At 39.6% G+C, this 144179-nt stretch overlaps 1 protein-coding gene across 2 annotated transcripts; it reads left to right on the top strand.

The window, feature by feature from the left end:
• Positions 1–26929: 26929 nt before the first annotated feature.
• Positions 26930–131875, top strand: ZNF365 (zinc finger protein 365). 2 transcript variants are annotated; one of them, NM_001257568.1, is given in 5 exon segments: positions 26930–27096; positions 28813–29568; positions 40982–41162; positions 51304–51341; positions 52088–54999. In NM_001257568.1, coding segments are annotated over 4 exon segments (1224 nt in total). In that variant the 5' UTR covers positions 26930–27096; positions 28813–28825; the 3' UTR covers positions 52350–54999.
• Positions 131876–144179: the final 12304 nt, after the last annotated feature.

Here is a 144179-nt window from a genome sequence, read left to right as displayed (position 1 = left end):
TCTTAATGTCTTCCAGGAATGCATTTTCAGTTTTCATTTTCTACACAGGTCTTGCTCAAGTTTGTTAAACTTATCCTTAAACATTTCATGCTTTTGGATGCATTGTAAATGAGACTTAAAAAAATCAAGATCTACTTCTGAAATGACAGAGTAAGGACCTATGAAAATATGCTTCTCCATAAAAGCAATGAGAACACTAGCCAAAATTAACTTTTTCAGAACTCTGGAAATAAACTGAAAGCTTGCAACAATCTGAGAAGTGATTAGTCAAGGAAAACAGCTAAATTTCTATAAGAACAGTGAGCCACATGGCACTTTAACTTGCCTCTCCCCAGTTTTCTTGTCATGGTCTTGAAGGCTAACAGCATTACAACTATATGATCAGCCACTGGAGGGGCAGTACAAGTTTGGAGCTCCTCGAAGTCCCATCTCTAGAGAATTTTCACTATTTGGCTTGTAGAGCAGCTTGCTAAAAAATTCAATTTTCAGGGCTTGTCTTTCTTTGATCCCACTTGGAAAACAGCCCTACCTTCAGACATTTGTTATAAACAGTGGTATTTTTAAAAAAAAAAAATCTCAGCTGCCTAAGGCAGCATTACCAGCTGAAGCTAACAATAGGTTGGATAGGAGCTGAAAAGATAAAACCAGGGCATGAAATGTTCACAGGGGCCTTTGGAAATCAACTAGGAATCTAGTGGGTTAGGCACATGTCAAAGGTTGTGAGCATGTCCAGGACTGTGTGCATTCTCAGAAAATATCTGAGAAGGTGCTAAGCTTTTACCTCTGGCTGATTTTGAGGCTCTGTGCTAGTAGGAAGTGACGTGTTAGGCAGAGTTGTAAACAATCTGCCAGAGCATTGAAGGCATGACTTAACATGGTGAGTGCATCAGCAAAGGCTGTAAGCCTTATTGGTTCAAGGGATTTAAGGAAATCACTGCCCAGTCATTAGCTGATCATTAAGCTAACTGCAGAGCCTTCAATGACTGCACGTGGCAAAACATACAGACTTTATGTAATTGGTATGGGAAAAATCACTAAAGAAACAGTAACAACAATGATTATTATGGAAGGGAGGTATCTGACTTCAGGAATTGACACAAAATATTATTCAAAATGGCCAGTTTTTATTTTATTTTATTTATTTATTTTTATTATACTTTAAGTTCTAGGGTACATGTGCACAACATGCAGGTTTGTTACATACGTATACATGTGCCATGTTGGTGTGCTGCACCCATTAACTCATCATTTACATTGGTTATATCTCCTAATGCTATCCCTCCCCTCTCCCCCTGTCCCCACAATAGGCCCCAGTGTGTGATGTTTCCCTTCCTGTGTCCAAGTGATCTCATTGTTCAATTCCCACCTACAAGTGAGAACATGTGGTGTTTAGTTTTCTGTTCTGGCAATAGTTTGCTGAGAATGATGGTTTCCAGCTGCATCCATGTCCCTACAAAGGACACAAACTCATCCTTTTTTATGGCTGCATAGTATTCCATGGTGTATATGTGCTATATTTTCTTAATCCAGTCTGTCACTGATGGACATTTGGGTTGATTCCAAGTCTTTACTATTGTGAATAGTGCTGCAATAAACATATGTGTGCATGTGTCTTTATAGCAGCATGATTTATAATCCCTTTGGGTATATATCCAGTAATGGGATGGCTGGGTCAAATGGTACTTCTAGCTCTAGATCCTTGAGGAATCACCACACTGTTTTCCACTACGGTTGAACTAGTTTACAGTCCCACCAACAGCGTAAAATTGTTCCTATTTCTCCACATCCTTTCCAGCACCTGTTGTTTCCTAACTTTTTAATGATTGAAAATGGCCAGTTTTTAAGAAAAAGTTATGAAAATAAACAGGAAAATTGACCCATATAGATGAAAAAACAGCCAATAGAAACTACCCTTTAGGAACTCAGATGTCAAACTTATTAGACATATATTTAAGTTATCTATTATGTATGCAAAGAAATAAATAAAATTATGTCTACAGAGTAAAGGAAAATAAGAGAATGATGTGTCACCAAATAGAAAATATTGGTAAAGGGTGAAATTTTACAAACAGAGCAAAGTAGAAATTCTGGAGTTAAAAAGTTCAATAACTGAAATGAAAACTTTACTAGAGGAACTCAAAAGCAGGTTTTAACTGGAAGAAGACAGAATCAGCTGACTTGAAGACAGGTCAGTTAAAATTCAGAAAACCAAAAGATTAAAACAGTATAGAAAACAAAGAGCCTCCAACCTCTTTGTTCTGTGGAACACCATCAAGCATACCAACACACACATAGTGGGAGTCCCAGATGTGGGGAGTGGTAGAGAGAATACTTGAAAAAATAACGGCAAAAAACTTCTCAAATTAAATTTAAAACATTAACTAGCATATGAATGATGCTCAACAAACTCCAAATAGGATAAATGCAAAAAATTCCATGCCTAGACACATCATAGTCCATCTTCTAGAAGATAATGGCAAAGAGAGAACTTTAAAAGCAGCAAGAGAAAGTGAATCATCATGTAAGAACATTTTGAGAGGACCCCTCAGGGCTAAAGGGAGTGCTCAATGAAGAATGAATTTGGAATGGGAGTCTAACTATAGAAGCTGGCATTCAATCCTCATTGAGGAAAATTGCCCACTGAATGGCAGAGAAGGTCACTGAGTTATCTGGATTAGAATTGGTTCACAATCCCTGGACAGAATCAAACAACCTTCCAGGATTCAGATGAGCAGAGGTTTGTGGACAGTCATGCATAGGGAGTTGGGATGCCACTTCTAGCATGAGTATTTAATTGCATTGTATACTTTGGAGGACTTCAGTGAGGTGGTCACCTGATTCAGGCCAGAGCTTCAAGGTCACTGAGGCACTATGTGCCCTCTCTTGCAGCAGGGACAGTGTGCCACTAAGATGTTTCCTCACATACGTTCAGTTGACAGAAATATACTTTGCACACATATATTTGCTGTACAAGAATAAGAAGAAACAAAACAGCAGCAAATTGGACCGGAAAGAGAAGCACCCTTTTAACTTGCAATATCCCTCCCGCATCTAGCACTGACAAAACTTAATATTATGCTCACTGTATAGGAGAAATAATTATAGAGAGTCCAATTCATTATAACAGAGCACATAGTGAAAAATAAATTTGTTTTCAAGAGGCAATAAATTGATAACTTGTGCAATGATGAGATATTGTGGTTTGATTTTCTTTGTGTTCCTTCTCTTGGGTTTATTGTCTTTATTTAATCTGATCCAAGCTCACTCTGCAAACAGATCTTGGATCTGTGGATATAAAATTTTTTTATCAAATGTGGAACAGTTTCAACCATTACTTTTTTTTCTTTTTTTGAAATGGAGTTTCACTCTTGTCTCCCAGGCTGGAGTGCAACGGCGCAATGTCGGCTCACTGCAACCTCCACCTCCTGGATTTGAGCAATTCTCCTGCCTCAGCCTCCTGAGTAGCTGGGATTACAGATGCCTGCCACCATGCCCAGCTAATTTTTGTATTTTCAGTAGAGACAGGGTTTCACCATGTTGTCCAGCCTTGTCTTGAACTTGTGACCTTAGGTAATCTACTGGCCTCATCCTTCCAAAGTGCTGGTATTACAGGCATGAGCCACCGTGGCCACCCTCAATCATTACTTTTTCAAGTGTCTCACTTCGTTTTCTCTTCTTCTTCTGGGATTCCAATTACATAAATGTTTGTCGGTAGATACTGTTCCACAGATCACTGATACTCTGCTCATTCTTCTTCAATATTAATACTTTTCCCCCATCTATATATTTGTATATTTTCTATTGCTGTATCTTCAAGTTCACTGATCTCTTTTTTGCTGCAGTGCCTAATCAGCTAATAAGTTGAGTTTTTATTTTACATATGCATTTTTCAAGTCTAAAATTACATTTGGTTAATTTTTATAACTTCTGTTTCTCTCCTCATCATGTTCATATTTTAAATCCTTGAGCATATACTTTTAAGGTCTTAAGTTTTTAATCTGCTAATCTTATCATCTCTTTTTTCCAAATCTGTTTCCACTGACTGAATATTCCTGTAGTTATACACATTTTTCTGTTTCTTTGTATGTCTAGAAAGTGTTAAATTACTGCTGGATATTGTGGTGTTAAATTGTCAAGTGTCTGGACTTCCTTGTCTTTCTTTAAAGTGTTGAATTTTATTTTGGCAGTTGGTTAAATTACTTGTACATCAGCTTGGTTGTTTTGATCTTTATTTAAAAATTGGTTAGAGTGGGCTGAGCAGCCTTTACTCTGGGGCTTATTTAGACCTACTACTAAGACGTGATCATTTTAGGGTCTACACTTATTTTGGTGTCTTTCCACTCTGGATAACTGGAATGAAAATATCTTCCAGTCTCACCTGAGGCAGGAGGGTCACCTGAGTCCAGGAGTTCTTGGCTGTAGCGTTATGACAGTTGAGTTTCTGCACTAAGTTTGGCATCAGTATGGTGACCCCCCAGGAGTGGTGGACCACCTAGTTGCACAAGGTGAGATGAACCAGCCCAGGTTGGAAATGGAGTAGGTCAAAACTCCCAAGCTGATAAGTAGTGGGATGGCACCTGTGAATAGCCACTGCACTCCAGCCTGAGCAATATAGCAAGATCCCATCTCTAAAAATGAGAAAAAAAATAAAGAAGTAAATGCATAAGTTTAATAGCAATTGAAAAAACAGAATATGTGGATAGAGAACTCTAAGACAGGTCACTGGAAAATAACCACATTGAAGTAAATAGAGAAGAAAGAATGGAGAAAATAGAGTAGACGTGAGAAATGCCCAAAAGGTCTAACACATACAAATGGAAATAGAATCTGTGATGATGTATTAGCTATTATTGCTTCATAACATATCACTCCAAAATGTAATGGCTTAAGTTGACAACAATAATGTATTATCTCTCATGGTTTCTGTGGAAACTGCAGGAATTTAAAAGCAGCTTGATTGGGTTATGGTTCAGGCTATTTTATAGAGCTGCAGTTAGATGTTGACCGAGCCTGCAGTCATTTAACAGTCTGAATTCAGCTGGTGCTCAAAGATTCACCTCCAAGGTTCTTAAGTCACTTGGCTAGTGTACTAGTCCATTTTTATGCTGCTGATAAAGACATACCCAAGACTGGGCAATTTACAAAAGAAAGAGGTTTAATGGGATTTACAGTTCCATGTGGCTGTGGAAGCCGCCCAATCATGGCAGAAGGCAAGGAGGAGCAAGTTACATCTTACCTGGATGGTAGCAGGCAGAGAGAGGGAGCTTGTGCAGGGGAACTCCTCTTTTAAAAACCATCAGATCTGGATACTTATTCACTATCATGAGAACAGCATGGGAAAGACTTGCCCCCATGATTCAATTACCTCCCACTGGGTCCCTCCCACGACATGTGGGAACTCAAGAAGAGATTTGGGTGGGGACACAATCAAACCATATCATTCTACCTTTGGCCCCTCCCAAATCTTACATCCTCGTCCTCACATTTCAAAACCAATCATGCCTTCCCAACAGTCCCCTAAAGTCTTAACTCATTTCAGCATTAACTCAAAAGTCCACAGTCCAAAGTCTCATCTGAGAAAAGCCAAGTCCCTTCCACCAATGAGCCTGTAAAATCAAAAGCAGGTTAGTTACTTTCTAGGTACAGTGGGCAGGGGGTGGGGGATACAGGCATTAGCCATTCCAAATGGGAGAAATTAGGCAAAACAAAGGGGCTATGGGCCCCATGCAAGTCTGAAATCCAGCAGGGGAGTAAAATCTTAAAGTTCCAAAATGATCTCCTTTGACTCCATGTCTCACATTAGGGTCATGCTGATGCAAGAGGTGGTCTTGGGCAGCTCTGCTTCTGTGGCTTTGCAGGGTACGGCTTTCCTCCTGGCTGCTTTCACTGGCTGGTGTTGAGTGTCTGTGGCTTTTCCAGGCACATGGTGCAAGCTGTTGGTGGATCTACCATTCTGGGGTCTGGAAGGCCGTGGCCCTCTTCTCACAGCTCTACTAGGTGTGCCCCAGTAGGGACTCTGTGTGGGGGCTCCAACCCCACAATTCCCTTCCCTCCCTAGCAGAGGTTCTCCATGAGGGCCCTGCCCTGCAGCACATTTCTGCCTGGGCATCCAGGCATTCCCATACATCCTCTGAAATCTAGGCAGAGGTTCCCAAACCTCAGTTCTTGACTTCTGTGCACTCACAGGCTCAACACCATGTGGAAGTTGCCAAGACTTGGGGCTTGCACCCTCTGAAGCCACAACCCAAGCTCTACATTGCTCCCTTTCAGCCATGACTGGGGTGGCTGAGATGCAAGGCACCAAGTCCCTAAGCTGCACACAGGACGGGGACCCAGGGCCTGGCCCACAAAACCACATTTTCTTCCTAGTCCTCTGGGTCTGTAATGGGAAGAGCTGCTGTGAAGGCCTCTGACATGTCCTGGAGACATTTTCTCCATTGTCTTGGAGATTAACATTAGGTTCCTAGTTATTTATGCACATTTCCGAAGCCAGTTGAATTTTACCTCAGAAAATGGGATTTTCTTTTCTATTGCATTGTCAGGCTGCAAATTTTCCAAACTTTTATACTCTGCTTCCCTTATAAAATTGAATGCCTTTAATAGCACCCAAGTCACCTCTTGAATACTTTGCTGCTTAGAAATTTCTTCCACCAAATACCCTAAATCATCTCTCTCAAGTTCCAAGTTCTACAAATCTCTAGCGTAGGGGCCAAATACTGCCAGTCTCTTTGCTAAAATGTAACAAGAGTCACCTTAGGGGGAAAGACTTGCCTCTATGATTCAATTACCACCCACCGGGTCCCTCCCACAACACTTGGGAATTCGAGATGAGATTTGGGTGGGTACACAGCCCCCAAATCATATCAGCTAGCAAGTTAATGCTAGCTATTGGTCCCTGTCCATGTGGGTCTTGGGATAGGCTTCCTTATGTGTCCTTATGACATGGCAGCTAGCTTCCACCATAGAGAATGATCCAAGAAATTAAGAAAAATTTGCAATGCTTTTTATAATCTAAGAAGTCATACACAATCAAATCCAGTGTTCTATTGGCCGTGTGGATCAGCTTTGATTCTATGTGGGAGGATGCTAACCAACAGCATGAATAACAAAGAGCAGTGTAGGCTGACTATGACACTCTGCTCTTTGATCCTCAATGATTCATATCCTTCCATTACACAAAATAAACTCACTCCCTCTTAAGTATCTCAAAAGACTTATCATATAATAGCATTACCCTAAGGCCCAGAATCTCATCATCAACAGCATTAACCTGAAGCCCAGATGCAGTTGAAGCTCCTTGGTTGCTGTTTCTCAAGTGTAGCCTCTTAGAGTAGTTTCTCTTGATCTGAACACCTGTAAACAAAAGAGGCAAGTTTTATACTCCCAAATATCCAAATTACAATGGTAAGGCAGGCATAAGATAACCACTATGGACCCTTCCATTAAAAAAGGAGGAAATGAGAGGCAGACAGGAGTCACTGGCACATAGAAATATTGAAATCGACCTGGGCACATGTTGCCAATTCATTTATTAAGACTCAAACCTATTACTGCCTAGAAATGATTCTCTATGGCACTTTAGGCCTACACTCTGGGTCTTAGTTCAGTTCCACCTCTAAATCATCTTTCCTATTCCACAAATGATAATACTTATTTACAGCTGAGTAGTTTATCTCAGCCTTTTTCTTGACACTAGCAATTTGGGGTCTAAACACCTCTTGCCATTTTGTGCTGTCTTGATGCCTTTTAGTTCATGTACTGTTACCATTAGCACAACTTTTTAAAATTTTGTGGGTCTCCTATGGATCTTATTAGCATTTACTCCATTAGAGATGAGCCACACCCACAATGTCTTTACTGGAAGCCCTCCTGAACCTTAGGCTTCCTCTGGGGCTACTGAAGTAAACGTCTCCAAGATGCTTAGAAGCCTCAACATTTAACAAAGATCTGCAAAGAGCATCCTTCAAATTCTTATAGGACTTTTTATCTTACTAAACAGTTCCCTGAGACATTGCTTTAGGTTTCTTTACATTCTGAACAAAAGATTTTACAGTCATACCATCTGCTTCATCTTTAGATCATGTTTTTCCTGAGCGTGCCCTAGATTGATATATGCCTAAAAGTCATTTCTTAATTTTAGCATTGTTTTCCATCTGTAAATCTTGGAATAAGAAACAATTTTAATTTCAAACCCAACATGTTCTGCAATTTTAATTTCTTCACAGTTCTTCCTTTAGCTTTTCTTTCTGCTCTTGTATTTTACTATGAGCAGCAAGCAGAAGACAGGCGATACATTTAACACTCTGTGTTGATATCTTCTTAGCGAATTCTTCCAGTTCATTGAGCATATTTAAAATTTTCCATTCTACCCCACTCAACAATACAAATAAGCTTCCCATCAGTCAATAATATGTCCTCTTTTTTTCAGCTTGCAATAACATTTTCTTCACTTTTATTTAATTTCTCATCTTATATCCTCAATGAACACCATGCAGTTTCCATTAAATGTCCCAAATGACATTTAGGTTCCACTAATAACTTCCTCACAGTCTTTTCAGCTCTTCCCACCAAACTATCACCATATTTTTAGGTTTTTGTGATGTTGGCACCTCATTTTCAATTATCAAAATCTGTATTTATCTACTGTTGTGCAAAACAAAACAAAAAAGTCATCCCAAAGCATATTGGATCAAAACAACAAAAATAATTTTTTATTCTTATTGGTTTCTGTGAGTTAGGGATTCATTTTCAACATGGTTGGTACACTGTGGCTCAGGGTCTCACCTGAGATTGCAGCCAGATGCAGGCTAGAGCTGCAGTCATCTGAAGGCTTGACTGGGGCTGTGGATTTGGTTATAAAGGCTCTCTTACAAAGCTGGCAAGTTGGTGCTGGCTATTTTATCCTTTCTATAGTGGCCTCTGCATGAGGCTGTTTGAGTGTCCTCTCTATCTGGTGGCTCACTTCTCTCACAGTGAGAAATCATAGAGAAAATGGGATGCTGCAACATCATTTATGATCTTCAGAAGTTAAACACCACCACTTCTGTAGAATCTATATTTACACAAGTCCACTCTAATTCAATGTGAAAGGAACTATACAAGGTTTTGAGTACAAAGAGATGAGGATCAATGGGGACAATATTAGGGGATGGGAAATACAGATAAGGGTTTGTCTGCAGAAATGTATTTGGACTTGTCAGCAGGGACAATACCTGTGAAGGAAAGAAGAAACCAGCATTAGGCAGAAGGAAAAGTTTAACAGTGACCCCAGCCAAACCCCTGGAGAACTCCAAAACTGCAAAAGCTTTTCAGATGTGTCCTGAATTAAAGACAAATTTTATATACCTACATCAAGCAGTCATTGAATGTGGATTCTCCCTGGAGAGTTGCCCCAACCTTGAGCAAGCCATTATATTAATCCAATGGTGGTTCTTAGGAAGGGAACAAGCTCTGGGCTATCAGAATGCAATATTCTTGGCAAGAGAAGGAGTAAGTACTGTATACTTGAAAGACAGTCTTTGTGGTATACCACAGCAACCTCTACACAATGAAAGTTAGAAGAAAATTGATGAAATCTTTGGAAACTAAAATAAAATGGTTACTAATTTCAAATTCCATATTCAGTAAAAAAATATCTTTTACCAATGACAGGAAAATATGCATATTTTCAGACAAACAAAATTAAGGGATATTGGGTCCTCACTAAAAGTAAATTAAATAAATATCTTCAACCAGAAAGAAAACATTCCCAAAAAGAAAGATAAAAATGAAGGAAGGGAATAAAGAACACCAGAAAGAGGAACTAAATGGTAAATATAAATGATCATTAATTATATAAAACAATAGTCGTATGTGATCTGAGGTTTAAATTATGTGTAGAACAATTTCACAAAAGTGGCAGATAGGTAATAGTAAAGGTAACAATTTGCAATAGTTTATTATAAGTCAAGGCTATATATTTTGTATCTAGGAGAACTGCATAAATAGTTAATGACATATGATTACAAGATAATAGAAAATGTAAATAAAATAATCATTTAAAAAGTTTTCATTCTAAAAAGGGAAAGAAAAATAGAAAAAGAAGCATAAAAACACATGACCCCAATAGAAAATGAGTAGCAAAAATGTACATATAAACTTAATAATGTCTGTAATTACATTAATTGTAAATGATCTAAATACACTGAGTAAAGTCTTATGGTGGTCAGATTGGATTAAACAATAACAACTATATTGTGATCACAAGTCTTGCTTTAAATATAAAGACACAGAAAAGTAGACAATAAAAGAACCAAAAAAATGTCATGTGTGATGGTTAATTTTAGGTAATTTCCCATCAACCTTAATTACAAGCCATGGTAGTACTAAGAGATGCCCTAAGAGATCTCTTGTATTCCAGGCATACTTTCTTTACTTCTAGTGTGGAGTAATAGTCCAATTTCTCCTTGGTAGTCCGGATCAATCACTCCAGACTACCACAATTTGTAATTCCATAATTCCATAATTCCCTTCTTAGCCAGCTGACTCAGAGGCATCAGGAGCCCAAAGTGGCTGGGTGACAGTCTTAACTTCCAGTTTAATGGAATCATTGTGTCTCCTTGTGGCAGCCTTCCTCCCTCTGGAACTAGGACCTGTAGACCAGCAGAGCATAAAGTTGTGAGAACAGGAAATATGCAAAGGCGGCATATTCATCCCCATTCGACTCTCCTATTTGGCTTGTGTAAAGACAGATGAATTCTGGAGAATGACAGCGAATTATCATAAGCTTAGCCAAGCAGTGACTTCAATTGCAGTTGCTCTACCAGATGTGGTTCCATTGCTTAAGCCAATTAACACTTCTCTTGGTAACAATAGTATGCAGCTATTGATCTTGTAAATGTGTTTTTATCCATACCTGTCCATAAGGCTCATCAGAAGCAGTTTGCTTTCATTTGGCAAGGCCAGCAATACACCTTCACTGTCAGACTATGGGGGTATATCAACTCTCTAGTCTTATGTCATAATTTAGTTGGCAAGGATCTTGGTTGCATTTCCTTTCCACAAGATATCACACTTGTCCATTACATTGATGACACTATGCTGATTGGACCTAGTAGTGAGCATGAACTAGCAACTACTCTGGACTTACTGGTAACATATTTGTGTGTCAGACCATGGGAAATTAATTCTACTAAAATTCAGGCGCCTTTTACTTCAGTAAAATTTCTAGGGTCCAGTGGTGTGGAGCATGTCAAAATATCCCTTCTAAGGTGAAGGTTAAGTTGTTTCATCTGGCCCCTCCTAAAACAAAGAAAGAAGCACAATCCTAGTGGGCTTATTTGGATTTTGGAAGCAATACATTTCTTATTTGGATGCATTATCCTGGCCTATCTATTGAGTGACTAAAAAAGCTGCAAGTTTGGAGTGGAACTCCAGGAGAAGGCTCTGCAGCCTCCTGGAGCAGCAGGAGCTCCAAGCTGCTATGCAAGCTGCTCTGCCACTTGGGCCAGATGATCCAGTAGATCCAATGGTACTTGAGGTGTCAGTGGCAGACAGGGATGCTGTCTGAAGCCTTTGGCAGACCCCTATAGGTAAACTGTAGTGGAGGCCTTTAGTCATTTTGGAGCAAGCCCCTGGCATCATCCCAGATAACTACTCTCCTGTTGAGAGACAGCTCTTGGCCTGCCACTGTACTTTAGAAGAAGCAGAATGCTTGAACATAAGTTATCAAGTTACTACATGACCAGAGCTACCTATCTGGGTGTTATCTGACCCACCAAACCATAAAGTTAGGTGTGCACAGCAGCACTCTATCATCAAATTGAAGTTGTATGTATGTGATGGGGCCTGAGCAGGTTCTGAAGGCACAAGTATGTTACATGAAGAAGTGGCCCAAAAGCTCATGGTTTCTACTCTTACTACACAGCCTTTTCTCTCCCAGTCTACACCCATGTCCTCCTGGGAAGTACCCTGTGATCAGCTGACAGAGGAGGAGAAGACCAGGGCCTGGTTTATAGACAGTCCTGCATGATATGCAGTTACCACCCGAGAAGGGACAGCTGTAGCACTACATCCCCTCTCTGGGACATCTCTGAAGAAAAGTGGTGAAGAAAATTCTTCTCAATGGGCAGAACTTCACCTGATTGTACACTTTGTTTGAAAGCAGAAATGGCCATATATGCAATTATATATTGACACACAGGTTGTAGCCAATAGTTTTGCCAGTTGGTCAGGGACTTGAAAGGAAGGAGATTGGAAAATCGGTAACAAGACATATAGGGCTAGATCTGAGTGGGCAAAAGATATGGGGATATTTGTGTCCTATGTGAATGCTCGCCTTCTCAGCAGAGGTCTTTAATTATCAGGTGAATAGGATGTTCCATTCTGTAGATACTAGTCAATCTCTTTCCTCAGTCACTCCTGTCATAACACAGTGGACCTATGAACAAAGTGGCCATGGTGGCAGGGATGGAGGTTATGCATGTGTATTAGTCTGTTCTCATGCTGCTAATAGAGACATACCAGAAACTGGGTAATTTACAAAGAAAAGAGGTTTAGTGGACACACAGTTCTACATGGCTGGGGAGGCCTCACAATCATGGCAGAAGGCAAAGGAGAAGCAAAGGCACATCTGTCCTACATGGAGGCAGGCAAGAGGGAGAATGTGCAGGGGAATTCCCCTTTATAAAGATCTTGTTAGACATCAGATCTTGTTAGACTTATTCACTATCATAAGAACAGCATGGGGAAAACTCATCCCCGTGATTCAATTACCTCCCACTGGGTTCCTCCCATGACATGTGACCATTATTACAATTCAAGGTGAGATTTGGGTGGGGACATAGAGCTAAACCATATCAGCATGGGTTCAGCAAAGTGATTTCCATTCACTAAGGCCAACTTCGCTATTGCCACCTGTGAGAGCTTAGTCTAACAGCAGAGACCAATACTGAGTCTCCAATATGGCATCATTTCCTGGGGTAATCAGTCAGCCCTCTGGTAGCAGGTTGATTACATTGAACTGCTTCCATCATGAGGGGAAGTATTTTGTGCTTACTGGAATAGACAGTTACTCTGGACATAGATTTGCCTTCCCTGCACACAGTGCTTCTGCTGAAACTACCATCTGTGAATGCCTTATCTACTTTTATGGTATTCCACAGAGAGAGCACTGCTTCTGATGAAGGAACACTTCATAGACAAAGAAATGCAGAAAAGGCTCATACTCATAGGACTCACTGTTCTTACCATGTTCCCCATCATCCTGAAGCAGCTGGCTTCACAGAAAAGTAGGATGGTCTTCACAGTTACAGTGCCAGCTAGGTTATAATATTTGGCAGGGCTCAGGCAAAGTTCTCCAGAAGGGTGTGTATTCCCCAAGTCAGCATTCACTATATGGTACAGTTTCTCTCACAGCCAAGATTCATGGGCCTAAGAATCAAGGGGTGAAAATGGGAATGGCACCACTCACCATTACCCCCAGTGACCCAGTGGCAAAATATTTGCTCCCTGTTCCCATGACTTTATGCTCTGCTGGTCTACAGGTCTTAGTTCCAGAGAGAGGAATGCTGACACCAGGAGACACAACACTGACTTCGTGAACTGGAAGTTTAGACTACCACCAAGCAACCTTGACCTCCTCATGACTGAGTCAACAGGCTAAGGGAGTTACAATGTTGGCTAGAGGAATGATCCAGACTACCAAGGGTAAATTAGTAGTCCTTACCTCTAGGAAGGCAAGGAAGGGTGGGATATAGGAGATCCTTTAGGGCATCTCTTATTACTATCATGCCCTGTGATTAAGGTGAATGGGAAATTACAGCAACCCAATACAGGCAGGACTATAAATGGTCCAGGCCCTTCAGGAACAAATGTTTGTGTCACCTCACCACGTAAATATCCACAACCAGCTGAGGAACTTGCTGAAGGCAAAGGGAATACAGAAGGGATAGTAAAAGAAGGTAGTTATCAAAACCAGCTATGACCATGTGACCAGTTACAGGAACAAGGACTATAACTGTCATGAGTATTTTCTCCTTATTTTGCTAAGAATATCTTTGTGTATATTATACACATATTAAGCAAATATATGTTTTCATTCCTTTCTTATTCCTTTTTCATGTAACATAAGATATATTAACTTTACATAAGTCTTTAAGTATTGTTAATTTTACATAGTAGTATTTAAGTTACATCAGGAGAAAAGTAAACATCATCCAAGGACTTTATCTCCTCTTCTGGGCAGGGATTAGTGCATTTATGGTTGTACATAGGATGATTTTATCATGTTAGGTGGAATTATTCCTTTTCATTATCCTTATTTGCAGATTAAGTATGTTTCAAGGGTATGCATATGGCTACCAAGTTAACAAACGCTGGACTTGTCATGGTTTATTTTAGATGTCAACTTGACTGTATTAGGGAATACCTAGAGAACTGGTAAATCATCACTTCTGGGTGTGTCTGTGAGGGTGTTTCCAGAGGAGACTGCCATGTGACTCAGTGGTCTGAGTAGGGAAGATCTGCCCTCAAAGTGGCTGCGTGTACGTGCACCATCCAATCAGCTGGGGGCCTGGATAGAACAAAAAAGGAAAGGACAGAATTTCCTTAATCTTTCTCCTGGAGCTGGGACACTCTCCTCCTCCTGCCCTTGGATATCAGAACTGCAGGCTCTCTGGCCTTAGGACTGCACAACTTACATCAGCTCCTTGCCAGGTTCTCAGGTCCTTTGCCTTGGACTGAAAATTACACCATAAGCGTCCCCGGTTCTGAGACTTCTGGACTTGGATAGAGCCATGTTACTGGCATCCTGGGTCTCCAGCTTACAGACAGCCTGTCATAGAACTTCTCAGCTTCCATAATCATGTGAGCCAATTCCCCTAATAGATCCCCTTTCATATGTTTCTATGTATGCTGTGTGACACATGATGCTTCTGCCAAAACTATCATCCATGGACTTACTGAATGCCTTATCCACTGTTATAATATTCTACATCCTGTTGCTCCTGATCAAGGAACTCACTTCACAGACAAAGAAGTACAAAAAGGGCTTATGCTCATGGAATTCACTATTCTTACCATGTCTCCTATCATCTGGAAGGAGCTGGTTTCATAGAATGGTGGGATATCTCTCTAGAGAACCTTGACTAATACACCATGCAAATACAAAACAAAAGGAAGATGGTGTGCCTATATAGACAGTTCCTGAAGATGATGGTTGAGCTTTTTTTTTTTTTTTCACTTTACAATGGTGCAAAAGTTATAAACATTCAGTAGAAACTGTATTTTGAATTTTGATGTTTTCCTGGGCTAGTGATATGCAGTATGAAACCCTTGCGATGCTGGGCAGCAGCAGTGAGCTGCAGCTCCCAGTCAGCCATATGGTCACGAGAGTAGATAACCATACCCTACAGTGTTCTGTGCTGCCAGATGATTTTGCCCAACTGCAGGCTAATGTAAGTGTTCTGAACATGTTTAAGGCAGGCCTGGCTAAGCCATGAAGTTCAGTAGATTAGACGCATTAAATGCATTTTTGATTATCAAATCAAAATATCAATTTTCAAGTTAGAATGGGTTTCTCAGGATGTCATCTCGTCATAAGTTGATGAACATCACCAAAATCAGACAAAGTAGATTTAATGCAAAAATAATTACTATGGAGATGGAGATTTCATAAACATAAAAGGGCCATTTTAGCAGGAGGCAATCACATCCCAAATCTCTATAAACTTCATAACAGAGCTTCAAATATTACTATGGTTGAAATGTTTATTTCCCCCCTGAAATTTATTTGTGGAAACCTAATCACAAATGTGAGAGTTGGGGGTAGGGCCTTACAGAGGTGATTAGTTCATAAAAGCAGAGCCCTCATGAATGATGTTAGTGCCCTTGTAAAAGAGGTCCAGAGAGCCCCTTTGCCACTTCCATCATATGAGGACAGAGAGAAAAGGTGTTATTTATGAGGAAGTGGGCCCTTACCAGACACCAAATCTGTGAGTGCCTTGATCTTGAACTTCCCATATACAGAACTATGAGAAATACATTTGTTATTAATAAGCTACACACTTTATCCTATTTTGTTATGGCAGCCCAAACTAAGATAAATGTTAAGGCAAAAATTGGCTGAATTAAAAGAAGCTCATAAAATAGTCTAGAAAAAAATCTAGAAACATAAAACAACACGATTGAGCAATTTGGCTTATACAAAATACTGCATCAAACAATGAACCTTCTTCTCAAGTGCAAATAGATCTTTTGCCAAAATCATAATAAAAGACTTAGTAAATTTGAAAAAATTAGAATCATTCACAGTGTGCTATCTTTCCAAAACAGCATCAAGGCAGAAAAAATAACAAAAAGTAACTAGAATGATGCCAACTGTTTGATAATTAAACAATAAACTTTCAAATAAACCATCAATACATAAATAAATAAAAATGGAAATTAGAAAAATTTTGACTAAATCATAATGAAGATACAACATATAAAAAATTACGGGATTCAGCTAAAGCTGTGCATAAGCAGAAATACACTGCTTTAAATGCATGTATTAGGAAAGAAGAAAGACAGAAGTTAATCATTTAACTTTCAATCTCAAGAAGCTAAGAAAAAGAGAAACAAATTAAATTTAAGGGCAGTAGAGAAAAGAAAAAATAAAGGTAAAGCAGAAATCAGTGAAAGGCAAAACAAACATATAATTAATAATATCAGCAATACCGACAGTTGAGTATTTGTAAGGATTAATAAAATGTATAAGCCCAGAGCAAGACTGCTTAAGAAAAAGGGAACATGGCACAAATTACCATTATCAGGAATAAATAAGGGACATTAGTGCAGATCCAATAGAGAAAAGAAAGATAATAAAATAATATTTTAATTTAGCACCAATTAATTTGACAATTTGGGTGACACAAATGAATTCCCAGAAAAATACAACTTACCAAAGCTGTGAGCAGTAGAAAATCTGAATAACTCAATATCTATTAAAGATATTTAATCCGCTATTTAAAAATCTCCCCTAAGGAAAACTCTTGAGTCACAATGACTTTACTGGTAAATTCTTGTGAACATTTAAAGAAGTAACAATGCAAATCTTGCATAAAATTTAAAGAAGTAATAACACAAATCTTGCATAAACCCTTCCATAAAACAGAGACAACTGTTTCTCTCATGTATCTTTTATGAGACGAGTACAACCACAATTCCAAAACCTGACAAGTATATTCTAAGAAAGAGAATTACAGACAAATCTCACATAAACATAGTGTAAAAATCTTTATCAAAATATTAAACTACCGAATCTGGATATTTTGTGTGTGTGTGTGTGTGTGTGTGTGTGTGTGTGTGTATGTATATTATATACACCAAACTTCCCTTTGGAACACAATATTGGTTTGACATTGAAAAATTAACACAATCACAGGCCGGGCGCGGTGGCTCACACCTGTAATCCCAGCACTTTGGGAGGCTGAGATGGGTGGATCACAAGGTCAGGAGATCCAGAGCATCCTGGCTAACACAGTGAAACCCCGTCTCTACTAAAAACACAAAAATTAGCTGGGCGTGGTGGCGGGCGCCTGTAGTCCCAGCTACTCGGGAGGCTGAGCCAGGAGAATGGCGGGAACCCTGGGAGGCGGAGCTTGCAGTGAGCGGAGATGATCGCCACTGTACTCCGGCCTGGGCCACGGAGTGATACTTCATCTCAAAATAAAAATAAAAATAAAAATAAAATAAAATAACACAATCACTTTAAAATAAAAAAGGAGAAAAGTTATATGAACATCTTGATAGATGCAGAGAAATTAATTGACAAAATTTGCCCTTCCCTCTGCTTATAATATATTTTGAAAAACTCTTGGCAAACCAGGAATAAGCGGAACTTTCTTAAATAAAGAACATTATAAAAACACAATAGCAAACATTATATACAGGGTGAAATACTGAAAATGTTACTTCTAAGATTGTGAATGAGTCAGGGATGCCAGCTATTGCTACTTACATTCAACATTTTACTGGAGGTCCCAGCCATTGCAGTATTTTTTTTTTTTAATTAGGATTTGAAAGGAAGCAATAAAGCTGTCATTATTTGTAGACATAATTAGCATATGCCAAGAAAATTCAAAAGAATAAACTATTTGGTCTAATAATTGAATCAACAATGTTGCTTAATACAATTTCATTATTTAAAAATCAGTTATATTTCTACATACCATCCACAAATAGAAAATTATATTTTACAATACGCTATTTATAATATCTTCAAAATATAAACTACGTAGGAACAATTCTATCAAAAGATTTTCAATACCCCAACACTGAAAATTATAAAAATCCTTGAGAAAAACTAAACTTAGACATAAACTTTTAATATTTAGAAACTCAATACTGTAAAGCCATCAATTCTTCCCAAATCAATCTATAAACTCAACACTATCCCAGTCCAAACCCTATCAGGATTTTCTTTTCTTTTCTTTTTTGGCAGAAGTTGACAGACTGATTCTAAAATTTATATGGAAATTCAAAGGGCCAAGGGTATTCTAACCAACACCCTATATTAGAGAATGCACGCCTGCATGGTCACCTAATTCAAAATGAAGGCCACAATACAGTGGGTGAAATAATCCTATTTTCAATAAACATTGCTAGATTAATGAGATATATGAGAAAAATGCATCTGGACCCCTTTCTATACCATTGCTCAAAATTCCATATGGATTACAGATATAAATATGAAAAATAAAACAATAAAGCTTTTAGAGGAGAAATAGGAAGACAACTTCATGACCTTGGAGTAGGTAAAGGTTTCTTAAACAAGATATAAAAGGCACTAACCTTAAAGGGAGGATTCCCATATGTATATCTGACAAAGGACTCATATATAGAATACATAGAAAATGTTAATCAATAGAAATAATATAGACAACAAGAGAAAAAATAAAGGATTGAACACTTTACAAGAGGATATGCAAACATCAAAAACACATGTGAAAAGTGGCTTCCACTTCTTAGCCATCAAGACCACATAAATTAAACCACAGTGAGATACTACTGCTCACCTATAAGAATGCCAAATTAAAGTCAGAAAGTGTCAAGAATTTTAGAGATTATGCAGCATTTGGAGTTCTTATATATTGCTGGTAGGTTTGAAAATTGGTAAAACATTTTTGAATACTATTAGGCATTACCTACCAAAATGAAATATATGCACATTTTATGACCTAGCAATTTCACTCCTGGGTATATACACCACAGAGATATGTACACATGCTCACCAAAAGACACATATTTGTGTGGAAATAAATGAAGATCATGCAGACAAGAAGAAGCAAAGGCTCTTTATCCAGAGCTTGCTCTAGCAAGGGAGTCAGCCACCCTCACTTGCGTTTGGCTGAGACTCAAAGGCAGGTGAGGACCAGGAAAGCTTTATAATGGAAAAAAGAGAAGAATTTGACCATGACCCGACTAGAAGTTGCGCAAATGGAGAAGCTGGAGGCAGGCTAAGTATAAGTGGGGCATACTATTTGATCTTTTAGATAAGCATACTTGGCTTTCTCTGGTTGGTCCTAAGTTATAAATAGGCAGAAAAATTAGGGAAACTGATAGTTAAGGTCAACTTGTGGCCACTTTGGGGCCAATTACTATAAAAGTTGTGATTTAGCATACTGGAATGCGGGCTACCAATGTAGGTCAGTGTTCTGTTTTTATATATGGTCTGGCAGTTATCTGTTTATATATTCAATGACTCACGAGAATTTTCCTATCAATTTTCACAATAATGCTAAACTGGAAACTACCCAAATTCTCATCATTAGCATCATGTATAAATAAATGGGACATATTCACATAATGAAATACTATACAGCAATGAGAATGAACAAACTACAACTACATACAACAATATGGACGAATCTCATAAACATAATGTTGAACAAAAGTTAGACACAAAAGAATATATACAATAGGATTCCATTTATTCAAAACACACAGAGGCAAGCCTAATCTACCCTAATCTATGCTATTAGAAGTCAAGATGATGGTACTTTTAAGGGGGGGGGTAAATACTTGATAGCAATACACAGGAGTGTTCTGGGAAACAGAAACTTGCTCTGTTTTTTGATCTGGATGCTGGTTACATGAGTGTGTCTAGTTGTAAAAGTTCACTGGGACTCATGATATGAAAACTTTGTGTATGTATGTTAGTTTCCAATAAAAAGTTTAAAATAATCTAACAACTCATTGTTATATAGGAGTTAGACTAGAAGGTAGAGACTGAAGAACACCACTTATTTTCACCCAAAAATAAAAATAATCCAAAGACGCTACCTTTTAAACTCACTTAAAATCTTAGCTATGAGCTGCCTAGTAAAATACATCTCTTAGAATGAACTAGGAAACCACTCCTGTACTGACTGGGGGTGAAGGAGAAGATACTTCTTTTTTTGTAATCAGAAAAATTATTCCTATAAGCCAATAAAGGGTAAAAATTACTCCAATTAACATTCAGTTATCTGCATTTGGGTATAAATGTTAAAAAATGATTCATATTATACTGTCAAGTTAGCAGTTTCACTAGGATTTAGTGTACACCATGTGTTTTCTTTATATACAGGAGAAAAGTCTATGTATATTTTATTTGCAAGTTCAGTTTCTCTTTCCTATAGTTACAAGGGCTCTCTTTTCACTCTCTGCTGCTAAAAAAAAAAATGTAATTCTCACCTAAAATAGTAGAATAAAAATGCCTATGTATTTTGGTCCCAGAAAACGGACCCTATTTTGACAGAGCATCAGTTTCATAATTTATTCTTCATGTAATTACATAATTCTAACTAATTATTTAGCAATCTTCATATTTTAACTGTATCTTTTTTCTGTATCTTTTATTCCATAGCAACAGGCTTTCTAGCTCTCCCACAACCACTTTGCTTAGGGAAGGTGTGCCAAAGATTTCTCTTCACATTATAAACTATCAAGAAAGGAAAGGGCTTTAAAATTTGTAAATGATAAGCACTGAAAACCTTCTGAACATCAGTCATTTATTGCATGTTCAACCATTAGTTTTTGAGGGTCCCCAAGATGCCAGGCAAGGATCTAGGCACTAAAGATACAACAGAATAATGGCAAAGCACATAGGTTCTTAATTTAGATAGGCTGGGTTCAAATCCTAGCTATATAACTTACTGTCTCTTTAAAAATTACCTTATTACTTCTCTATGACTCAGTTTACTCATTTATGAAAGAGGAATACAAGTAACACCTTTCTCCTAGCTTTATTAGGAAAGTTAAATGGCATATCATGTGGAAACCATTGAGAATCATCCTTTGCACATAATAAGGACTTAATACTTGTCAGTTGTTATTATAAGAGGAGCTGACATTTGTTATGTTTTGGATACAGTTTGGCCCCAGCAAATGTTAAAATCTGATCCCTAGTGTCAGTGGTGGGGCCTACCGGGAGGTGTCTGGGTCACGGGGCAGATCCCTCATAAACCACTTGGTGCCCTCCTTCAGAAAATGAGTGAGTTCTCACTCTATGAATCTGGCACCTTCTCTGCCCCTCCAACCTGCCCATCATGTGATCTCTGCACACGTTGGTTCCTGTTCACTTCTGCCATGAGTGGAAGTAGCCCAAGTCACTCCACAGAAGCAGATGTGCTTCTTGTACAGCCTGCAGAATCGTGAGCCAAATAAACCTCTTTTCTTTGTAAATTACCCATACTCAGGTATAGCAACACAAATGGACTAAGACAATACCTAACAATTTTGACCAATTACCTATTGACAACTTCTCCACCACCACCATGACTGCCTTCCATGCCCTCTTCTCCAGCCATGCAATCCATGCTAGCAAGGAAATGACAAAGGAGAATTTATTTTTTTTTAAACAGTCTCGCTCTATCACCCAGGCTGGAGTTCAGTGGCACGATCTTGGCTCACCACAACCTCCACCTCCCAGGCTCAAGTGATTCTCATGCCTCAGCCTCCTGAGTAGCTGGGACTACAACTGTGCACCACCATGTCCCAGCTAATTTTTGTATTTTTAGTAGAGATGGAGATTCACCATGTTGACCAGGCTGGTCTCGAACTCCCGGCCTCAAGTGATCCACCTGTCCCAGAGTCCCAAAGTGCTGGGATTATAGGCATGAGCCACGGTGTCCGGCCAGAAATGATGAATGCATTAACTGGACTAATAACTAGGATTGTGGTACTGGAAAGTCCTTAGTTCATTCCAGCTCCTGCTTTTTACAAATGAAGACATGAAGCCCAGAGATGTTGCCCAGCTTGAATAAAAATTCACACAACTAATTAGGGTATTAGATCGTGGATCTGCACATTCTTAGTTCAGGCACTGGGCTGGAGAAACCTGCAAAGTAGAAAATTAGCCCATCCTCTCATTTGGTTCATGTTTGACCCCACCAAGGGAACAAGTAACACTGCTCTTCCTAGGTGGGGGGTTTACCTTGCTGTAAGTTTTCTATTTTTAGCCCCTATAGAAGCCCTACTCCCTGCAGATTCACTCTGGCTAACAGACTGCTGTGGGATTTAAGGCACTCTCCATGGTGTTGCTTGGTGGTTGCCATGACAATGAAATTTAATAGAAATAGAGTTTTCTAGTTGAGTATTCTGGTGAAGGCTTTAAAGCCAGATTACAGCTCTGACTCTGAAGCTTAAATGATGCAAGTTATTTGTACTGGCACATAGTAGGCATACCATAATACTTGTTGAAAGTCAGAATGAATACATATATGCAATTAGTTGCATGAGGGAGCTGGAAAACCTAACAGCTGAGAACTGAGCTGTTACTTAAAGTCAGTACTTAAAAGTTAGTGTGGAGCAAGTTTATCATATCCTTCTTGGGAAGTGGTGTAGCTCTGGATTTTCATAATTACCTGACACTCTGTGTGAGAAATGATTTGTCTGATTCCAAAGGACTGTGTCTGATGTTTAGGCCACTTATTAGCTCTGCAACCCAGGGGGTTCCTTCTGCACACAGATGTTTGCTGCAGACATGGGAAAAGTAGCAGGAATCTGACTCTGGGTTCCCCTTGCAGACCTTTTATCTGGGGCACTTATTCAAATCTTAGAGGGTCTGTGTTCAGTCCCCATAAGGCAGTTTTTTTGGCAAATGTAATCAACATATTTAATAAATGGATCAAGAAATTTAAACAGCCTATTTGGTTCAAACCTTTCAAACCTGTGTTTGAAAGGCAGCCCTTCTGGCCACAATGGGTGAATGTTATTTAATAAATGGAGAGGAAAGACAGCTCAAAAATCTCCATTCAATTCCTAGGTCTTTCAGCAGGGATTCTCCAACCACCCCAGCCTGACGGGCTGTTTCCCATCTCAAGGAAATCTGTATTCTATATTAATCATTTGGCCTTCCTCCCCTCCTTCTTCACTTCCTTTCTGCCTCTTTCTCTGTCTCTTTTCCTACCTCTTCTTCCTTTCTGCCCATCTCTTTTCCTCTCCACCACCCTTCCTTTCACAGTCATGACGGAAAGAGCCCAGGCTTTTGGAGTCAGAATTAGCTTCAAATTCTTACTACCTCTCATGCTTCTTAGTGGCATGACCTTTAGCTCTATTCATCACATCTCCAGCAGCATTCTGTCTTGTGCATAAAGGGCTGCCAATGTCTGCCTCATTGGTTAATGTAACAACGGAGTGTTTCTCAAACTTCAGTGGTCATGAGAGTCTCCTGGAGAGACAGGTGAAAATGCAGATCTTCAAGATCCACACCTGCAGATTCCACGCCTGGTCAAGGTTCCAGACATCTGCATTTTGACCAGCTCCATAGGTCCCACTTTGAGAAACTCTGGATATGTGCATAAACGTTTAGTATAGTAAGATCCATTGTAATTACTCTACAGGTGAGAGATATGATCATTAATAATTCAGCAAACATTTATTGAACATCTACTATGTGCCAGGCATGATGTCAGGCCCTACAGACACTTCCCATTTAATTCCTTTAACCATATATATGTATGTTTATATATATGCCATATATATGTTTATATATAAGTTTATATATATGCCTTGTTCCCATCCCACTAGTTGTAAGCGCCTGGAGGGCAGAGTAAAACAGCATAATGTGCCATAGAAAAACATCAGTGTTAGAAGACATGAACTCTAATCCTGATTTTATTATTTATTACTTATATGACTTTAGGCAAGTCACTTTACTTCCTAGAACTTTATTTTCTTCATCAAAAACTGGAAAGCCAATGAGTACAGTAGTTAAAAGCCCAGGGTTTGCCATCCTGGCTCTAATGCTTTCTACGTTTGTGATCTTGAGAAAGTTACTTAACTTCTTTGGGCCTGTTTCCTCCTATGTAGAAAGGGGATTTATTTGTTCATTATTCATTCTTTTAACAAATATTTTTTGAGCACTTTGATCAGCACTGTGCTAACTCCTGGGAATATATTGGAGAGTAAGACAGACAGGGTCCCTGACTCACATCGCTAACAATTTAACAGTGGACAGAAATATTAGAGAGACAACTACACCCATAACCCAGTACACAGAATTACTGTGACACATCCTGTCGTGAGAAATTTTCCTAGTATGCACTAACCTTGTCCAGGAGTGTCAGGGAAGACCTCCTCAGAGAGGGCATACTTAGGATGAGCTCTGAGGGATGAGTAGGCATTACCTGATAAAGAGGTCCCAGAGACGGGAAGAAGCAGGGCTGTTAAGTAAAGGGATGCCAAGATGGCTGGAACTGAGTGCACAAGGTCCGCCCTACCTCACAGGTGTCCAAAGATTAAATGAGGTAATTGGTGGTATACACAAGTGACACTTTGAGAACCACTTACGGTCCTAAATGCCTGTTGACCAAAGTTGAATTTCCCACAATACTCAGCTTCAGGCCCTGCATAGAATAACCTCTCCACAATTATTTGATAATATTTTATGATATTTTTAGGGTGAGAAAAGGACTTTGAAAATCTCCATTCTCTCATTTTAAAGGGGAGGAACTTAGGACAAAAAAAGGAGTAGCAGCTGTCTAAGAAATGGGAGGAGCTGGCCAGGCGCGGTAGCTCACACCTGTGATCCCAGCACTTTGGAGGCTGAGGCCAGTAGATCACATGAGGTTAGGAGTTCAAGACCAGCCTGGCCAACAAGGCAAAACCCCATCTCTACTGAAAATACAAAAATTGGCCGGGTGGTGGCAGGCACCTGTAATCCCAGCTACTAGGGAGGTTGAGGCAGGATAATCGCTTGAACCCGAGAGGCAGCGGTTGCAGTGAGCTGAGATCACGCCACTGCACTCCAGCCTGGGCAACAGAGCGAGACTCTGTCTCAAAAAAAAAAAAAAAAAAAAAAAAAGGAAGGGAGGAGTCTGAACCGTAAACCTTTTCCTCTCCAGAGCACACTTTAGCTGTGTTTTGCCATGAAGGCAGCGGGTGTGAGAGCTTGACCTGCAGGCGCCTCCCATGATGACTGAGATAACTTGCCACTCCAATGTGTGTACCTTTCAGACTTTAAGTTTTTACTAAATGAATTGATTCTTGGAATAGTCTTGAGAGCGAGTCAAAAAGTAATGAAATATAATATTTTCAAAGCAAACACATCCCAGCACACTAGCCTATCTCCATTTATGTGGAAGTTAGTACATATTAATTCCTCTTCTCCTTCCTGCTTTTTAAAGGTGTGCAGGCCCCTTTCTTATGGAAATAATAATTATTATAAATGAAGTAGCAACAACGATAACAGCTGACTATCCAGCGTGTGTCCCGGTCAGGTAGCGTTTTTACAAAACTCCATCATCATCAGCGCATTCGATCCACCGCTATATTAAGAGGCAGGTCCTGATTATCTTCATTTCGTAGACGAGGAATTGAAGGAACAGAAAAGTCTAGTTACTCGACCCAAACAAACCCTAGAGCCAGGAGTTGAATCAAGTCTGATGCTAGAGCTTGGGATCTTCATTGCATTTGATGTGATAATTCATTTGTGAAAAACAAAGCAATTCATTTGTTTTCATTTGTCAGAAACAAAACAAAATCTCAACTAAGATAACTGTTGCGCTCTTAACAGTTAAAATAACATCAGGTGTTGAAATGAGTAACAGTAAGCCTTGAGAAGACACCCCGAGGAGTCAAGAGGATGCATTAACTGTCTACAGATGAACAGAATATCTTCTTTGAACAAGGAAACCCAAAAGTAACCTTTACCTTGGTTTCACATTTCAGGAGTTACAGTAGGGGCAAACCAAAACAGATTAAAAAAAAAAAAAAGAGAGAGAGAGAGAGAGAAAAGCGAAAACTCAGCAAGCTGAGGCATCAGAGTCCTTCAGAAGGAATATTTGCCGTCTTCTCTTCAGGACATCCTCTCTTTAGGAGGACGAAATCTTTTCTCTAGGGAAAGGGGGCATCCTCCTCAGAGATGGGGGTGTAGGTGAGGGGATCTTGTTGCTTTGTTTGTTCATAATCCCTGCACTTTACTAGATTTAGTTTTGCCCGTTAACGTAGCCTCAGGACACTTGCCTAGGAAGGCTGGAGTGTACTCTCTGGGTTAGTTATTTTGGGACATTCTCGCCCCGCTGCTAGGGATGAAGAGGTCCTAATTAAATACCCAGGCCTTCCAACTGCCAGATTTTCAAAGAAGATGCCCAGCTATGCTGTATCCTCATCCACACTCTCCCGCTCCCCCTAAACTAAGTGCAAAAAAGCTTGCCAGGGCCTGCAGAAAGCGCCGCGACTGCGAGGCTGACACGCGTCTTCCCTTCCCTCCCCCGGGGAATGATCCCAGCATCTCTCGCAGTGATGTCAGTGTAATCCTGAGTCGGATCGGGCTCCCGGCTGGGTGGCGGGCGGGCAGATGATGCTCCCGCCAGCTGGGCAGAGCAAGGGTGTTCCCCGCGGAGGTGGCAGCCCTGGGCCACGGCGTTCCGGAACCCCCGCACCCCCGGCGCGGTGCCCCCGGTGCCCGCGAGCGCCGCCCCCGCTGGCTAGCCGCGCCTCGCTCCGCCCTGGACGCCGCCGGTCCCGGCGCGGAGGTGCGGCGTGGGGTGGGAGCCGGCCCGGCTCAGTCTGATTTACGGCTCTGCTGAAAACCGCTTCGCTCCCGCAGCATCAGCACCGGCGGCGGCGGCTGCAGCAGCAGCAACAAGTCGGGTAAGAGGCGGCCGCCGGCTATCTGCGCCCGCGGCTCGGCGGAGGGGACCGACCGGGGTGGCCAGGGCTGGGGAGGGGGTCCCCGAGCCCGCAGCATGGCGGGGAGTTGGGAGAGCCGGCTTCCCGGCCCCGACCAGCAGGAACTCGTGTGCACACGAATCCACTCTGGCACCGTGGGCTGGCACGCAGCGGAGCGGGGGCGGGGAGAGCTGGGACCCCGGGGCAGGGTCATTGCCAGCCTGCCCTTCTCTGGCAGAGTCACTTAGGGCTGTTCCATGAGCCCCGTGGACTGGGGTTTCCCCTGGGCCCATAAAAGCCTGCGTGCTCTGAAGTGTGTGATTACCCATTTTCCCATCCAAAATGCCACCCTTGCCCATTGCCCCCCTAGAATCCTGACTTCCCCTTTCTTTACCTCTTGCCAGCGTCTTTGGCCCTGTGCTGAGCCAGGGTTTGCATCTCATTCCCAGAAAACCAGTGGTTAAACACCCCGGTGTACCCATCACAGGGAGAGGTTACCCTCTCTGGGGGCCAGAGGCTTCACCTAGAAGCCTTGCCCGCCTCGCTACCTGGGGACTATTTGCACCTCTGCTTTTGAAGAGGTTGAGGACTCTTTTCACCCAAAGACCCCAGCTGGGCTCCCTCATTTTGGGTCCAATGCTTGTTACATTTAAGTAGAAACCATTCATGGAAGAATAGAAGATATGCACTGCTTGCAGAATTGGGTTGCCAACAGTCATCTGTTGCTAGGGTGAAGATAATAAATTCCTACAAGGAAACCAGAACTTCCTGTTATTAAGAGAGTATGCTGATGCCTACCTGGTTCACACATTGACCATCCCTAGAGGTTGTCTCATAAAATAGCATCTGAGACAAGACAAATCCATCCAGAACCCTCTATGATAATAAAAATCTTGGCCATGGCCCCACTTATGTCAAATGGTATTTGACACATTGGGTCCCCAGGTTTCAGGAAAACTCACATATGGGGTCTATTATTGTTATGATAAGCACTTTGGTTTATGTCATCACAGCAATACTTGAAGGAAAAAAAGGCAAAAATTTCAGGGTGAAAAATGTTCAGCTGATTGTAGGCTTAATGCCACTGTGCATGGCTTGAGTAATCTTTCCTGTACTTGAGGATAGGTCCCGAGCTTGCTGTCTTAGGACCCATTTTGACAATTCATGTGAGTTTTCATATATTCTTGTGTTCACGCATCTCGGATTGTATCCTTAAAATGGGGCATGGTTTTGCATTTAGTGTGCCAAATTCAGGAGGGCAGGAAACTTGAATTCCACTTCTGGATCTACCACTTTCCATCTGACCTTGGATTAATGGCTTTACTTCCTTGCTCCAGTGTTCTCATCTGTGAAGAGGGGATGTTACTCACCTTTTTGATTCTAGGTAGGAGATGGCAAACTTTTTCTGTAAAAGTAGTAAATATTTTAGCTTTTAGGAGCAGAATCTCAGTCTCAGTTACCACTGCCATTTTGGTTTACAATAAATAATACAGAAATTGATACAGCAGCAGTAAATAATGCAGAAATTGATGTGGATGGATTTGGCCCATGGGCTGTAGGTTTTAATTGCAACATGAAATATTCTATGCAAAAGTCACTTGAAACCAAAAAACCTCTGCTGTCATGGAGATAAGCAGCAATCATTTTAGTAGCGTGCCTTTCAGCAGACATGTAAACTACCTATTTTCCCCCTCCCAGGACTTTTAGAGTAATGCAACAGAAGGCTTTTGAGGAAAGCAGATATCCCTGGCAGGAGTCCTTTGAGAATGTTGCTGTGTGCCTGCCATTCCGCTGCCCGAGGTGTGGAGACCATACCAGATTTAGAAGCTTGTCATCCTTGAGGGCCCATCTGGAGTTCAGTCACAGCTACGAAGAAAGAACCCTCTTGACAAAATGCAGTGTCTTTCCATCCCTCAAAGACACAGACCTAGTCACTTCCTCAGAACTCCTGAAACCGGGAAAACTGCAGAGCAGTGGCAACGTGGTAAAGCAGAAACCGAGCTATGTTAACTTGTACAGCATTTCACATGAACATTCCAAGGACAGGAAGCCGTTTGAGGTGGTGGCAGAGAGGCCTGTGTCCTATGTGCAGACCTACACTGCCATGGACCTCCGTGCAGACTCCCTGGATGGGCCACGGTCCGGTCCCGGACTGCCCACCTCAGACACCAAAGCTTCTTTCGAGGCACATGTCAGAGAAAAATTCAATCGAATGGTTGAGGCTGTGGATAGGACCATTGAGAAGAGAATTGATAAACTCACCAAAGAGTTGGCCCAGAAAACTGCGGAACTATTGGAAGTTCGGGCAGCTTTTGTGCAACTGACTCAGAAAAAGCAGGAAGTTCAGAGACGAGAGCGGGCCCTGAACAGACAGGTGGACGTGGCCGTGGAAATGATAGCTGCACTGAGGCAACGCCTGACAGAATCAGAGGAGGAGCTTCTTAGGAAAGAAGAGTAAGTGTTGCTGACGGGATGCTAACCCCATTGCTTTAAGCAGCACCCCAATCCCCTTACAAACAAATGCTAAGCAAGGTTGATTTTTGCTATTTGCAGGTGCCTTGATTGCATTTCTTATTGATATAGTTGGACCAGGAGGCACAGGGCTTTGATATCATTTACCCTCTGTGTGCATGGTCTGCAACCCAGCAACAAAGTCAAATATCTAATTCCTTCTCAGCTGGGAATTTGTAAACTACAGATAATGTTTTTAGAGAGAAGACTAGCACAGCCTAGCCATGGGGGGATCCATTCCTAGCACCAAATGGCGTGCAAGGGTGAGTTGAATGGGAAGGTAGAAAGAGTGAGCTGAGTGAGCTCATCTTCTTGACAGTTTCTGTATTATAAAGTCAGTAGGGCAAGATGCTGTCTTAAGTTCAAAAACGTTTCCCCAGTATAAATAAGTTTGGTTTATTTGCCATGTTGTATTATCTGCCCAGATTAATTAAATGTTAGTAGCTGAGAATCCATTTAATTTAATTTATATTTGAGAGAAGCAGACATTAGGAAACCTAGAGGAAAGACTTTCTGATATTGCTGTACTTCTATGATTTAAGTTTGAGACTTGACTTTTTGGAAAATGACGTATATCAGATTAAGTTTTGCCCACTTGCAAAGAGTTGAGATAGGTTTTCACAAGTTGTAGATCATAGAAGCTATTGCTTGAGAAATCATCATACTTAGAGAAGCATTTCCTTATCAGTAAGTATAAATTTAACCCAAACTAGAAAAGTACACATAACAAGTCAGTGTATTTCTCAAATGCAGAATGTCAGATTTCGTTTTAAATAGAGGCTTAGAAATTCATGGAATCAAAGGACATTAAAATTGATGGAGTAAAACATCCTAGAAGGTAGGTTTCCAAATAATTTGAGTTCTATTATAGAGATCGATTTAATGTCATCCTTTCTTTGCCCTCTGGTACTCTTCTATTTTGTGTTGTCTATTAAAATGTAATAATTAAAACTTCCTGAGACACTCCATAGATTAAAGAGATCTTACTTGCTATCACGTAAATGCTTACATTCTACCTTGAAGGGAAGCCTAGACATTTTTTGTTCAGGCGAGACATTTTTTAAATTACGTAGTTAGGATGGATTTGAATCAGCCTCTGACTTGCTTTGCTCCTAGGGAAATAATCTCTAATGAAAAATGTTTCCCTTTCGGTTTCTGGTGTTTCCTGGTGGGAAGTTAGTGTCTAGACCCGTTAATGGCCACCAGGGTGACCTGCACCATGCTGTTGAAAAAGGGGCAGATGTGGTTACTCTATGCGTTAAGAGAGACCTAGAATTAAATTTGAAAATTTTTGCTTTATTCAAGAGCAGTGAGTTTAAAAGGCAACCAAATTAATTTTTTGAACTTATTTATTTGTTGTATTTTACTTACTAATTATACAAGTAATAATGAACATGAGATCTGGAGTAGTAGTTGCCCGGAGTGATGGGTTCAAAAATGCTTAATTGTTAAAAATATCTGACTAAATAAAAGTGGGTTATGCATGGGTCAGTTACATGTTATGGTTAATCCAAGGCTGCCACCTGAGCACCAGCTGAAAAACTAATACATGGAAAAACTTGAATAGGACAGAATTATATGTGTAAAAATAGCTTCTGCAATCCAAGCACATCCTATCCTATCCTTCAGAGACAGCCACTGTTAAGTTCCGTAAATGCCCTTCCAGACCTTTCCTGTGTGCCTACAATTGTACACGCACAGATTCCATTTTTTCTAAATGAAATTGTGACACATACTGTTCTGCCACTTGCACATTGAATTGTTTTCATTTTTAATATAATAGATTTCAGGCATCTTTTGTTTACTAAATACAGAGCTATACTACTCTTTTTGACTGTTGTGTAGTATTCCATGGTATGGATGCATCATGATCCATTTAACCAGTTTGCTATTGATGAATACATAGTTTTATTCCATTTCCCTGTATTAAAAATAGTGCCTTGGTTATTACCCCTGTACATGTTTGTTCACATTTTTGTGAGTATACCTGAGGATAAATTACGAGTTGATTTCTTTTTTGAGACAGAGTCTCACTCTGTCACCCAGGCTGGAGTGCAATGGCATGATCTTGGCTCACCGCAACCTCTGCCTCCCAGGTTCAAGCAATTCTGCCTCAGCCTCCCAAGTAGCTGGGGTTACAGGCGCCCACCACTGCACCCAGCTATTTTTTTGTATTTTTAGTAGAGTCGGGGTTTTGCCATGTTGGCCAGGCTGGTCTTGAACTCCTGACCTCAGGTGATCTCCTGAAGATTACAGTCATAAGCCACTGAAGTGCTGAGATTACAGTCATAAGCCACCGTGCCCGGCCACAAGGTGATTTTTATATGTTATTTTTGGACTAACAGAAAAAAGCAATGATATTTAAAAAAGAAACGAAAAAGTATTTTAAATAAAAGTGCAGGGAAATTGCCTTAAACTTTTAAACATAAACCAAGTCTTCATTTTTTTAAAACATTCATTTGGGCCAGTCCCATCAGTTTCTATATTCACGTCTAAAATAGTCACTCTTTCTGTACGTAAAGTGGGACTGAAAGAGTCTTGTTTCCAGGGAGGACACTGGAGCTCTTGGTCTAAGAATGGGACTATGGACAGCGCCCTCAGTGTCTGCAGCGTCTAGCCTCCCCACCCCCGGCCCCTGCCCTCTGAATGTAGTTGCAGAAGGAGCTGCCCACCTGTCACACTGTTAATACTGGGTTGATTTGACTGCATCTGCCTAGCTGGGCGGTGGGTGCCTCTTCCATCCTAACCACTACCTCAGAGAGCTGTGCCTTCCACCAAAGAGTTGGCCTTTCAGATAAGGGAAGACCCTATTTTGCCAAGGACCATACCAGGAGTTGTGCGCCCCTGCCAAACACTTCCATATGAGCTTCCTAGGCCCATTTGTGAGAGAAAGTAGGTTGTTAACAGTCTCATTCACAATTGACTTACACTCCAGGGACCCTGTGAAACACAGATAGTAGATATGGTTTCAAAAAAAGTAAACATCTGTTATTTAAAATTCACATAAGCTTCTTTTGCTTATGGATTTTTTCCTTCAACTTTTAAAATCCTTTCTTTCAAGTTAAAATAAAAGGCCGAAAGGCTGCTTCGGCCCTGAGGCCATCTATAGGCTGAATCAGCCAGATTGCAGAAGTCGTACATATATACTCATAGCAGAGGAGGTTGTCTGAATGGAGAATACACTTGACCCTTGAACGACTCAGGTTTGAACTGTGCAGTTCCACTTAAGTGCAGAGGTTTTATTGTCTGTGCCACCATTGAGACAGCAAGACCAACCTTTCTCTTTCTCCTCCTCCTTTACAATGATCCATTTCCATTTAATGAGTAGTAAATATATTTTCCTTATGAGTATCTTAATCACATTTTCTTTTCTCTAGCTTACTTTGAGAATGCAGGTATGTAACACATGTAACATACAAAATCTGTGTTCATCATTTGTTTATGTTTTCAGTAAGGCTTCTGGTCAGCAGTAGGCTATTAGGAGTTAAGTGTTTGGAGGAGTCAAAAATTATACTTGGATTTTCAACTGCATAGGAGATTGGTTCACCTAATTCCCTGCATTGTTCAAGGGTCAACTATTTTGCACTTTTATACTGGTCGGTCTCATTGTATCCCCGTGGAAGGTATCTGCAGGTTTTGGAGTGCAAACCCAGGAGAGAAGTTGCTCATTGTCTTGACAAAGTCAGTGTAACTTTAAAAGTTCTAGTGAAACAGGTATTTACTTATTGAAGAGTATTCAGAGCTGTTGGGTAGTGCTGCCTGTAATCAGGTAAATCAATCCTGGAAACGTTGTGGTAAGGCATCCCTAACAAGAAAGGATGGAATTAGTAGCTAGGTTGCTGGCTGAGTTGGTCCCATGGGGTTTGGAAAATTTGAGTGGAATAAAAGTAATACAGAATTTACATATATACTTTTCTGCAATATGGTTGAAAAGTCCTGATTGAACATCAGTAATGTGCCCAATGCTGTGCGAGGTGTGTGAGGGGGAACATAAAATGCTTGCTGTCTTTCCCTAAAGTGTCTGTGCTCTGTATAGGAAGAATAAGGGATACCCACGAACATGCAAGGGCAGTTTTGAGAAGTGCCTCAATATAAGCCACAGTTTCAAGTTGGTAATACATTAGAGAACAGATTTTTCTGTGTGGAGAGGCCACACTGAGGAAATGAGGAGGAAAGGCTGAATTTGCACTGATGGCCAGAAGAGAGTGACCTTGAAGGGGCATCAGGGAGGGCTGCTAGAGATGGCCCCTGGGTAGACCATGTGATTTCTGATTTGAGAACCAGAAGGTTGCCCCTGTTTCCTGTAGGATAACACACTCATTTTATACATGCTGAAAATAAGGCCCAGAGCAGGGGAATGACTTGCCCAAGGATAGAGATTTAGTAGCAAAGCTGAACCTGGAATCCAATTTCTTTCTCTGCTGAGTGCTTTTTCCATTAGTTCACTGTGTCCCAGCCAGAGTCCTGAAAATGTGATTTTTTTTCCCCAAAGCGTCAAGACTTATGTAATACTGAATGTGGCCCATTTTGGATGGGCTTGCTTCTTTGCTATTTTGAGAGGGCTGCCATGGTGACATCATTTATTTTTCTGATGTGATTAAAGAAAATGTCAGCTGGCATCTGAGGTGTAGGGAGCCAGGGGAAGGGTGGCATCATCAGTGTGGTCATGATATTAAGCTTCCAGAACACCCAGTCCAGGGCTTTTCACTTGACTCTCAGATGTCTTTGTTGAATCGGGGTAGGGCTTTTGCCACTGCTAGGCTTTGATCTCAATGAGAGGCCTCTTTGTGATTCCATCTCTAATTTCCATCCTACTCCCTTGCAGGCAGTGACACATAGAATCTGTTTCCCTTTCTCCTTCATCATTTGCCTCATTCCAGCCTAAAGCCATGCAGGAGACAAATCTTTATGAGTGTTTGCTGAGCAGCAGATACTGATCTAGGTTCCGACCATGGGATGGTAAACCAAATGCGTCCAGTTCCTGCCTTCATGGACCTTATAAACCAGAAGGGAAAACTGATGTTAAACAAGTCATTAGGGGGTGTGACAAAAGAGACATAGAGGGGTTGGCCTGAGCTAGGTAATGCCCATTTAGGTTTTTATCCAGAACTGACCTTGGAATGCTGGCCTTTAAAAGGCAAATCTGATTTGGTAACTTGCTTTGCACGACTAAATCCTCTTGCCATTTAATTCATTCCCATTTTTTGATCAGCTAAAGCAGTGACTAGGCAATGTAGTGTCCAGACTGATTCATAGCTAGGAAGCAGGCCAAGAAAAGCATCACATTGGATATAGAGGTCAGTGGTGTGGTGAAGGGTCTGTTTGCTCCACATTGTTGGTTTGTGCATATAAATGGGGTCCCCTCTTTTCAGGCTGTGTTCCTTGCAGACTTACAAACTCATACAGAATAAACGAGGTGTCAAGCATACCCTCTCAGGGTTGGCACATGGTAAAATTCGGAAACCCAGGAAGTTTTCGATTTCTGTCTCTGCATATTCTCTTTTCTCCACTCCCCTGCCTCCTACCACATCCCCACTCTATGCCCTTGGGACTCAGAATATAGTATTGGTCAACTTACAACCAATGAGAATAGTTTGATTTTCTCATTAGAGGTAAGGGCCAAGAAGAGTAGAGATGGGCCATGCCTCCAGACGTGCAGTTGTTGCAGATTCAGGCCTGTGGTGCCCCAAAGAGAGGGCAGGAGCCGACTCCGTGCTATGGGTTTGCAGCCAAGCTCCCTGTGCTCGGAGGTGGTCGTCTCCTGCTTTGGGATTTGCCTTGTGGTTGACATTATGGTCTGTCTGAGGTGCTCTGTGATCAATAGCTACACTATTTTTAGCCAGAGGTATTTTTACCATTTCATATTCCTCTGAAGAGGTTCATAAATCAGTCATGTAAAATGAAATTTAAATAACTTGGTGGAGCTTTGCCTTTGGGAGGAGAAGCTGATGTTAAAGTGTTTAAGAATAGAAGAGAGGCATCAGTTTTAGATCCCACCCCCTATTCCTGTAGGAGGTACCCGTAGGTTACTCATTGGTTTGATGCTCCAGTACTTGTCTGGAAAAGGAAAATAGAAACTTAAGGATATCTGTGTTGGTTAACGATTTTCAAGTAGAGATATAGTTGCACATTTCATGCATTCAGCAGAAATGCATTAATCCTGTATTGTGTGCTGGGCTCAGGTTAGGTGCAGGGGGTACCTGCAGACAGTGAAGGAGCACACAAGGTCCCGAACTCACTGATTTTATGGTCAAATGGGGAAATGGCACACTGGTTCATTGTGATGTGCATGGTGATAGGGTACAAACTTCTGTGGAAAACACAGTAGGCCATGTCATGTACACCTGGGCGTGTGTCTGAGAATACTCCCTGGCAAGAGAGTCTGAGGTTAGAGGAATAGTTAATTGATAATTAATTGTGGGGGCTTTGGAATAGGAGGAGGAATGACCCTGGCAGAGAGAACAGCATATCCAAAAGTAAGCATGGCTCAGTGCAAAAATGAAGGAAGTTAAAATAGACGTAAGAAATGGTTTGTGGATAGTAGATTATAATAGATGATAGGATCAGCGTGTTATCACTCATTAAAATGCATAGTTCAATGCCTATGCAAAATTGCAGTGAGCACCACAGTGTGCGAACACATATTTCCATTGATCTCTGCACGTGTTTCTAGGGTGTCTTGGTCACATGATAGCATGTCTTTGATTTTTCTGAATTAACCTGTCTTTAACCCATCTCAGAAGAAGTAACAGAGGATTCCATCTGTAAAAAATGAAATAATATTATCTATTTTTCAGACCATATGGTCCTCCCGTAAATGAATGAATGCATGTGTGAATGGATATATTTTCTAACTGAAGGTTTGGCTCTCTGGAAAGGACTTTTTCACTCATTGCTCTTCTTCTACTGTGTTGGTTTCTGGATACCTGTCAGTCTGACAGATTTCCAGATCTGGAAATCATTCTGCATCATAATGAGCTTCAAGGTCAGTTTCTTATGTTGTACTGGTATTTTTTTTTTTAGTGTCAAATATTGCTTTAAATTAGCGTATTTTCTACTGAAGACTAAAACCTCAGATTTAATAATATTTGGCCTTTTTTTTTTTTTTTTAATGAAGAAGAAGTCAAAGATGGGGCCGGAAGTGGCTTAGAATCAGTTAAATTTCCCCAGCACTGGTCGGCACCCACACCCTGATTGAGTTTCACTCAGGTTGGCCCTTATCTTCTCATCTGGCCTTCCAGCTTTCACACTGTATTCTGAGTCACAGGGTTGAGAACCAGAAATAAAACCACACAAGTCTTCTACTGTTCTGTCCGATAGCATCATATTACTCTTCTTCTTAGTCACATTTAACTAGCTTTGTAATTACGTGTTTATTTCAGTATTTCCTTCTTTCATTGTTTGACTCTCTCACTACATGTATCCATTATATGCTAACGTAAATAACATATTTTTATGAAAAATAACTGTTTTCCCAAAAATAATTTAGTGAAAAGAGCGATATTGTTTTAAAAGTTTATGTGTGGCTTCATAGAAGGCAGCTGGACTTTGGTAGTTCCACATTCAGTCTGTTGCAAATTTGTTGATTTGGTTGAAACAGATGAAGAAAATCTAGTCTCCCACAGATACGTAGTAGGAAAATGGAGGGGTATTTTAATAGCCTTCTCAGATAATCGTGGATATTTTGCTTTGATGCTGTGCCAAATGTGACAGTTGGTAGTTTCTTAAAGAGTCATTGCAATGTGGGATCTGAAACTGTATCAGTGAACATTTTGTACTTTCTTACCTTGAAATCTGTTGGTCTGTCTTGCACTTTGAATGGATATGTAATTGTTTGGAGTGTAATTATGAAAGAGGTTACAAATGCAATGTGTTTAACCCCTTTTCTTTTCCATTCAGAAAAACCCCAAGATTCTATGGGGAAATAAGAGGTGGTTCTGGATATTCATCCAGACTGAACAGGATGTAAATGAAAGGTGGATCTGAGATGTACATACATGATATTCCACAATTAGTCACTTGGTTTTGATACCTTTTTCATCTAACAAAGATACCCTATACAATCTCAGTATGATGAACTCCAGTCTTTGTCTTGTGTTTAACCTGTCTTTTAAAACAAAATCATAGTATACCATCAAGCTTGTTTTAACTGTTTTTTTTTTTCCACCTTAGTTAATGTAATGCATCTACAAACTGAAATTAGGTTAGCAGTTTGTGCCAGGTTGGTTGAAAAATACAGAGGGTATTAACTTCTCAGCTTCAGGGCACAAGATAATTGGTTGAGAGAAGTTAGAAAAAAGATCCTTCTTTTCTATAACATAGCATAACATTCCGGGAGTGTATTAAAATTAATATTAAAAATTAATATTATCAGCATTAATATTAATTTTTAAAAGTTTCATATGGAACCACTGGCAAAATATTATGTGATTTAAAAATACAGCCACAATCATAAAAGGTGTTGCATTCAAATTTGTTCTCTTGCTTTTGTGATGCTAATCCCCTGAGATTAAACCATCAAATGTTGCCATCTTTGCATATGCTAGACTGCATAGCATGAGAGTCCTGGAATAGCAAATGTGCACAGAGATAAAAGACAGGAAAAAATATACTGGATATTGACAGTAGTTACTTCTAAGTGGTAGGATTTTGGGTCATTTTTAGTTTCTTGCTTGTCCTTTATAAACATTAATTACAACAAATACTTATTCAATATTGTGTGTCAAACACAAGTGCGTTGAGTGCTGGACTTAGAACAGAGAACAAAAGCTGATTCTGTCCCTGCCCAGTTGAGTCTTCCAAAAGGTCAATTTTTATATTTTCCTTAATATATGTGAACGATTTCCATAATAAGATATAGGAAATATCGACCAAAATGAATTTTTTTAAATGGTACTTTTTTTTTAAACTTTTGATTGTTTGCCCTATAAGTACAGTTTGGAGTGATATTTAGTTATCCTAAATATCACCCAGGAAACCTCTACAACAGGCTTGTAGAAATTTGGATTCTCAGACACCAAATGAATTGAAGCCTTAATGTTGGAAATAAGAAGTATTTTCCTGTGGTGCATTTCCAGAATACTCCATCGCAAAGGACCTAAATCATAAGCAAGAACCACGAAAGGGCTGGGGATGCATTCACATGGGCCTGCCACTCCTTTGCTGCTAGTTAAGGTTTGTGGCTCAGGTAGGACAGATCAAAGTGAATGACGGTAGGGCTTAAAAATTGACTTGTGTTCATGGCCTGAATAATGAAGACCTTGAAAAGTACACATCTTCTATGGAGGGCTAATATGGAAACATCTGGAAATAAACTTGCAACTTGATGATTGAAAAAATTCTTTTCCAGAGGGACTCTTATTTCTTCTGTGTGGATATTTCTTAGCTACTGAAAGATGATGAAATTATTATGGAGTTAGGGTTTATGTTTGATCCTGGATAGGAAACTAGAAAAAACGGGGACTGGTATCACTAGCATTTCTTTGAGTGAATCATTATTAGAGCCAACCTGTTATCTGTTTTTATAAATATGTAATTCCCAAAGTTTCATAGAGATGTGTGATTCTATAGGAAGTGTCAGAATAAGTTTCAGTATGGCCAAGTGTGGCGTAATATATTTGTGAGAGAAAAATCATGACTAATTGTAAAAGTGGCACACTGACTGGTAGTACAGAAGAAAAGAGCTGGAAGTCACTACCAGCTGTTTTGCAAAGATCTTATGTAAAACTCTGACTTCCTGAACCAGACTTCCCTGAAGTTCTACTCTCAAGAGAATTCTAGAGCTCAGTGGAAAATAAAGATCAAGTGGAGGTTGAGAAGATGCAGAGAAGCCAATGAATTTAATTGACTGTCTAGAACAACTGAATGAGGTTAGATAAACAAAAATTAGCATTCACGAATCAAAATTGAAAGAGCTGAAAGGACAGAAAGTAGAGTCTTTAGAATCTTGGGTAAGTTAAACATGGCAAAAACAATGAGAGGACGTTCCTTGAAGATTGAGAGAGATTTTGGAGACGCCTAAAGGAAAGACTACCCAACGGATAGTAAAATTATGGAACTCATTAGCTCCAGGGAGACTGGCAGAACATACAAGGGTGATGACTAAAAGGATATTCATGGCTTCTTATTAAGTGAAGACAATATGGTGGAGAGAACTCTGGCAATATACACCTATTCATAGTGGTGATTACTGGGTCCTCGGCCTGGGAAAGAGGGTGTGGAGAGAGGGGAATTGAGAGTTGAGGGCAAGGTAGGAAAAGAAGGAAAACTGTGAGTGTATGTGTGCTTGGGTGGGTGTGTTTGGGGATGAGTGTGATGCTCATGAGGATGGCTAACAAGATAATGGTGGTGGTCTCACGATAATGGAGTTTCAGGTGATCTTTCCTTTTTTATATTTCTAATGGGTTATTTGAATTTTTTAAATAAAGAGCTTATTTATAAATCAGAAAAAATACTATTTTCGTATTTCCATTAAAAATGAAAGCAAAATATAAGATGGTAAGAAAGTTATTAGAATTTTTCTGGATTTGTAATCTATTTGTGAATTATATAGTTGAAGTTTTTTGCTCAGCTTCTTACGGGAGGGCAACCCATGCATTGCTTCTCTTATGTCAGCATTAGAATAGTTTTCCTGGTGGTCTTTGGGTTGACCTCATGGTAGCTGTATGGGCTGTTTTGTTCTTAGCTGAAAAATGTACTTTTGGACAAGATGACTCATTTGCTGTGCTGTTTTGGTGCTTAGCTTGGTCTCTTGCTCCTATACTTTCTCTCCCTGTAGAGTTTTCTCTCTCAATCGCCTTTAAAAATCCAAGTCAGAGCTTGTCTTAAAAACAATGCATCCAATGGTTTCCTATCTCATTTGTAATAAAACCGAAAGTCTCACAGTGACCTGTGAGGCCCTACCTGGCTCCCTCCTCCATATAACCCCTTACTGTACCTCATACCCATCTGCATGTCCCTGATTTGCTCTTCCTAAACACCTGCATGGCTTCTTCCTCAGGTCTCCGTTCAAATGTCACCCCATTCAAGAGGTCGTTTCTAACTTTGCTTTTTAAAATATTATTCACTCCTTTCCTTCCTCTGTCGCTGTCCCCTTGCACCCAGTTTCAATTTTCTTAGCACTTATGACCATCTGACATATATTTATTTGTATGTTTTATAGTGACTATCTTCTTCTACTAAAATACAGTCTCTAAATGTAATCACTAAGAGGTGATTACCTCTTTCGTCATTGCCATGGAGTACTACTGCCTAGGGTGGTAACTGACAAATAGTAGGCACTCAATAAATATGTGTTGAATGAGTGAATTCCTTGCCTCATATTTCCATTTTGTGTTCTGACATTTTTGCCTTACAGAGAAGTTGTCACATTCAACCATTTCCTGGAAGCGGCAGCTGAGAAGGAGGTTCAAGGGAAAGCCCGGCTCCAGGACTTTATTGAGAATCTGTTACAGCGGGTAGAACTGGCAGAGAAGCAGCTCGAGTACTATCAGAGCCAGCAGGCCTCTGGCTTTGGCCGTGACCTCAGCGGGCATGTGGTGAGTCACCCTGGACCGGCCACCAAGTGTAAGGTCCCTGTGCTTGGTGAGAATGGGCTGAGGGCAGAGAAAAGGGAGCTGGGTGACTTGCAGGGACTCTCTACACATCATTTGAGAGTATTGCCCGGGCCATGCCTATATTGTGGAAATGTTACCTGGGAGTCCAGGACGCCTGGAAATAAGGTAAATGCTGCATGTGCCGTTTCCAGTCCCTCTTCACCCTCCCACTCCACACCATGCTGAGTTGGTAGAAATATATATATATTTTTAAATTTGTAAAATAGATGAAGTATCCAAAGAAATCATTCATTTCAATTTTGATGTTCAAGTAGCTCAGAAGTTATTATCATGTTTTGGAGCTCTTCAAGAGAATCTTATGAATTCAGTAAAGTAAAATCAAACCACATACACATTTTTTTTTTTCTTAATAGGGAGGCAAACACTGTTCAACAGTCTCTACAGGTTAAAATTCTTCATATAGATTTTCAAAAAGACTGAAAGATTCACAGGTGATAGTTCTAGGTTAGATTCCTGCATATAGTTTTGCATATAGTTTCAGGAGTTTAAGAAATGCCTAGAGCCCAGATGAGATCCCTGGATGTGGATAAAGATCCTGGTTCTCATAAGTGGCTTGATCAGGATTCCCTTGGTCTCGTTGGAGGGCAGAGGGAGGTACAAATAACCATACTCTAGGTCAGCAGGGGGGCGGGGGCAGGTGGTCATATCTGCCCTCTCTACAGTTCCCTACAACAAAGCCAAGGAAAGATTTTTGGATGCCCCAAAGCAGTTTATTTATAACATTTCCATTACTTATTGAACTTTATTTATGCTTACTTCCTTCCTAGAAGATTTTTAAATGATTTTTTTTCTTACTGCTTCCACCCCCGCAGCAAATGGGCTCTATTATAAGGAAAAGAAAAATAGGCAACAACATTTATGCTAATCAAAAGATTAGCAAGGTTGCTACTGGTTGATTAAAAAGTTTACTTAGAGCTTTCTGGAAGCCAGGGTGAAAAGGCAACATGATTAAATAATAAAACTAATTGTCCAGAAGAAGGAATGAGATGAAAGGCAGGTGGATAAAAGAAGGAACAGCAGAGAGGAAGGACGGAAAGAAATGAATAAATCCTACATGGTGCTTGCTGTAATCATATACACTTGGCCTTAGCGCAGCTCAGTGATATAAGCCCCAGAACTTTCCAGAACAAAAAGAGACTGGAAGGAAGTGTGTTACATTTGTGAGGTTTGAGGCACTATTTTCAAAGCAGTCTCATCCATGTAACATATTTATTATTTTCTGGGTGGATGTCTGTGGTCTTCTACATGAAACGCTTCCGAGGGGGAAGTCACGTCACACCTTGATCCCTCTCCGTCGCCTCCTTGGGAAACCATGAGAGTGTCCAGCTTTGATTAGCTGTGGCTGGAGGGACTATCTGAGCTTCTTTCTGCCATCTTCTTTCATCCTGCCCTCTCAAGAGAGGGTTGGGGCATGAGGTTATGGTACCCAGATGTGAGGTGAAAAGGCCTAAAAATACCTGGCTTCCGGTTGATTCTTACCCTGCTTCTGACTGGGCAAGATAGTTGGTCTTCGTGGGCCTGTAGTTCTTCTGTAAAATGAAGGGGTTGGATTCAGTGCTTTCCAAGTTGTTTTGGCCTCTTAACTTATCTGAGCATCACCTGACTTTCATGGTTAGGAATTCTAAAATTAAAATGTAGCATTGACACTTTCATATTTAGAATTATAAGTCATCCAGAGCTAAGAAATGTATGAAATCTTCCGACACTCAGTCAAGAGGAATCTCAAAGAGAGGAAACAATGGAGGGCAAGGAGGAAGAAAGGAAGCCCATTCATTCTCTCTTTTAAAATTGTTTTTGCTCACCTCTTTTGCTTAGTTTATTTTTTTAGCTTGAAAGTTGAACATTTTTTAAAGAGACATAGCCAGTCATTATTTCTCATCAAGCCAAATAATGTAATCAAAAGTTGGGTAGCATTTTGGCTCTTCTAGTTAGATATGTACATGCAAGATTATATCCAGTTGTGTCGCTTGACAATGTGACACGTTCTAAAAAATGTGTGGTTGGGCAATTTTGTCATTGTGTGAACATCATAGAGTGTATTTACACAAACCTGCATGGTATAACCTACTGCGTGCCTAGGCTATATGGTTTGGCCTATTACTCCCAGGTTATAAACCTACACAACATGTTACTGTATTGAATACTGTAGGTGATTGGAACACAATGATAAGTATTTATGTATCTAAACAGAGAAGAGAAGACGCAGTAAAAATATGATATTATAAAAAGTAAGAAATGGTATAGCTGTATAGGGCGTTTACCATGAATGGAGCTTGCAGGACTGGAATTTGCTCTGGGTGAGACAGTGAGTGTCTGGTGAGTGAATGTGAATGCCTAGGACATTACTGTACACTACTGTAGACTTTATGAACACTGTACACTTAGGCTACACTAAATTTGTTTAAAACTTTTCTCTCAATAATAAATTAACCTTAGCTTACTATAAAATTTTTACCTTATAGACTTTTAAATTGTTTTTTAATTTTTTGACTCTTTTGTAATAACAGCTTAAAACACAAACATTATATAGAAGTGCAACAATATTTTCTTTTTAAAATTTTTTTTATTTTTTAATTTTTGATTTCTATTGGTTTTGGGGGGACAGGTGGTGTATGGTTACATGAATAAATTATTTAGTGGTGATTACTGAGATTTTGGTGCACCCATCACCCGAGCAGTGTACACTGTACCCGATTTGTAGTCTTTTATCTCTCACACCCCTCCCACCCTTTCCTCCTCCACCCCTTCCCCGAGTCCTCAAAGTCCATTGTATCATTCTTATGCCTTTGCATTCTCATAGCTTAGCTCCCACTTATGAGTGAGAACATACGATGTTTGGTTTTCCATCCCTGAGTTACTTCACTTAGAATAATGGTCTCCAATTCCATCCAGGTTGCTGAGAATGTCATTATTTCTTTCCTTTTTTGGCTGAGTGGTAGTCCACAGTACATATAAACCACAATTTCTTTATCCACTAGTTAATTAATAGGCATGGGCATTTGGGCTGGTTCAATATTTTTTCATTTGCAAATTGTCCTGCTATAAATGTATATGCAATTATCTTTTTCATATAATGACTTCTTTTCCTCTGGGTAGATACCCAGTAGTAGGATTCTGGATCAAATGGTAGTTCTACTTTAGTTCTTTAAGAAATCTCCACACTGTTTTCCATAGTGGTTGTACTAGTTTACATTCCCACCAGCAGTATAAAAGTGTTCCCTTTCTACTGTATCTCTGCCAACATCTGTTTTTAAACTTTTTTTTGTTATGGCCATTCTTGCAGAAGTAAGGTGGTATCACTTTGTGGTTTTGATTTGCATTTCCCTGATCATTAGTAATGTTGAGCATTTCTTCATATGTTTGTTGGCCGTTTGTATATCTTCTTTTGAGAATTGTCTATTCATGTCCTTAGTCTACTTCTGATGGGGTTTTTTTTTTCTTGATAATTTGTTTGAGTTCCTTGTAGATTCTGGATATTAGTCCTTTATCAGGTGCATAGATTGCGAAGATTTTCTCGCACTCTGTGGGTTGTCTGTATACTCTGCTGATTGTTTCTTTTGCTGTGCAGAAGCTTTTCAGTTTAAGTCTTATCTATTTATCTTTGTTTTTGTTGCATTTGCTTTTGGATTCTTGGTCATGAAGTCTTTGCCTAAGCCATTGTTTAGAAGGGCTTTTCTGATGTTATCTTCTAGAATTTTTATGGTTTCAGGTCTTAGATTTAAGACCTTGATCCATCTTGAGTTGATTTTTGTATAAGGTGAGAGGTGAAGATCCAGTTTCATTCTTCTACATGTGGTTTGCCAATTATGCCAGTACCATTTGTTGAAAAGGGTGGCCTTTCCCCACTTTATATTTCTGTTTGCCTTGTTGGCTGTAAGTATTTGGCTTTATTTCTGTGTTCTCTATTCTGGTCTATTCTGTTCCATTGGTCTATGTGCTTTTTCTTAATTATTTTTTAGACAGAGTCTTGCTCTGTTGTCAGGCTAGAGTGCAGTGGTGTGATCTCGGCTCATTGCAACCTCCACCTTTTGGGTTCAAGCGATTCTCCTGCCTCAGCCTCCTCAGTAGCTGGGATTACAGGTGCCCGCCACCATGCCCAGCTAATTTTTTATATTTTTAGTAGAGATGGAGTTTCACCATGTTGACCAGGCTGGTCTTGAACTTCTGACCTCAGGTAATCCACCCACCTCGGCCTCCCAAAGTGCTGGAATTACAGGTGTGAGCCACCGTGCCCGGCCCTATGTGCTTATTTTTATACCAGAGAAGTACAATAATATTTTCTTTATGTCCTTATTCAATAAGTTTTTTTTCTGTTTTTACATTTTAAAATTTTTCTTTTAAGCTTTTTTTTTTTTTCTTTTTTTTTTTTTAGTTAAAATCTAGGACACAAATGCACACAGAGCCAGGATTATCAATATTCCTGTTCACATCTTGTCCCACTGGAAGGTCTTCAGAGGCTGTAACGTGTACTGAGCTGTCGTCTCCTATGGTCACAAAAACGCCTTCTTTTGGAATACTTCCTGAAGGACCTGCCTGAGGCTGTTTTACAGATAACATTTTATTTTTGTAGAACAGCTACACTCTAAAATAGAAAGATAAAAAGTATACTGTAGTAAATACACAAACCAGTAGCATAGTCATTTATTGTCATTATCAAGTATTATGCTCTGTACATAATTGTATGTGCTATACTTCTATGTGACTGGCAGCACAGTAGATTTGTTTACACCAGCATCACCACAAACAAGTAATTCATTGTGCTATGACCTTATAACAGCTGTGGTGTCACTTGGTGATAGGAATTTTCCAGCTTTATTATAATATTATGGGACCACCCTCATATATGCAGTCTGTCATTGACTAAAACATAGTTTTGTAGTACATGACTGTGTATATGTGTGCACCACAAACAAATGTACCTATACATGTACATGCATGCATATACACACATAAGTACATGCACAAAAATGTACTCATACATATATACATACACAAATGGGAAATTAATAAATATTTATGTTTGTACCTTCTGTATTCCAAATATGATATGATCTACCTTCACGGACTTGCTCTACTGAAGGAAAAATGGACTAATTCAAATAAAATACAGTGCAGTTAGAATATAGCAAGAAATTTAGAGATGAGAGCTATGTATGAGTGGGGCATTGTCAGGCTGTGGTGAGGGAACTGTTTGAGGGTTGGAAGGAGGATACGTTGCCCAAGGAAGACCAAGAATGAGGTATGTGATTTCTGAAAGGATTAGGCAGATATGGTTTCCCCTTGTTTCCTTGTATAGTACTCTAAACTCTGCTTTGAACCATAGTCAGCCACATTAGGAGACAGTGTGCACACCCTGTAGACCATTTTTTCTTATAACAGTCTGTTTCATTGTCATACAGGTTGAATATACCTTATCTGAAATGCTTGGGACCAGAAATGTTTCAGATTTTAGATTTTTTTAGAGTTTGAAATACTTGCATGCAGCTTACTGGTTCAGCATTCCTAATCCAAAATCAGAAATTCAAAATGCTCCAGTGTGAGTATTTCCTTGGAGGGTCATGTTGGCTCTCAAAGAGTTTCACATTTTGGAGCTTTTGGGTTTTGGGTGTTTGGGTTAGGGATATTCAGCCTGCGGTAGTTAGCACTATGTAAAATTATATTCATTTGTTTATTTGGTAATTGTGTCCCCCTCCTCACTGAGAGCAGTTTCCTCAGTACCAGTAAGTTCTGCACCCCAGTAAATATGTGTTAAATGAATTACTGCTAGTCCTGATTTAGCAACCTGCAGGACATAAATGCAACACTTAAAATAAGATTATCCAAGCTGTTTCATGACCTTCCATTTGAGCAGTTGTGTGAGTGATTTTGACAGATGGGATAGTAGGTCACTTTGTGTCTAATTCGACACCATTTTTCAGAGCATAAAGATACAATATCTGAGTAAGCATATTATATTTTTAGAAATCAGCCAGGTGAACAAGAACATAAATGCTCAAGGGAATTGAGGGAAAGATACAGATGCCAAAACATTATTTCAGCAAAGGCACTAAATGTGAGGGGAAGGAAATTTTTCCATAGCAAAGAAGATTCTTAATGCTGTAAGTCACCTTAGAAAGAAGAAACTTACATACTAATCTAGGAATTTCACTGCTCTCTAGAGGTGGTAATGAGAAAAAGAGGGAAGAGAAGAGAGGGAGGGAACTTAGGTGGTGTAAGAAGGGAAATGAGGATCTACGCTGTTTTTGTAGTGCAGCCTTAGTGGAGAGAGTGAGATCTGGGCTGGGGATGGTATTCCTCACTGTTCTAAAGGAGGAAACTCAGGTGTGCAAGCAAGAAGGGGAGAGTGGGGAGTAGAGTCAGAATCTTCTGCTTGTTCTGTGGTGCACTGGGGTGAGACGCTGTCCTTGGTACGGCTGAGGCTTCAGAAGCCTGGGTTTCTGGGCTCTGTGTACCTTCACTAAGCTGGGCCAAAGATATTATTCAAAACTTTCTTTGTTAAAAGCATCTGAGTTACTCTTTGTCTCTATAGCCACAGATATCCTGGGCAGATTTGGCACTTTGATGATATCCTGGGCACAGATTTGGCAGTTTGATGATATCAAAGACATGGCTTCTTATTTTATAGGTGAATGTATATTACAGGCTGAACATCCCTATTCCAAAAATCTGACCTTCTTTTTTTTTTTTTTTTTTTTTGCTTTGAGGCGGAATTTTGCTCTTGTTGCACAGGCCGGAGTGCAATGCCGTGATCACAGTTCACTGCAACCTCTGCCTCCCCGCTTCAAGCGATTCTCCTGCCTCAGCCTCCTGAGTGGCTGGGATTACAGGTGCCTGCCACCATGCCCAGCTAATTTTTTTTTTTTTGTCTTTTTAGTAGAGACGGGGGGGTTTCACCATATTGGCCAGGCTGGTTCAAACTCCTGACCTCAGGTGATCTGCCCACCTCAGCCTCCCTAAGTACTGGGATTGCAGGCATGAGCCACTGCGCCCGGCCAAATCTGACATTCTAAATGCTCCAAAATCCAAAACATTTTGAGTGCTCTCCAGGGTCATGCTCAAAGGAAATGCTCGTTGGAGCATTTCGGTTCTCATATTTCTGCATTAGGGTTGCTGAACAGGTAAGTAGAATGCAAATATTCTGAAATTCTAAATCTAAAGCACCTCTAGTCCCAAGCATTTTGGATAAGATTTAGTCAAACCTGTACTTAGATTGGCTTTTAGTACAAGGCTATTTGTGTTTTTCCAACCTGGGACCTTGATCAAAGGCTCTTTTGATCTTCATCTTAACATCCTCCTCTCCCTAATCAAAAAGAAAACAAAAATGTTGTACTAGGAGAAAATGGAAGTAGGTAGATGGGCTAAGTGAGAAAAGGTTTTCCATCTGCCTGAGGCCAAAAGGGCCAGGAGGAACAGTAGCCTCTTGTGTTCACGGGGGGAGCAGAGGAAATTCTGTGGTGGCTGTGATGATAAACCCCAGCCTCCACCCCAAACCTCATCATTTATAGGATCTTTGGAGGAATTCTAGTCCAGCTATTTATTCCACTTAATTTATTGTGTACATACTTCTTTGTCTTATATTTAGGTACATGAACACATAGTTTTTAAGAAGACAGTACAGAGTGAAGGCTTGCTCAGACTTAGAGTCTGCTAACTTGGATTTGAAGGCCAGCCTGAACACTGGTAAAGCACTGAGGCTTCAAGTCAGTTACTTAACTCTGCTGCCTTAGCTTCCATATCTGTAAAATTGGAATGATGGTACTTACCTCCTAAGGGCTGTTATGAGGGTTAATTCTGCCTGTTATGTGGTCAGTATTTGATCTGGTATGTGACATTTACACATGCACAATTTATAGTACCTTTATATGTGTGAGCTTCATGACCTATCTTTACTCATCTTTATCATGCATTTCCCTCTCGGTAAAGTCCTTTCATTTCTTGAGGTCCCAGGAGGGCCCATTAGTGACATTCATAGTCACTAAGGTTGGAGTTCTAAAAACATTTTTGAAGTCAGAGATCACTTTGAACATGTGATAACACTGTTAGCCTTTTTCTCAGGGAAAGAAGCATACATACACATGTATTTGTTCTCTCTCTCTCTCTCTGTGTCTCTCAATTTTGCATAAAATTCCAAAGAGCAGTATATATACAAACATATGCAACAAATCATTCAACTGCCACTTACATACATACAAACAGTAAAGTGAACACATTTTGTTACTCTCCAATAATTTAAAAAAAAATAAGGAGGAAAGATTTAAAGGAAGAAACACCCTGTTTATTTTTACAGTTTACACATTGACTGAAGTTCACTGTAGGAGCCCAGCTGAGAAATACTTTTTGGTGATGGTGGGGTAGAGAAAGTTGATGCCAGTGCCTTCGGGTCCCCAGAAGCTACCAGCCTGGCGCTTTCCAGAGCCATCTGTCCCACCTTCTTTGTATGTTGCATAATCTTTGGGACCTCATGTGAGAATGGTGCCTTTTTCTGTTACAATTTACTAATCTCAAGCCAAACCCAGCCTGCATGAACAGGGTCAAATATTGCTGAGTTCTGATTGTGTCAAAAGACAGAACACAAGAATCTTATCTTGTCTCTTCATGACATGAGCCTCTTTTTTTTTTTCTTTTTTAAGGAACCTCCTTTGTGGCTTGCTGCAGTCAGAAGAATGCAAGCGATGATCCTGTTAGGCTGAGCTTGGGTTTTCAGATTATTTTAGTACAGCAGGGACACATGTTTTGGCCACACTGGCCCAATACCAAGGTGGCCTTTTCTCCATATTTTATTTGTCGTTTCTCTTCTTCTGTTAGTCTGCCTGCTAATGTGACACCACTTATTCTAGTGAAAGCTACATGAGGAAGATCAGGAACAGGAGAATGGAAATACACTGCCTATACACTGGATGGTGACATCTCTATCACAAAATGATAATTACCAATTTATTCTGCAAATGATAATATTCCAAGCCCAGCCACAAAAGTGCATGCAGATATTTTATTGCATGAGTTATTAGGAGTGGGAAATCATCTCAATGAGAGACAGCCTCAGGGACAACTGTGGGGTTGTTCTTCATATTCTCTCATTTTAGAAATGATGTATTATAGGCAAGAAACCTTTTATGTCAATGTTCTCCTTAGTTGATACATTGTGACTGGCCACAGCTATAGATTAGCTGCAAATACAGCCTGCATCTATCAAGAAATCATGGCAGATCATTTCAGGTTTTCAAATTTTATGTATTTATTTTATTTCAATAGTTTTGGGGAAATAGGTGGTTTTTGGTTACATGAATAAATTCTTTAGTGGTGATTTCTGAGATTTTGGTGCACCCATCACGTGAGCAGTGTACATTATACCCATATGTTGTCTTTTATCTGTCACCTCACTCCTTAAAGAACTAAAAGTAGAACTACTGTTCGATCCAGCAGTCCCACTACTGGGTATCTACCCAAAGGAAAAGAAGTAAATTATATGAGAAAGACACATGCACACACATGTTTATAGAAGCACAATTTGCAACTGCAAAAATATGAAATCAACCTAAGTGCCCATCAACCAATGAGTGGATAAAGAAAATGTGGTATATATAAACTGTGGAATACTACTCAGGCATAAAATGGAATGAAATAATGGTCTTTGCAGCAAGAGGCCCTTATTCTAAGTGAAGTAACTCAGGAATGGAAAACCAAGTATCTTATGTTCTCACTTACAAGTTGGGAGCTAAGCTATGAGGATGCAAAGGCATTCCAGTATTTGAAAACATATTTCTTCAGATGTTGCTCTGCTGGGAGGCTCTTTTGAGTGTTTGAGATTTTTGAGATCTGTTGACATAGACTTCTCAGAAATCTCAGAACAAGTGCCCGCAGAGGCTCCTGGAGTAAGCAAGCAAAGATGAGATGAGATGTTCTTGTTCACCAGTGCGATGGATGGTGCTGCAGGTCATGCTACCAGTAACACTTACCGACTCCCTTAATGGGAATGCAAGTTTTAGAAAATAAAAGAAATATTTCAAAAACCAAATCCAGCCCTCAAATGCAGTAACATTTTTTCTTATTTGTCTTCCTTCAGCTTACAGACATCTCCTCAAATAGGAAACCCAAATGCCTGTATGTATGTCTTTTTATACTTGGGCCATTTGATAATGTTTGTATTGTATGTTTTCCTGTTGCATTTTGTATGAGATCATATCTATTTTATATGATATCTATATTATAAATGGATTTGAGAGGCTTAAGTGAAAACTGACCTGCATGTGTACCTAACTTTGTGAAAAGTTGATGTGACCTTTCGATATCCTACTAGTCTATTAGTATATGCCACTATGATTGTACCGGAGGAATATTTTTAGAGTATTATATTGTATAACTTTCACTCATTGAGGTATAGTGTGGCCGTAATAACTCTATATACTGTTAATGTAGTTCATGTACTACATTGTTTATGTAAATTCATACTGGGAGTTATATGCTTTCCAACGTCTATGCAGTGAATTTGTCTGAGTCTGCTAGTCGTCACTTAACGACTCAAGAGACATGAGTTCTGGTCCCATCTTCTCCATAGACCAACTGTCTGTATTATTCTGGGTAGTAATTAACATTTTGTGTACCTCAGTCTTATCACTGTAAATAGGACTAGTAATATGTCCCTGGGAATTTAGTACCATGTGATCATTTCATGGAGACCACAGGAATTTTTGGAAGAAAAATACCCATATTATGATTTGTCTTTGTGGTAGCATTATCACCACTGTAGCATGTAGGAGAGATTGTGCCATGAGTAGTTATTCTTTTAAGGTTTTAAAGAAATCTTTCTTTCTGCTCATCTCTTCTCCACTCCCCTCAACCCTCTGTAGAAGCCGAGGGCACCCGCATTCGGTGTGTAACCATCCTGATCTCAAGGCCCATTTCCACCCAAAGGGAAGGAACTGCCTGAAAAAGGCCAAGGATGACAGAGCCAGCATGCAACCTGCCAAGGCCATTCACGAACAGGCTGAGTCCTCAAGAGACCTCTGCAGACCTCAGAAGAAAGGGGAGCTCCTGGGGTTTGGCCGCAAAGGCAACATCAGGCCCAAAATGGCTAAAAAAAAGCCAACAGCCATTGTGAACATCATCTAAAAGGGTGGGTGGTGCTGGACCAATCATCGCTGGGCTTTGGGGAACGTTATTCCAGGGGCCAACAGTAACGTCCTTCTGGAAACATTCCATGGTAAGACACATCAGAAAAGCCAAGGGCATAACACAGGCAAGCACGTCGATTAACCAGAGATTAGCAAATGGGAATCTTAGTGAACCAGAATTTTATTATAACCGCCTTTTAGAAGCTTGCAAGTTACAGAAAGAATAAAAAAATTAAATCAATCCTAAAGCTCTAACTTCTAAAGTAACTGGCCCAGTCTCCAGTAATCTTGGCATCTGGGCTTCTATGCAGTGGTCATTAATTTTCAGGCCCAAGGCCACACAAAATGTCAGGCCTAGGGAGAAAATTCATCTGTGCCTACTGCTCTCCAAAGTGCGAGGCAAGGAATGGGAGTGTAAAGTTGTTAATAGCAGTGAAATGAAAATATTTGTGTTTGTGTATAACCTTCGCCTCAGCTAATTTGAAAGCCTCCAAAATAAGGATTCCCATTCCCCGAGTATTCTGGTTAATCAAGATTTCAATTTCTGGGTTGCTCAAGGGACTCATTCAGTCAGACTTCAGTTCTCATTTCGACAGAGTGTCTTTCAGTTCGTTTGTTTGATTGAGGTTTTTTGGTGGCCTAGATGCATGTTTATTCAGATTTTGGTACACCTCTGCCGTCTTGTTTGGCTGAGTATTCTGCACCCACAGACCACGCTGCCAGCCTCTATCTTCATAGCTGCTTCTGTGGATCTGGGTGGGGAGTGCAGTAAAACCCTCTTTTGATTAGCACCCAGCATGGGCTCAGTGTCTAGGTGGTTGGAATGACAGTGGACTGCACGCTTGGTACATCGTGACCATCCTGGAAGCACTGCGGGTGTCGCCAAGCCCTTTCCTAAGACCTGCTTCCTGGACAGTGTCACTGGCCCTCTCTCTTTCTGCTATGGGCATGACTTTCTCTTCGCTGGCTTAACTATTCCACTGGGTGGTTCACTTCGCCTCCTGCTGCTTCTGTGCCCTGTTAAGGCTTCAGGTATCTTTCAACCAAATATCTGGAGTGTTCACTGTATGTTGCATTCTCAAGTAATTTCTGAACTAAACAATGCATGTAGGAGCCAGAATCTGACACTGTCTTCCCCTCCTTGCTTCCCTAAAATGGCTTTTGTTTCCACAAAGAGCTGTTAAGAATTTCCTGCTGTATGATTTTCCTCAAGAATGAATTTCAATGTTATTTTTTCCTTAAATTTAGCAATATCATCAGGTCTCATGCAGAGTTTACAAGTGCTGACATTCTTCTGAAAACAGGAATAATTTTGTCCACAAATATATACATATATACATATATATAACACATGCAAAATATATATGTTAAGTATATTAATAATTTATTTTTAAATACTCATGGAGAAAGTGTGTGTTTGTGGTGGGTGGTTTTTAAACTATATATGTTTGTTCATGTAAACTGAATTCTCTTATTTAAAAAATCAAAACTGTAACCTAATTAACATTGGCAGAATTATGATTGTTATTGCAATAAGCATCAAATTAGCAGTGCATTAAAAATAGGTAATAAAGCAGTTGCTTAAATGCCAGTCAATTAAAAAGTGTAACTTATCATTATACAAACGTTTTGAACCACCATAATGAAAATGTCCATTTTTGAATCTTCACTTTGACTTTTGGTTTATGGGGGGTGGATATTCATGTGATATATAAGCAGCTATCAAGTGGGGAAAAACATTGTTGTGAATATCACTGTTTTAGGCTAACATTGTAAAAATTGTAATGTTATAATTATTTGTTATTTGAAGAATTAACTTCCCCCTCTAAAGTTATTTATTATTGATGCTTATACCATGATTGCACTTTAGCCTTTTACATACTAAAAACAGGACTTGTTAGTTGTATTGCATGCTCTTTGTCCCGTACTGTGTGTGCAATGACAACTTGTTTCTGTTTTATTTAAAGTAACTGACATTTTGGATTTTCATCTAGCATACCTAGAGGGCATGGCAGCTCTCTCTGACAGTGGTACCCCATGATCTTCAGGAAGTATCATAATGTCATCCTACTCTACATTTCACAAGACAGATTATTTTGAGATTTATTATATTAAAAATCTTTTTAAGTTCCCACTAAATTTTGACCCCCATATAAAGAAATGTGTTATGTATGTTGTGCCTCCTTAGAGACATAAATTTAGTGTCAAAACATGGGAGATGGCTTACTCAGAAGCATACTCCACTTAACACACCATGACCCGAGCTAAGTGCCATGTCCCGTTTGTGTCTTATTTTTAAATATTTCCTTTGTCCACATGGGCAGTTGACCTTAGAGTTAAGGCGGTTGCTTTTTTGAAGAAATCACCAAAGTGTCTGGGAAACTATGTTCAAGGTTAAAACTGGAGAGTAGATTTAATTTTATTTGTCTTGTAGGGAAGAAATCTTCCTTTGAACTGTTTTTCTTGCTTTTTGCCTTTTTCCCAAACTAGGTTACAGATCCTTATCTGCAAGGTTCAAATTGCTTAGACACTGTTTTCCAGTATTCTGCAGGGCCAGTCAGTTGTACAGAAGTTGGAATATTCTGTTCCCAGAATTAAAGAAGTTTTTAGATTATGAAATATTATGATAATAAAGCTATATTTCTGACTAATGTGTTGATATGTTTTGTCTAGCTGGAGTGTTTTTTGGGGGAGCCAAGTATGTTGGTCCACTAACAGGAAACAAAATGGTCCTTCATGAATAAGCTGTTCATCATACGTATGATCACCAGGATCTTGTGTACCTATAGGTTTTCTTGAAAACTTAGCTAGATCATTTTTGTTCATCATAATGCCTATATCTAAAAGTTATTTTTGCATATGTTCACACTGAGACAGCTTCATTAAAAGCCCATTTGGCACTTTTCCCCATCTTCCTCCACAACCATGAGTAATTTTCCTACACTGTATTTTTAAACTTGTCGGCTCTTAGCAATTCATAAACCAATTTCACAGTATATATCCCAGCCTATATATGCTCTACATCCAAGACATTGCAAAGCCCAGAGAGTGATCAGGATAGATAACAGAGAGAAGTATATGACTGGTGGAATTACTCAGCCATTGTTCTTTTAAGAACCATGAAATCAGGAAAATTTAGGGGACTCCACTTGTTTAGGAGCTGTGAGAGTTATTCGGGAGGTGACCTTAGTCTGCCCTTATAGTTGACCTTTGAACAGTGCAAGGGTTAGGGACACTGATTCCTGTGTAAGTTAAAATCTATGAATAACTTTTGACTGCTCAAAAACTTAACTACTGATAGCCTACTGTTGACCAGAAGCCATACTGATAACATAGTTAACACATATTTTGTATGTTAAATTTATTATCTACCATATTCTTACAATCAAACCAGAGAAAAGAACATGTTAGTAGGAAAGTCATAAGGAAGAGAAGATATAGTTACATTCATTAAGTGGACGTGGATCATCGTAGAGGTCTTCATCCTCATTGTCTTCACATTGGGTGGGCTGAGGAGGAAAAGGAGGAGGAAGGGTTTGTTTTGCTACCTTTGGTGGCAGAAGAAATCAGGATAAAACTGGACCCGCTCAGTTCAAATCTATATCGCTCAAGAGTCAACTGTATTTATGTCAGGGTTAACGGGTTCCCCAGGTTATAGTGTTTTTGAGAAATAGCTGTGACATTCCTGATTATCTCAGTTTGTTAGAAAACATAAATCCCAGTATCTTGATCCTGCGCAATCTGGATCCTTCAGAAGTGAGTTCCAGGGGTGGCATGCCTGCTCAATCCCAAACAAGCCCTGGAGCAATTTCCAAATGTTTAAATGATGGAGAGCTTTAGAAATTGAATGCCTTTTTGTGGAATTAAGTACATTTTATCTTTTGTGTTCCTTTTGTTGTTGTTGTTCACGTTCTGGGTCAGAACACATCTGAAATTTTCATTTAAGAAAGGAGTATTCAAACCGTAGCCCTGGGTTAAATTTGCTCTGGATTTTCAGCTATTATTCCAGGATGGAAAAGAGTTTTTCCAGTAGAGGCACCTCACACATAGGCAGGCTAGATTCTCCTTCCCACCCTGTAATGGGGACACTGATACATGTTGCATATGTGGAGGTAGATGCCTAGGTTGGTAAGTGAGAACTTTGGTACCAATGTCTTGTGAGAAGAGGAGAGATGATTGCTGCCCTTAAGTATCTGAGGTGTTATCACATAGAAAAATACATATTTTGTGTGGCTGCAAAAGATATTACTGAAATCTGTGAGAGAAAGTTCTGAGGAAGCAGATATCAAATCACTAAATGAAAAATTTCTAAGCACAATGGAATAGGTCACCTAGTTAAAAAGTGAGCTCCCTGTCTCTGAGCTACTCTTTCCTTCATGTTAGACTGGGATTCTACACTGGGTTGGGAATTGGGCTGGGTTCTTCCAAAAATACTTGTAGCCTTGGGATTCTATTGTTATATATATATACTGATATTATATTAATGTAAATGTTGGCCACATAAAACTTAGTGTTGACATGGTAACTTGATTTTGGAGATTTTATTTCACTGACTTGGGCTTTGCAAAGTTTGTAAACTTTGTAAAGTCACAAAGATAACACGCACCCATATTTATTCGTACAGAATCCTTTTGAAGCAAGTAGGGCTGAGGAGGTACAAGTTTCTACTCTTAGCAGGTGGAGAGACAGCAGTTGGGGAAATGGGAGATGTACATCTGTTACTATTATTACCTCAGCATGATGTGCTTCTTGGAACGGAAGCATCTCACCTCCCTGAGTGTGATTTGAGTGTTTAAAGAGAAGGTACATTTTTTGTTACAACATGACTCCTGAATGCAAGCCAGGAACCTCATCTGGTGTTCAGTTAAATCAACAGCAGTTCTTTCTAGCCCTGGAAGATAAATTAGCAATGTTGGACTTAGAGATGGTGTGTGTGATGTCAGGCTCCAGCATCATGCCTTCTTCAGGCATTTTCCAGGTAGTTTTGATTATTCTTCAGCTTTTGCCTTTCTTATTAATATACTTAAGCAGGTGACATCATCACATTTTGCAATGAGAGTGGGGCTTATGATGGCTTGAAAGGGTTTCCAGGGCCCAGGAACGCCTCTGTGACAGAGCTTCAGTGAGAAAAAGAAATTGTCTTTCTACATCTCAGCCAATGCTCCTTCACCATGTTCTGCCTCCTCATTGACAAAAGTCCAGAAAATGGTCCTATATGCATTTGTTGATTACATAAAGGTTCTCAGTGTCCTGCAATTCTGTTTTTAACATTTATGATCAGTTATTGCACCTATGGAAGCCACTGTGGAGGTTATAGACATTGCCACTCTGCAAGCTCCAGACCTCTGCCACCCCTTAGAGCTGAGGACCCCAACTTGCCAAGGAATTTCAAAGTCTCAGATTGAAGTCTGTTAGATATTAGTGCATATGTTTGTGGACATTCCACATTGGTTGTTTGCTGACTGACAAGTGGCGTTGTTCACTTTGGTTGAGTGTATCATAGAGAAACAGAAAGATGGTTTTATATCTCAACCTCTCCTCTTTCCAAGCCCTAATTCTTTGTTCAAGGGTGAGACCCCACTTCCCCATTCTCAGGAATGTACTGTATTTTTATCTTTAAGTGTGCCTGTAGCTTGAAATCATAGCTAACACTTCTCATGTAGTCATAAACACAGAGGTCTGGTAGAGGGAACCAAGATTCTTAAAGGGTAAGCGATACTGGAGGAGCTTAGAGTGAGTAAGGGCAAGTAGAGTGGACACACAGTTAGTTATTGGGATGAAGATCAAAGCTTTGAATTTGCCCTGCATGCGCTGGCTCTGGCCTGCCTCTCCACTCCAGCCAGCACCAGACCTCTTGCTCCTTTCCAGCCACTGCCTTCCTTTCAGAGCATTGGAGATACCGTGCTCTCTCCACGCACTGCTTCCCTGACATGTTGTGTCTTCTGCCTGGAACGGCCTTCTCTTTCTTTTTCATCTAGTTAATTTCTGTTCAGCCTTCAGATTTGAGATCAATTGTCACTTCCCCAAGGCAGCTTCATAACTCTCAGAATACCATGTGCCTATTCCTTGTAGGACTGATTCCAGGTGCCCCTTTATAATATTTAATGGTGTGATGACTTGACGCATATCTGCTTTCCTCACTGTTCTGTTGTTTCCATAACAAGGGGCCAAGTCTGTACCTTTTATCCCTGGTATGTCCCGAGTGCCAGATGCAGTACCCAGCATAGAGTGGGTCCTCAATAAGGTATTTGTGAAGTATAGGAACATCAGTGGCCTCAGATATGCTAAAAAACAAAAGTACAATGAGAAAATGGACTTTCTTCCAGCTGGGGAGGATCAAAGAGGAAGTAGTGTTTGCAGAATGAACAGGATTGGAGTTAGCAAAACAGAACAGAGCATTTTAGGCAGTCTGAGTGTGGTCATGGAGGTAGAAAGCATAGGACAAGTGAGCCCTGGGAAGTAACATAATTTTTCCTTGTATATCTATTTCTTGGCCAGTCTGTCTCCCTGTTTTAAGGGTAAGCCCATCAGGTCTGCAGCTATCCTGTAGTGTTGTATTCCATTGTGGAGAACTGTATCTACCCTGATGCTCCAGCACCTAGCTGGGCCTGCCGCTGTGTAGGGATTCAGGAGATCCAGTGAGACAGCATCATTCCTGGAACCTGGGCAGGGGCTCAGCTTGCCAGAGGGACAAGTAGCTCCAGCTCTAGGAATAGAAAAACTACAACGGTATGGAATCAGGCAGAGTGTTGGAGCACTCTGCTTCTGCTTCTAAGGGTCCTTCCAGCAAGGGCTGGAGCCCACAAACTGGCTGCCACTCCTCTTATTGAAGCCATTCCTACAAATTTTATAAAATTAATCAGAGAAGCATGGAGGGGAGAAACAAAAATAAACCAAGCTGGCAGCACAGTCGGTGTTTGTCATGAGGTCAGCTTGCTCTCTGACCTGCTTCCCCATAGTGGTCTGTGGCCTATTGTCCCAGAATCATGCAGACCCCGCTGTAAGACTATAGCTCCCCTGAACTGCTGTATAGATAACAACTCAAATACTACAAAACATTAAGCTTTTCCTCTGAGATATTCCTTCAGGTCCTGTGTACCAGTGAAACTACTGATACCTGCTTGCCTGAAGGACCCCACAAGATGCTGACTCACTAAAGAATGCAGTTCCCATATCCCCTTTACCCTTCTTAGGAAAACTTTTGACTTTTGACCCTCATTGTCCCTGATCTCCTTAAAAACGCCAGCCCAGGAAAAATCAGGGAGATGGATTTGAGGGTCGCCTCCCATCTCCTGACTCAGTGCCCTGTGATCGTTAAACTCTTTTTCTGCTGCAAACCCTTCTGCCTCAGTGTATTGAACTATTACTGTGTAGGAGGCATATGAACCTATTGGTCCTACAGCCTTATCAGTAGGTATTTTAATACTCTCCTTCTTTAACCTGCATCTATGGTAAGATAGAAAATACATGGTATTTCCTTCTGAATCCATGGTAGACGTTGCTAACTGACCAGGGTTATCTTTCCTGATGAACACAGACACAGCCTTAGAATCCTTCTTAACACAGCCTTAACCAGCTGTAGTAGGCAGAACGTCTACCGACCCAAACTTTTAACTTTGGAAGAATCCTTTAGATAATAACTATGTGTTGTTTAAGCCACTAAATTTGTGATAATTTGTTACAGCAGCCATAGAAAATGAATATACCAGTTAGTCAGCACACAAATCACAATCTATTTGCCCTTCCTCAACAATGGTGCCGTTGTAAGGGCACTGGTGTTGGCATCCTGCTTTACAAATTACATCTGCTTTGACTGTGGGTCCAGTTTCCTCATCTGGAAAATAGATAGAATGATGTCTTGCCTTGGACATGTGGAAAGCACATGGGAACAACCATAAAGTCTTCTCTCTCCCCTAATAACTTTCTTTTTTTTTTTTTTTTTTTTTTTGAGACGGAGTCTCGCTCTGTCGCCCAGGCTGGAGTGCAGTGGCGCGATCTCGGCTCACTGCAATCTCCGCCCCCAGGTTCACGCCATTCTCCTGCCTCAGCCTCCTGAGTAGCTGGGACTACAGGCGCCCGCAACCTCGCCCGGCTAATTTTTTGTATTTTTAGTAGAGATGGGGTTTCATTGTGTTAGCCAGGATGGTCTCGATCTCCTGACCTTGTGATCCGCCCGTCTGGGCCTCCCAAAGTGCTGGGATTACAGGCGTGAGCCACCACGCCCGGCCTCCCCTAATAACTTTCTAACCAAGAACTTGGACATAGAAAAACAAGATTCTTCCCTGTGTACTAAAACGAAAGGCAACGTTTAATGAACTAGAGCAGAAAATCATAAAGTTACATTAAACGGTCTGAATGGTGGTGAAGAACTGACTATAACCTGTTTGAAGATATTAACCTATCTAATAGAAACAGATAGGTATTAACATATCTAAAGAAAGACATCAGGCTCCGCCACTTACTAGTTTTATTATCTTGAGCAATTTACTTAATCTATTAGAGCTTCATTGTCTCTCTTTGTATTCAGGATTATGGTGCAGATTCAATAAGATATCCATATAAAGTTTTTAGCATAATACCTGGCACAGAGTCAGTACTTAATATATTTGTTTATTTGAGACTATTGGCTAAATATGGAGACTTAGAAAAGAGAGTGTCAGAAAACAAATACCAACAGCATCTTTTGGGGGATATATGGGCCAGGAAATAAAATTCCCCTCCCAAGTTATGAATTAACCAATACTTATTAACACACAAGCCCAATGCCTAGAGACCAAAATATCAGAGCTACTGGCAAGACTAGATTGTAGAACACTCTACTCATATATTGATGCATTGATTTTGCACCTTCATGCAATTGCTTTGCTTTGCTTCTTAGTGCCCTATGTTTTTATTCCCCAGCAGGGTCAAGATAGTGTCTCTGGTCTTCTTTTCTCGGATCTGCTTTCTCTACTCCAGCTGTAGTTGACATCTGCCCTTCTTTTTGGCTGTTCGGAATTCAAACCCCCTTCTTGTATCTGCAGGGGATTCCTTCCCTGATGGGGTAGGGCCATCTCCTACTTAGAAGCTGAAAATGCCACATGCTCACCTTCCTAGCTTTTCCGGAAACTCTGCGACTTAGACTCTGCCTATCAGATATGTCCACCCCAAGCTTTGGTCCAAAGGAATTAACTTAAAGAGGTGGGGTGTGTCTAAAATCCTGTCTGGTGATGGAAGAGAATGGAGGCAGCAGCTCCATCCAGTTGCCTGAGGCATTGGCAATGACAGTTCTGACAGCAGAATCTTAGTGTTTTCAGTAGACCAGTTCAATGGTATAATTTTGGCATTGTTTCTGGCTGGCTAGCACCTCCACATCTGGTTCTCTGTCCTCCCCAGAGATAATGTGATGTAAGAATGCCATTTTAATAAACTCTTTTCTAACAGATCTCTAGAATCCATCTCTGTTGCCTGCAACTAAGCACCCTGATGAATAGACCACACCCGCTTCAAGTACTTGGGGAAGTGAGGAACCATTTCCCTTGAAGGGTCTGTAGTGCATTCCAGTTGGGCTGTAATGAAGTGGTCATTGACTCTGTGGCACAAAAGGTTTTTTTTTTTTTTTGTATTCTTACTCAGCCCATTTCCTTCTTGTGCTTCAGGGTCAGGTACAGAGTACTGCATATGCCTAATAGGAGGGAGCTGTTCATCAAACTGAACAATCAGTTTGGCTCAATAGCTTAAACAAGTCCTGGTTTAAGTCCTCACCAGATGGATCTTGTCAGAATCACTAGAGTTAACTAGATATTAATCCACCCAACCAATCAACCATTCACCAATATTTATTTGGGGTCCTGTATAAGCCAGTCATGCAATTGTGGGTACAGGAGATACAGGCTGCCTCATGACCAAAAATATATGGGGGTAGCTGGTGAAGTTTTCTGAAGCATCAGGGCCAATCCCATCTGAACTCTCAGGGTCAATTTCCTCTCTGTGATGGTGTCCACATTACTCTGACTGGCCCTAGTGCATTTATAGCCATTTAGGACCACAGGATCTCAACAGAATCCCTGACTTAGTCATTCTCTGTCCCATGGCACCATGTATTTTCTCAACAGCACTGACTACTCTCTGAAATTATCTTATTTATTGGTTTACCTGTTTATTGTCTTTCCCTTCCTTTTACCTCATGGGACTGCTTTGTTGGTTTTGTTCACTGACTGCTACTAAAATCCTGATTGACGAAGCCTTGTTCAAAGAACCAATAAATTGGTTCTAGAGAGAAAACTCTCTTGAGCTGTGATTTGGAGCAGGGCTAAGGGATAGCTACTGTTGACTAGGAGATTACAATGAAAAGACTTTGAGGAATTCCTGCAGTATGTAGAATGTATAGAGGAATCTCTCTCTTTTTTTTTCCTTCAACTTTTATTTTAAGTTCCAGGGTACATGTGCAGGATTTGTTACATAGGTAAACATGTGCCATGGCAGTTTGCTGCACAGATCAACCCATCACCTTGGTATTATGCTCAGCATCCATTAGCTATTCTTCCTGATGCTCTCCCTCCCAACCCATAGGCACCTGTGTATGTAGTTCCTCTCCCTATGTCTATGTGTTCGTATTATTCAGCTCCAACTTGTGAGAACATGTGGTGTTTGGTTTTCTGTTCCTGCATTAGTTTGATGAGGATAATGGCTTCCAGTTCCATCCATGTCCCTGTAAAGGACATGATCTCATTCCTTTTTATGGCTGTATAGTATTCCATGGTATATATGTACCACATTTTCTTTATCCAGTCTATCACTGATGGGCATTTGGGTTTATTCCATGTCTGTGGTATTTTCATGTCAAACAGTATTTCTGCTTCTAGGTCTTTGAGGAATCATCACACTGTCTTCCACAATGGTTGAAATAATTTACACTCCCACCAACAGTGTAAAAGTGTTCCATTTTCTCTACAACCTTGCCAGCATCTATTGCTTCTGGACTTTTTAATACTTGCCATTCTGACTAGTGTGAGATGGTATATCGTTGTAGTTTTGATTTGCATTTCTCTAATGATCAGTGATGTTAAACTTTTTTTCATATGTTTGTCAGTTGCATAAATGTCTTCTTTTGAGAAGTGTCTGTTCATGCCCTTTGTCCACTTTTTAGTGGGATTTTTTTTTTCAATTGTAAATTTGTTTAAGTTCCTTGTGGACTCTGGATGTTAGACCTTTGTCAGAGGGATAGATTGCAAAAATTTTCTCCCGTTTTGTAAGTTGTCTGTTCACTCTGATGATAGTTTATTTTGCTGTGCAGAAGCTCTTTAGTTTAATCAGATCACACATGTCAATTTTTGCTTTTGTTGCAAAACTGCTTTTGGTGTTTTCATCATGAAATCTGTGTTATGTCTATGTCCTAAATGGTATTGCCTAGATTTTCTTCTAGGGTTTTTATAGTTTTAGGTTTTACATTTAAGTCTTTAATCCATCTTGAGTTAATTTTTGTATAAGGTGCAAGGAAGGAATCCAGTTCCAATTTTCTGCATGTGGCTAGCCAGTTCTCCCAGCACTATTTATTAAATAGGGACTCCTTTCCTCTTTGCTTGTTTTTGTCAGGTTTGTTGAAGATTCGATTGTTGTAGCTGAGCAGTCTTGTTTCTGAGTTCTCTATTCTGTTCCATTGGTTTATGTGTCTGTTTTTGTGCCAGTACCATGCTGTTTTCATTACCATAGCCGTGTAGTACAGTTTAAAGTTGGGTAGCATGGTGACTCCAGCTTTGTTCTTTTTGCTTAGGATTGTCTTGGCTATTCAGGCTCTTTTTTGGTTTCATATGAATTTTAAAACTAATGAGAACAAAGAGACAATGTACCAGAATCTCTGGGACGCAACTAAAGTAATGTCAAGAGGTAAATTTATGGCATTAAATGCCCACATCAAAAAGCTGGAAAGATCTCAAATTGATAACCTAACACCAAGAACCAAAACCAAACAAAACCCAAAACTAGCAGAAGACAAGAAAAAAAGAAAACTTCAAGCCAATATCCCTGATGAACATTAATGCAAAAATCCTCAATAAAATACTGGCAAACCGAATCCAGCAGCACATCAAAAAGTTTATCCATCACTATCAAATTGGCTTCTTCCCCAGGATGCAAGGTTGGCTCAATATATGCAAATGCAATAAATGTAATTCATTGCATAGGCAAAACTAAAGACAAATACCACATGATTATCTCAATAGATGCAGAAAAGGCCTTCAATAAAATTTGACATCCCTTCATATTAGAAACTCTAAATAAACTAGATATTGAAGGAACATACCTCAAAATAAGGAGAGCCATATATAACAAACCCACAGCCAATATCATACTGAATGGGCAAAAGCTGGAAGCATTCCCTTTGAAAATCAGCACAAGACAAGGCTGCCCTTTCTTACCACTCTTATTCAACATCATATTGGAAGTTCTGGCCAGGGCAATCAGGCAAGAGAAGGAAATAAACAGTATTCAAATAGGGAGAGAGGAAGTCAAATTATTTATGTTTGCAGTTGACATGATCTAGAAAATCCCATTGTCTCAACCCAAAAGCTTCTTAAGCTAAAAAGCAACTTCAGCAAACTCTCAGGATACAAAATCAATGTGCAAAAATTGTTAGCGTTCCAATACACCAACAACAGGTAAGCAGAGAGCCAAATCATGAATTAACTCCCATTCACAATTGCTAGAAAAAGAATAAAATACCTAGGAATACAGCTAACAAGAGATGTGAAGGACCTCTTCAAGGAGAACTACAAACCACTGCTAAAGGAAATAAGAGAGGACAGAAACAAATGGAAAAACATTCCATGCTCATGGATAGGAAGAATCAGTATCATGAAAATGGTCATACTACCAAAAGTAATTTACAGATTCAATGCTATTCCCATTAAACTACCATTGAGCACCATCTGATCTGAATGCTCTTCCTTAAATGAAGGCAGTTCAAAGCTGATGCTGGTCCTCCCAGAGATAGCACGGACTTTGGCAGAGCAAGTTGGAAAGAGAGAAGCTTGGCTAACAGGCAACTCTCCATCCTCAAGTAGTAACAAAAACTCCTCTGAGATTACTCTATAGCAATGTTTCTCAAATCCTGAGGGGTATCACAGTTACCTCTGGAATTTAGTAAAACTACAAAGGCATCTGATGTTTTCTATTAGCTCTCCAACTAATTCTGATATACACCAAAGTTGTAAACTACTGCTCAATGATATGGTGATATTTCTCAAAGTGTGTTCCATGGATCGCTAGTTCCTCTGACTCATACCAGTTAAATAAAGGAATTGTCAGGCTAAACATATTTCCCTACTGTAGACGGTTCAGCATTACAACAATGAAAATGTGCATTGTGAATCTTTTAGAGGAGAAAAAAGGATACAAATGCTCCCTAAACTTATTTGACCATGGAACTGTTTCTTCCAAGGGAACATGCATTAACATCTTCTGCAAACACAGTAGTTAGCGTTCAGAATATATTATAGTAAACACTTCAAAAGTACAATCACTGAGCACCACTCTGTTTTCTTAGGAAAACTTTTGACGCTCTCTGTCTTAAGGCAATTCACAACTGTCAGCCAGAGTGGTCAAATTTAAGTGATTTAGGGTGTACCTAAAACTTCATTTTAAAAAGTGGTCTGTAGTCCATCAGAATCCAGTATCACTTGGAAGTTTGTTAGAAATGAGGAATCCCAGGTCCCACCCTAGATCCATTGAATTGGAATCTGCATCTTAATAGGATTTTTAGATGGTTCCTTTGCATTCACTAAGAGAAGCAAAGGTTTTTAACCAGAAATTTGAGAAGGAGCCATCCAATATGCATATATTGGCCCTCTCTTCACGATCCTCTATCAAAACTTCTGAATCATTCTTGTAAACAATGTGAAACAGAAATATGCCTGTAGATGACTCTGATGCACTCACTATATCTTCCTTTCTTTGGTTCAGTTTTTCAAAGGCTGGGCTCCTGACTGAGAGAGTCACAGATAGCAGTCCTCATAAATTCAGGATTATCAGCGAGAAGCAAACACTTCCTAAAACTTACAGTGTTTCTCAGCCAATAAATTATATATATTAGTTTATTGGATATAATAAAGAAGAAATGCTTTGTGACTCTAATTAGTGCAAAAATTACTTAGGATTTTAATCATTATTTTTAGGCTTCTTAGCACAAGTGAACTATAAATGAAGCTCAAAATTATCCTATCTAGCTCTTTTTTTTTTTTTTCTGAGACAGAATCTCTGTCACCCAGGCTGGAATGCAGTGGTGCAATCAGAGCTCACCTCCTGGGCTCACAAGATCCACCCACCTCAGCCTCCCATGTAGCTAGGACCACAGGCATACCACCATATCTGACTAATTTGTTTTTTTTTTTTTTTAATTTTGCTTTGATTTTTATAGAGACACTATGTTGCCCAGACTGGTCTCAAACTCTTACGCTTTAGCAATTTTCCCACACTGGCCTCCCAAAGTGCCGGCAAATGTGAGCCACTGTGTCTGGCTATCTATCTGGAGCTTTATCCTTACAAGTTTTCAGCTCCATTTCTGAAATACTCTGCCAATTGTACTACCCAGTGGATCTGTTGGAACCGAACTCTCGATTCCCTCCTGGGCAGGGGTCGCAGCGAAGGATCACCGACACGAGATTCACAGCAGAGAGTTATTTATTGCTAGCGCGCTAGGGTCCCAAGCTCTAAGTTGGCCCTGGGACCCCGAACGCTTATTACAGGCTGTTTATATAGGCAAACATTAGTTCAAACACAGATTTTGGCGCGAAGTTCGAACAAAGCTTAAGGCGCAAGATGATTGGGTCTGGCTATGGCCTGAGCAAGGTGTCTGGTTCTGATTGGTCGGGGCTTGACCTTATGGGTTTCTTTCCTGGTATGGTTTAGGGCTGGACCTCATGCGATATTTTCCTAGAACTGTTTAGGGCTGGACCCCCTGATGTACATTCCTGGAATTGTTTTTCTGTTTGAGTTCCGGGAACATTGAGGGGCTATCCATGGCCATCTGGTGTTAATTTTTAAGTTTTATGAGGCCTAGTTTCAGATCATCCAGGTAATGCATCTTCTTTTTTTCTGTGCATATGGCATTTCCCTAGTTTCTAACCTTTTGCTTCACACTCAGATTCTCTTCCTTGTCTTGCCTTTGGTTTTCAGCAGTTTTATTATGATGTGTTTAAGTGTGATTTTATTTGTATTCATGTTGCTTATGGTTGCTTCTTGAATGTGTGGCTACTATATTTTCAAATATTTCTTCTGCCTCATTCTTTTCTATCCTTTTGGGATAGAGACTATATGTATGCTACGCCTTTTCACTGTGTTCCACATGTTTCCTGTGCTTTTTCTTATTTTCCATCCTTATTCTCTCTGTGTTTGAATATTTTCCATTGCCCATTCTTCTGGTTCATTAATCCTGTCTTGTGTGTCTAGTCCCAGGCAAACTCATAATTTCGGGTGTTACATTTTTAAAATCTAAAATTTTCATCTGATTTGTTTTTAGAGGTTACAGTTCTCTAAGAAATTCCTCATTTTAAAAAGTACTTTCTTATTTTTTTGAACATATTAATTACAGTAAAAGTCTTTGCTAATTCTAATATCTAGGTTACCTGTGGCTCCATTTCTATTGCATTTTTTTCTCTTGGTTTTCAGTAACAAAGTCCTGACTCTCAGCATGTCTAGAATTTTTTTTAATCAAATGCTGATCACTGCATATAAGAATTATATAGGCTCCACATGACTTTTTCTTTCTCCCCAGTGTGTTCACCCTTTCCACTACTGGGCAAACGAAATTAAGACTGATTATTTAAAGTAATGAGGGTTTGAACTGAGTTGAGGCTGATATTCAGTTTTGATAAGACTCAGTCTACCTCCGATATGGTCCTGCTATTAAGATATTGTTTCTTAGGGTTTTCAGCTGAAGGCTTGCTATGTTCACTGGGCTCTCTCTCTCTCTGGCAGAATCTAGAATCTTGATCTCATTAGCATTATCAGACAGTAAAAAAACTCTTCTGATATTCAGGTTTTGGGCTTAGCTTGCAAGTTCTAAAATGTACTCTTATTTCTCTAGTACCATAAGTACAGGAAAAGCATGCTACCTTCTGTTTCATATATTTTCTGTTTAACTTTTCAATCTCCTGCCCTCACATTTTCTGAAATTGGCAAAAGTGTTGAGGGGTTGTGTGTTTGAGGTTCCTCATCTTCAATTCTCTACAGACCCTCAAGACCACTAAAATCTTTGCTGGTATTTATTTCTAACAGCAGTCTAGGAAAACCTTAAATTGCCAGTTTCTTAAAATTTGCAAATGCCCCCAGGGAAAAGTGACTGCCTGGTACCAACTCACCTTTCTGAGGTTCTTTTCTGTTTAGAAAATTAGCCATTCTCGTCCTCTTTGGTTCAACAGCTATCTGATGTTTTTGAGAGTTAATCTGTATTTTATTCAGTGTTTATAGTGTTCTTGAAGGAAGCATTGGTCAGCCACAAATTATTCCCCTTCTACTCAGAACTGGATGTTCCTATCTTTATTCTTGGATTGACACTTCAATCACATAATTTCCCTGGTTTTTCATTTAGATTTCACCTTTGCATTCTATTTCTTAGATTGCCCTCTGCTCTGAGCTGTGCAAATCTCTTGATTCCTCCCTCAGCACAGGTCCTTACACAGGTCAAGTGTCTTAGGCTTCTACCTGGTCAGATAAAATATTACCAGAAAAAAACAACTATGAAACTAAAACTCAGCATAAGCTGAACACAAAGAAAGCTAAATGCAAGAAACAACTTGGTAAAAGAGTGATTTGTACCCAAGTTAATGTCCTCCTAACAAAAGAAAGAGAAGTAGTTTCTCTAGGTATTCATTCTCTGAAGAATGCTTTTCATATGAAATGTTCCCATGTTTTCCTAATACTGAATCCCAAAACCAAATGTCTGATATCTCGAATGGATAGCCTATTATTTCGAATGTCTTGAGGAGAGAAAATGAGAAAAAAAATGGATGGATTAAAGATGTTTGAAAAGTCATGGATCCTTTGCAGCTCAAAATAAACTTTTTCTATTTATGTTGAACCTTATTGGGGCGGAGATATATAATTGTAGAACATGAAGTTACAGGTTGAGCCTCCTTTTTCGGAAATACTTGAGACTAGAAGTGTTTTGTATTTTTTTTTTTTTTTTTTTACATTTTAGAATATTTGCATTATACTTACTAGTTGGGCATCCCCAATCAGAAAGCTTGAAATCCAAAATACTCCAGTGAACATTTCATTTGAGTGTCATGTTGGCACCCAAGAAGTTTTAGATTTTTGAGTATTGCAGATTTTGGTATTTTGGATTTGGGATGCTTAACCTTTATTACTATAATTTAATGTACTTCTCCAAACCAATTAAAGAGCCCTTGAAGGCATGTTTCTCAGTAATTCAATAACCCAGAGAATTTCAGATTACTTGAGGTCAAATAGACCTATTTTGTTAGCATAAGACTTACTGGAAATAATATTAAAATATGTATTTCTTTTCAAGAGAAATAACCTCAGAAAGTGTACTTACTTTGTTTAGCAATGACCACTTGTGTTGTTTCCTAAAAATTTCCAACATTGGTCCTCAACGACTTGAATGTACTTGAACTAAACATGTGATTCTTTCTCCTTCCTTTGCGTCATTATAATGTTTGCTCCTGCATCAGCCTAATGCTGATTATTAGTGTGCATCTTGTCTGAAGTGTTTGGAGTAGACTACTTTAGTACTTTGTGCCGTAGTAGTCATTTTTTTAAAATACCGGTAATGATCCCAGTGAATAAAACATTTAATAGTCTTTCGTAAATAGAACCTGCTATAAAAATGAATAAAATGTCCATTCTCATCAATTTGCTATGCCATGTTTGGTTCAACTACAGTTCATGCCTGCAGGCTTTACCGCTAAAGAGTTGGCATAGAAAATGAGAAGAAATGAAAATCAACTCATCTAAATAAAAACACTGGGACACTTGCTAATATTCCTCAGATCTCTTTCTCCAACTCAAGCTAGATGTGATTCAACATCCACAACTCAAATTTTGTTGTTTTATTTTTGCCTTAGAAATGAACAGAACTTAGAGATCTTTCATCTCCTGTCTTTTGTTTTAATACTTGGAGAAACTAAACCATGTTTAATAGAATGACATTCCAGGAATCACCTAGAGAGTGGCACAGAATACAGACTGAGTCTCTTAATTTTCTCAAACTTCAAGCTCCTTGACAGCAAGTAACAAATTTACTTTTCTTAAAAAGACTGACTTTTTGCATGAAAGGGAAAGGGATATATATGAAAAAGAAAATATGTATGTATTTACAGAAGGAAGCAATGAAGTGATAAACTAAAACCTAATAAAAACAGTTAATTCTAAAGGGAGTGAGAGAACAGGAAGGAGGGGACAGGAATGGAACTAAGACCTCGAATTACTTTGTTTTATGATTTTCATTTTGGACATAATAAACAATTTAAATGTAGAAAAATTGAAAAGGTAGAAAAATAATGACAAAAATGTACAAACAACTAAAGGAATAAAAAATAGAATCTAATGTATTCACTATCAGTATAATTTTAAGTGGTCTATCTTATAGTATTGATATTTGAACATCAAAATGAAAGTCTCAACTCTGGTCAGTATTTCTTTTTTTGACAGAAAAAAGCACATACATTTTGTCAATATTTGTATGGTTTGGGGCTCACAAAAAAGTAGGCTGGTTAGAATTGAATAAGTTAGACTCAGGGGCTTATTTACCCTTCTAATGGAGAAAAACAGTTTGGAGTTGTTAAACAAAGTTTATGGGAGGCCATTGTGTGAAATGACCAAACCAGAATGGAGTTTCTGGAGCTAGGTGCCACATACTCTATCTTTAAAATGACACAGTTTTCCAAAAATCAAATGATGTATAACAACCAATCAGAAGGGGTGCCTGAGACAGCATAAGGGTATCTCCTCTCTGTTATAGCTTTAGGGAAATTAACTTTGAAGTGATTCTAGAAAAAGTCAATTAGATGTTTATAATAAATTTTTTTGTAATAAAAAAATCAGGCTTCAAGTGATTAGGAAGTATGAAAATACGTGGGTGAAGTAATGGAAGATAAGGGCTATTTTTATTAAAGTCTGTTTAAGCATATTCATCTTGGTATTGGCTCTGTCTTCGATAAGAATAAGAACAGTAGCTCTTCTCTCCCTAGTATAAAAGGGGCACCTTCCTCAAAGGGCAATCCATACCTTGCTTTTATGCAGATAAAGCCTAGAAGAGTAGAGAGCTATTCCTGCATCTATTGAGTCTCAATTGCCTTTAGCTCAAAATGATCCTTATGCCAGTGTGGTATAATTTTGGAATGATTTATTCTGAACTCTTTTAGCACAAGCTCAGATAGGCAATAGAAACAAAGAACTTTAAGCAAATAGCCAACAATCTTACTAATATTATACATGTCTGATGAACATTGTAAATATACTCTGGAAATTTATTGCCAATATCAACATTGACTTCAAGGTTGCTTTCCTTAATGTGGTCAATATTTCTAATGAAAGGAAATCTAAAAGTAAATGTGCGCATTCTGCTTTGATAGAGTCTACTCCTGAAGATAGTGTAACATATGTTACATGGCCAATCTCCAGACCATGTTACTTTTAAAGATGGTACTACATACTGGCTTTGATTTGGAGGCTGTACAGTTGGATTAATTTTACTATGTTTGCAAACTTAGACAAGTTACTTAACTTCTCTGAGCTTCCATTTGCATATGTAAAAACTGCACATAATGACATTTGTCAGTCTAAAAGGAAGAGGCTGAGGCAAGATATATACTTTAAAGAGTTTCCTTGAGCCAAAGTGAGGACAGTTATCTGGAAGACTCAGATCCAAGTAACCTTGAATATGAGCTCCATTTGGCTTTTGTTACAAGCAGGTTTTTAAAGGAAAATAATAAGAAAAAGAAAGGACAGGGTGGGCTTGTACAAAGTCGTTTGTCAGGAATTCTCATTGGTTAACAGAGATACCACTGATTAGTGATTGGGTGCACATTGTTAAGCTATTGAGCGTGGATTTTAGTGTCTGATGTGACATTGTTCAGTTGATTTATAGCTATTTGTAGCAATAGCAAGCAATTTCGAAAGATGAATACATAGCTCAAAGTGGGGAGTAGGGTTTTTCTTATATTATTTATTGCTGTTTTTGGATGAACAAAAGGTCGGAATGTTAAGGTAGTCAAGTTCATCAATAGTCTTTTCCTTTATGCTTAGTGCTTTTTTGTTTTATTTCCTACCCAAGGTCATGGAAATATCCTCATATATTAATTAATGTTTTATCATTGAGTATGATCATTATTGTAGGTTTTTGGTATGTACACTTTTTAGGTTATTATAGTTCCTATCAATTCCTGGTTTGCTAAGACACATCACAAAAATGTATAAATTTTAAGAGATGTTTTCTCCTTTATCAAATGAGATTTTGCTTTATATTTCTCCTTTAAAATCTTAATGTAGTAGATTATGTTAACTTATTTTATAACATTAAATAAACCTGAGCTCTTTGAATAAGTCATACTTGGTCATTACATGTTATTTTTATATACATTATTGCATTTAGGTTGAAATTAATTGGTCTGCAATTTTCCTTTTTTTGTATTGACATTGTCTTATTTGGATACCAAAGTTAGACTAGAATTTACTATTTTTGAAACAGTTTGTGCGAATTTGAAATTAACTCGTAATAAATATTTGTTAGAACATGCTTGTAAAAACATTTGGGATTTTGTTTCCTTTGAACCGGTAATTTAATTTTTTTGTTGTTGTTCAGTTTGATGGAGCTTGCACCATCTTTGTAACACAGAGACTTAAGCTTAAATTTAAATTTGTATTCTTATAGATAGCTATGTCACAGAAAGAGACAAGAGAATTGCATATAGGATTTTCTCTGTCTTAACTCAGAAATGATTCACATATTTTTTCACATTTTAATTGGTCCACATAATTGCAAATAGGTTAATAAATAAAGGAAAGTAAATAGAATACTTAGCAAGCTTTCTGTCTCTGGAAGCCTCTGAGTTCTTGGCCTGGACTACAGAAGTAATAACTTGATTGATTGTAAGTTGGCAGTGAACTTGAAAATAAAGAGATGACCTACCTTGACTTTCTCTCTTCTGGACCTTCCATTGCTTTGTATGCACCTAATCTCTTCTAGAATGGTTTCTGTTTTTCTTTCTTTGAAAAAAAAATCTCTGGCTTTTTTTTTTTTTTTTTTTTTTTTTTGAGACAGATTGTCACTCTGTCATCCAGGCTGGAGTGCAGTGGCACCATGCCAGCTCACTGCAACCTCCACCTCCCTGACTCAAGTGATCCTCCCACCTCAGCCTCCTGAGTAGCTGAGACCAGAGGCACCTGCCACCACACTCAAGTAGTTTTTTATATTTTTGTAGAGATTTTTTTTTTCTGAATACTGACTGATAAAGCGTTTTGTACCAGAAGAAGTCTGGAAAACAGACTTTGAAAGATAGAAATGTGGCCTACTTGGGTTTAAAGACATTGGCAACTGATAGTGGCAGCTCATTGCTTATATTGGAAAAATATGTATTTGTCTATTTTGATTTGATTGTTGATATCTAAGTCATCAACAATCATATTGTCATCACCAATTTTCTGAACTGAGCTAGTTCGCAAATTGAACAGGTCTCGTGAATGTAGGAGAGTCTAGTCAACTTGACGAAAGATCGTACAATACTGGCACAATTATGTACCACAAATCTGTTACCCGGCCTTTACCAAAAGAATCTGTGGTCATTTACAAGGGTGAATCCACAGTTGATAAAGTAAAATATCCAATCTTTGTAGGGATTACTTCTCACCAGCCTTGAGCTGATGCAAATTTCTCAGGACCATAAATCCTCGATACTCCATTAGTTGGGCAGGGTGGGGGTGGGGGCTTTAGAAGTCGGGTGATAAAATGAAATGTTAACCCAAGTCCATACCACATAAAGCCAGGAACTCTGCAAAACCACACTGTGCTAATCTCTGAAAGCATGGTTGAAATAGATTGAATTATGTACTGACAGCCTCCCGACACTGGCATGCTCACTGTTGAAGTAAAGGCTTTAATGATAGAGATATCCAATAAGTCCTTGGGATTTCTTCTCCAAATAGTAAACAATAATTAATACTACATCCCTGAGGGAATTGCAAAGATCAGTGCCACCGTCAAAATCTTGAAAGCTGCAGAGCTATTGATTTCTTTCAGGTCAACATTAACTCATCTGTTTGGTATACTCAGCTATTGATTTGGATAATGTTTTACCCCTGTATTCTGAATAGCCAAAAAATATCAGAAGCAGTTTGCTTTTATCTGCAAGCTACTGCTGTTTTCTTTCTTGTCTTCTTCATTGTCTTAGTTCAGAGTTATGTTAGTATTCTGGTTTTCGGCAATAATCTAGTCCACAGAAACCGAGTCTCACCATTCTACAGGGCAGGATGTTGGTCCATTATATGGATGACTCATGCTGAGTGGGCCATGTGAGTAGGAACGAACTAGTGTTTTAGATGCCTTGATAGCTGCATGCATGCCAGAGGTGGGAGAAACACCCCATGAAAATTCAAGGCATGTCATCTTGTTCATCTTGATGAAACTTCTAGGGTTGGGTAAACTGGGAAATGTGATATCTCATAAGAAAGAGAATATAAGTTGCTATACCTTACACCCTCATCATTAAGAAGGCACAATGTTTTGTGAAATTCTTTGGTTGTTAAAGGCAACATACCCCACATTTGAGTGTACTGCTCTGACTTATTTACCAGATGATAACCTGTAAATTTGCCAGTTTTGAATGGACCTAGACTAAAGGAGGCACTGCAGCTGGTCTGGACTTCTGTGAAAACCACTCTACTATTTAGGCCTAATGATCAAGTAGACCCAATGATGCTCAACTTGTCTATGGCAGCTAGAGGTGCTGTATAAATGGAGCTGTGAGTAAACCCCAGTAGGAGAAACAGTGCAGATGCCTAGGGCTTTAGAGTGCGGCCATGCTCTATTCTGAAAATGATCATTTCTTCAGTTTGGAAATAGTTCTTAATTCTTTACTGGGCCCTAGTAGAGACTGAATGCCATAGCATCTAAGATGCCATACCATCTAATCATGAGTTAGGTGTTATCTCATCCACCAAACCTTACAATTGGGTGTTTGTAGAGTATTCCATGATCACAAGAAAAAAAAACTGCATATGAGATTGAAATGAAGTTGATCTTGAAGATGAAACTAAGTTGTGTGAGTACCTGGCACAGACTCCCTTGGCACCTACTTTTGCTGTCTTGCCAACTTGTTCTCAACTCACACCTCTGGTCTCCTAAGGAATATCCCTAATGAGTTGTCTGAGGAAGGAAATATCATGGCCTCTTTCGTGGATGGTTTCACACGATGTGTTGGCACCAGCTAGGGGGAGACTTACTATAATGTTAAATGAATTTATTGTGGCAACTAACTTATATAATAGATACTCCGTAAATATTAGTCTTTCTTATCAATTTCCAAACTGTGTTCTGTAGCATGTCACTAAATAAGATACTTGAAAACAATTCCTGATCTATACAACGTTTTTAATAGAAACTTAAAAAAAAAAAAAAAAAAACTCCAGGAGTTCTAAAGGAGTTAGTATGCTAAGATACATTTTGAATTTCAGCATTTCTCAAGCTTACTTGACTCTAAGACTCCTACTTCATAGGGCATTTCACAGGGTTAGTTGTTTTCAGAATCTACCTTGGGAATTTCAGCAATTCAGACTTGGACAGAATATTAGTTCTGATGACCAGGAATGATTTGAGTACTTTCAATCATTCCAGTTTTGCCAGAATATTAGTTTTGATAGCCAGGAAGGAAAGTGTTAAATTTTTATACTAACTCTAGGATGTAAGATGTGCTCATCTTGGCTATTCTAAATGACTAGAATTCTTAGTTCAAAAAGATATTTTAATAGAAAATCCTTGCCATGAGGGTAATGTAGGTGACACTACCCAAAAGGAGCATGTAAATCAAATTTAATGATGATTTTTCCATTTTATAATAGGGATTAGGGTTACAAGGAGATCACAGCTCTCTGAATCCAATTAGGACATAATAAAATGCATGCTTTGAGCTTACAAATGAATTGATTTAGAGAGAGAAATAATTATAATAATAAGCATGATATTTGGCACTATGATTACATATTAGGTTATTCAGATTATTAAAATCATTCTCATTTTCAAAACTGAATGTACATAGTTTTGCACAATGCAATGAAGTTTATGGAGTCTGAAGTATATTATACTCTCTTTTGAGAGACTGATGGAAGGAAAGAATTGTAAACAAGATAAGGGCACGGGGTTAGGATAAAGAAAAAAATTAGATCTTATTAGAGATGACTGTGTTATTAATGAGCTTTTATAACAGACCTTAGCAAATATTATCTTCAGAAAGAACAAAAAATGATTGATCAGACCAAATTTCTGAGAACTGTATTAATTTGAGAAGCCCATGAGTGAGTATGCTTGTCCAATGAAGCTTAGTTTGATTTTTATCCCATTACCCCCACCCCTTGCTATCAAATTAAACACTTAATGTTCTTTTTGTAAGTGATATGAGATGAAGAGATGGTAAGGTCCAAGAAAGTACACTTTTTTTTGCAGGCACCAGTACCATGTCCAGCTCTTCTCAACCAGGGTTTTAGGAGAGAATTGAAGCATGATGCTCTCAGGAATCTATTACATGCAATGAATGAACTTCCCTCCTATGCATCTAGAGTGATACGAGTTATGTCTCATCCTTGGGATAATCTAGAAAATAATCATTTGATAATTTTCTGTAGGTCTAGTTCTCTAGTGGAAACTTTTTAAACAGAGGCTATTTTGGCCCACTGATCACAAAACACCCGTCAATGAGAGTTTTAAAAATTCTTGCATGCTGTCTTCAGTGATTTGGATTCCATTGATCAGGAATGGGATTCAACAGTCTGTGTTATAAAACCTCTCTAGATATTTCTGATGTAACCAAAGTCTGGGAGCTACTGCTCCAAATACAGAATACTGGTAGCCAAGATACTTTACGAGACAAATGTTCCATGGCCTGCAGTGCCACAGCTGGGGACTTACAATGACATTGACGTATTAAAGAATGTCAATTGTCCAAGAGTTGTCATGGATTTACAACACAGTTATCCCAGGTTTCTGAAACTTATTTTGAGATGGAAAATGTTTTTGCTGGATACCTGTAATCACCTTGTGGAGCCAGAGCGCCGCAGAAGCACTTTGGGAAACGAGGCTAGAGAGTGGCTGGTGGCGTCCGAGAGTGCAGGCCTCAGCAGGGGCTTCTGCAGCCGGTTTCCACACAGCCTCCCTGCTCTGTCACCTTTAGAAGCTCAAAGTGTGTCTTAGAAGTTTTTTGGGTCTTAGAAGTTTTTCATTTCAAGAGTCCCTTGTTTTTCAAACAGTCAACTGACTTTGTTGATTACACCAAAATAAACTCCAGATGTATTAACATTCTAAATGTTATTTTTAAGTCCATAAGACTAAAAGAAGGAAAAAAAGAATACATTTTTCTTCATTCATGGAGTGAGGATAACATAAGATACAAAGTCTAGAAGCCATGAAGAAAAGGTTGATAAATTTTATTACCTAAAATGTAATACTTCTGTATAGCAATTATGACTAAATATATGACATATATAAAAATACATAATCTCAATATAAACAAAATAAAAACACAATGGTAAGCTGAGGAAAACATTTGTAATATATATGCTAGGCAAGGGCTGATTTCTTTAACATGTGAAGGATTCCTAATCAATAAGAAATGACAGGCAAGCTAAGAGCAAATGCGCATATGAACAAACAGTTCACAGAGTAACAACTACAGATTCTCAATAATTACTTGAAAAGAGGGGGCCAGATATGGTCCAGCCAAGGACCTGTGTGCTTACTGTTCCCTCTGCCTAAACAACCCCCTCCCCAGATTTTCTTTTGGCTCTCAGGCTGACCTGTGAAGCCTTTGGGTCAATGTCACTTTCTCAGGAGGCCTTCCCTACTTCACACTGCACACTCGGCATTCCCCACTTCCTTTCCTTTTTTTGCTTTTCTTCATAGCACATATCACCATCGGATGTACCACATATTTTCTTATTTATCTGGTTATTGTTCATTTATCATCATAAGAAGACATGGTATATGAAGGCACGTAATATGGTGCTGACAGCTATAGCCTTCACAGTTAGACTCATACCTGGCATCTAGTAGAAATTCGATAAACATTTGCTGAATGAATAAATGAATACATAATAAGATGCTCAAGTTGGTCATAATTAAAGAAATGCCAGTCCAAACAACCATTTTGACTCAGTAATGACTAACAAACTTGCCAATAATCAATCAAAATGTTTTAATCCCTCCCTATATGTTAAAGCCTATACTAGCAGTTTTATTTTTAGAACTCCAGAACCAAACTCTTCCTCTTTGTCCCCACACCTGATTGTGTGGTTCGCCTACTATATTGATGATGTCACTGTCTTTCTAATCCTTGACTCCTCTTTCTTCCTTCTGGTTGACTCATCTGGATGACGGAAATAACTTCTTTGGTTCCCCTACCTACAGCCTTGATCAGTGCCATGCTAATCTGAAACATAGCTGAAACTAATCTGAATCATAGCTCTGCACCTGCCCCTCCCCTGTCCAGAAGCCTCTGTGGTCTGTTCCTCACCATAGTTGTCTAGGTTTTCCATGATCCAGTCGAATCTCCCTACAGGCTCCCCTGCCAGATATACACAGCCCAAGTTCCATAATCCTAAATATACCCAGAGCTTTGTTCCTTTGTAGTTTTGTGTTCTGTAACGTGATGGTGCAGCTACAGGAGAGGCTCTGGAAACAAAGTTTATTATACTCGCAGGTCCTAAAAATAGGAGGCACGCCACATCATTCAAAGCCATGTGAGGAACACCAGGTTCTGGCCAAGAGGTAGAAGACAGGAGCAAGAGGAAGCAAGGCTAGAGTTTTTACTGGGGTTTCCACGGGAAAGGCAAGGCTAGGCAGAGCAAACAGTTTAGGATTGGCTACTTTCAATAATTTCATGGGGCTCTAAGCTAGAAGGATGGTCCTTAGTTGCCTGACACCTGGCCCTGTGATGATTAAGGTAGAGGAATGTCACCTTCTGGGATGTACTGACCAGATAGAAGTGTGGCTCTAGATGATTAGTTTGCATGTCAAAGGTGAGCAACCCACTGAGCGTACTTTGCCAACTCTAAGAATTGGCTAGCTCTGGGAGGGGCAGAGGCTTCTCTCCAGTCAGCAAGGTTTGTATGATGTCAAAACATCATGATAACAGTCATGACCTTTCTGTCAATGATGGACCACATATATGACAATGGTCCCACAAGGTTATAATGAAGCATAAAAATTCCTATCGCTTAGTGAAGTTGTAGCTGTCCTAACATCCTAGCACAACACATTACTCACATGTTTGTGGTGATGGTGAATAAATGACTATGTTACTGGCTTATGCTTTTTCTATACTATTTATCATTATTTTAGAGTGTACTCCTTCTACAGTCACATGACACATGATGATATTTTGGTCAACAATGGACCTCATCTATGATGGCGGTCCCACGAGATTATAATACTATATTTTTACTGTACCTTTTGTATGTTTAGACACACACATACTTAGCATTGTGTTACAATCGCCTACAGTATCCAGTACAGTAACATGCTGTACAGGTTTGTAGCATAGGAGCAATAGGCTATACCACATACCCTGGGAATGTAGCAGGCTATGCCAGCTAGGTGTGTGTGAGTACACTCTGTTTTGTTAGCACTACAACAAAACCACCTAAGGATGCATTTCTTGGAATGTATCCCTGTTGTTTAGGGATGCGTGACTTACATGGAAAAGGAAGAATATATGCAATACAGTAGTTTTGCATATGCTGTTCTAGAAAGAAAATCTTTTGACAAACACACCCTTTACCACTTGATCATTTCTCTTTTACATCTGCTTGGTACTTTGTGTATTTGCATTGTTTCACGGTGTTACCCCAGAGGAATACTGGCCTGCTAATCACCCCTCATGTTGCTAACGTCTTGGGTCTATGAAATGAGGAGGGAAATGGCTGCTATCCCTCTGTGTTAACATGCTTGTAGGTACTAGAAGGCGACTCCTGCACTGGGGATCTTCTTTGTTTCTGTTGTTTCAGTAGGTGCCAGTGCTATAGATCACAACTGCTTGCCTCTTGCAAAAGTGTTCTGAGTCACCAAGAAATTAGCCATGGGAAGCTTGGACACAGAGGAAAATTCCATATTCACTTTATTTGAACATCACAGAAGCCAATATGATGGAAAACCAAGAGTGGTATAGGAACTTTGCAGCCTCAACCACAGGTTTAGTTAGAGAACCAGTTTTTATATCATTTTTCACCCTGCTTGCTATAGTGTTGATCCTATGTGACTAATTCCTTGCTTGTCAGGACACAAATATTATGATATTTACCTTAGAGTACTATTGTGAGGTTGGAAATATGAGATTTTTAAAAGACTTCTGGGATGTAGATGTGTACTCAAAACACATGCTGGACCTCATGCCCTGTCTTTCTAGCCCAACGTTAGAGAGGCCTTGATATGGTTTGGCTGTGTCTCCACCCAAATCTCACCTTGAATTGTAGTTCCCATAATCCCCACATGTTGTGGGAGGGACCTGGTGGGATGAAATTGAATCATAGGGGTCATTTCCCCCATGCTGTTCTCATGATAGTGAGTGAGTTCTCACAAGATCCGATGGTTTTATAAGGGGCCTCCCCCTTCACTTGGCTCTCATTCTTCTCCTTCCTGCTGCCATGTGAAGAAGGATGTGTTTGCTTCCCCTTCAGCCATTACTGTAAGTTTCCTGAGGCCTCCCCAGCCCTTTGGAACTGTGAGTCAATTAAACCTCTTTTCTTTAAAAATTACCCAGTCTCAGGCAGTTCTTTATAGTAGCATGAAAACGGACTAATACAGGTCCATAGAGGAGCTCCTCCTAGGGCACACTGTGGCATCTAGGGTTGGTGGGGTGAAACTCATTCAAGTAAGAGTGCCATACTGAGTAACATTCCTACATGGCACTGAATGTGGCTTGTCACTGTAGACTCCTCCTTTCCTAGATGTGTTCTCTTTCAGGGGCTCTCCCAGTGGTATGCTAGTAAATATTTAACAGCTAGCTTGGGAGAGGGGAGAAGTGGGGGGGATGTAGCCTGATTTATGGCATTTACTGCTTTTCTTGGGATAAATACTTACACTATGGTCAATTTCAGGCTATCAGTGTGCAGTCACTGAACAGAGATGGGATGAGAAGCATGCAGTAGGCACTCACTAGCTGATGGGAGCTGGCTGTAGCACACTTCTGAGTTCTTCATCTCCTTGTGCCTTTGGCTTGTCTCCAACCAGATGAGCCAATGTGTGCCAACCTTAGTTATGGACAGGGTTTTAGTTCTCCAAGGGAGCTTCCCGGCCTCCAATTAAACCAGGGATGCATAGAGAAAGAAGTGGGAATGGTTGTCATTGTTGCATCTTATGGATGTCTAATAGTGTATGTCCTAATCTCAGCCTTGACCTCTCAGAGATGTTCTGTTTCACATATTGTTGGTGTTGACTAAGTAATCCCTGATTGCTGTTTAGCACCTGGCCTTGAGGATCTCAAAGTGGTTTTCATTATATTAAAACACAGAATTACTATAAGCATAGCTGCCATTTAAAGAGGTTGTTTGCAATAAACTTCCTTCAGAATTGCGAAGACCTTTACACAATGCTTAACTCCAAGTAGAACTAGATTTTGACCTTGAACATAGACTAGAAGATGAATAAATGTACTTAACTGTCATGTGGGATTGGGGGCAGAAGGAGTAGACGTGTTTGCAATTATTGAGAGAGGTGTGTGTGTGTGTGCGTGTGTGTGTCGTTGCTGCTGTTGTTGTTGGGGATGGATATCCTTACTTATCTTAGTTTTCCACAGTTCAATTTATTGGGAACATAGTACCATCAAACATCATTTATTCTAACTTCTTGGGCAATTTCAGTAATTGAAGCTTATTATTTAATAAGGGGAGAAATTAGCTTTTTTCCTCGTGATAGGTATTGGGTTATTATCTCTCTTTTGCTCGTGAGAAACTAAGACAGACTGAAGAAGCTAGATGTTTGGCCAAGCACTAGGAGTCACAACTGGAAGTGGTGAAAAGTTAAAGTTCAGATCTTCTTGCACTAGCATTACTCACCAAAGAAGCATATTCAGGTTCAGTCCTAGCATAAAATTATCCCAAATACCAGAAACAGTGACAGTTAACATATAAATAATAAAATTAGAATGATATTCTATATCCAGGATTTATATGAATCTTGTCATTAACATTGTTAATAACTTTGTACTGGTCTGTCACATGAATGCACTATAATTGATCCAACTAATAATTTAACGTAAGCGTGACTTCACTATAATAATAAGAATTTGAAGAACATCCTTGTACCTAAATCTAACTATTTGGTTATTTGCTTAGGATGTAATTACAGATACAAGTAAAGACATTTTTAAAGGTTCTTATTTTATAGACCTAAAATTGCTTTTGGAAAAGGTTTTATCACATTGAATTTCTATGAGATTCCCATCTTCCTAAAAAGAGGAGGGTGAAAATCTTCTTATTTGAAGTTTAATAACATAATAAAAATAGAATGGAATGGACCCTTGTGAGGTTTTAAACTTTATCTGCCATAAAACGCCAACCCTGGAGAAAACAGGAAATGATATTTTGATGACAAGTTTTATAAACAATGATTCCTCACCCATCATCAAAATGCAAGCTGCCAAAACAGGAAGAGAAAGAGACGAAAGAGACATTGGCTATGTTTCTGGCCTATGCAAAGGCTTAGCTAACCTGGATAGCTTGCTGGGTGGAATTTCTTTTGTTATTTTTCTTTCTGCTGTAACACCAAGCATAAGGTACCTGACAAACAAGATGTAATATGACATATAAGGTGTGTCTTTAGGTGTATTCCTGAATGAGTGGCTGTCACACCCATCTTCAAGGAGGTTGTAATAAGGATTAAGAATCTAATACTATCATTTTGTGGCTGTTTTTATCTGTCATGCATGGTATAATTATAGTGTTTCTCTTTCAAATGGCTCTTAATGCGTTTAGCCAAAGGGGAAAACCAAAGCAGCTGGTAAAAGTCAAATGCTTCACCATCTGTCTCTATCACATTTCCCTGGTTGTAGTTCCAGCAGCCCTGCTTGGGAGGACTAACTTCCTTTTACAAATAGATCAAATCTATTAATTTTGGCCAACAGTCCTAGAAGTAGAGAAACACAGTGGCTTTCTCCCCTCTGCTCTTTCTTCCTACTTAAGAAATTCTTATCAAGTAATAATTCTAACAGTAAAAACAGTACTTCTCTTGAGGGTCTTTCCAGAATTGTCTATGCAGAAACAAAGATATGTGTGTATATATATAAACACTTAACAAACTCACATAGTCATCCTACATACATGCATCCTGTTCTTGTTTCGCTTCATATCATATCCTGAACATGTGCTTATATCAGTAAGTAGAGATCTTTCCCCTTACTTTTTTTAAACAGGAACACAGTCTATGCTGTTAATAGTTTAATGCATCTTTTTTGACCAGTCTCCTACTGATGGGTCTACCCTATTTTTGATGGTTCCAACCAATGCCCTGATGCAGATCTCATATATTTATGGGAGTGAATGTTTATGATGAGCCTCTAGGCAAAAGTGTTTGCACAACAAAATAATCTTTCATTGATAATGACAAAGCAAGACAGAGGATGAGCTTCTGGATATAAGAATGGGATAACAATGGGTATTATTTATTTATTTTTTTAAAGAATGGGTATTATTTTAAGAAGGATTTCCTAAAAAGAGCCATCTGATAAGTTCTCCAGTCTGCCATTTTAACTAGAGAGGTTTAAATAGCATTTGGGTTTTGTTTGTTTGTTTGTTTGCCTTTTGTTTTTTAAAGTACCCAATGCAAACAGAAACTCCAATAGTGATATTGAGATCCAAAACTGACAAAGGCAGGGCTTGGTGTTGAAGGAAGAATGAGAGATCCCAGGTAACTTACAGTTGGTCACAAAAACATACTGTGAGCGTGGGCAAATCACTTCTTGGGATCCCAGCTTTCACATCTGTAAAAATAAAGTGTTAGAAGATATTTGAGCTATTTTTTAGTCTGGTTTACTGTGATTTGTCTGCCACTTGAGACTTCCAGCAGTATTGTTCATGAGTGGATGCAGGTTAAGCCTACAAGCCATGGCCCTGTGAACATGGGCTCTGGAGGCAAGGGGTCCAGCCTTTGTCCAGATTAGCATTTCTGGGAGCTGAGGGGCAAATAGATATTTTAGGAGAGCAGTTTCATGTTTCCCATATTGTCTCCATCACTTGGTCCCAGACATTTTACTCATGTGCTCCAGAAAGAATTTGAGCCAATACTTCATTAATTCAACCTTGAATTCAATCTTCCATAGCAGGAAGCAACCTTAGGAATGACGGCAGGTCAGGGCTGATCCTATAGTTTGAGTGACTTCTGTTTTTCTGTCTTGGAGTCTGATTTCCAGGAAGAATTTCACTGAAATGGGTACCTTAGTATTTACAAAAGCACAGATGGATTGACCATTGACATTTCCTGGGTTCCTTTTCTAAGCCCCTTACTTAAACAATTAATACCTTGAAATCTTTTAAAAGACCACTGTCTTTTAAGACCATTGTGAGTATATTAATACCTCCATATTTTCAATTTAGCCTAATGTTGGGTAAAATATAAATGCACAACAAATGATAGCAACTATTACCATTATTATAATGACAGAAGATGGGCAATTTTGCAAGAGCTGATTACGGTTAAGTGTCAGGCCCTAAAAGATTTCCAAATATATCAGTAAGATTGATGAAAATCAGGATGGAAGACCACTTCTTTATCTCAAATAATATGAAAAGGTTTCAGTCCCCAGAATATTCTCTTATGAGCCGTAGAATTTACATGGAGATATTTCCCAGTAAACCCAAATTAGCCATTAACTCCTCTTCACTTTTCTTTTATCATGAGATTTAACAAACTTGAGGCTGTGTCCACAGCAAAACCACTCCAAACTTTGGGTTTTCCCTAAAAACTCAGATTACCAGGGAAATCAAACCAAAAGGAACTACAAATTCATCCTAAATCATGGACTGTTCCTTGTAGAACCTACTGCTTGATAGGAAGTTTGACTTGGATTTGTTTGAACAGGAATAAAAACTGAGGTAAAGGAAAGGCTACAATAACTCTAACAGAACTAATGAGTTACTAAACAGTTTAATGAGTTTTTGGAGGCCCCTGAAATTTGGGTTCCTGAAATGAATTCTCTCAGACAGTAGACAAATGACTCACCAACTTTGGCCATCAAGGCGGGCTGAGTCATCTAAAGTCAGCTGAATCACCTGCTTTCAGCTCTGTTTTATAAGAATTGGGGCTGGCTGGATATTTCTGTCTCTCTGATTGCAAGTATTAAGCATTTAAAAAAACAGAGAATATGATGTCCTTCTTAGGAAAACCACACAAATTGCTCATGCACAGATGGACTGCATTAGTGAAAACAGATTAGTAATTGCTTTTAGTTCCTGATGATGAAAAAGCTGCTCTGAACACCTACCTCGCTGAATTCTTTACTCACCAGATAAACCAAGTGATACTTGATGACGATCCAGATTTGAATTTAAGAAGCGGAAGGTCAACTCCACGGAGCTACAACTCAGGTTGAGAGAGCATCCTGAAATGGCATCTGTAGAGCTTGCCTTTAAAGTCTGGACACCAATCCAGGCCAAACACACATTATGAGTGGAGTTAAAAAAAATGTTTTCACAACAAGGGAATATTGAAATAAGTCAGTTAACATTTTCATTGAAAATACAGAGGAAGTGAAAGCATTTTGGGGGTGCTTAGTTTCCTTGTGTCTATTTTTATAGTTTTTTAGCAGGATGGAGATTTAGTGGAGGCAGGCTGGCACAAGGGAAAGAATCCAGGTCCAGGAACTGATGATTCTTAGTGAGCTGTGTGACCCGGATGTACTTTTAGGGCTTTCTCAGCCTTAGTTTCTTCCTCTGGTAAATGAAAATGTGTATGTTGGTGTTTCCTAAACCTGCTTGAACACAAGGATCACCTGGGGCACTTGTTAAAAAAATCCGAATGCACTTGGCCTCACCCAAACCTGTTGAATCCGAATCAGCAGGGTGAGGCCTGAGAATTGATATTTTAACCAGCACCTTGGGTGATTTTTTTGTTCAGACAAGTTTGGGAAACATTGAATTAGATAATCAGTAAGATATCTTTCAGGTCTAAGATTGCTCAATGATGCTTCAACATACCAAACCTTATTTTTTTTCTCCCTGTAAATTGGAGAAATAAGAATCAAATGAAAAACAAATCAACCTATGGGTGGAGAGGTATTGGTGGGGCCAATGTGCAACTCAATCACAATGCTTATGAACGTTTGTGGATATACTTAACCTCAGGTGCTCAAGGACTGTGTGTTGTCCCCGCTTTAAATTGATACTTCCTCTTAGGAAGGGCCTGAACAATTCATTCATGCTAGAATGAAGAGCCTTCTTGCATTTTCTTTCCGGCATATTAATATAATTAGAAGTAGGTGGAACTGAGACTAGCAGGGAAAGCACTGAAAGCAGTCAATGACTTTACCTGCTCGGAAGACTATACTGAACTGGTCTCACTTGAAGTAGGAAAGCCTGCCTCAGAAGGACAGTGAAATAGGACATTTCTCCCCTAAGCAAGGATGTATACTGGAAATCAGAACAAAATTAGTGTTGTCATTGCAGAGTACAAGCTCTGGGCAGCCTCTTTAAGCTGTTTTAATCTCTTCTCACAAAGTCATCTGCTAACAAGGGACATTAGAATAACCTTATTCAGAAGAGTGAAAACTCATCAATTATACATTTCTTCTCTTAGTATTCAGTATTATTTATTGAGGAAACTTATTTTTTCATGTCGTCAACATTACTTCTTGAATCCTCCCATGCATCAGACACAGTTTCAGACCCTCTGGATACCGTAATGAACAAGATGGGTTCCTGAATGCATGGAGCTTAAATTCCAAAAGCAGAGATAGACAATAAAATCCGACAAATAAATAAGACCATTTCAGAGGGTGGAAAGGGATATGATGGAGACTAAACAGAGAAACCGAATTAAAGAATGATTGGCTAATGACAGACTGAGAAAGATCTTAGTTTATAGGTGTTGCTGAGATTTGGGAAGGACTATTTAGACGTGATCTTCTTCACTCACAGATGAGCATGTGTCTCTGCATTGGTGGGTGAAATAATTGAGGTCCAGGGAGGATAAAGGACTGACCAAGGAAATGGCAAGACCAGCGCCCAGGTCTAGCATTTGGAGGTAAACTTTTTTCTGACGAACTTAACCTTCTGAATAATACTCCCAAGAAGTAGGTTTCATTTTTTGCCTCACACTTACCCGAGATATATTTATCTGAGTCCTTTTGTATTCAGCACTAGCTCTGGGTTTAAATGATGAAAAAGGTTAGAGATCTGGAACAGTGCAAGGCTCTCCACACTAAATGCTGCAGAATGTTAGTAGCCCATTTCCAGGAGATTAAAGGATAACACTCAGCCAGTAATAGCAAGATACCATAGACTTTTAATATCATCTGACAAAGACTATGGAAAAATGGCTTGTTCCCAATCAAGGGAGAACTATAATGGCTTGATCATCAGAAACGAAAAATCAATCCCAATTCTCACTCATTCTTTAGCTACCATGCATGTTATTTTTACCATGGATATTTACAGCTACATTTCCATCCAGACTTCTGGCAATGCCTAAATTCTTCCATAACAAGAAAATAAACTCATTTCTTTTAAAAACCAGTCTGTTCCCCATAGGCAAAGTGGATAAATAGCCTACTCAAATTTGATGTCATTATCTGAAATATCTAGCAGAAGACTAGTTGTATAAAAAATGATATTTCAGCATTGGTGCAAAACAAGGCTACCCATTCTGACAGTTTTTGTGGTATTTTGTCCTTTTTCCTTAATGCTTGGAATGTAGGATTTCACACTTGAGACTTCAAAATTTTTACTTCATGGGTTTTTTTTTTTTTGTAATACCATAATACTTTAAGACTGTTACTTTTCTTTCTTATTCAGCCGTACTGATGCACTGGTCTGAACATCTTTGTGAGGTTCACTTATATACGTATGAAGGAGCCACCACCATCTAATGTATTATAGAAGATACTATAATTAGCGTGTAACTGGCAATCCCACCAGGCAAGCAAGCAATTTTCTGGACCATGGGAATTTTCTTCTAGACAAATACGAAAGTTCCAACAGCCATACAAATTAAATAGGGTAAAAAGTTGGTTAAGTGGTACTAAAGTAACTAAAACCCTTAATTAAACTAAGTGATTATTTTGGGGAGGTTAAAAGAGGGTACAGGGAATCATTCTTTATATTTAGGAGAAAAAAAGCCACTGGCAAAAAAATAAATAATAATTGAGATTTAGTTACACAAGAAAATGATAGAACATATCCAGATTTTCTGTAATAGCACATAAAAATATAATGCTACAAAGGATCATTTTGATGCCTTACAAGACCTTAGTCGTTAATCACGTCCATGATTTCTTTAAGGCAGGAAGATTTTCACCAAGAAATTTTTATTCAGTAAGAAATAAATATTTCCTGAAGCCTTTTGAATCTTGCCAGCACCCTTCATGACCAACGTCATTGCACTTACTAAGTTCCTGCTTCTTGTTGAGCAGAGCCAGTCAACTGAAAAAGCCAATGCTGGAAGGATAACCAATTGGGATCTAGTAAGATCTAGTCACTGGTAACCTTGTGCTGGGAATTTAATATGCCTGAGCAGGCTCATCTGTAAGATGGTTAGGATAGTACTGTTTATACCATAGGTTGGTTTGGAGGGTTAAATGCCTGGCTCAATGCACAGTAAACAACGAGTGCTTCAAAAAATGCTGCTAGTACAGACACACCACGCATTTCAAACAAGACCGATAAGCAGATGGACTTCTGACTATAAACTTTCTTATAAACCCCACATAAACTCTCTCTAGCTAAGAAGGAGAGTCAAATACCACATTTAAATGTATGTATGAGAAATGTATTCTCTGTTTCCAGTGATTTCAGAATCAGAGATCATTTTGGATGGTTTATTTTAAAGTCTTCCACAATCTATACCCATAGATACAAATATATGTGTCTGTGGGTGTTTTGGAAAATAGGATTGGGTGGAGGCAGGGAAATGTATGTGGTTGAATTCAGTTAAGCAACTGACTGTTTCGCGACTAATTATTTGTAAGTAGCAGTTTGGCTGAATTTAACTGGTTTTTTGTCTTTAAAAAATGTAGTTTTCTGAAATTTATCTAAAAAAGTTGATCTATATCAAGCTTTAGGGTAACTTCGTCATGGTTTCCTTGCTTTATGGAAATTCTACTCACGTCATAGAGTAAATGTCAAATTTTAAATAGGAAATCAATATTCTTCTCTAAGAGGCTTTGAGAATAAATAGCTATTTTAATTCTTTCTCAGGAAGGGATTTCATAAGCAATTGTAATGACGGAAGCAGACAAAGTTTAAAGGGAGTTTTTAGCAAGTTATTTACATCTCATGTTATGTTTTCCAGGTGGTTAACAAACAGCCAGATCATCAGAGTAAGGTGTAACTCATAAAGCTTTTTCCTTCTAAATTCACATATATACGTATGTGTGTGTGTGAGTAGTATATGCAATATGTCAGATTGGTAGCAAACGCACTTTTCTGCAAAAGCCCTTGGCTTCTTTCCTTCCTTTGACCAGAAACAAGTAGCTCTGATAATTATATTCTCTACCACTAGGGGGTGACAGCTGATAATGTATCCACGTACTTTAAAGTAAGACAAACCACAGGCTTGATCATGTAGGTATTAATCTTTTATTGGTCGCCTGGTGAGATTTGGTTTGAGGAGTTTTATTTGCTGAACACGCTCTACATCCAACATCATTTTTCTGTCGTGATGCATAGCATGGGACTGTTGGAATAACAGTTGGTGCTGGACAGCTTTGTAGATTTCAAGTAACTGTGTATGGGAAATTAGTTAACAGATAGGAGCATTTATTCACTCATGCATTCATTTCATAAATATTGAGAGTTCACAGGTCCTGTGACAAGGACTGAAGATACAATGGGGAGCAAGAATATGATATCTGTTCTCATACGATATTTTCTTGTTTTTTGTTTGTTTTGTTTTGTTTTTTGTTTTTTGTTTTGAGACAGATTCACTCCATCACCCCGGCTGGAGTGCAATGGCTCGATCTCAGCGCACTGCAACCTCCGCCTCCCAGGTTCAAGCGATTCTTGTGCCTCAGCCTCCCTAGTAGCTGGGATTACAGGCGCAGCCACCCTGCCAGGCTAATTTTTGTATTTTTAGAAGAGATGAAGTTTCTCCACTTTGCCCAGGCTGGTCTCAAACTCCTGGCCTCAAGTGATACACCTGCCTTGGCCTCCCAAAGTGCTGGGATTACAGGAATGAGCCACCACGCCCAGCCACATAGAGTTTTTATTGAAAAGGGAAATATTACAGAAACCAGGTAAACAAACACATACATAAAGTAATTTTGAGTGTTAATAAGATAGATAAAGGAAACAAACATGAGGGGCAGATACAAAATAACTGGAATTAAGGAAGAGATATAACATTAGATCAAGTCATTCCCTTATCTAAGGCTTTTGCTATTCTCTTATGTAAGCAGAAGATTCAGAGACACACTGTGCCTTACTCCGGGTGCTTTCCACTTGAATAGATTCTGGCAAAATCCTTATAAGTCAGCATTTTGGTGCCTTTGAAGCTTGGAATAGCTGATGAATGGTATCTAGCACCAGTATCCTTCCTCAGTATGCTTCTCACAGGTACTCAAAAAGCTTTATTAAGGTGGGCATCAAACAGAAAGAATTTGCCTGGTCTCTCTTCCTTCTGCATTACAGCCTCACTCACTTGCAAGCATTTTGTCTAATTAGCTAGAGTGCTTCTTGAGAAATACACACACACACACCACACACATGCACACACACACACATTTCAAATAGAAAATAGTGCTCATTTAAGATCATTTAGCATGGAAAATAAAATTATTCTAATGATGATATAAATAGTGGTAAGACTATCACCTTGCTGCTGTTGATACTACACTTAGGTTTCTGGTCATTATAGATATTTTAATTCCATTTCCGCTTTCTTAGTTTTTCTCCCTTACTTGAAAGTTCCTTCATCTTTACCAATTTAAATTCTTCTCATCTTTCAACTAATAATGGATCTTTTCTTTCTCTTCTCGGTCTCTCTCTGTCTTCCTCTCTCTCTTTACATTTTCCCCAGGCCATGTGTATTCCTTCATTGTGTTTATTCCAGAAGCACTCATGTGATTGAGCAATTGATTAAATAATCTTCGCTTAGAATTTTATGATTATTTCAACTCTAGCAAAAAAAAAAAAAAAAAAGTTGACTCACTACCTAACGATGCCTCCCTTTCCCAGATTCCCTTGCAGCTAGGGATAGGATGTGTAGCTCGGTTTAGCCAATGAAGCATAGGGGAAATATCCTGGTATCTTCTGAGAAAGACATATTCTTTATAACAAAGAGGGGAAAGCATATGTGCAAGCCCTGTAATAGCTGCGGCTCTTCCTTTGCCCTGATTTTGCGTGAGGTTATAAGGGATTTAATGTCTGGATCTGCAAAATTATCTTGTGAACAAAATGGGAAACCCAAAGGACTCTTGAAAACGTCAACCCAGTGACCTTGACAATGTGGAGCTAGTAAACCACCTCTGAAATGACCATCCTCCAGCTTCTTATATCTTCTATCATTTAATGTAATGTCTTTCTTGTTTATGCCACTATTAATTTGGTATACTGCTACTGAGAGCCAAAGATATCCTAACTGACACAATCTAAATATTAAAATACCTCAAAAATATCATCTCACTTTTAATTTTGATACTTCTTAGAACCTGGCCCAGTGCTTGAGACAGAGTAGTAGCTAAACAAACATGTGCAATCTTCATGTTTCTCCTCTGTCCTCTCCGCACTTTCTCCCGCACCAAATGGACTTCCTGAAATTAGTCTCATATGCTTATCTAAAAGACTGCTGAATTGGAATAAGAAACTTTGCCTAAGTAGTCTGTTATACAAAATGCACGTATGTCAGAGGTTAACTTATGCTCACTTTACCATGCAAATGCTAATAATTATGAGCCTTATAAACGCATACATTTATTTATTTATTTATTTTTGTATCTCCTCTTCTTGTTTCTTTCTCTTTTTTTAAACGTTTATTTTAGGTTCAGGGGTACATGTGAAGGTTTGTTACATACATAAACTTGTCACTGGGTCACAGGATGAGGATTGTTCTACATATTATTTTATCACCCAGGTATTAAGCCTGGTACCCAATAGTTACCTTTTCTGCTCCTCTCCCTCCTCCCAACCTTCACCCTCAAGCAGACTGCAGTGTCTGTGGTTTCCTTCTTTGCATAAAAATATACTTTTAGAAGGCAGAGGTTTTTCTTCCATCTTTATGTCTACCAGCACTGTGCCTTTTACAGAGTATACAGATAATGGGTGCATAAGTAGGGGGAGAGAGAAGGGAAGAAAGTTAGAAGCAGCAAAATGCATTTGGCAACTTGACAGATATGATATAGAGAATTGTAAGTTCCTTGAAATGAAAATACTGCCTTATTAATTGTGTATTTCTATAGTAGTGTTTGTAAAAGTGCCATCTCATTATTCAGAATCAACTGGAGGTTTGCTGAAATCCGATTCCTGGGCCCTACCTCAAAACTACAGAAACGAAGTGTCTGAAAGTACACCCAGGAATCACTTGTGATTTACTCACTTGTGAATTACTGCCTCAGTGCCAGGCAAAGTCCTTCCTACATATTAGATATTAAGTAAACAACAGAATGAATACATGATCTGATCTCTAAAGTCATTCCTTTAAAACCTAATGTCTTTATGTGATGAGGCAAATATTTCCTTCACAAAAGAAAAAAGGCCCTCTTCAAGTGGGCAAAACATTTTCTTTGATAACTAAGAAGACAAATAAATTATTTAAATATTCACTCATTCATAATCAATGATTATTATGAGTATTCTTTGTGCTTTGTCTACGTTGTTTGGTTGAATCCTCATAACAAGTCTAAGAAGCAGATATTATTATTATTCCCATTTTATAAATAAGAAATGAATAACCAGTGAGGTTAAATTGCTTGGCTAAGGTCATACAGCCAGTATGTTGCAGAGCTGAGAGTCAAATCTAAGGATGTCTGATCCTAAAGTCCATTTGTAGAACCATTCTCCACCCAGTTTCTTTTTGCTCCCAGGTCCCACGTTGTTCATGAAGCCTTCTTTTACTTTTTGCATTGATTTTATCTATACCATACATATTAGTTCTTTAAATAGCAAAATCCTAGAGTGCTAGAGAAAGAAGAACCCAAGGGCCATCTAGACCATCTTCTTTTTTTTACAGATAAGAAAATCGAGGCTCAGAGACATGTTCTCATTAGAAGTCATACAGACCTCAGTTGTCCACACAGGGCAGAACCTTACTGATTCTTGGGGCCTGCTTCTAGAGTCTCTGGGTGTGTAACTCAGATGCAAGGGCCTGGTAATATAGCTCCATGGTTGAGTCCAGTCATCAGCAAAGTTGGGAATCACGTATTCTATATCACTTGGCATTTCATCTATGTTGTCTTATCTCTCCAACCTTACTTTAATTGGAAGCTTGCTCTATCTTTCAGGATCCCTACAATATCCAGCAAATAACTGGACCTATTTTACATGTCTAATAAATGCTTGTGAATTGAATTGAAGAAGGTTTGAGATACTGGATATTTCACTAGGAGGTGGCAGGGAAATGGATTATAGCAATTTGGTAAGGCCACATAACAGCAAATGCTTCAGGTGAGAGGCAGAATAGATGGTGATTATAAGATTTGGCTTGTCGCATTTGCTTCAGCTCATAATGACTTGGGAGCCCCGTCAACCAAAGATTTCAGATTGCAGAGTCTTGATTTCTGATTTTCTTTTGCCTTCCCAAGTTGGGTAGACATGCTTAGCAAACGTGATCCCCAGATGCTTGGGACATGTCTTACACTGCTATAAGCACACAGAACCAAACCCCAGTGACACTCTTGCCTTGGAGTGGCAGAGCCTTATATGGAAACGGAGTGTACTTTTCGTTTTACTGGGGGAGCTTTAAATAGCAAGGAACAGCAACTCAAAGCTTTCCAAAGAGCTACTTAAAGTTATTTTTCTCCATGACAACAGCCTGGCAATAAGGATAGAATTTAAAGAGCCAGGATCCCAAGTCGAAAGAGAGAAGGAAAATTTCCCTGCTAAATTGAATGCTCAGAGATGAATCAAAGCCAGAGTGTAAATTCCATACATTGACTCACAACTATAGAACAGATGAGATGAGCAATCAAACTACATTCTTTAATTAACTGTATGCAAAATCGAGGATATTTAAAGGTGTTCACTTGGTGGTGGGTGGGGTGGAGGGAGATACTCACAGGCTTACGTTACAATTGCCGGTGCTGAAACGATGGATTCGTTTTCTTGCTTGTTACCTTTAGAAGTTTTGAGGGATGGATGTCGTTTGGCTGCTTAAAGATCAACTTTTAAATAATCCTCCTGGCCTCCTTCCTATGCCTGCCCCTTGCAGAAACACCTTTTGCCCTGTCTCTTGAAATCCTACTCCTCCACATAGGCTATGGTGGACTCAACTCCCGATTCCTCTTTTCCACCAAGGGAAAATATTCAGATGTCTTCTTAGGGAGTCCTCACATTGGCTTTTTATTTTTATAATCTAAGAGGCTGCCTTTATCCCCAACATGGGAGGAATTTCTGAGATTTACCTTCCACTCCTGATTGTCCCCAGGAATGACAGACTTGCCCTGATAACTTCCTTACCCTCCACTCCTGACCACGTTCTTGTCCACTTGAGCACCACTAGCTTTAGAATTGACCAACTCCAGAAACAGAACAGATTCAATTGTCCATCACATACAGGGATGAACTTGACAGTGCTCCCTGCAAGGGCTCAACCGGGCTTCAAATTCTGAATCACCGGACGCTCTGTTTAGTAACACGTAGCTCTCTAGCTACAGTGGCGGTTTTTACCACTGACCAGTGCCCGTGACAACCTTTCATTTGGCAAACATTGAGTGCTCTTTATAGGTCAAGCACTGAGTATAACACTGAAGCAGTGAATAAATCAGTTATCAACTTCTTCCTTCCGGGTGAAAGGGATTTTTCTGTAATGATTGGTTCTAGTTCTGTCCTTTGAAAGCACATAATTAGTTATTCCATTCCTTCAGAAATTTGGAGACAAATAGAGTCCTTCAATGTCTGTTGTCACTCTGATCACTCTTTCTTTTGTGTATGCCCCAGTTGGTCAGTGACCCTTTCAAAGGAGACTGCTTAGAATTTTACCTTCCTTCTTGGGCTCCTCTGCCTTGTGTTTCGATGCTCTGGTCTTATTACAGTTCCCTGTTTCCGTGCAGTTACATGGCTTATCATGTTTCCAGAGCCTAGAGGTGCAAGCTTGCATATGTATGTCTCTTGGGCAGAAGGAGTTAAAAACATTGACTTCAACCTGGGGAGTTGTTTATCTTCTCCTGCTCTTTAACCAGAAAATAAATGTGATTGTAGCTTTGAAAACTGAAATGCTAGCTTTTAAACAACTGGCAAATAATAGAGTTCAAGATTTCAAGGGGAAAATGGGCTCCATAAAACTTCTGTGATCAGAACCCCTACATTGTCCTTTTAGTTGGTAAATTGAGAATAAGTGGCAATGAGGAGGTAATCGCCTTTAACTGCATTTCACTGAGAACTAATGTCCCTGTGACCAGTAAATAATGTTAACTTAAAAAAAAATGAAGCCAGGCCCCTCCACTGGGACAACTTAAATAGGCAATGATTACAGTCTTGAACTTTTGCCCCCATGGAGTACAGCTTGACTGTGAGGAAAGGGGTACATTCATCTGTTCCACCAAAGCATTCTCAATGCCATCCATGACAAGGATTTTGGGCTGATTTTATCAAGGATTAGGCAATCCCTCTGCTCTTAGACTTGGCATCTTCTAGGGCTGAGAAGTGTCAGATTGACTCCAGGAAGCATCAGCCATTTCCTCTCACTCCAGAGTCAGGTAGGACTGACTTATTCCCCTGCTGATTATTTTCTGCTCCCATTTCCCATCTTGTTCTTCTCCCCAGATGCATTCTCTGCTCTTCTCTGTGCCCTGGGAGGCTGATCCCTGCAGATACATCTCTTGGTGTGCTGGCTGGTTTCCAGTTGAGTTTGGCCATTGAAAGGGCCTGGTAGGAGACAGGAGGGTGGGAAGAGAGGTCAGTGTATAACTTCTGAGCCCTCTGCTTCTGTAGTATGTCTCTAGAAGTGGCTGCACTCAATTACTTCAAATTACAGTTTCTGCCAATTAGCCCCTTATCTATGGTTCTAGTTTTCAGTAGACTCTAGCAACTGTCTTGGCCCTGGGCCTCAGGGCTGGTAATGGCCCTAGGAGGCTGGTAATAGCCTACTATTGTTGCTAGTCTCTGGATGCATCAACCACTCTCACTTTTCCTTAACCTGCCCTCCCCTCTGTCCTTATGTCTTCTTCATTCAAATCACCTGGAATGAATTCTTTCCTGCAGGGGCCCTGGCAGTTAAACCTCTGAATGTTTGAATCTCTTGTAAGTCATGTAATACCATGCCATCAACTCCAGGGAAGCCTTCTTACCTCTTTCAGGTAGGTGCAGTCCCCAGTTTTAAGAGCAGGGGTGAAGCAGCCCTAACCAGGTTGCTCATCAGAATTGCACGGAGAGTTTTGAAAAAGATGCAGATTCTGAGACCCCACCTATTGAATGAGTTTTCTAGAGTGAGGTTTTACAATTTCTATTTTTAAAAAGATCTAAGCAAGAAGGGCAAGGTGGTGCTAATTGTTCAAGTTAGGTGCTGGGTACATGGGATTTGTTACACCATTTTCTCTACTTTTGTGTATGTTTGAAATTTTTCACTATAAAAAAGAATCATATTAAGATTCTAAGTTGAGAACCACTGATTCAAAGTGGAAATTTGATATTTGTTTTGCTCGTCTCATTGTTCTTTTTCTTCATTGGCCTCGGTCAGACCATGGTAGGGTTCCCATATGTGTAAACTATTGGAACAAGGCAGAGATCCAGCATCTTCTATTGACTGTAGTCTTAGGCACCATAAACCCAGGAACTCTGGCCTTGTCTCATAGGATACCCTTATAGATTGGGTCGAGCTGATTTGGCCAAATCTACTGGTCTTTTTTGAGTAGTTCCTACTCACATAGACACAATTTGTGACCTTTAGCCAAATTCTGTAAGTGTAAGGTTGAAAAACCCAAGTCACTGCACTCTGGGATGGCTCTCCTTCCCTTCTTTGTGAGAAAGTTCTCAGGAGTCCCACAGTTCTATTTGTACTGTACCAGAAAGGGACCCAGAGTTCCAAGTAGCAAATTCAGGTTTCCAGTCCCTGTTCCTGTGTGATCTTGGGAAGACAATATCCTTTAGAATTTCTTCCGTTTCATAGCATAGTAGTGAAAGCACCATCTCCGACTTTGAACCCAAGTTCTGCCACTTCCTAACCATGTGACTTGGGGCATATTGTTCAACTTCTGTATGCCCCAGTTTGTTCATCTGTAAAATGGAAATGTTAATAAAAACCACATCATTAAGTAGTTGAGAATATTAAATGAGCTACTGTATGTAAAGAGAATAGCATTGTGTGTGGTGTATCTTAAGTTCTGGATACATGCTATGTGATATCATCATTGTTGCTCCTTAAATTTATATTTCTAACTTTGGAGGGCTAGGCAGAAGGAAACACAGCAACAGTTTCAGATACAGAGTTTTTCTTTATCATAATATAATTTGAAAACTACTGCTGCAGATATTGAAGAAATGAATGGCTATAAAATTTTTGGGGAAAAAAATCCATTCAAAAAAGCCTGTGTGGTTGACTTTGTAGTTGCTGGTCATTTTACAGAGTTCTGGGCTTCTGCCATCCTGGGTGAAAGGGCTGGCTGGACCTGAAACTGCTCTTTCCCTGCTCTGGCCTGGGTCTGTCAGGAGCAGCTTGAGTTATTAGTTTTGATATGTGGGAGGCGGTAGTGGAAGAAAGAATGGAGGAGCATCTAGGATTCTCCTAAATCAAGTGGGAAAAGACAAAAGGCTGAGATGACTTTGGCTAACGTACACCCTTTCTCAGCCAACTTGAGGACACCCGGCTTCGTTTAGCAAACCTGACCTCATGTTCCTGTCAATTAAAAACTATGCAAATGTGTTTTGAATTTTGTAGGCAAGGGTGTATTATCTCCTAATGCTGACTATTAAAATTCCTGATAAAAGCCAATATCCAAAAGTTGGATAGCAAGAGAAAGAAAGAAATTTGGTACTAAATTTAATAACAGTACAAAAATACATACATTAATACATAATGGTACTAAAGAACAAGTGCTTAAGTCCTCTCTTGGCTGGGAGGAAAAGATTAACCTCCCCTTTACATACAAGCTCACCTAATCTACTAAACTAAAAAATATATATATTTTGTTTGTTTTTTATTGTGGAATCTGGGCTTCACAGGAGTGAGATGCTAAGTGACATAAACTGCTTCACTCTTAAGCCAGGATCTAGCAAATGGTTGAAAGCTAGCCCGTCTGTAAAGAAGTATGTCTTCACTCTGAAATACTGGTCACTCACTCTGGCATATTCTGTTATTTCCTCCAACCCCTGGTGGCATGTATTTAAAAGTCACTGGCTGAGAAAAGTCGGATTCCATTGCTAGTTTTGATCTGAGAATGGCAAGGGCAGACATCATCAGAGTGCAGGACTCAGTTAGAACCTACCATTCACCCTGTTGTTCTGAAGACTGTCAAGGAGTCACATGGGGTGGCTGCCTGCCTCCTGATGGTGTGCTCCAGTGCTTGTCTGGGCTTTACCCCTATTTTGTGGGGGGAATCACGCTTCCCTGGAAGCTCTTTTCTTTCTGCTCCCTCCTCTAACATGTGTCCTGAACAAGATCTATGTGACAATGCCTTGCAGGTCACAGTGGATGGTTTCATGGCAAGCAACTGATGGAAGCTGAGCAGTCAGTGTCTTACCCCTCACATTGGTTCAGCACTGGGTAAGAGACCCAAGCTAGTTAATGTACAATCTTTCCTTGGGATTAATTCCTGCCCCCAACCCTTTATTATGAAAATTTTCAAACGTATCACAAAGTTGAAAGAACTGTATCGTGAACACCCGCCACTCAAACTCTACCAGTAGCCATTAACATTTTATTACATTTACTTTATCTCATATCTATCCATCTCACCAGCTATTAATTCAATTTCTTTTTGTTGCATTTAAAAGTGGATTGCAAATATTAGTACACCTCTCCATAAATATTTCAGCTTGTGTTCATTAAGTAGGATTCAGTATTTGTTTACAGTGGGCTTTCTTTTGCTACAAAAATTACATACAATAAAATGCGCATATCTTAAGGGTATATTTGCGGAGTTTTGGCAGTTGTACACACTCAGGATTTATTTTCATCAGAAGTGGAGACAGAGTCCCTTTCCCACCAGGAATGTGAGGCTCAAAAATGTGAGCCTAGAGTGGGGGACAGCTATGACTCCAGCCTTCAGATACTGAAAGCCAGCTAGGGATAAGAAAGCTGACATACCAATGTGGAGGCAGAGCTGAGAGATAAAAATAATTTTGAAAGTATTGCAGTCATTTTGGCCTTTTTTTTTTCAGTTGGTTAAATGCGCCTGTACATTCCCATATTTGCTGAAATGATATGGATTTTTTTTTATTTGCACCCAGAATCCTAATACATAAACTGTCCCCTTTAATGCTAATTCATGCATTACGCGTCTATTGCAGATATGGTGTCTATTTTAGGTATCTACCAAGTGGAGAGGGCTTACGGAAGTCTAATATTCCTTTCAAATCTAGGAGACTACGCATCTGATAAGATAAAAGCCTTGGCCTTACCGAGGTCCTAGCTACGGATCCATCATGTATATGAAATAAACAATTTTGCACAGATATTAGCAACTTTATTCAAAGCATAATCTCCGACTTAAATAAAAACAAAAGCAAAAATATGACAGAATAACCTCAATATAAAAGTATAGTTATTAATATTAGAAGCAGGACCCTAATGGACTTGTTAATTATTATTTCCAACTTTGAACATTATCCAGTTTTTGTGACTTTAGCTAAATAATGACAGAAACAGAGGCAGTGTGTTTTCACTGTTAGAGGTGAAATAGGTTGCAAAATGCCAAAGTGGATCCAATGTGGAAAATGTTGAATCCATGTGTGAGAGAAGGGGAAAGAGAGGAAAGCTTTCAATTATTTGAGGGGGAGTAAAGGAAGTCTTTATTGCCCAAGAGAAATTTCTACTGTTAGATTTTGGTTCTTGCTTATGATACTATTTATCAGTTGTGTTATTTTGGTATTGTGTGGCCAATATTGATTTCCTTTTCTTTCTTTGTCTCAAACCAAAATAAAAGTCTCCTTTGGTGATTTCTATAAAAGTCAGAATAGAGGTTATTTTTTGGGCAAAGGAAAGGCTTGTGATTAGAATGGGCTCATGGAGGGGTACCAGTGTGACTGTCCAAGTTCTGTTTCTTGACCTAATGGTGATTACAAGAGTGTTCACCTTATTTTTGCTGGGGTTCTATTTTTGTATTTTATATTATACAATATAAATCTTAAAATCTGGAGCAAATATGTAAAGATTGTTAAAATTTGATAAAGCTATAGGGTGGGTACAATATTAGTGTATTTTTCTGTATCTTTGGAACATTTTACAATATAACATTTGAATTAAAAAATTCTTCCATAATCTCTAGCTTCTCTATAAAGGATGGGCATTTTATATAGGCTCTCATTCTGAGATCTGTCCACACTGGCAGTAAATGACAATCATCTCAAAATTGTCACTATCATCCTTTTCTTTTGCACTTTCCCCTCAAATTGGTTCCTCAATCTCCGAATCTTCCCAGTTCATCAACTTTTTTTGCATGAGTCTTAGCCTAGTTCATTTTTTTTTTTTGTAGAACATTTGAACTGTACTGTACATTTGAACAACAAATCTTGACTGACCAGATCTACTCATTGCCGAAGTGAATGAGGCAACTAATGTAATTATTTGGGTAATTTATGTTAAAGCTTTCCAGTTCAGATAATTCAAATGTAAGCACAGAAAACAGTGTAGGCTGGGTGCAGTGACTCACACCTGTAATCTCAGCACTTTGGGAGGCTGACGTGGAAGGATTGCTTGAGCCAGGAGCTCAAGACCAGCCTGGGCAACATAGCAAGACCCCCATCTCTATTTAAAAAAGTGTTTTTAAAGACTGTAGTGGTGATTGTCTTGTGTGACCTAATTATTGCCTAATTCCTCATTTCGTTTGGATTTTGAGTTTCTTGGTATTATGTATAAGGAGGTAATTTGTGACAACAATAGCTAATAATGTTTAAGTGCTTGCTGTGTGCTAAGCACTGTGCAAAGCACTTTACAAACATCACTTCATTCAGTCATTCCGTAAGTCTGCGAGATAAGTACTATTATTGTCCCAAATTTAAAGATAAGAATCCTGAGGCTTCTCAGGATGACTTTTTCAAGTCACACAGTTACCGTGTGAACTGAACTGTCAAAGGCCTGTACCTGGTTTAATGCTCTGAGGTCATTGTCTTGAGATTCTTAGTAATTTTTGAACAAGGAGCCCTGTATTTTCATTTTACACTGAGCTCAGCAAGTTATGCCCTGTGAGGTAGAAAAGGGCCAGAAACTCCAGAGGCGTGCCGCTAACCCCTACTCCTTTCTGCTGCTTTATTCTTCTCCAAATAAAGTTAGGAGAGGGAAAAAAAACAAAGAAACAAAACAACCAAGACAGACAAAAACACTCCAAACAAATAACTGAATAACAACAAACAACTAGAAACAGGTGACCAGTTGATATGGCATATGCATGTAAGTAAAGACAGCAAGAAACCGATCTGCAAAAAATAATTTAAAAGTGTGTGTTTTGTGCTTAGATGAACATTTCCTGGATATTGTGCTTGGTAAATGAAATTAATATCTGAGACTTCTTCTCCTTTAAGAAATGAACCTATTCCCCTGACATAAAGTTTATGTTTTCTATATTCATCACATATAGTCAAGGCAAGAGTTATCTTTTCTGAAACCAACCGTTTTTGAACAAGAGCACAATCTGTGGATTTGCTTGTTGTTTTTTTGCAACTGGGAATAGCTTCTCACTGCCTGGCGTTTAGACATATAAATTCATCCACACTTGCCCCAAACAAAGCCACATGCAGGAAACAGCAGGAAAACAATGGCTACAGAATGAGAAAGGCTGAGTTGTGAGCAAATTCTTGCGTGGGAGATGTAGGGAGGAGTTTGGTCACTTCTTTTGCCTGTGATCCCTTTATTTCCCACTTTTTCTGATTTGAATCTTGATGCTCCTTTTTTCTTTGACAGCTTTGGGAGCTCCTTTTTCCATCCTTCTGCAATCTTTGCCCTGTTTTGCTTGTGGTGCCCGCCTGTGCTTGTTTCCTTGTTCAAGTTGCTCAATTTGAGCTGTTCGTTCATGGCTTGTCTGATGTGGCCTCAAGTGTCTTCATGGCTTGGCAGTGAGAAAAACCTTGGCTCTCACTCTTCCCTGGTGTGACTTGTTCTGTGGAGGGTGAGGGTTAGGGCTGATGGCAGCAAAAAAGCAGAAACTGGTGCAGAGGTTTCAGTTCCTATTCAAGACTCATTGAGGCATTCACCACCTGCCTCTGGAGAGCTTTGGGACTTAGATGCCTTGAAAGTTTAAAATATTTCAGCTTCGATGTGACTTCTTCATCAGAAAGTCAAATCCCAGGAGAAAGAGCTTTTCTTGCCATGCAGGGGCTTGGCTACAGCTCACTGGTGGTTACCGACATGCCCTCTCTGGCCCCACCCAGCTCAACAATGCCCCTCATTGTTTCCAAAAGGGCTTTCCCTGTGTCTGGTGCAGACCTGTACAGGCAGCTCCACAGCAGCATCCAGCTGACGCCACAGCCTCCTCAGAGCTGGAATGGAGCATGCTTCCCAACCGCCGGCATCCCAAACTGGAGGATTGTCATGGGTAATGTGACGAGGAATTTTTTCCTGATTCTGGATTGAGGACGGATTACCAGTGCAGAAACTGAATTTCGGGGAAGTTATGATTCCCGAAGGTCTATCTGTGAGTTTAGCTTAGATCTTTCTATGCCAAGAACAGTGTTTCTTCATTGCCGCATCACATTACCCATGCTATGAAACAAATTTAGAGTAGAAGGAAGTGAATTAAGAAAGCTGGGTGTTGATTTCATGGTGAAGATGGAAATACTACTATTATCAGTGACTCGAGGACGTGGATCTAAATTATCAGCCTCTCCAGTGATGGCCGGGCATGGTCAGAACAGAGAGGAAAGGCCATTTCTGTATCAGGAATCAAGGAAATTGATGGGAAAGAAAAATGCTGACCACCCCCTAGGAAAATTAACCATCCCCAGAATAATGATCGCACATTTTATGGTTAACTGGAGAACAGATCGTGTTCTCTAGAATCTTACACTGACCAAAGTTGAAAGAATCTTGAAGAGAAATCCTTGTTTCTCAAAGTGGAGTACACAGCAGTCTCTTGGTGTCCTCGGAGCTACATATTAAGTTATTGCGCATCTATCTCCTGGAGCAACAATTCTATATGATAAAAACGAAAAAACAAAACTCATGTTACTATATTAAAAACACCAACATCCTATGGAGAAGAAGGCAGCTTTGGTCTGAATCTGAGAGGAGGAAAAACTGCATGCCAGCAAGGGGTCTCTTTGGATCAATATATCGCAGGGTCCTAACTCTAGGAATCAGTTTTTATTCTCTTGTGTCTTTGCGCTATTTCTGTAAAAAGTTTGACAAGCACTGGTCATGTTAGTAGCAAGCAGAAATGAAGATATTAAATTATTCTCCTCTGGTCACAGAAGGACTGGGCAGGCCCAAGGTCCCTTGAATCCCTCCTACTGCCACCTTCACTGTTCCATAAATATATTCTTTGCTATGGAAAGGTTTGTAAAATGTAAGTGTATCTTCCTGACTTAGGGAGATTTATTGGTAACTTTTTAAAAATAATACAAATATTCAGTGTTTGCAAAATACTGAATTAGAAAAAACAAATAATAGAATAGAAATGTATCCAACCTATTTGGTAGAAAAACTGGAATACACGTACTGAAAAACTTGGAGTTTGTACAGCTTTAAAAATATTTTAAATAAATGGATGGGGTACAAGTTTAATTTTATTACGTCGATAGATTTTGTAGTAGTAAAGTCAGGACTTTTAGGGTATCCATCACCAAATAATGCACATTGTGCCCATTAAGTAATTTCTCACCACCCACATCCCTTTCATTCTCTCACCCTTATGAGTCTCCAGTGTCTATCATTCCTCACTCTATGTCCACATGGACACGTTATTTAGTTCCCATTTATAAATGAGAACAGGCCGTATTTGTCTTTCTGTTTCTGAGTTGTTTCACTCAAGATAATGGACTTTAGTCCCATTCATCCTGCTGCAAAAGAGTGATTTCCTTCTTTTTAATTGCTGCATAGTATTTCATTGTGTATATGTACCACATTTTCCTTATCCAATCATCTGTTGATGGATGGACACTTAGATTGATTCCATATCTTTGCTATTGTGAATAGTGCTGCAATAAATATGTGGGTGTAGGTATCTTTTTTAATATGTTGATTTCTTTTCCTTTGGGTGGATACCCAGTAGTGGGATTGCTGGATCAAATGGTAGTTCTATTTTTAGTTCTTTGAGAAACTGTACTCTTTGACAAGGAAATTCTACTTCTATAAATTTTTTTTCCCCAAGGAAAAAAGCATGAAAGTTTGTAGCTATAAAGATGTTCATTTCAAGATTGTTGAAAATAGTGAAAACCTGGAAACAATTTAAACGTCTAATATTTGGGATATGGTTTAAGTAAGTTGTAATACATCTTTACCATAGAACACCACTGTAGCCTCATACTCCATTTAAATGATGCTGTGAAGGTTAAAAGAGTATGGATTCTAAAACTTGATTTCTTGGGTTTGCAGCCTGATTGTGAACTTACTACCTGTTAGATGTTGGTAAAGTTTCTTAAATTCTCGGTGCCTCAGTTTCTTTTTTTCTTTTTAAATGTATACCTTGCTGTTCATGTATAACTCAGTGTCTCAGCTTCTTCCTGAAGATAATGATGTAGCATTACACCTTCCTCACAGGGAACTTACCAGGTACTCATCAAACATTAGCTATTGGTAGATATGCAGTTACCAAGCAGGAAAGTCATGTATTACTTCTTATTAAATAGAAATCACAGGTTAACAAAAGTCTGTACAATATGACAATGTATAGTATTTTAAAAGATCCTTTTGAAAAGTCTAGACCAGTAATTCCCAAACTGTGTGCCAAGACATCCTGGGGCACTGTGGTGAATTCACAGCAACGCCCATCCCAGTATATTCTAAAATTTCTAGGGAAACACAGTGACACCTTTGGACACTGGGAACTACATACTACCATTAAAGTGTTTGGACTAAACTACATAATAAACATAATTTATTTTGGTCTAAAATGCTAGACAAACTTACTGAAACACTGAGAGTGCCAAGAACTGAGAAAGCTTGAGAACCTCTAATCTAGCTTGTGGACATATACCAAGGTGTTAATGTTACTGAGAGGTGGGGTTACATATGCTTCACATTTTTTTTTTTTTTTTTTGCTTCTGATTTATCTAGACTTTCTAATTTTCTGCAGTGAACATTTATTGTTTTAATTAAAACAATTTCTTCCTGAATCTGTGCAACAACCATTTATTAAGCACTATTTGGTGTCAGTCTCTGGGCTGGACACAGGAAGGCGAAGATGCCACACCCTCAAGGAGCACGTACTTGAGGGTGAGTCGGGAATGTAAACAAATAATTGCCGTTCAGTAGAACAGGCTCTAAGACAGTGGTGCTGATTGGAGTGGGAGCTCTGAGCTCTGCTTTGGGAGATTAGTGCAAAGTTAGGCACATCTTGTGGGATAAACGGGACTTCCAACTGGAAATGGAGAAGGGGTAGAAGAATGTTGCTCCTTGTGGCTTGTGGGTAGAGACTTGGATACATTTGGTCGGGGGTTTAAAAGACTGGAAAGGCAGGCAAGGTGAGAATGGAAAGGCTTTGGTGGGGCATGCCTTGGACTGGGCGGTTAACTTGTAAAGGACAGGAAAACACTGACAGGTTTTAAGCAGGGGAGTGTTATAAATGTTGTGCTGTGGAAGGATCACTCTGGCAGCACTGTGGAGACAGCACAGGGAGGCTGGGAGAGAGCTGGACAGGGAAGGGGACCAGCCAGGAGGATTTTGTAATAGCCCAGGAAAGAGGTCATGAAGCCCCAGTTGGCTAACAACAGGTTATGCAATGGGCCCTTGTGGACTAAATCAGCAAAAGCAAATGATCTAGATGTAGAATGTTGTTCATTTCAAAATATGTTGGCATCTTTAAAAGTAAAAACTTTTTTGTCTGGTGACAAAGATAATACATGTTCAATACAGAAAGTTGGAAACTATGGAAATGTACAAAGAAGAAAATGAAAGCATCTATAATCCCATGAACTGGAGATATATGTATATGTACATGTACTGTACATGAGAGGTAAAAATGAAATATTATATTTATATTTAAATGCTGATTTATAAGTCTCATATATACATAGTTTATTTAAAATATGTGCATATGGTAAAATCTAACTTAGAGAAGGATAGAAAATAAAAAATAAATATTGAATGTTTACCACATGCTAGGCACGAAATATAAGAACTTACATCTATTTGGCTATTTAATTCTCACAGCAACCTTGTGAGAAAAGTCTGCATGTATTCTGTCATTTTACCCATAAGCAAATTGAAGTACAGAAAGATCAACGTAACTTACCCAGGGTTTGATAACTCAAGTGTCAGAGCTGGGATTTGAAATGAAACTAAGTTGTTTTTCCTCCAGGGGCTGTACCATGAAATCATCATGGGGCAATTTTGAATGATATATTTAAACTAATGTTGTTTGATTTATCGACTTTACGCAGTGACTCCTGATACTCCACTACAGCGTTGTCCAACTGAACTTTCTGCAGTGATGGTGATGGACAGATTCAGTGTCTGGTCAATCTAGTACAGTAGCCACTAGCCACATGTAGCTAGCTATTGAACACTACAAATGCTGCTACTCTGAACAAGGGATTGCATTTTAAATTTTAATTAATTTAAACTTAAATGGCCAACTGCAGCTAGTGGCCACCCATGGGACAGCACAGATCTCCATAAGATAAAAAAAATGAACACCTCACCCCTTGGTCATATTCTCTGTCCTAGTAAAACCACCTTTATTTCTTATTTCAGTCCCTTCCCATGATCATCTCCGTAAAACATGCCTGTATTTATATTTCTTGATTTACCTAATTGAACATTAAGTTGTCCATGCTGTGCAAGATGAGGAATTATTTTGTGTACACCACTCCCATACACCTCTCTTCTCAATGTTATGAATTTATTTCTATCATTAGTTACCTATATACTTTGGTATTAGTTAAGATTTTTCTGATTGAAAGTGGGATAGAAAAAATCAAATCCATCTGATTTCAGCAATACAAAGGGAATTTATTGGCTCATATAAACAAGATCAGAGGCAGAATTGGCATTAGAGCAGGCTAAATTGAGAGCTCAATGTGAGCGGGACTTGATTTCAGCTCAGCTGTCCTCAGTCTGCAAGCTTCATCTTCAAGTTCTATGTGGTGACCACAGTTGTAGTGTGGCTTCATAACCTCTTAGATTCTAGCCTAGCAGGAAAGTAAGCATGTGTCTTTCTTGTAATGCTATTTAGCTGTGGCCACAATGATGCTCAGTTAAAACACACACATGTGCGCATGCACACACACATAAACTCAGTGATTACAGCAGTAAGCATTTACTTAACATGTGTATGTGTGGGTTGGCTGAGTTCAGATGATCTAGATTGGGCTTGGTGGGGGTTCTGCTGATCTTGGTAGAAGCTGCTCACACTTCCGAGGTCAGCTGGGGGTCAGCTAATTTAGGCTGGGCTTCTATGGACAGCTCTGCTGATCTTGCTTATGCTTCTGGGCTAGTGTAGCTCAGCCCTGTTCCATATGTCTCTTCTCTTCTTTCCTGGGACCAGTGACCCATCCCAAGCATATTCTCATGGAGATGACAGAGACACAAGAGTGCAAGACCAGCTGCGCAAACACGTGTAACCTATGCTGTATCATGTCTGCTAACATCTCATTAGCCAAAGAAAGTCACATGACTGTACCCCAAACCGACCAAATGGAGAAGTACTCTCCTCCCATGGGAATGAGAAGGAGGCAGAGAATATTTCTGAACAGTAATTTTCTATACCACTTAAGCAGATGGGGTTGGCTTGCTCATTTCAAAACAAGTGATGTGGCCAAGGGCATAGGTTGTACACTTTGGCCTAGACCTAGGTCCCATATTCCATCATGGGTGTAGAGTTACATTCAGATTTGCCCAAAGCATGTGAGCTAAGAGTGGAGAAGGAAGGCTTACTTCAAATCAAGGTCAGGGTTCTGCTAGCTACATATAGGGGAAATGGATGTGAGATGGCAAACCACAGTGACAATTATAACTTTAAACAATAGACTTACACTTTTATTTCTTGAGTCTTTGGTGTTAGATAGTATCCTTTGACACCACATGCCTAACAGTTCTCTTTCATTCCCCATTTCCACTCTGTCAGCTTGATCATTCATGCTATTTGTTTATATTTATGAATGAAGGACTAGGTAATTAACAATGGTGGCTGGGTGTCAGGTGCAGCTCCCTGCCACTGAGTAGTTGTGTCTCCTCAGTAAGCACATCTGAGATTGGTGGCTGGCTGTGTACATGGGTGGGATGTATCAACCACAAGCTTCCCTTCAGGATGCAAGCACAGAGAATCATGCAAATGACTTTCCTTTCACCTCAAAACACCACAAACAGAGGGCTTCACTGTGGAATGCCAAATCCCATACAACAAGCTTTAGCTCTTCCGGGGAGACATCTTATTTTCTTAATAGATCAGGTCTTGGGGAGGGGACGAAGGTTTCTGAATCCCCTCTCACTGTTCCATCTGTATGCATGGGAAAGGAGGAGAGAGATGATAAAGTCAAACAGTGCAGCCATTCTCTGGACAACCTTCCGTTAGTCACTTGGTTTTCGCTCCTCTTTCCATTCCTGAGTTCTGAATCTGTTCATGTCCAACGTGAAGATTCCCCAAGACTTCTTTGGAAAGAATGTTCCACCCTTTCTGCAGCCTTCTCCGGAGTAGATCTGGGGTGCTGCTTTCTCTGCTCTCTTTCATCTATCCATACTATTCACTGTCTTTCCATCTTCCAGAAAAGTATCAAAATGTCTGCTGATGGTTTCCTTTTTTGTCTTCAGCATGGTTATGAATTTATTTCCTTAACTGACTCTTCAGCAGAATTTTGAAAAGGAGTGTAGATAAATGCAAGCATCCAGTCCACCATCTTGAACACACACACACACACACACACACACACACGCACATATATATATATAATATTGTGTGGGTATATAAATGTGTGTGTATGTGGGTGCACGCACATGTGTTTTTTTTGAAACAACATTAGATTTTGCCAGTTACATTTTTGCTACTGGCTTAATTGAATACCCTTCTAGAAGAGCTTTGAAAGCTGTTTCTTAAAACCACTTGGGGAAAACAGGGATCTTCCTCTCACTTTATTATTATTTTTTAATAATATTAGTTGAGTTTTTGGTGTTTTTGTTTTTGTTTTGTTTTGTTTGTTTTTTTTTTTTGCTACCTGAATGAATAAATGTCACAGATGATACGACCTGTTACACAGAAATCAGTTTAAGTTGTACTTAAAAACAAGAAAAGGTGTGTTGATTCTAACCTGTGGAGGTCAGCATTGGCTTTATCTATGTTTTGGATTTTTGTTGTTATTTGTTTTTAATACTGAACAATCCTAAACCATACACCCTTATCAAACTAGAGCATCCAGTTCAAATCCTGAGAGTAGCTGGTAAAGAATGGGCCTGGAATAAGAGTGGGTAAATGACCCATGAAAGAAATAACTATGTTATATTGGATCTAAAACCTAACTAGTAAATATTTATCTGTTACTGTTAGTACTATGTATACATCTACTGTATGCCAATAGTATTCAAAATATATGGTTCTACTGAGGATGGCTAAAACACCCATAGATGGAGGGAGAGCTTCTGTCTAGTGGGCTTCAAATTGAAAAGATGCATAGCATTGAGATAGACACTTTCCAGGAGAAAACCATGACTCACATGGGGATGACTTCAATGGCATCTGGTTTCCATCTTCTTTGTTTCTTCTCTTGGACTCCATTCAGAGGCACTTCCTTCCAGCTGGAGCTTTTAATGGCATAATGTGAAAGCAAGATCCACAGAAGTGGGTTTATAGGAGGGACTTGAAGGAGAAAATGCAGATCATCAGGGGGAGACGATGGAAAATTACACCCAGATGGGAGGGAACAGAGAATGTACACACATCCAGACTAAAATATACCAATTAAAATATTTAGGGAAATGAAGAGTGGTGTATGATTTTTAATATAGGGTAACAAAAATGTGAACGGAATAAAAAGGCAAAGTGATATAGTCCTGATTGCAATTAGCACATTAATGCAATTTCTGTTTCTAGCCTGGGAAAATATGTCAGCTCTCTTTACTTAAATGAATGGAACATGGCGCTGCTTGTAGTCTTGCTATGACTTATTCATTCTACACACTAGCTCCATTCATGATGGCAGTACCCTTCTTTTCCTTTTAGAGCTGGAAAGGTGCTGGTGAAGCTCGCCTGGTGTGCCAAAACGACCTGGAATTGGAGGTAAAGCCACCACCTGGGTGGGTGGGTTGGGCCTGGTTACAATAACCAGCAGCCCATCTGAGTCCATACAGGAGAGAGATTGGAAGGGGTACAGCAGGCCATTGGTTTCTTCATGAAAACATTCATTTTCACATTCTCCTCCTCCCAAGCCATCGTTAGCAAGGAGGAAAGTCTGTTTCTTCTTTTAAAATGAGAGTCCATTATATTCTGTACCTTTTCTCCCCATATAGGATGTTCCTTTTAACTGAATATTACCAGATTTGAGCGATTTGCCACTGGTCTTATTCTCTTTTCTATCTCCAAACAACTCTTGCAAGAGGCCGTATCCCTGGGAGGTAGGTGGTGATGGCATGGAGGCTGTAACGATGGTTATGATTCTTCTGCATATTGTGGCAGTCAGAGCTGATCCAAACTGAGAAGAAGTCAAAAAATAATTATTGAGTACTGGTCCAAGTCTCTGCAGAGATATATTTTAATGAGTAATACTTCAGTCCCTCTTTTATGTGCTAGGGATGCATTCAAGACCCGCAGTGGATGCCTGAAGCTGTGGATAGTACTGAACTCTCACATGTTTTTTCCTATACATACATATTTGTGATAAAGTTTAGCTTATAAATTAGGGACAGGAAGAGATTAACAACAATAGCTAATAATAAAATAGAACAATTACAACAATATAGTGTAATAAAAGTTATGTCAGCATGGTCTCTCTCTCTTAAAATACCTTATTGTACTGTATTCATCTATTTTTGGGCCATGGTTGACCATAGGTAACTGAAACCTAGAAAAGCAAAACCTCAGGTAAGTGGGGACTACTGTATCAAAATGGTAGTATGAGACAGATTGCTCTAAGCACTAAGAGAGATACAAATCAGGCTAACAGGAACAATAGAGGTTAATTCTGATGTGGTGTTGGGAGACAGGAGTACATATCGGAAGGCAAGAGCTGAAATGACAATGTGGAAATGTATGGGGAGGATTCTTCACTTCATTGGTTTGGCTAAATTCTGGGGCAGCATTGGCTTTACATATAGGCCAGGGGTCCACGAACTCAGATGCCCACAGGGGCCAGACAAGCCCCATATATATGTGAATCTGTCCAGGTGTGCAGCAATTGGGAGTGTTGGAACCTGTGATAGAAGGAGGGGCACGCCCCCACAGAAAGCTCTTCAATCTCATGTTAAAAATTCAAACAATTCATGTTGTTGTCTGCAGATCTTCTCTGTCCTACAAAGGCATCCCTGTGCCTCTGCATTCAGACTCAACTCCTCCACCCCAGAGAGAGACCCAAGCTTCCTCTCAAACGCACAATCACATTTGCATAAGTAACAGAATCTTCTAGGGCTGATCCTCCCAGAAATAAGAGCACGCAGGCCTTAAAGACAACTCCACATCTCTAGTGTGGAAGATGGGATTCTTCAAAGGGCAATTTAATCAGCTTTTGCAGGGCGTTCTATCACACATGGGCCAAGAACCCAGCCCTGGAGGAGCTAGTAGAGCTGGCTGAGTCTCTTGTGATTTTTCCAGGACTGCCCGCTGTCAGAGGGGGAGGAGGAGAGCTTCAACCAGAGCAGCTGTTTCACAGGTTGAGCTCCTGAGTAAACTCTTGTCTGAACAGGGAAAGGCCTCTGAGCATAGTTATGACATAGATGGGGAAACTCCATCCCCGCTCTTCAGATGGGGGCTTGGGTGGACACGCTGCCTGGGCTTTCCTGACCGTGTTCCACACGGAGCTTTTCCCCTTTGGCGCGTAGTGTGTCCATCCTATCCCCCTCCCTTTCCAATAAATACAAGGCCTTGGATGGATGTAGCTGCTCAATAAGGACAACTTAGTAAAGTCACATCAGTCCTGATTAAATTCACAGCTTGCTGTAGAATTTTCCGGAATTGAAGAATGACAATCACGGACTTCAGTGTGCTCTACAAGTAGCAAATAGGATTAAAGAGAAAATAATAAATTCATACATAGTGAAGCTAAAGAACACAAAAGGGAAAAAAATCTTACAAAAAAATTAAATTAGAATTTAATCCCTGCTTAAAATATCTGCATTCTCTCCTTTAATCCTTTTGACAATAAGCAAACCTATCAATTTATATTAAAGATATAGAGGCTTTATATTAAATCGGAATGTTGTAAATTCTGCAGGCAAACAGGAATACTTTGGGATTCTCTCCCCATCCTTTTTTTACTACTAGGGATTTTAGACATTTGCGAATAATCTTTTTTGGTTGTTGTTCCTTCCTTTGGTTTAACTCAGTGATTTTCAAACTCTGGCGCGCATAGGAGTATTTTGTGCAGGGCTGGACCTCCACCACCCAACCATGTATACAGAGGGAGTTTTGAGCACATGAGATTCTCACCTGATGACCAATTAGATGTTTCAGCCACTACCTCCCCTCCCACACACACACACACACACAGAGGAGGCTGACTGTGGTGAAGTCAATTGTTCACTCTCCTTATGTTTTACATTTTCTCTTCGTATCAAATAGGTAGTCAGACTTGTTCTTCCTTGCTTAAGGCAAGAAAGGAGAAAAAAGAAAGCTGCTTTTCTAGGCTGGAGAAGAGATGGCCCTGTTGCTCCTGTGAGCTGTGGGACCCAGAAATCACTCCATAGTGTACCCCTCAGAAGGGAGGAGGCTGTGTGTACTCCAAGGGAGGCTAGACCTTAAGGGTGGTTTTTCTCACCTCCTAGAGATCCCTGGCATCCCACATGTGGCCTGAAATAGCAGAGATGAGACCTAAGTGGGCCATGTAGACTGCGACAATTGCTATTTCAGCACTAACCTGTGTAGACAGATGACAAAATACTGGAGTAGTCTTCCCTCAACATTGCATAAGACCCTGTACTCTGTAAGACCCAGACTTTTGCAGAATCCTGGTGCGTGGGGGTGTGAGAGCAGCCCAAGCATGGCTGGATTAAATTTCCTGCCAGCTTGGTGGGCTGGTTACTCAGAATCCAAATTTAATTTGATGCAAGGGAATCTAAAAATTTTATCTGTTTCTTGAACACATGAATTTATAGACTGAGATTTACACCTAATTCAAATGTTGAACGCCTTGCTAATAGGGAGGATTTGCTAACAGCTACAAGGGATCTGTCTCTGCCAGCTTGGGATGGATATGTCCCATGAAAATACATTTCTGAAAGGTGAGCTCATGTCATCAGTGGGAAGCCGTCAAGATTGAACTATACCAGTAGTTCGGTTTCTCAGTTTTTCCAAGGCCTTGTTGTGGATCACTGAGCTAGTGCCCTGATCTATCCTTGCCAATACTTTTGAGCATTAAGAGAAACAAACACCAAAGTGCACACATTGAAAAACAAACCAACAAACAGCTTCACTCTTAAAAATCACTTTATTAGGCTCAAGACGAGCTCCTGCCTGCAAAGCTCTCAACTGCTAGAAACTGTGGGCCGGGCAGCCGCCTACTTCCCATCCAAGTCACAGTGCTTAGGGTTCAACTTGAATGGCTAATTATTGGTCACCTCACTTTCTTATCAAAGCCAAAAGATTATACTTAATGCACAACTTAAGCCGTCCCCTGGACCTCACTTGTTTGGACTGGCAATCACGTTTTCTGTTCCCCTCCCCATTTACCTTAAGTTTTAGTAATTGCCCTCTGGGCTCAAAAGAGCATCCCACTAAGCCATTGAAATGTTGAAAAGCTCCCTGACATGGGACATGTTTATCTGCACTCAGAGAAAGAGCTGAGACAAATATGTGCGGCTTTGGTATGACAGGATGCAGATTTCTTGTGAGCAATTTCTTAACTTTCAGCTTAATAATAACTGTAATCAACTCAGTGCCTTGAGAGTTGGTTAGAAGTGTTGTTACACAGTAACTAGAAACTTTAAAGATGGTAAATAAGTCATAATGGTGATATTTTCCACAGTGTAAACACAATGCCCAGTATCCCTTTGGGCTTTACAAAATGCAGGAACACTTGCTCAATGCATCTTTTTAGAAATAAAGAAGAGAAAGCCCCTTTTCTAGCTCTTCTGTAGCCCTTCCTGCTGTGGGATTTCTAGTAGAAGGACTTGCTCAACTCTGGTAGCTTTTTCAAGGTTGCATCCGATGATCTAACAACAAACAGGTCACCTTCCAACAGATGAGAGACTCAAACTGTGGGCATTTTGGGGTCACTGTGAAACACTGACACCGGCGGGATGTAGGTGTACTCATCAAAATGGAGCCAGGTAGATATTATCAATAATAAGAAAAAAAGTCTTTCAACTCCAATAGGCCTAATATTGAGCCTCACCACCCAGTCTTGAGCGATGAGAGCCTGGATGAGTAAGTAACTTAAGAGATGAATATATGTGTAAGCCTCACCTGTAGGATAAGGATTATAATGACTTTGGGACTCACCATATTCTTTTCTGTGTCAAGTTCCTGTGCAATTCATTCTTCCTGCCTTGCTAATTCTTATTCATGCTTACTAGCTCATTGTAAATATGATTTTTCTCCAAAAACTTTTCTGCTACAATCTCCCATGTTAGCGCCCCACGGCATGGTCTTCCTCTCAAAACTTTCCATCCTATTTCTTCACAACACGTAAGGGATTTTAGCTAAATCATTTTCTCTATAATTTGTCTCCATGGTTGGAATTTAAGTTCCAGAGGGGCAAGGAGTATTTCTTCTGCTTACTGTGTTATCCAAAGCTCCTTGTACACAGCCTTACTCATAGCAGAAGTTCAGTAAATAGTTGTTGAATGAATGGATGGTTGCTCTGTCTGTTGAGGTTGGTGTAAGGATTGTGAGACAATGCCTCTAACAGAATCTGCACATAGAAGCAGTCACATCAATCCATTTTAGCGTTATTCCTCCTCTCTTTCACTAGTGTTTGACAGATGTATTCCTTTCCCCCATTTTCTTCTACAAACTCCAGATTTTTTATTTCCTGGCAAAGAATAACAATTTTAGAGTCGGGGGTATAGGAGGACTATCACTTTATGGATCCCTATGTTAGGGACACAATAGTTGAAGTCATAAGAGAAGTTGTTAATTGTCAGGGTCATATAATCTATGTGATGGTGATGGTGGCAGTGGCCCATCTGGAGTGGCCACTACAAGGATGCCAGCTACAGCGAGGGAGGTGCAGCCAGGGCTGTGCACTCTGCAGCACTGGCGGGGGCTGGGAACAGGTAATGCCAACTGGAGCCCTGCACCCTACCAAGTTGGTGGGATGGGAGCCTGTGCTCCCTAGTGCAGATGCAGCTGTGCAGCCACATAGCTACAGCTCCAGACCCAGGCATCCCTTTATTCTCAGGATCCCGGGAAGCCCCCTACCCCTGCAGGCTTGGAAGTGTCTGTTCCTGTTCCCTGACCTTGTTCTACTCCTGGAGCCCACTTCAGTGCAGAGAAAAGTTGTAGCTGAGCCTGGGTGCTGTTGCAACCTGGTCAGGTTGCGCATGCTTGGAGCAGCACTGCCACACCAGTCACCTCTCCCCCAACTGCCCCAGCTTCCTCCAGACTTTGGGCACTGACAAGTGTGAGAGGGAGGCTGGGGTACTGAGGGTGGCTTGGTGCAGGGTTTCGGGTGCCCCTTGGTGTGGACAGCCTGGGCACTGTGGATGGCATGTTGATGGCAGTGGGGGGCAGACAGGTCCCTAGGTGGGAAGGGATATGTCCCTGGTGAAACCCCACCTTCAAGCCAGGAATGCTCTGGAGGCTGGGCTGCTGGTTCCAGGTGGAGTCCCTGACCCAGAGTGAGAACTCATGGTGCTTTTTTCCAGGCCCACCCATGGCTTCCCATGGACCAATCAGCATGCACTTCCTCCATTTCAAGCCCATTAAAAACCCCAGACTCAGCCAGACTCAGACACTTACTGGGACAACCTGCCTGTGGATAGAGGCTACCTACTTCGGGTCTCCTGAGAGCTGTTCTGCAGCTCAATAAAGCTCCTCTCTGCCTTGCTCACCCTCCAGTTATCCACATAACCTCATTCTTCCTGGATGTGGGACAAGAACTCAGGACCCACTGAATGATGGGAGTGAAAGGAGCTGTAACACGTTCCTGGCTGGTTCACTGACCTTCAGGCAGTGACACACTCCCAGACTGTGGAAGTGAAGCGTCACAACCCTTCTTGGGGCCCAGACCCCAGGATTCCCTGAGCCAGAGCTGTTGCAACACTACAGCCCTCCCATGCTTCACTTGTGCCCAGCAGCTGCCCCATGGGATGGGAAGCAGCAGTGGGGACAGCCAGTCCAAGAGCTGTGGGCCTGAGTGGGGCAGTGGGACTAACACAGCTGTAACACAAATACCTGAAACATGTCCCCTACTCTGTACACACCCCCACTCGCTCACTGTGGGTGACAAGAAGGAGAGAAGAGTTGCAGCCCTTCTGGAAGCCCAGATCTTGGGGCTTCCCAAGCCTGAGTTGTGACCCACTAACACCCTCTTTGGGGTTCTGCAGTTCCTGGCATCTCCAAGCTTTCAGGTGCCACTGCATTTCCCCTCATCCATCCAGACCCTGGTGGCAGTCACTTGAGGTATGCAGCCTCATGTGAAGCCAGCGCCTATGCCAGCACCTGGAGCTACCCATCCTGCTGCAGCAGCTGGTGTGCCTGGCTGTGCACAGCAGCCAGAACCTGCCCCTGCTTACACATTCACACAGCCCCTACCACTCTGTGCCTGGCTCGCCCTTAGCAAGTGTGGGATCCGTGCCAGTAGCACGGGCCGAGCACAGCCTGCTGGGCTGTGTGGGTGAGACAAGCCCAGCAGAAATGAGCAAAACCCAAGCAGAGGCATGGCTGGCCACAGAAGTTTCCAGCTGGTGAAATGACACCCTAAGCATTCTGTGACAATGGTGCATTTGGCTCAAGGTCTCTAGCTTCTGCTTCTTCATCTATAGCTCTAGGCTTTGTATTGCACTCAGTATATACTATATGTTACTTTTTTTTTCTTAATCACCAACATCTGCTAAAACTTTTGCCCAGCCAGAGAATTCAACAGGTTACCTGAATAGCTAACCTTATATGGGTTTGACCTGGCTGAGACTGTTTTTATTTTTTGGAACAGGGTCTCACTCTGTTGCCCAGGCTGGAGTATAGTGGCATGATCATGGCTCACTCTATCTTCGACCTTCCAGGCTCAAGTGATTGTCTTGTCTCAGCCCCCCGAGTAGCTGGGGCCACAGGTGCATGCCACCACACCTGGCTAATTTTTGTATTTTTTGTAGAGATGGAGTTTTGTCTGGCTGAGACCTTTAATGAGAAAAAAAGTTCTTACCAAAATTCAGCATCCATTAACCATTTGCAAGTAAAATAACCTAAGAAATTTGTTTTAGACCTGAAAACGGGCAGATTTCATTTGCCATAGGCAAGGCAACTGGAATAAAATGTTGAATTTTTAATTTTTTTAAAATCCAAAGAGATATTAGGTGTTTTCTTCTTTTGTTGCATGATTTGTCAGAATTCATACTGTAAAGATTTCAAATTAGTTCACTGCATGATTCAATGCTAAAAGTGGTCAAAATTGTAGATTCGTTTTGTTCTGATATACTTGCTCTTTGACAGTTTATAGATAATTTGGAAGAAGTGAAAACTGACTGTAAAGATTAGATTGTTTTATCTAGTTAGAGGCCGAGTAAGAGAAAGTTGTTGGAAGTCTTTATCAAATTCAGATCAAAGACTTTTGGGAATTAATGAGTATCTTGAGAGAAACAATCTGTTAGACCCCTCAGAGATGCAAGATTGTCTTTTTTGGCAGACACATATTCATCTGAGCACACTGAATGAGAATATTGCTCATTTGTTCAAGAGTGTACAGGTATATGATATTCATACTACACATATGAGTTGAAGGATGATAACAAATCCAAGTTGGACTTATATTCCTTTGTGACCTGGCCTGGACTTAGTGGAATCAGAAACTTTGAAGAAGTGCAGAACCATCTGAAACAGTGAAGTCACCCTTTCAGAAGCAATTCACTCATTTGGATGCTATGAATCATGCTTCAAGCCTCTTTGCTTGCTTTTGATGCTTAAATAAGGAAAGTTCCTGAATGATCAAGTATCTGTTGTAACTGTGGCACTCAGCTGCTCAATCTTTGGGCAGTGTTTGCATTTGCATGGCTCTGTGACAAAATGTTCTATTTAATTTACACCAAGACCCATCATCAACAATGGAAGCTCAGGAGCAGAATGTACCCATTATTCTCAAAAAGATGAATTTTGCTAAATAGTGATATTTTCCCTGACTTCATCAACAATAATTGGCTAGCCCTGGGCCAAAAATTACATGTTTTTATGTGAAGAAATTCAGGTAATGTACCTTTATGAGTTGCTTTAAGATTATTTAAAAAATTCATTAAAAATAACTTTTGTCATATGACTACAAAAGTAATAATTCTAAAAATTAGGAAAATATAAAAAAGCACAAAGAAAAAATATCCACCATCTTAGCATACAGTCATATACCATAATAACTTTGCATATATTTCCTATGTTTCTATACTTCCATAAATATACATGTGTGAGAATTTATATATGTATGTATGTATTATGAATATATATGAAGGGACATCAAAATGTTCATGGAAAATGCATATTGTGAAAAAACTATGCATGAATTTCAATTTTTTTGCACCAAAATAAACTCGTACTAACTTGTTATAACATGGCTGAAACAGGATCTAGGTTGAGGCACTGAGAAAGCTTAGACATAAGTTTGTAAAGAGCCCCTATCAGAGCAACATGAATTCTGCTAAAATTGAAACAAGAACAAACATCAAATTTAGGGTGAAGCTGGAGTTGAATAATGGTGAAATCATTGATGCTTTATGAAAAGTTTATGGGGACAGTGCCCTCCCCCAAAATTAGCAGTTTACAAATGAATAACTTATTTTAAGAAGGATGAGATGAAGCCCTCAGTGGCAGACCATCCACATCAATTTGTGAGGAAAAAATTTATCTTGTTTATGCCCTAATTGAAGAGGACTGATGATTAACAGCAGAAACAATAGCCAACACTGTAGACATCTCAGTTCAGCTTACACAATTCTGACTGAAAAATCAAAGTTGAGAACACTTTCCACTTAATGGGTGCCAAAACCATTGTGCTCAGATCAACTGTAGCAAGGGCAGACCTTTCAATGGGAATTGTGAACAAGTGGGATCAAGATCCTGAAACACTTCTTTGAAGAATTATGAGAGAAGATGAAACATAGCCTTACCAGTATGATCCTGAAGACAAAGCACAATCAAAGCAATGGCTACCAAAAGGTGGAAGTGAACCATTCACAGCAAAAGTGGACCAATCAAGAGCCAAGGTCATGGCAACAGTTTTGTGGGATGCTCAAGGCATTTTGCTGTTGACTTTCGTGAGAGCCAACGAATGATAACATCTGCTTATTATAGACTGTTTTGAGCACTTTAGTCAAACAAAACTTTAGCAGAAAAATGCCTAGGAAAGCTTCACCAGAGTCATTCTCCACCATGACAATGTTTCTACTCATTCCTCTCATCAAATAAGGGCAATTTTGTGAGAATTTTGATGAGAAATCACTATATATTTGCCTTGTAGTCCTGAATTGGCTTCCTCTGAATTGTTTTTCTTTAATAATCTTAAAAAACCTGTAAAGAGCACCCATTTTGCTTCAGTTAGTAATGTCAAAAAAGACTGCATTGATATATTTAAATACCCTTAGTGTTTTAGTGATGGACTGATTGGCTGGTACCATCACTTACAAAAGTGCCTTAAACTTGATGCAGCTTGTATTGAGAAATAAAGTTTATATTTTTATTGGTCTTTTAATTCCCTTTTTCCATGAACTTTCTGAAGTCTCATTATACATGTATGTGTGTGTGTGTTAAAATGATACAACATATTGTTTTGCAAACTTGTACTTTATTATGTATTATAATATTAATAATAATAGTGATGATAAATATTATTACTGTGTGCCGGGAACTAGGCTAAGCACTTTATAGGAACTATCTCCCTTAATATTTACAGTAACCCTGTGAGATACTATCGTCACCCTCATTTTACATGTGAAGAAACTGACACTTAGTGAGGTTAATTAACTGTCTGAAATCATAGAGGTGGCAAGTGGTGAAGCCAGAACTTGAAATGATATCACATTTCAAAACCTATCTCTTAACCATTATGTAATACCACTTGCCTTCTCAAGACATTAAATATTCTTCTGTTGTCTTTTAATGTGTATATATTGTATCATAATATTGATGAAACTATTGCTATTATTAACATATGATAGTTCCAATTTCTAGTAGTATAAATAACAGTGTGATGAGCATCCTTTTAGATAAATGTTTGCCTATAACTTTGGTTAGTTTCTCCTGAATATTGACCTAGATAGAAGGATTTGAATAGCTTATTTGGGAGTGATCCAGGAAACATCAGTAAGGTAAGTAAGAAAGAGAAAGGAAGAAAGTCCATACAGGATTTGTTAATGAGCAAATCACCACCATGGACAACTGAGGCCGCATTCCACTATCACCCCTAGAAGTCTGTTCTGAACTCACAGTTGTCCCCATTGAGCGTGAGGAATCCTTAACTTCTATCATTGGTTGAGGACTGCTTCCAGGGCTGTTAATCCCTTGACTTCTAGCCAGCCTAATTTGTGATTTAGCATACTTCCTTATCCAGAAAGGATCCCAGGCAGAAAGTTGCCAGTGCTGGCAGTTGGAAACTACATTGCATGCATACACAGGATAAGGATGGACACTGACAGCATCTGCTACAGCATATGTCCTTGATGTTTTCTTCCTGGATAAATTTAGGTTAGATACAAATCTCAGATATAATAACTCTGGATTGCCAAATTGACCCACAGAAAGATTGTTAGTAGTTTATACATACTTTCTGTGCTATGACAGTGCTGGGGTTTGCTATGTTTAGATACTCACTATGTATAAAAATGTATCTCATTTTGTATTTTCTTGATCACTGTTGCAGTCAAACTTTAAAAATATCAATATATACTTATTAGTAAAATTAACTTGTGTGTGTTGCCTTTCGTTTATTTTGATTATTTTTTCTGTTGGAGTGTTCATCCTTTTAATTGACTATTTTTTAATGTGTTGTAAACATTTTTTTTCCTAGTTCATTCTTTGCCTTTTAATTTTTATAATTTCATTAACATGGAAGAGTTTTAACCTCTTACATACCTTCATCTATATATACCTTCATCAGTTTGCTTCATAAACTTGGATTGTTCATGAATTTTTTTTTACTTTAAAAATATTTAAAGCCTCTGGTAAATATGTCTGGTATTTATAGTCTGAGGTAAAGATCAAATAGGTAATCTAGGCCAGTTGCGGTGGTTCATGCTTGTAATCCCAGCACTTTGGGAGGCCAAGGCGGGCAGATCATGAGGTCAGGAGGAGACCATCCTGGCTAACACAGCGAAACCCCGTCTCTACTAAAAATACAAAAAATTAGCCGGGTGTGGTGGTGGGCGCCTGTAGTTCCAGCTCCTTGGGAGGCTGAGGCAGAGAATGGCATGAACCCAGGAGGCAGAGCTTGCAGTGAGCCAAGATCGCGCCACTGCACTCCAGCCTGGGTGATAGAGCAAGCCTCTGTCTCAAAAATAAAAAAAAAAAAGGTACTCTATCTTTCTCATAATGATTTGAAATGGCACCGTTTACTTAGTTCTTATGAAACTGATCAATCTATTGAAAACAATAACTGAGGGACCTCTTGATTGAGTGATTTGTATTTCTTATATTTTCTGGCATCCATACTTGGAATAGCAAAAGGCAGTATATCACAGTAACTGCTATTTAAAAATGTTTTAATTGTTGATATTATGATATTCATAATATTCATATGATTATATGACTTACTATTGCAAAATCCTGGCTACCTAAACCATATACCCACCATTGCTTATATTCTTGGCATGGATGTACAAAAAAATCTGCATGATTTTTCTCTAATTTCCTGCATTTTTTTTTAACATTCCAGCCTTCAAGTCACACTCATAACGTCATCTAGAAAGAAAACATTATTTTGAATTTTTATTGTAAACGTAACTTGACATGATTTTTAAATTACGTTGTCCGCAAGAGGCAGCACTCTCTTCAGCAGGATACATTATTTGGTTATAAAGTAAAATTCTAAAAATTGTTACGTGTTGAATCAGCCACCAGGGACTCCTTATGTTTCCACAAATGCAATTATCAGTAGCATAAAAATGGAAATTGCCTGTAAGTGTTCAAGCTTCAACAATCTGCCTTTTCCAACGGTGTAGTTACATGGGAGAAGTGAGCCAGAGCTGGGGTGCACAGCACAATACACAGTCTGCTACTTAGCTATCAGGCTCCCTGATTTAACATGCACCTGTCATAGATTACATTTACCATTTTCCAAGTGGTGCCCGTCAGGCTGAGTCCATGTGGTGTCATCCCACTGTGTTAAAATGTCAAGGGGTTGCTTATCACAAGTGCTTGAGAAAATCTGTTGTTCTAAGAAAAGAAGCCTCACAATGACCTCCTGTCAATACTGTGTCAATGGAATAAATCTCCAGAAAGGGTTCCAATGTCTTTCTGTAATCGGTTGAATTGTGACCTGCTCCCAATTCCTATGTCAAGGTCCTAACCCCGAGTATGTAGACGGTGTCTTTACAGAGGTAATCCCTTTAAAATGAGGTCATTAGAGTAGACCTTAACTCAATGTCACAGATGTTCTTAAAAAGGGGGAAATTTGAACATAGGCAACACGTAGAGGGAAGATGTGAAGAGATATCATTCTCTACAAGTCAAGGAACACCTGATGCTTGCAGAGTGAAGAGAGGGACCTGTGACAGAGCCTTCCCTAGTGCTTTTAGAGTGACCATGGCTCTGTGGACACCTTGATCTTGGACTTCTAGACTCAAGAACTGTAAGACAATACATTTCTGTTGTTTAAGCCATTTGGTGTATGGTGATGATGGCAGCCCTAGCAAACTAATATACTTTCCTTGCCTATTTTACTTATTTTGTACCCTCAGAGCATTCTGCCTACACTTCTAGAAGAGATTTATCACATTTTATTGAACTTTAGTCTTTCCTAATTGTTGGTAAATGGGTAATATGGACATGGGAAAAATTCCAAGTATAGAATAGCACAAAAACAGACTTAGGGTGAAAACAGAGTCTCCTCAGCTGGTTCCTCAGTGCCCTCTACCCCACCCCTCCAAGTTCCCTTCCAAGAGGCAACCACTGTGACCTGTATCTTATATTCTTAGTTTCATGATAATCTCCAGTTTACGTCTTTATTTCCTTTCATTGGCCATAGGCCCCTTGGGGAAAGGTACCATTCATTCATTCTGTGTAATCTCAGCTCTCCATAAATGTGACTTTACAAGACTGTTTTCTGGGTAGATTCAGGCAGATAGATACATAAAATTCAAGCTAGGTTTAAGGCTCCAATTCCTGGTAAAATCCAAACACTTCTGTTATTTAGTCATTTATACCTTTGCGGGTTAAGTGCGACCTGAGAGAAGATTTTGCTTGGGGGTAGAACAAGGAGACAGTAAGGAACCTGGGCAAAGTTGGGGAGATTAAGTGGAAAGAAAGTCATAAAACAGGAAGTAAAAACTTTGTTGATCTGACTTCTCCTTTGCTGTTTTTATAGTTCCCTAGTAATTGCCTTGAATAGAAGTAACCTAGCTCCTGTTTGTAAATCTAAGAGGCAGTCTAGTATCTTGGTTATGAGTTTCAATTTGGGGGCCAGACTGCCTGTGTTTGTAATACTAGTTCTACTACTAGTTACTTACGTGACATTGAACAAGTACTTCCACCTTTCTGTAATGAAGTTCTTCATCTGGGAAATGAAGAAAACAAATAGTATCTTCTTCTTATACTTGTTATAAGGATTAAAAGGGCTAAAGCTCTTAGAACCATGCCTGGCACATAGTAAATGCTGTGTTAGATGTATTACTAATCACCTATAAATTGTCCCACTGTGAGTTTGTTAGTGTATCAATTAGAATGCTTTTCCGGCAGCAAGTTGAAGAAAACCAAACAAAGAGGAGCTCAAATAATAAAGATGTTCATTATTTACCATAACAAGAACTCCAGAGGTGGTTGTCAGGGTCGGTAATTCAGTGGCTGGTTGACACACCAAGGATGAAGGTTCTTTCTTTCTTTAGAACACCAAAGTTTGAGGGATGGGCATCTCAGCATGTCTGCTTTTGTCCTCAGTCTTCTCTCCTCAGGGTCACAGAATGTCTGTCACTGTTCCTGGAGTCACACATAGGCATATTAACATTGAGAGAGAGAGAGAGAGAGAGAGAGAGAGAGTTAGAAAAGGGAGTACCACCACCACCACCAGTCTCTTTGAAAGAACAAGTAGAGTGTTCCCAGAAATTGCCAGAAGTTTTCTCATGTTTCATTGGCTAGAATTAGACCACATGTCCCTGCTTAACCAATTATTGGATGTGCAATAAGAATCCCATGATCATGGCTGGGACCACCTTCCATGAAAGATATGGCCATCCAGAGTAGGGCACACAAAATCAGGACTCTGCTAGCCTAGAAAAACAGCAGTATGTCGGCAACAGGTGTCTCTGCTACACTTAGTTTGCCTTTTGATTTCTGGATGGAGTTGCTGAAATTTAAGTTTTCTTACTTGTTTATTTATTCCAGTAAATTATTTTTGTTTTGTTTGGCCTTAATGTGTACCTCCGGCCTCAGATAAATTGTCATGGAAAGTAATACTCTTTGCTATTTCATACACGCGCACGTGTGTGTGTGTGTGTGTGTGTGTGTGTGTGTGTGTGTGTGTTTGAATGAATGAGAGAGAGAGAGAGAGAGAGAGAAAGAGACTGTTTTTGTGAGAGCCTATTTTTCTCTCCAGTTCCTCTAAGGAAACCACCATTCAATCTTCTTTACCCAGCTGTTCACACTTCCTAGGTAATCTCATCAGTGTTCATGGTCTCAACTACTGCCAATAGGCCAATGATTCTCTAATCTCATTGTCCACCTCAGATCTCTTCTGAGCTTTAGATATGCATATTCAACTTCTTGATGGCAGTCTTTATTTGTCTCTCCTATAGGAATCACAAAGAAGTCCAAAACTAAATATTTTCTCCTGAGTTGACATAACTAGCCATCAAGGAGAATGGGGCCTTATGGAGTTCATAGTGGAGTAGCTCCAGTTCACCAGGTCTTGTCTCTGATTGTATGTTTCTGACATGCTTAATTTCTCTGGATCCTGCCCTGCCAACTTGACCAACTTTTCCATTAACTGTCTCAATTTCCAACCCTCCTTCTTTACTTTATGATCCTCAAGTAAGCTGTTTCCTGTTGGACAATGCCTCTTGGGCTATGTCCTGACAAGAATGCATCTTGGCACAGTTGGAGCTCTCCAGCCTGCTCTCTTGTCCCTCATGAGGTTCCCATGGCCACTCTGGCAAGACATGGCTTTTCTCCAGGCCACGGCTAGCTCCCTTCCCCCATTTCAGCAATGGAGGGTTACAAGTTTGTCATTAGCACTTAATTCCTCACAATGGACATGTGGTCTTTCAAATGGGACTGGGGGACAGAAGCCTTGTAATTGGGATGAATCAAATACAATAGAAAGACACTTTAAAGTCAGGTGCAGTGGCATGCCCCTGTAGTCCCATCTACTCAGGGGGCTCTGGTGGGAAGATTGTTTGAGCCCAGGAGTTCAAGGCTGAAGTGCACTACGATTGTGCCTATAAGTGGCCACTGCATTGGGCAATACAGGGATTTAAATTAAATTAAATTAAAAAGACATTTAAAGATACTGTATAATTGTGACTGTTCACTATAAACTGGAATTAAAGAAAACCATGCCACCTCATGCAACCTTGAAAGCAAATTACCAAACTTTGAGAGACTACAAGGCTCTCTCAGGGTAGAAGAGAGGGAGCTTGCACTCTTTTCTCAAGCTCACCAAGCTGCAACCAGATCCCTGGCATAGAGCCACATCTAGGAAATGCCCCAAGTTCTTCAAGTGAAGAAGTGGGAGTCACATTTCTTCCCAGTGAGTTCACTGGCCCCGAGGGCACCATGGCAGGATGAAGCCTTATTTCTAGAAGAAACTGGTTTTTCTGTGGCAGGCCCAATTAAGCCACCAGCTGTGATCAATTATCTAAAAAGCCAATCAGATGCAGGCAGCTGGGTAGTGTGGGGGCTGGACTGGAATCTTCTAGAAAGTTAGACTCTTGGCTGCCTAAAACTTCAATTTCATTTGTATTTATGAAGCCCCTCTTAAAACACAGATGGATCTTATTGAAGCTCCTGCATATGAGGGGTGTTAGGATACTGTGGAGGAAGCCAAGTTCAAGGTTTACCGTCTGACAAGTTATTAGAGACATATTAAAAATCCTTGAGTTTTCCTGTTCTACGTCTATTTGTGTGTGTGTGTGGGGTGGGGGGGGGGGGTTGTTGGGAAGGGTTTCTATGGCCCAGGGACCTACACCTACTGTGCTTTTTCCTCATGCAGTAGAAAAATCTTCTCTTAGAAAAATGCATAGATGTTTTTATGCAAGTATCTCTAGGGCTATATAGACTTGAGCTTTGCAGTGGTTTTCAAACTGTTCCTCAGAACCACCTAAGTTTGATAGAATTTCTACAGGGCCTGATTTGGGAGGAAAGGTGTGCCACAGTTGGGATTCTAACTTGTCTTTCCTCCCAGGTATTAAAAAAAGTTTTATTTTTAAAGTTCTAAGTCAAAGAAGTGAAGGCCTAATTTGGGATATCAGCCAACAATTAGATATTTTGGAGGGATGAGAAACTTTCATGTAACTCTGAAATTTACCGTACATGTATTGCTCACTACATGAGGTCCTAACCAAGGTCATAGTTAAGGTTACAGCTGGAAGAAAAGATTGTTCTGCCACCTGATGCCAAAAAAGCTGTTAAGACTAAGATCTTGTGTCAGGAACTTCAAGATAGGCTTCTCTAATTCTTCTTCCATAGAAGTTCTAGAGAAAAAGGTGAAATGCATAAGTCAAATGGTTAAGGAAGCCAAATTAGACATCAAACTGTTCCAAGAGCTTGATTTGAATTGTTTTTGTAATTGAAGCAGCCGTGTTCTATGTCATGAATGCTGTCTCTCATCACTGAATTTCAGAAAGCAGAAAAATATCATTTTACTGTTTCATGCTGTTAGGGCATTTGTACACTGGAACCCATTCATGTTTCCTGTTCTGTCTTATTAATGAGCAATGTCAATCATATACTACTAAGAGATAAAAAATAGTTATATCTTAAAATTCAATTTACTATATTGTGATTAATTACTTTTGTCACCAGGAAGCATACAGGAAGTAAAAAATTCAGCATCTTCTTATTGAGTTCATTTTACATACCAGGTACCATGCCTGGCATGGGGGTGGGGATTAAAAGTGGAGCCAGACCCAGTCCCTGCACATTAGACTATGGCCCATAGTCTAATGGAAGAGAGAGGACTGAATATAACTCTAAGAAAATTGCAAGTGGGTATATGAGATGGGGAGAGCTAAATAATAAATGAGGCTGGGGTAGGTTTTTGAGATGAAGCAGTGGAGAAAGAGAACACTAACTTAAATAAATGAAAAGAGACTGACATCTTAGAGGTATCCTGGTGAAATTTTGGAACGCTAGAGATAAAACAATAATCCTAAACTCCTCTAGAGAAAAAAAGAAAGGCAACTAGAAAGTCCAGGAAGAACTAAATGCCAAATAAGAAAATCAGTTCAACTATGAAGCAAACAAATGTATCAAGATTTTGTGTCACTGAGTGTTTAATGCTTCGTCCTTTAGAGATGTGGGATTATATCTCCTTCTTTATAGGTCCAGGCACATTACTTGGCATTATGGTGAATAATCTTTACATTATCTTAATATTGTTAGCACTGTTTGTTGCTGTGACCATGAGAATGAACTAGGTTATGCTGCATATGACCCCAAGTCTTAGTGGCTTCCAACATCAAAAGTTGATTTCTTCCTCACACTAAATGCCCATTATTGGTCAGCTGAAGCCCAGATGTATGTTGTCCTCACTTGGGGGCCCAGGCTTTCACTGGAATGTTGTCAGTCTCATGGCAGAGAAAAGAGACATGGTGACCCATGTCTCTTAACACTTCCGTCCAGGAATAACAAACATTGCTTTCACCCACATTTCATTGGCCAAGGCAAGTCACATGGCTACTCTTGAATTCAATGTGGGGTGTGTGTTTACAATCTTACAATAGGTCGCACCATAGAGATAGAAACAAAAATATTTGGTGAACGGTAATACAAACTCTCACAGGCCACCTTTCTGGTATTCAGCTATTTATATCCTCCTTTTCCCACAAGCTGAACACACTCACCTTTTCTCCAAGAAAGACAACCAGAAGCCCTAAACAGTAATTCGGACTTCACCTTTACTTCTAAGGAAAAGGCCAGCATCTTCAGGTGATAGGAGATAGTCTCTGTATCAGGTGTGGATACAGCTTTTCTTGATCCAAAGCTTCAGAAAGAAAAGGAGAAGCCATCTGCCTCTCACAAACCCAATATACAGTGATCCCCCTAGGAGGATATTATCTAAGAGAAGGAAGGATTCCTTGATTAAGACATGGTTCTGTTCCCTGGGTGTAGCTCCTAGACATTTTCTCCCTTAGCCCTTTGCTCTATCCTATGGGAAGTCTTACTTTTACATTATTGTCTTTGGCTACATATCAAGAAAGAATTATAGAACATGATCTCCTTGGGGTCTAGAGAAATTTCTCCTCCTGCTTCAGTTCAAGCAGGAAGGATGGGGAAGAAGCAAGTGTCGCTTTTTTGTTTGTTGTTTGTTTATTTTGTTTGTTTTTGAGATGGAGTCTCGCTCTGTCACCCAGGCTGGAGTGCAGTGGCACAATCTCGGCTCACTGCAAGCTCTGCCTCCTGGGTTCACACCATTGTCCTGCCTCAGCCTCCCAAGTAGTTAGGACTACAGGCGCCCTCCACCACGTCTGGCTAATTTTTTGAAACCCACCACGTCTGGGTTTCACCATATTAGCCAGGATGATCTTGATCTCCTGACCTCGTGATCCACCTGCCTCAGCCTACCAAAGTGCTGGGATTACAGGAATGAGTCACTGCGCCCCACCGCAAGTGTCGTTTTTTAAGTCTTAAACAATGTTTTAAAATTTAGGCTAGTAGTTTTATTCATAGTACAATGCTTTAAAAAACTTAACTTCATATCTACTTGATTCTTGTCAAAGAATTTCTATTCTGTTTTGAAATATGCCTCTCTAGACATGTTTAATTGCTAGTACCTTGCATCTATCAGACTTTCCAAGGAGACCAACATCCTTAATCTCTTCTCCCTGAGTCATTCTGTCCAATTAAAGGGATTTACTGAATGTTGTCTTATTAGGTTGAAAAGTTCCAATAAATGGCATGCAGAAACTCCTTCATTTCATCCTTGCCATAAGGCTGAATTTTAGTAGAACTTTGGTGTTCAAAGACATATCCATATTCCTCCCACATAGAAGAAAACCAGAACATTTTATAATTAGGAACATAATCTGTCATAATTACTCTTAATTTTAGAGTCAACATATAGAAAAAGCACAGAAGACAACTACAGTTATACTGTAGAATTGGAGCATTAAAAACATTAACCATATGAAAAGAAGAACATAGCTAACAAAGGTAGGAAGATAAAAGTGGTGTGTGCAAACTACTTTCTTAAATAGAAATCTTGCCCCATACCTCTGGCTCATCAGGCTTTATCCTGTACTCACGGTGATTATATAACTTATCATCTGAACCAGGACACTCTTGAGAGTTGGTGCTATTAATAATTACTTCAGGAAAATGAATAAAAACAGAGACTGTTCTATTCAAATCAGGATGTATAATTCCTTACCTGAACTGCCCACTCAGCTCATGATCCCAATTACAGATATTGCTGGAATGGTGTGACTTTTCAGTTGTAGAAAAAGACGCTCCTCGTGTCAATCATAATTTGGCAGCACATAAGTGAACAGTTGCCAGTACAATTGTTTGCCAGGACCCATGGTTGAAACCACTTCTTTTTTTTGACTATTGTTGCTGGCACCTAGATACCACTACCAACTCTGCTAACTTTCCTTTTGGCTTTTATGACTAGGAGTCTGCAATTGTGGAAGAATGAACTTCGAATGATGTGATTCTGGATGAGGACTTGGAATGAGAGAATCACAAGTTAATTGTGCCAGGGAAGCTTTCATTCATTCAACAAATATTTATTAAGCATGTTTTACATGCCAGGAACTTTACAAGAAACTTGGGCTACTTGGCGACTTTACTCCAGGAGTGGGTTCAGACTCCTGATGGATGAACTCCAGGTCCTCCCTAACAAGACTGCTGACTTCCTGAGGGCACAGCCCACCCCTCATGCTTTGAGTTTCTCATATAACCCATCATAGAAAGTGGAAGAGGCTTCAGAATATTTGTCCCTATGAGATAGAATCATATTCTATTTAGCTTGGGACATGGCAGGTACTCAGTTGTTAAATAAAAAATAGTTATTGGGTAATTTATTTATTAAGTTCCATTCCTTTGGTGAAACAAAATCTGGTACCGCACCAAAAGCAAAACACTCAACTGTTTGAGGAAGTCAGTTTCGTTTGTTTCAGAAGTATTTTTGCCAGAATACTGAAATTCTTTCATGAACCAACACCATCTTGCTCTTCTCAGAATTAGTGAGTGACCTTACAACATGAGATGAGGGTGAAGTGTTTTTTTCTTTAAGGTATCTTTAGCGCAGCCTTATTCAAAATGAAGCATATTCTGAGAGTTTCTCTTAGTCTTTTGAGATGTTGGTTGAAAATCCATCATGACTTCATTTGAAGTATTTATGAAATTGTCAGCTTGAGAAACACATCTGCTCATTTTTTTCATTGTGAAATTACTTCACTTAACAAAGGGTTGCAAATTTGGCGGTCCTGTCATGATTTAAATGGCCAGCACCTCATTAGTGTTGCCAGCATGTATTTAATAAAATCAAATCAGAATAGCATTTAATTTAGTTTTAATAGGATAGTTAATGTGTGTTAACGAAATATCAATTGATTATTAAAATAGAGAGTGCTGAGGTGTAACAGATATGTGAGATATAAATCTTGTTGCTATGCCATTAATTCAGAATTACATAAGCAATACATGTCTAATTAGATTCTTAGTAGTGATGAGTTGTAAGCATTTATCGAGATTCGATAAGATCGATGTTATAGACTTGTGCTAAGGACCACAGCTTAATTAAGAAAAGAGGAACAAACCTTTGTTCCCATTTTCGCCAGTCTTTGCCATTTTCTATTTCATATACTATTAAGCTGGAGGAGTGGTGGCAGAGAGAGGGGTATGTGATCCAAGTACGGTACCTCAGGTAATCCCACAGTGGTCAATAACAAGAGTACAGGGCTGATTATTCTCTGATGAGCTTGGATTTGGGGCCTTTGGATAAGGAACTCACTGATATCTTTTCTTTTTTATTTTTCTTTTTTTGAGACAGAGTCTTGCTCTGTCACCCAGGCTGGAGTGCAGTGGTGTGATCTTGGCTTACTGCACCTCCACCTCCTGAGTTCAAGTGATTCTCCTGCTGCAGCCTCCCAGGTAGCTGGGACCACAGGCATGCGCCACCACTCCTGGTTAATTTTTGTATTTTTAGTAGAGATGGGGTTTTACCATGTTGGCCAGGCTGGTCTCTAACTCCTGACCTCAGGTGACTGACCTGCCTTGGCCTCCCAAAATGCTGGGATTACAGGCATGAGCCACTGCGCTTAGCCAGGGACTCACTGATTCCTAACACCCTTTTCCTATAGAGAAGTTTGGAGATTCAGCACGACATGGCAATATAGTCAGACCATTTCAGTAGCACAAGGTAAAAAGTGACCCAGAACCAAATGGAGTAAGAACAGGTCACTTATGTACTGTGATTTTAGGAGTTCTCGCTACCCCCAAATTATCTCTTCTACTTCTCTCTCATACCGCTTGGAAATCATTCAATTATTCCTTTGAGCTCAAGGTATTATTACCTCTTAATTCCTAGATTATACAAGATAACCATAAAGTCTGGAAACACAGGTAATTTTATAAGATAAATGGATAATTGATATAAAAAGATATGACATGTTCAGTGACATTACATGATAACACTCATTGTGTTGTCCCTTGGTAAAAATACATAGCTCAATGTGCTGTGCAGAATTGCAAGTAATGCATTTCATTGATGCAGTATTTCATCATCCCCCATACATGTGTATGTGATGTGTTGCCTTACTTGTGTCTCTGATTTTCAATGAAGAAAACTGCATCATTAGCATACCCCAGAAGAAGAAATCAAGTGGGTTCAATCTGTAAGAAATGATTTATCTGTGCCACCAGATCTTATGGCCACTCTGTATTTTAAGCTCATATCTGTCAGTTCTCTAATATCATTTGGAAAATTACTCAAACTATTTACTTGTTACATGTCATGGAGATACTTTGACTTTGGAATTAAACACATGATTTTGAGGTTTGTGTTTTGTTCCCAACTGTATGGACTTTTGCAACTTACTTAACTTCTCTGGGCATAATGATACTGAGTCCATGGTGTTATTGGGGGAGTTAAATGATATTTAAATGAGATCAGGTATGAAAAATGCCCAGCACAATATCTCCTACATTTTTCTGGATAAAATAGATGTTGGTGTCATTTATTCTTCCTTGTTCTCTTCTACCCCTTTATCTACCTCTTATCTTATTTCATTACCTTTAATGTACGAATATTACCCACTCTCTTTTCTTTTGGAGGGGACAGATGGAATGCTGATTCTTAGATGGGTGTGTGGCTTAGTTGCTGGAAACCTGAGGGAGGAAGTGGAGGAAGGGCAAAGAACCACAAAAGGGAAGGTGGTAGAATACTAACAACAAAATTTCTCGCTGCTCACATTTTTGCCACAGGCCAATCCCGGCCTAACTCAGCATCAAAAGCAACCCCAGCTATAGCTGTTGCAGGCACCAGGTTGCTCTGTTAGAGAGGTTAAATACCTTAGAGCAGCTCCTTTCTCTACTGGAGCTCCCCTGGGGCAAGGCCACTGCCTACCTCAGTTGTGTATTCCTAGACTGGACAGCTCTGAAAGGAGACATCCCAATCTTCATGGGTGTAAACACTGTTTCTGGCTTACAAGTTTTTTGTGCATCATTAATTTATTCGCTCAGTTATTCATTTGCAAACATCCCCTGGAAGTGTCCCCTAGTTTCATGACCTCTGCAAATCTCTGTGGATAGAAAGATGATTCAGAGTTTCACAGCTAAACGCAGATACCTGCTTGCATTGACTTTTTATACTTGGAAAACTTGTACCTGTTACAATAGGAACCTTCCAAAGAAAGGAAATCGTTAAAAATCATTCAAATTTCCATCTAGAAGGTCAAGCAGTAAATAAGAAATTTGACTTTTTTCCTAGAAAACTGAATATCAGAAATTATGGGCTTATATTTCCCCTATTTATTGCTTTCCTTGTTAGTAAGACGGGTAGAGGAATCTGACTGTGGGAAAGGGTCTAATAATCCAGGCTGCTTTCTTTGCTGTTATGTTGGTGTTTTCCTCTCTTATTTGTAATCTCCACCAAAAGTTAAATAAAAGAAGAAAGATTAATTAGGCAGGTTTTATTTTATATCTTCTATCAAAAAGCAACTATTTTCCAAGTCTCCTACTATGTACTCAATATTCTAACCTCTGTAGGAGATAGAAAAAGACACAGGAAATATTCCCTGTCTTCATGGAGCTTTCTCAGTCCAGCTAGGGAAGCAAAACTCACTTATTTGAAAAAATGGAAATGAATTGCAGACTAGACTTTGTGGTCTAGTTAATATGAGATCGGAGATGAAAAGAATCACAGTGCACTACATTCTCCAGCCAACAGATTGAAAGAAGGAAAAGAAAGAAGAAATAGGTAATTTCTAGGAGTATCCTATTCCATTTTTAAAAATGTGATCATTCAATTCAGTTTCTGGGGCAAGTCTTATCCTCATTTTATCTGTGTAAAAACTAAGACACAGAAAGTACCTAGCCATATTTCTTTACCTCTCTACAGTCGCATAGCAATTGGGTGTTGAAGTTGAATTTTATTCCAAGACTAGTTGATGTCAGAGTTCTTTCCCATAGATAATACTGAGGCACCAATGGGTCTTGAGCCAGGTCTTGCCAGATGATATACAGGTATAGAGGAAGACCTGGATACAGGAAGCAGCAAACCCTTCAAGAAGCTCTGTGCATTTGGAGGGCAGTGAGGAGTCTAATGAGATCAAAGTGGGCTGGGGATAGTGGGAGACAATATTTTCCTTTAAATTAACTGTATTCTTTGACATTTTTTTCAGTAGAATGATGGATATTGAATGAATAATGTTTAAGTTAAGCAATAAAAAATAAGTTTTGAACTCTTTAAGGATTTTTACAGTAAAGATCTCAAATGTAGTTATCTTTTTTCTACACTGTATTTGTGTACAGGAAAAATAAATAAATTTCGATTGCTGCTCAACTTGGAGCATACAGTACTATGCAGCATGGCTCAAGTGAGTAGTTTAATTGCATACTGTATCAGTCTGTTCTCAAGCTGCTAATAAAGACATAACTGAGACCTGGTAACTTACAAAGGAAAGAGGTGTAATTGAGTCACAGTTCCACATGGTTGGGGAAGCTTCACAATCATGATGGAAGGCAAAGAAGGAGCAAAGTCACATCTTACATGGTGGCAGGCAAGAGAGCATATGCAGGGGAACTCCCCTTTATAAAGCCATCAGATATCATGAGACTTATTCAGTATCATGAGAAGAGCATGGGAAAAACCCACCCCCATGTTTCAATTACCTGCCACTGGGTCCTCCCATGCCACGTGGGGATTATTACAATTCAAAGTGAAATTTGGATGGGGACACAGAGCAAAACCATATCACATACTAAGACCTGCAGTTTGGAATATTTTGTTATGTGATTCATGAACAAACCGATGCTTTCTGGGATCTGTGGATCTTTGAAAGCAAAGGAGTAGTTTGACAGTCCACCATGACAATATATAAATTGTGAGCCTCCATACACCTAGTGACCTCAAAATACATAAAACAAAATTTGAAAGAATCACGAAGAGAAACTAATTCAGAATCATAGTGAGAGATGTTAATACATTTCTCTCAGGAACTGGTAGATCAAGTAGAAAAAATAAAACTAGTAAAAGTGTAGATTTGCATAGCATAACTTAAAAGCTTGATGTAGGCATGGAACCTTGTAGGCATGGAACCTTGTAGTCAAGAGTCCAAGATTTCATTCTTTTAAAGACCTAATTAAACACGTAAAAAAATTGATCACACACTAGGGCAGGAGAAGAGGCTGAACAAATTCCAAAGATCTATTCGCATGAGCCATCTTATCTAATCACAGTGAAATAAATTAGAAACTACAAGAAAAAGACAATTAAAAACAACAACTGCTATCATATTTTTGGGGTGATGGGCATATGTCTACAAACCTTAATTGTTGGGCCAAGCACGGTGGCTCATGCCTGCAATCCCAGCACTTTGGGAGGTTGAGGAGGACTGATCATGAGGTCTGATGTTTGAGACCAGCCTGGCCAACATGGTGAAACCCCCTGTCTACTAAAAATACAAAAATTAGCCAGGCGTGGTGTTGCATCCCTGTAATCCCAGCTACTCAGGAGGCTGAGGCAGGAGAATCGCTTGAACCCAGGAGGTGAAGGTTGAAATGAGCCGAGATGGCACCAGCCTGGGCAACAGAGTCAGACTCTGTCTCAAAAAACAAACAAACAAACAAACAAAAAAACCATTAATTGTTAAGGAGGAAAAATGTGGAGATTAAAACTATTCAGTACTGCACTTCGAATTATGAGCTAAAAGCAGAACTCAGTAGAAGATTTATCACCTATAAATTAATTCTGTGTCAATAAGAAGTCAATGGAGTTTTCGTGATACTTTAAAAATTATATTATTCATAAAGAAGTCAGAAAATAATCAAGAAGAGCCCATAGCTAAAACTATTCTTAAAGGAGAACAAAGATTACAGACCTGTACTATGTCATATCCAGATTAGTTATGAAGCTATAATAGTAATAAAGGCAAGATGGTATTGTGCAGGGATTGATAAACAGATTATCGGATCAAAATCTACAGCCTAGGAATGACATCAAGGGCACACAGGCTTTAGGTGCATAACAGAGGAGTCAACATCAAATCTGAGGGATGGTGATATGGTTTGGATCTGTGTCCCTGCCCAAATCTCATGTAGAATTGTAATCACCAGTTCTGGAGGTGGGGCCTGGTGGGAGGTGATTGGATCATAGAGATGTTTCTCATGAATGGTTTAGCACCATCTTTTGGTTTTATTCTCATAATAGTAAGTGAGTTCTCGTGAGATCTGGTTGTTTAAAAATGTGTAGCACCTCCCCGACCCCAGTCTTGCTCCTGCTCCCACCATGTGAGATGCCTTGTTCCCCCTTTGCCTGCCACCATGATAGGAAGTTTCCTGAGACTTCCCCAGGAGCTAAGCAGATACCAGCATTTAATTGGTTTGTAGCTGAACCTGCAGAACCACAAGCCAATTAAACCTCTTTTCTTTATAAATTACCCAGTCTTAGGTTTTTTTTGGGGGGATGTGGGGACGGTGGGTGGAGTCTCACTCTGTCGCCCAGGGTGGAGTGCAGTGGTGCAACCTCCGCTCACTGCCTCCGCCTCCAAGTTTCAAGTGATTCTCCTGCCTCAGCCTCCCGAATAGCTGGGATTACAAGCGCCAGCCATCACACCTGGCTAATTTTTATACTTTTTATTAGTAGAGATGGGGTTTCACCATGTTGGCCAGGCTAGTCTCAAACTCCTGACCTCAAGTGATCAGCCCTCCTCGGCCTTCCAAAGTGCTGTGATTACAGGCATGATCCATCACGTCCAGCCCTCAGGTATTTTATATATACATATATGGTAATGCAAGAATGACTTAATACAGATGGGATGAACTAATCAATTATTGCTGTATACGAAAAATTGTTTTTCATACAGAAAAAGTAAAATTAGATCACTGCCTCACATCATACATAAAAACAACTTTCCAATAGATTAAAACCATAATGTAAGAAAACCCTAAAAAGCATTAGAAGAAAATATTAGAGAACACTGTGATCTCACGGTAAACAATGATTTCGTGAACAAAATCCGCAAAAGCTTGTTTCAAAACAAAATAAATTATTAAATTTGATCACTCCAATTTTTAAAACATCACAATAAACAAAATTCAAATATAAGTGACAATAGAACAGAGATGCTATATTTGTGACATATAAGCCAAACTAAAGATTATTGTGTAAAATATATGTCAATTAAAAGGACAAAAAAAATCTAAAAGAAAAACATCAAAGGATATAAGCGGTCAATACTTAGCAAAGGAAATTTTAATAATCAAATTTTTAAAAACTAGCTCACACTCAAATGAGTGAGTATAGGTACACCTGCAGAAATCTGAGTATGACTGGTTGATGCGTAAATGTCAATATGCTGGATATGGATTTTTATATTACAGTTTTGCAAACTATTACCATGCAGCAACCAGGCAAAATGAACAAGAGCTCTTGCTGTATTATTTTTATAACTGCATATGAATCTGTAATTATCTCAATTAAAATTTCAATTAAAAAACACAAAAAGATGCTCAGCTTTACTGGTAATCAGGAAAATTCAATCTTAAACAGTGAGATGCTATTTTACACTCAGAAATTTGGTAAAAAATAAGAATTGTGATCATAGCCACTGTTGGCAGGGATGTGAATATTCAAAGAAAAGGGAATTCTAGTAATTTGCTTGTGGGAGTGTAAATTGGAAAATAATTTTGCAATAGCTCTTAAAATTGGAAGTGTGCATACTCAACAAATTCAATTCTAAGTGTATATCCTGAATATGTTACTTGTCTAGTACCCAAGGGGATGGGTAAAAGGATGTTACTGCAGTTGGTAATAATAAAAAATTGAAAATAACTCAAATATCCATGCGTAGAGTAATGGGTAAGTAGATTACGGTATACAATGGAATATTAGACAACAATTAAAATGAATGACCTAGATCTTTGTGTATCAATATGAATAGCATTTGAAGGCATAATGCTGATTGAGAAAAATCCAACTGTGGAGTGTAACATACACTGTGAAACTATTCACTATAAGTTACAAACACACAAAACAATTTTCTATATTGTTTATGGAACCATATGTGACAAAATGTTAAAGTAAGACTGTCTCTGTTTCAGTTTACACTGGTACCCCAACTCAAAAGACAAAAGTGCTCTTGTATTTTAAAAAGAGATACAAGACTAGTGTTGCAGGACTTACAAAGGTGGTCTGAGGTTTACTCCTTAATTGCTCCTAACTGACCACAACTCTAGTCTTTTTTATTTATTTTTTATTTTTTTGAGACAGAGTCTCGTTCTGTCACCCACGCTGGAGTGCAGTGGCACCATCTCAGCTCACTGCAACCTCTGCCTACCGGGTTCAAGCGATTCTTCTGCCTCAGCCTGCTGAGTAGCCGGGCTTACAGGCACCTGCCACTATGCCCAGCTAATTTGTTTTGTACTTTAAGCAGAGATGGGATTTCACCATGTTAGCCAGGCTGCCTTCAAACTCCTGACCTCAGGTGATCCACCCACCTTGGCCTCCCAAAGTGCTAGGATTACAGGTGTGAGCCACTGCACCTGGCCACAACTCTAGACTTTAAATGAAGAGGGAGATGTCAATAGTGATCTTGGAAATTAGAGAAAGTTTTACTTTGGAAGATGAGTCTCTCTTCCTCCATCCTTTTGGGCATAGCGAGGTGGGCACTCTTATCTCAAGTTGGACAAGAGGGCCTTCCCTGGGAGACTGTCCACAGTTTGCTGAACACAGTGGCCTGGTGGGGGGTGGAGCTTGAGCAATCTAAGATTGAGAAGGTATGGCTGGGGCTCAGTGTTCCAAGGGCCCTGCAAGGAAAGAGGCTGCACTGGGAATGATCTAGACCATCAGAGTCAGGGATGCAAGAGGATTCTCATGGACGAAATAAGCCATGAAGAAGAGCCTACCGATCATAAATTTATTCATTCAACAAATACTAAGCACCTATTATATGTCAAGTACTGTTTTAAGTATTAAAATCTGTAAATAAACAAGCCATGATTCTTGTACTCATGGCATTTACATTCCATTTGGAAGAAACAGATAAAAATGATAAGCATAATATATAATTGAATGACAGAATAGAATATGACAAGTATTATGGGAAAAACAGAGGCAGGGAAGGGGCACTGGAAGTTTTAGAGTGAGATGGGTATGTAGGGTACAATTTTTAGAAAGGGCTTCAGAGCAGGCCTCATTGAGGTGATAAGATCTAGGCAGATGTGGAGGAGGTAAGAGAATCAGACCTCCATATTTTGAACAATGTCTGTTCTAGGCAGAGAGAATGCCAGTGCGAGTGCCCTAGAAGGGAGCATGTACGGCATGTTCAAGGTACAGCAAAGGGCCAGAGCACTGGAGTGGAGTGAGAATGGGGTGAGAAATAAGAGATGAAGTCTGAGGTCAGGAAGGAAATGGGCTGTCAAAGTGGGGTGATTGCATAGGGCTTTATAGGCCCTTGCGTGTTCTTTGGTTTTATTCTTACTGAATACAGAAGCCCGCAAAGCTCTGAAAAGAGGAGCCAATGTGACCTGCTTAGGTTTTAATGAATCTCTAGCTGCTGTGTTGAGAATAGGCTGTTGAGTGGCCAAGGGTGGGAAAAGGAAGACCCACTGGGAAAGTGTCGCAGCAATCCAGGGAAGTGATGATGGAGGTTTGGGCAAGGGCAGTAGAAGAGAAGACGGTGGGAAGCAGACAGATTCTGGGATACATTTGAGGGTGAAACCAACAGTATTTCCCAGTGTACTGAACAATGTTAGAAGGAAAAGGGAATCAAGGATATCTCCAGGGCTTAGGGCCTGGGCACCTGAAAGAATAGAGTGCATCAGTGAGGCAGGAAGGGCTGCAGGTGGTCTGCAGGGAAAGACCAAGAGCTCAGTTTTGGGTGTGTGCATTTTGAGATATCCATGAGACATCAAGTGGAGATGCTGGATGTAGGAATCTGGAGCTCAGGAGGCAGGTCTGGGCTGGGATTTCAATGTTGTAGTCATTGGTGATGATCACGTAAGGCCCCTGAAACTGGGATGAAATCATCAGAGAAATAAGAATTGTAAAGAATGATCTCCAGTCTTAAACACTGAGACATTAGGAACACAAGGAGGAACTAGGATATGAAATTAAGAGGGGATGATTAATGAGAGAGGATGAAAACCAAGGGAAGTGGTGACCTGGAGACCAAATGAGGAGAGTGTATTCCAGAGGAGGATGCAATCCGTTGTGCCATGTGCTGCTGATAGGTCCGGTAATCCGAAGCTGAGAATTGATAGTTGATGATCATATCAATTCCTGATTTCAAAAACCCCAATAAAATAAAAATAAGTGAAAAATTCCTTAACATAGTAAAATACATCTATAATGTCTATATCAGTATAAGTCCAAAGCCAGCATAAAATTATTATTTGCAGATAATATGATTGTTTACCTGAAAAACCCAATACAATCAACCAATGGCCCAGGCTGGAATGCAGTAGATCAATCATAGCTCACTGCAGCCTGGAACTCCTGGGCTGAAGTGAGCCTCCCAAGTAGCTGAGATTACAGGTGTATACCATCGCGGCAAGCTAATTTCATTTTTTCACTAGAGATGAGTACTTATCATGTTGCCCAGGCTGTTCTCAAACTCTTGGGCTCAAGCAAATTCCTGGGCTCAAGTGACCCTTCCAAAGTGTTGGATTACAGGTGTGAGCCACCATGCCTAATCTGAAAATGTTTAAAACACTAAGAGAGTGGAGTTAAGTTTTTAGGCACAATATTGATATACAGAAATCAGTAGTCTTTTTATATCTGAAGCCTAGTTGGAACATATAATGGCAAAAACGGTCTCTTTTATAATAACAACAAAAAAGATAAAATACCTGGGAAAAAATTCACACACACAAAAGTATAAAACTTACATAGGGAAAACTTTACAACACTATCGGAGGCCATAAAAGACCACCTTAACAAGTGGAAAACATGGTACATCCCTGAACAAGAAGATTCAACATTATACAGATGATAATTATCCATTAATCTAGACATATACTGCAATCCTAATAAAAATGCTAAGAGTTTTAAAATATATTTAAATTGTACAAACTTATTCTAATGTTCAGTGGATAGACAAGTTTGACAATAAAATAAAAAGATATGTCTTCATAGAAACAGAAAATATCCTAAAGAAAGAGAAAATATACATGACAGATTGGAAAAAATTTTCAACTGAAATAACTGAGGAGTAACTTTATTAATATACAAAGAGCTCCTACAAATAAATAAGCAAATCAACAACTCAATAAAAAATGGCAAAAGAAAACAAATGAGCAGGTAAAATAAAGTATAAATGTTTTTAAATGTGTGAATTGATTCTCAATCTCACTACAAACAAAAAAATTGTAAAACTATAGTGTAATATTGTTTTTCACTTATCTTATGGGAAAAGATCAAAAAGTTTGATAACATGTTTGGTTAGTATCTAGGACAACAGGCATGCTCATACTTTGCTAGTGGAAGTATAAACTGTTACTACTTCTTGGAAGAGTGATTTGAGAATGCCTAGTTACAATTAAAGGGCCTCTAATGCTCTTTGTCCAGGACTTTTCCTACAGATATACCTGCACTGGAGTGGTAACAATATATATATATGGGTATTTATTGCAGTATCCTGTTGTTGTTGCTGTTTGTTTTTGTTTTTCAATCCTGCTCCTTTTGTATGCAGAACTATTTTGAATAGCAAGATATTAAAAACATCACTTACAGAAAAGGGCCTGGTTGAATAATATATGTTACAACATGCAAGTAAGCATTACACAGCTGTCTAAAACAATGAAGCAGTGTTGTACACTGATATGGAAAGTTCTCCAAGATATATTAAGTGAAAAACAAAAAAGCCAAGCAAACCAATGTGTAGAACATGCTACTATTTGTTAAAGGTATACATGTATGATGTACTTTCCTGGAATAATGTAAATAAAGGGTGGTTATTTCTTAGAATAGGAACTGGGCAGCTTAGGCAGACTTATTTTCACCCTATGTCCCTTTTGAATTTTATGCCAGATGCTTGATTTACTGATTTAAAACTACAAATAATTTGGAAAAAGTTAAAATAGATGTATGAACAATTGATTAGAAAAGAGCAAGAAAATAAGGCTTTAGAGGTGCCATCAAGGTACTCTGCAGTGAATTCTGAAATGAAACAAATTAACAAATAAGTGGGACTGTATTTTAGATCCTGCTGCAAATTCACTTGAAATCCACCAGATGGCACAAGAAAATGCATTGTGAACAAACTTGGACAGGTTGGTGTAGGTAGCAAATGGGATTGGTGAGAAACCAGGACTCAGAAAAACAAAGGTTCTCTCCAGACTGATTCTAGGTGGGTGCATTCTAATTCCAGGCTAGCCATGGACCTCAAGGGCATGATTTTGTCATGTCAGCCATGTGATGCCAGGAATCAACAAGTAGTATCAACAATCATAAACACGGAATTATCTACATATCACAGCCTCTGCATGAATGGCTTATTGAATGCTCCCTTCCTTAACATAGAACTATTTTTTTTCTTCCCCCTTAATCCATACTTAATGCTTTATGAAAAGAGGTATTTGTTTCTTGGTAAGCCACGTTTCTTTAATTAAAGGAGGAGGGTTGGGAGAGATCCACTGGAAAAGGAGAAAATTCTGGTTTC

Source organism: Macaca mulatta, chromosome 9 (assembly GCF_049350105.2).
Source record: "Macaca mulatta isolate MMU2019108-1 chromosome 9, T2T-MMU8v2.0, whole genome shotgun sequence".
Lineage (NCBI taxonomy): Eukaryota > Metazoa > Chordata > Mammalia > Primates > Cercopithecidae > Macaca > Macaca mulatta.
The sequence above is the reverse complement of the archived record's forward strand: the minus strand, read 5'-3'. Positions and strand labels throughout refer to the sequence as shown.

Excerpts from the sequence above, each read along its gene's own strand:
- ZNF365 (XM_077945019.1), top strand. The coding sequence starts at position 28,826 with ATGCAACAGAAGGCTTTTGAGGAAAGCAGATATCCCTGGCAGGAGTCC. Across the intron at positions 29,569-40,981 it reads GAGCTTCTTAGGAAAGAAGA|AGAAGTTGTCACATTCAACC; the intron begins GTAAGTGTTGCT and ends TTTGCCTTACAG. Across the intron at positions 111,421-131,467 it reads AAAACGACCTGGAATTGGAG|GAGTCTGCAATTGTGGAAGA; the intron begins GTAAAGCCACCA and ends TTTTATGACTAG.